Consider the following 121896-nt stretch of genomic DNA (forward strand, 5'->3'; position numbering starts at 1 on the left):
ATTTAAAGAGCTTAGCTTTACATTGAAATTAATTTCAGTAATTGATTAGTGTCTGTCTGTACAGATTCAAGACAAACCAACTCACCAGTGGACACCAGGCTGAGCAGGGTGATCAGGCTGAGGGCTGGCATCTTGTGCCTTTGAGCGAGTCAAAGATGTCCTACAGTAGCACTCTGTAGTATTTATGTGTTTTCCAAAGTGAGTCTGTTGTGTTGGCCAATCAGTCCTGAGCCAAGTGTTACAACTCCGAGCAGACAACGTTGCCATATTAGGCACTGGAGATATCTGTACAATATAACGGTTTTTTAGAGCTGGTTGGGAAAGACAGGTAAAGCAACGGGTGTCTTAGCTCACATTAACAGATGGAAATGAACAATCCCACTTCTCAGGAAGCTTTGGTTGAACCATTTCTTAACGCTTCTTCTTCTCCTTCCCCAAGTAAGGACGCACTTAGGCCAAGAATGATAAGGAACAAGAATATGATCCAGAGGATTCAGCTAGTGGGAGAGGATGGGCAAAATTCCACGTGTTGGCTGTTGTGAGCACCAGTTTGTCTTTCTCTGCTGGTTCCAGTACCTCCTCCCCAGCTGTATGTGCCCATTACAGCTTTCTAACAGCATAGCAGAGAACACACGTAGGTGTAACGTTTGTTTTAGTATACATATTCACTTAAGCTAAGAAGTGCAGATGCTTTTGCATAGAAATCTGTTCTTCCTGTTCATCTGGTATTTTCACCAAGCCTGGACATCAATCCATGGAGTCTTTTCTCTGGAACCCTGTTTTTTGACAGTGAAGTTCTTGTTAAAACCTCTTCAGATTCTGAAATGGATGGTTGCAAGCCACAGTTGCATTGCGTAACTGACATGGAGTTTAAAAAAAAAATCTCATTAGTTTTCTAACGGTTCATTTAGCATCTGCTTGACTTCAGCTATTGAACTGTTAGGCAAGCTGATTAATGTATTTTAATTGTCCCTTCCATTCAGCTTTTCCATATTTCTTATAGAAGGGCAGTCATGGAGCTTTCCCATAGGAGGAAAGAGCTCCAAGAGACAGTGACCTCTGGAAGGCTCGCATGTTTTGTTCAGAGGAGAAACAGATGTTACTGAGTACTTCTAGCTGACAAAGAGCATCTGCATGTTGTGTTTTCCCCAAAAAATAGCTGCAACAAGCAGCTGGAGACAAATTCCTGCCTCGTGCTTCCAAGCTTTTTTACAGCTAGTATTAGCCCCTTGGAATATTTTGGTCTTCCCTGGCATTTTTACAAGCGATTTCAGTGATTTTATCCCTGCTGCTTTCTCCTCTGTCCTGCCAGAAGGAAATGCTGTTTTTCACACTAAACAAGCATTTCTATAAATATGTTGTTTGCATCTTTCCAGGCTTACTCACCTTCATTTCTCCAGCTACTGAAGTGCTCAGATGGAGAGCTGCATCCTCCCAGCAAGAAATGACCTGAGACTCACGAGCGAGCTCGTGCTTTTCCATGACCCAGGTCCCTCACTCCCTCTTGGACTTCAGCACACCTCAGATTATCATCTACATTTGTTGGATCTTAGGTTGCATATCTTGGTTAAACTACTTGGAACTTCCAGAACTCGTTAGAGCTCTGCACCTGTCTGCATAACAATATTTGTGCATGCCAACAAACTTCCATGGCTACTGTCTGTCACCTATTTTCAATCCCCAGACAGCTGTTAGAGGACAGCAGAGCCCAGAACTTCCCTTCAGAAGGTGGTGCAATGCCAGGTGCTGCCCCAAGGCCCCATCTCTGAGTTTTTCCCATCTCATTTGTTACAGAATTTACTTCACATTGCTTGTATCTGCCTTAAAAAAAAGAAAAAGAAAAAAAAAAAAAAAACAAAACAATTTTCAAGCTTGTGTTACAGTGGTTCAGGCTTCTCAGTGCATTCTCTGTCTTTTCCAGGGAGCTGCAGGCCTGGCCTGTTGGGCAACAGGGCTGTGAACCGATGGTGGTGGGATTCCTGCATTGGGCAACAGAGGCATTAATCCAACAGTTGGGAGGTGTGGTTGTGAAAGAGCCCAGCCAGGCTCTTAGCACACACCAACAGAAGGATATGGAACAACCGCGGCGTTGCACGGAGCTGCACTTGCACCATTTCCTCCTGTGTGACAGGATCGGGCTCGAAGGTGGGTGCTCAGGGATGATGATGCTCACAGCTACAGATTTTGGAGAGGGACAGAGCTGAGTTATTGGAATTGTTCATTAGTGCCTTCCTACGTGCCTCCAACTTCAGTCTGAACCATTTCATGCTTTACTTGTGAGCACAATATTATGGCTGCTTTGGTTTGAAAGGAGAGAAATGTCATTCTTACCTACTTTTCCCCTTCAGATAAGCTTAATGAAGGTGCTAGGTGTGGCATTTGTGCTGGTGGTGGTGATGTTTTGGTTCCTCACCATGTCTTCTCTCAAGGAGCCGATGGCCCCACCTAGCAGATAGGAGATTTTTGGTTCCTTTGCTTTGGGGGCAGTTCTGCATGGCTTTCAGGACAATGTTCCAGCACTTAGGACTAATTAAACTAAGGTTTAACTGGGTTACTAGTCAACCTTTTCTGCTCATACAAACCCATGTTTTAGAAATACATCTGCTTATAACTGCTCAGTGTTATAACCCATACGACTTTTAAATTGATTTTAAGATGGTTAGAGCACATTATAGGTGAGATAAGAGAACTATTCTTACTATGCGCTCTGCAGTATGATCAGTTTTTAAACGATGCCAACTGTCTGCTCAAGCTCATTCTTCTGTGGGTGTCTAAAGAGACATCTGAGACTCAGAGATTGAAAACAAACCTGGGCCTTCCGCTGGGTGTTTGGCGCTGCCAGGTTGGGGTCTGGTACATATGTACAGAAGCAGCTCAGAAATATTCCTCATCTTGCAAGCAGAAGGAACAGATGGTAAGTGAGGCATGTCAAGCTTCATGTTGTAGGTAGAAGTCAGGTACAGTTAGTGGTACATCCATCTTACAAATGATATAAAGGTTTAGAATTTTATTACTTTTTTTTGGAAGAAAGAGCTAGAAAACTGAGATACTAGTGGGAAATCACAGCAAATCCTGTGAGTAGGAGCATCAATGAAAGGGCTGGTTTGCCACATCATCTCTTCTACACATGCTCCAGCTTCTAGTGTCCAAAACCTGATCATTTGGTCCACGAAGCCCTTCCACTTTGGGGTGTGTTCCCAGAGAATTGGATAAGCAAGAACCACATGTCTTATTTCTTGGTTATGCTGTGGGGTGGTAATTGTAGGTTTGCAGTTCTTCTCTGAGATTTATTTTGAAGAACATTTTGGGAACAAATCACTGCTGGGCCTTTGCTATCCAGCTGAGCTTTGTATACCATGCCATTAAAGAAAATACATTTTGTTCTCATCGTCAACATTGAAATAATAACTTAAAAATTAACTGTAGAATTATTTTCCTGTGCAATTGGTGTGGGCTTTCATGGAAAATCAGTCTGGCACAAAAGAAAACAAATTGCTCTTAATCTATAATCAGGCTTCTGACCACTTGAATAGGCTGAGATAAGAGAGGTTTTTGAAATGAGATTTGTCTGGACAGTTTTGTTGTAGTATCACTGGGAAACCATTGGGCTGTGCTAGCTAACCAGCCACCAGGCTCACTGCCTCACGGAACATCTGTATGGTGCTGAGAGCGCGTGGCCTTTCTTTGCCCAGAGTGAGTTGAGGATGCCCAGTGCTGGTATGCAGCTCCCATTGAAACCAACACCTCGAATTTATTGTGCCTCTATTAATATGCTAGTAAAGCCTGAATTGAGTTTTAGCAGGAACATAGAGGAAAACCTTTCTGCTGCTCACATCTGATTTCGTGAGGATGACTAAGTTCTTGCTGAACCATCCAAAAGTCCTTTGATGCTCTGACAAGGAAAAGGGCGCAGCCCAGATATATGGGAGTTTCAGAGTTAGGGGTCCCACCTCTGTCTGCAGCCTCATGGGACAAAGTTATAATACAAACGAGGTAGAAAGGACAAGGATCCCTTCAGACCTGGTGAAGAACTGCTGTGCTGGGGCTGGCAGAGCTCTGCCACTGCGGAAATGAGGGCCATGTGGGAGGGGCCCCTTGGCTGGGCTCGGGGCAGAAATCATACCATTACCAACCTCTGTCTAGCCTAAAGTACAGCAGAGTGTTTCAGCTATCACATTTCCACTGCTCATTCAAGGGTATTTTTAGTATTGGTGGATAAAGTTGCTGACTCTACGTCAACTAATCCTTCCTTGCTGCCATGATCATGATGAGGGAAAAGCAGCCATTCTCTCAAATGTGCTCAGGTGGAAGCCTCCCTCCTTTGTGCTACTGTTTAGAGGTCTGTCTAAATAGCATTTCTCTTATAGACATATTTTCATTGCACATGCTTTTGCATGAGCAGAGATGAGCAGTGAAGGAGCTGCTTCCACAGGCAGTGTTGGGGCAGAGGCTCTGATCGCTGGTTTTAGCACAAACCTCTTAGCATTCACAGTGAGGCATTAACCTGTTGTAACACCAGTGATGTGGTTACATGGATGAGCCACAACATGAGCCCACGGTCCTCTGAGCAAAGAGACACAAATGCTGTGGCCAGAGCTGGCTGCTGAGGTCACCCAAATTAATTCTTGCTTTAACTAGGAGGAACATTCCATTTAAATGCTAGCAATGTGTATCCAGCAGCAGTTCTTCCATTTTGGCTGCCTCAGAGCTGAGGATTTGTGCTGCACCCCGAGCACATCCTGGTGTACCTGGGGGTGACACTGCTGCTTTGCAATACCGTAAATGCTACCAGCATTATCAGCCACTCACAGCTGAAGGTGTACTTTGGGTATGATAATGATGTTGTGCCATTAAGAGAGGATCTGCAATAAATCCCTCCTGCGCCATTAAATTTGTGCTCATTCCCTGCCCTGTATCTTATCACTGGGGCTGCTGATAGCTTTCCTGTATGGCTTGGAAAGCAGCCTGTTGTGCTGTGCTATTTCCTTCTGTTGGCAGGTGAGGGTTAATTAAATCCTCCCCAGGCTCTGTTGCTTTGATGCCGTGATGGCTAGGGAAGTCTTTTTTTTTTTCTTTTAGGGGACATTCAAGTGTCCACAGGCTGCCTGCGTTCTCCTGCAGCTCTGATAAGAAAATCCTGATTGTTTGCAAGGCCCTGCTTGGACACATGGCTTTGGTTTAGCAGTGATAACATGAAAAAGGAGTGAGCTGTGGCTCTGGAAAACCTCTGGTCCCAAAACCTTTGTGTTTTGGGTGGCTGGTGTGGGTGCTTTAGAAAAAAAAACCTCTTAGATTGGACAGCATCATGCAGGGAGATCATGCGCTGTGCCTGCACGGCTGTGCTCAGAGCTCCCAGCAGAGGGTGCAGATGCTTCTCGAGTCCGCACAGCTGATCCCAGGGGTGTACTCTGCCCTCACTTCCCTTTATTTTGAAAGAACAAAAGGAGGGCAGGGGCTTTCTGCTGTCTGAAAACTAGAATTATGTAATGCCCACATCTCTAGTTACTTTCAGAGGAAATTGTAACGGTGTTATAGTTCATCCTGGGAACTCTTCGATATGCAACTGCATGGAATGTCTATCGGTGGACAGCAGGGCAAGCAGAGGACAGGAGATTTGTTCTCAGCATCTGCACAGTGTTTGTAACAAGGGCAGGACATTGCTTTCCCTGCGTTGTGAGCTCTCAGTATCACAGGTAGCAAAGGAGCACATTACTGTGTGGATATCCTGCTGGGGAGTTGACAGGGATCAAGCAGTTGCTTTAACCAGCAAACTGACTTTTTACCTTAATTTATTATTATTAATTTTTCAAACCCAGTTGCTGCTTGAGCAAAAAAAAAAAACAAAAAAACAAAACCCAGCAGGTGTTATTGCTTGTGCAACAACAGCATTATGTATGCTGGCAGTCCTGCTCACCAAGCACTGTGCTCTCCTCAATTAACAGATTTTCATGGGACCACAGACCCAGGGCTGATGCTGGAGGCTGAGCAGTTCAGGGCCGTGTTACTCTCATAGCACTGGGCTTTGTGCTGAGCTCACTCACTGGTGAGCAGTGCGATGCAAATGCCAGAGCTCCAGCAGGTTCCTGACCCCTTTACAGTGGTGCAGAATTTATTTATTTTACAGTGCTGGTTATGATTGACAGCAATTGGCATGGGAATAATGAGGACTGCAAAAGTCATCTCATGGCTTGCAAAACCTCCTCTGCAAATATTCAACATGCAAACAGTACATCTCAGATGGGAATGGGGATTTCGTGGTCTTTTTAAGCCCTGGAACACGAACTGAGTGCAGCCTAATTGGATGCAGCCTCTATCTTCTCTTCATAATGAGCTACAGATCTAAATTAAATTGTGCTCCCTGTGAAAAATATTTGCAAACTCTCCTTGCTGCTTACAAAGATTATTGAAGGCTGTTGCTGAGTGGGGTGAAAGCACTGTGCCAAATTTATTCCTCTTGCAAAGGAAGAGAGCCAAGCCCTCAGCTGTGCCATCTGTATGGGACAGAGCACCCCTTACTGCCTCGGCTGCTGCTGGGTATTAACCTAATTAGTGCCAAAAAGTGATCTGTTTGCTATAGGAATTTCACTGAGAGCCCATATTCAGACCTAGTGCTTCCACCAACATCCAAGGCTATGCCAGTGGCCTCAGCTCTGGTCTAAGTACAGCATGGGACAATTCTGCTCTTCTTGTGGCTGTGTGTTTTTACCCATGTATTTTGAGCCATCTCTAGATGTCACTAAAGGGTATACAAATATGTTTGAAAACTCTGTTTATCTAGAAAGAGGAAAGCTCCTCATTTGTTCCTATGTGGCAATGCAATCCTTGGTCTTGCACTGAGACTTGGGCAGCTCCCACCCACCCTGCTCAGATCTGGCTGCAAGAGGCACAAATTTGCAGCTTTATGACACTCCTTTCATGGCAGAATGTAAAAATGACTCATTCCAACTTCCTCTTTTCCTTCTGCGTGAAAAGGCTGGGAAATGAGGTGAGCAACGCTCATCTCTGGAACAGGAAACCAAAGTCTTGCTTCACCACTGCTTGTAGCATAAGTCCCAGCTGGCCCCATGGGAAGGGCCTGTTGTGTCCCTTCTGCTGGCTGGTCCTCCTTGGGAATTCTCAGCCATCCAGGATACTCCAGAAAGCTGTGGCAGAGCAACACAGGAATGTGGTCTCTGTAGGAGGATGGTTTCAGAGCAGGCTGGGATGAATGGTGCTGATTCCACCCATTTCTCAAAGCAAACACTGCTTGTCCTCCTTCCTTGCCTCCCATGGTTCAGAGCAGCCCATGGTCAGTAAATGCCTCTGCACGTTCTGAGCTCCTGTGAGTTTTCCAGCAGAGGAAGGAACCAAGAAGAGTATGACAGCCCCTGAGAAATCCCTCCTGAGACATTTCTTGTATTCTTGAGCCAACTCAACATCTTGCTGAGGAGGAGGGCTGCTGTAGCAGATGAGAAGATGGGCTCTTCTGCACTGAACCAGCGGTGGAAGCTTGCCCTTACCAAGGCATGAATATCTTTCAGCATGCTCCTTGTTGGTAATTAGTAGGTGGATAATTAGTATTTGGTGGTCAGAGTCCGCAGTGGGTGTTCCCCTAATGACCAAAGGAACTGAAGCTGCGCTGTGCAGCCTGAGCTGCATCCCTTTGGGAAGGAAGCCTTGCTCTGCTGTCTCGCCACATTTCCTAACAGAAAGTTCAATTCCTAGCATAGCTGTATATATTTTCTTCAAAAGTGGTGAAGCAATGTTTTCCTACTGAAATACAATTCCACCCTCCTTGCAAGCAAGCTTTTATTTTTCTTTTAATTTTCTTTGAAAAACATACTTCTAGCTTCAGCTTTGCCTCTGCTCTGGTCTCAATCTTTTGCATTTGCAGTTAATTGCCTACTTCAAAGAAAAACAGAGAAGTCTTTGATTTACTAGATTGGCTAAATTCAATATCTTTCCCAGAAACAGTGGCTCAGTGTTTCCTAACAATAAGCTCAAATGTTTGAGCGATATAATTTCCTCGCTTCTGACACTCATCAAAATCAGCGTATTGCATCCAATTCGGTCTCCTTCATATCCCAGTGGCAAGCTTACCTTCAACTTTATCCACTTTAAACAATACTCGGGTTTGCCACACAGTGTCCTAAAGCTGCAAGGTCTCGTTCGTGATACGAATAACATGCACAGTTGGATACCTACATTAAGTATGTATGATGAGATCACTTCCAGTAAAACCTTGAAATGCAGTAATGTGAAAAACATCTGGGTGTTGTGCATTTGATTTAAAGTTGGAAGTCGTGGACAAAGGGACCATACACTTATTAACGTGTTCTGTGCTTTGCAGAGGTTTCTGTGCAATTTACTCATTAGACTTCAATAGCAGAGAATTATACCACCTCTAGATTGAAATTAAATTATTAGGCATCAAAAGGAGGAAAATACATAATCTCTTGGTGGAAATTAGTAATTGCTTGCTTAATAATAATAATAATCTGAATTTAACGCGGCAACTTCAGCCTGCAAAACCACCCATCCATGTGTGTGCTTGGCTCTGTACATGTGCCAAAACCAGGGGAAGGGCTGGAGGTTGGGAGTTGGCCACTCTGATTCCCTAGCAGGAGATGCTGCTGGATGTAACAGGGCAGGCAGCCAGGAGCTCCCACGGTGCAGTCCTATGGCCAGTGCCAAGTATTTCAGTCCGTGTGAGATGGCTGTGTGGTATCTGTGCCCAAAGCAAGGAGGAGGTTCCAGCTCTGCCACCACCCTGCCATGGCCACAAGCACTGGGGCAGTTGGGTGAGCGTGACCGGCTCGGCATCGTGTCAGCATTCATGGCTCCCCTGCAAGTATGTGCGGTATGTTTGAGGAGTATCAGTAGTGAGCTGTGGTAACCATGGAAATGTGGCTGTTTAGCAAATTGTGGAGAGGAAAATTCAACAGAAACGGCCAAAGGAATGAATTAGAGCTACCCCTTGGCAAGGGTGACGTAGAAAGTGGTGCTATTTTTTACTTTAAAAACAAGCAAACAGAAAAGCCCCAAACACGTACGTATGTGAAACTTGTACTTTTTCATTCATCGCTAGCCGTCTGCTCTGACATGTGGAAAATATTTGCAGGGATGTTGCCATGTCTCCCACGTTTTGTTTGTGGTCCCACCTCGCCTTGCTGAGACGGACATTTTTCACAAAGCCAAGCACACTGCCAAGTGGGCTTCCCTCTGTCACCTCTACAACCCTCTTCCCTCTCTTTGTGCAAAAATGTGCTCCTGGCAGCCCCAGGTTCACCTCCTTTGGAGGCAGACCTGTGCCAGCTCTCCCTTTCCTCCTGGAGTTTTTCTAACGTTTGTGCTGGAGAGGAACTTGTCAGCAAGAGGCTTCAGGCTGCGTTGCACTGGGAGTCCCCCAGCTATGCTGTTTGCTGTGTGGAGGTGCATCTGTTTCTGTGCTTTATCCAATACGGCTGAATAGCTGAAGAATTTACTGCATTATTTAGCCTTAGTTTCTTCTCAATTGCAATATGTTTATGTATGTACTGTATGTTGGTCTTCATCACTGTAACTTCCATTTGCAGAGAAAGGCCAATTGCAACGCAGTGCTGATCTGCAGCAGCCACGGCTCCATCCTTAGCAATATGGGCAGCCAACCAAGTGCAAGGGAAGCAGTTTATTCTGAAGAAGGGTTGCCTTGCTCTCCCCTTGGGCTCCCTTTTTGGGAGGCAGATATACAAATCCCACGGTGTGGACATGCAGGGTCAGCTGCCACCCATGTCCCTGTGCTGGAACCTATGCACCCACCAGTGGCTGGGGAACCTGTGCTCTGGGAGTGCAGACAGTGACAAATGAGCAGTTACTGGAAAGTATTCTTCCAACAAAACTGCATGCAGCATGACTCATCTGAGAGCAGACTAGCAAAGCAAGTCACCTCTCATCTTAAAACACAGAGCACTGCTTGGTTCACCCCGTGTATAGCCATCCTTCTCGAGGAGCCCCATTACTCTATCAGCAAGGCATGCTGTGTGTCGCACAACCACGGCACGCTAATCCCAACTGCCATAGAGCAGCTGCTCAGTGTTTGCATGTGATTTATGGCAACACACTGCAAACATATACATATGTGTGTATATGAAAGAATAATACACGAGCACTGTTCTGAATGGAATAGAAATCCTAATTATTACTACAGTGGCAGCGTATTTATTTCCTGCACGTCACAAGCTATATATTGTCCAAATTCCTTCACAGAGTACATCAGTAATAATAATAAAACAACAACAAACTCGATTGATCTTGGAAACCAACTGCATCATTTTTCCAATATGAAAAGATCATGGAGAGATTTCTGTACAGTGTTTCTTTGTTCCTACAGTTACCCCGGGACTAAGTGCAGATTATGTTGGGACTATATGGAATCATCTATCTTAATGTAATACCAGTGAATATCTCTAATTATTTAAGAGCTTACAGGGTTCAAACAGTAGCTCAGATTCCCCACGTCAGGCACTTCATTTGCTTTTTATTCTGAAAAATGTGATAGCCCTTGAAAGGAAGGAAAATGTTTTTCTGGATAAAGGGAGGCCTGAACTAAGACTTAGCAGGGAATTTTCTTGATGAGTGTCTTATGGACTGGATTTCACCTGCCTTAGCTCATCCACTCACTGCTTCGTACACTTTTGACTCTGCTCCCCCACCACATGCTTTTTATTTTATGTCTAGGACATTTTCTTCCTCATTTTCTGCTTTTTACAGACCACGCGGAACGTGAGGCGATACCACCAGGGACTAAGATTGGTGCCAGACTTTCCCCGGTGGGCAGACCAAATGGGAAAGTTCAATTCTGCTCTAAAAACGTGAGAAATTCTCTGTGAAGACGCACGGGGGCCTAAGGCAGTGTTTGGGCCAGGCATCCAACCACCACTGATGCACAGGGATTGGTGAGTACCAGTTGGGCATTTCCATTTCCCGGTGGTGCTGGTTCACTGCTGGTGGCGTCGCCATTGGGCTGACTGTGATGGGAACCATCTGCAAAACTGATGGGTTTGACCGAAAATGAGGCAGCAGTGACTTTGATGAGATGGCTCTATGTTTTTACAGCACGTTTGTGTTTTTGCAACCAAAACTCCCAGCCTGGGATTTTGCTGAGTTGCTCTGTTTTCCACTTCCCCCGTTTGCGGTGCGTTGCTGTGGGAGCTGGGCTGAAGCTGGCCTGGCACCAGGCAGAACATCAGCCCACAGCTCCTGCAGTGCAAGGGGCGAGCAACATCTGTCTTTGTGCTTATTTAGCAGATCCTTGGTGCTTGTTCCCAGCCTGCACTCAAAAGCAATGCTTCCAGAGGTGTTTGCAAACCTTCCCTGGTGTTTTGGGTGCCTGGAATGTGCACCTCACCCCCGCTGCAGAAGTGGCAGCCTAGGCTTGGATCCTGCCCAGGTGAGCCCCAAACCCAGGGACAAGGGATAAAGCTCCATGAATTGAGCCTGAACCTTTCATCCTGCCAGATGACTTACACTAACATTAATGGAAACTGTGTGCAGAAACCACAAGCTTAAATCAAGAGGATTATGTCAAAAAAGCAGACTTTACATTTGTAATTCCAAATGACAGACTGTGAGTAGTGGTTTTTTTGCTCACTGTAAAGAACCCATCACTATTTTCAGCTTCTTAAAGCTGACACGATGCCCAAACTTCATGGGAATCAAGTTCTGAAATGGTTTTTGTAATTCAAAGGATAAAGGTAGAAATCTCCCCAAATGGGGTTATGCTAATAAGCACCTATGTGAAAAGAGTAGTTCTCAGAATCTTCAGCCCAAGTTTTGGCTTGGCATCTCACTGCAGCTCCTGTGCCAAGGTAGGCAAGCTGCTGGATATCATTTCCTTGTGGCGTGGTTGGGAGCGAGGTGAGCCATGCTGCCTCAGTCTGTCTTTCCTACCCATCCCTGATGCTTTCCATGGAAGAAAGCCTTTCCTGGCCCTTGGCACTTTTCAAATTCTGTCCACTAATTAAAATGAAAGGAAGGGAAAAGACAAACATCAGGAATCTCCACTATGAGTGGTGTTGATTTGTGTGAGGCTGACTGAGCCTGGAGAAATAGCTCCTCAGCTTTTGAGCAGATAGGGATATAGGGCAGATCCAGCACACCAGTCAGGCACTGATCAAAATGCATTTGAAGAATGGTGTGAAATTTAATGCTGTGAGCATTGCATCAGGTTTAGAGGACAAGAACCAAACTTTTTGCCAGGAAACAGTAGCCATCACTGACAAACAGGGAGCAACTCATCTTGTCAATGACGGACGTGTTTGCAGCTCTGGACATCTGGAAGTGATTTAGCAGAAAGGTCTGATTCCTGTGGCACCGCTCATCTCCCTGCCTGATGGATTCAAAGGGGATGAGGTAAAAGGAGAAAAGAAAACTGAAGATTCTCAGGAGGTGCTTGGCTGCAGGCCAGCAGGCTGCTGGCTGCGTGGTTCTAAGATTGCTCAGTCTTACAGAAAGCTGCAAAGGAACAGGCTGGTTCTATAGGAATGTGACCTGACTTTCCAACCTGCACGGTGACTTGGCTGTCAGGTTATTCTGGCAGAGGTTTCTCCCTTCCTGGGGTCTGGGAAGCCTTCCAACTGACCGTGCAGCATTTGTGGCTCGAGACACGCTGTGCTCGTGCCCTTGGTTTGGTCCCTGTTGGAGGTGACCTTCTTAGGCATCATGCTGCTGTACAGCGTGCTGGTGAGCCACATGTTTTATAATCCCATAAGGTTTGGTGTGTTATCCAGTGCATGACGTGCCTCCTTTACATAAGGATGAGACTGAAGGAGAATAGCTGGTCTGTGTGTTTAACTTGCTGTTGGAATATGTCACTGTGTGGCTCATGTTTTTGAGATGTTTTCTTTTAGTGCCCTCTGGGCTAAAATAATAAGGGTCTGTCCAGGAGTCAGAAGTCAGCCTGTTGGCTCAGACCTCGGTGGGATTCAGATACAATTCCTAATTTGGGAAATTCCTGCTCCAAGAAGTCCCTGGAGGAGAATGGCTGAGGAATTCCCTGATTCTTATTTTAAAGTGTAAATCACTGAGATCCAGAGTAAGGCTAATGGGCTGACCGAAGACACAACCACCTATGAAAGCAGTCCCAGCAATAATATGCTGGGAGGAGGATCTTCAGATGACCCTTAAACAATTTTTATTTTATTTCATTTTCCACTTTGGAGAATGTTTGTTTGTTTAAAAGAGTTTTCAGGGAGTTTGACAATTGGAATTTTAGACAAGTCTTGAAAATCTAGAGCAACAGTGTGGGTGCTGGAAATGTCTATCTTGCATCCTGGCAGCTTGCTGCTCCCGGAGCAAGACTTTGTGCTTCATGTTCTTGGGTGTGTGTTTGCACAATAATCACATCCCCTGAACCCTTTGCTTTGCTCTCAGCTCTCCTACCTACCTGGCCTCTCAGAGAAAAAAAAGAAAAGTACAGTTTGGGATTTGCAATTAAACAACCATGACCTCATCCTGGGAGTTTCACATTGCTGCGAGGATTAGGACCATATGACTGCAAAGGCTGTCTGATAAATATTTGTTCCTGCTCATGGACGAAACGTCTCTCCCACAGCAGCTGGAGGAGGGAGCTCTGCTTCCCGCTGCGATGGGGCTCCACAGCAGCTCCCTGTGCTCCCCCTCGTGTCAATTAACCCATCATCCCTCCCTTGTACTGAAAGGAGAAAGCGAACGTGTCCGCTTGCCAGCTTGAGAGTCAGAGTGATGAGTACAGATGGTGCCAAAGCGTTGTGAAAAGCAGACGTAGAAGAATTAAAAACTAATAATGAAGACATGTGTCTGTCTTGGTTGTGCTGCAACTGCCAGACTAATCCTGCTGGCATCCTCCCAGGTTAGAGCATCACTTATTCATGTTCTTAGTAGCTGGCAATGCCGCTTTGTAGGAGCAGTGGTGGAAAACAGCTTTGGTTTTAAGCAGCTCTTTAGTTGTGCTGAGGTTTTGCTTCATTTGAATTCCAGATTTCCAGGCACTTGGGGCTAATCTAATACAAAGTCCTATTGTATCACATGAAGAAATAACTTCTGTGACTCCTCCCATCGGTGCCAGAAGCTCAGGTTCTGTTTACCTTGCACCACTGAAATCAAGAGGTCACTTTGCCTGAGCAAGAGGGGCTGGATTTGGCCCAAGCCATCTTGCTTCACAACGTGCTGTCTGTCCCATAAAAATCTGTCTCCACTTTCACCCAGCTATGGCTATGCCCAGCTCCTGGTGCATGCTCAGACATCCCCTGCCAGACCTATTCCCACTCCTGTGTCTCGTGTAAAAAGCCTCAAACCCAAGTGCACGTGGAACATCAGAGATGTGTGCACTCCTTGCTGGATACGGCAGTGTGTGCCTGCCTTGGTGCCTGACTGAAACCAATGGAAAACACTACTCTTTGCATTCTACAGAGAAGGAACTACATAGACCTGGCTGGTTGTAGAAGTGGTTTATCCAGGAACACGTCTGTACGTTGAACTTGCATAATGAAGGCGATTATTTTCCATTCAGCCCTCTGAACGCATTGCAACATTCGTTCTCAGCAGCGGTAAGGAAATGGATCCAAACTGTTCCAGCTCTCCTGGCCATTTATCAAGGAGCCTTTACAGGCTGTGTAGACTGCATTACTAAATCATTCCCTCTCAGAAATGATTATGAGCCTTGTCATGTTATCTACTCAACTGTAACTACAAAACCACTGTGACTAAATGAAGCCATATGTCCCCTGTGATTCCTTGCAGTGATGAGGAGCCCTCCATACCTACCTATGAGTGCATGTGTTTCTGTCTATCTGTGTGTGCATGTAGATGGGTGGCAATAACCCCAGAACCATGTTAGTGGTGAAGTTCTGCTCGGCATGCAGCCACCCAAAGCAGTCAGTGGAGAATGAGATGTCTGCGTCTTCACAGAATCACAGAATGGCCAGGTTGGAAGGGACCTCAAGGATCATGAATCTCCAACCCCCCAGCCACATGCAGGGCCACACAATGTCTTCCCATTGTCCATCTCCCCATCCCAGGACTGGCTTGGTGCAAGTTCTCCTATGCTGTTTTTGTTTCACACTCTATTTCTCCTAGATGCAGCATCTTTTCCTGCTGTTGAAGATGTGACTCAAGTGAGACATTGCGACCTCTGCCTTCTGCCCTGAGAAACACTCTGCTGTTCTCCCAGCACTGCTCTTGGCTTCCCAACACTGTAATTGTAAGTATTTTTAGTGTGCTCCTAACTGTGAGAGCCCACAGGGCTTGTATAAGCCCTTGGGTTTACTTCAGAAATGTGGGTAGTATATTGCAAAATATACAGAGGGGAACGTTCTTGTACTTTCTTGCTCTACTGTTTGTTTTTGTTCCTGTGTTTCCTTAATACCACATGAAACATACCAAGACACAATGGCAGCGACTGCTTTGTCACATCGAGTGCATCGTGTTCTGATGGAGAGGTGGAGGAGGAAATGGCTTCTCCAACCTTGCTGGAGAAATTATGGTGCTGAGCTGCACAGGGCTGTTCTGAGGTTGGTCTTCAAGTCAGAGCTGTCATGGTTTCAGTGAGCTCAGTTCCATCCAAAGTCTATAGGATAACAGGAGCAGCCTCCTGGCTATGTGTGTCCCGTTACAAGATGGTTTATTGACATAAAGTAATTGCAGTATCTTATTGGCAGAGACTGATTTCATCTGCTGTATTTAACAGAAATTAACTGCTATCTCCCCCCCTCCACCCCCCCTTTTATTAAGGAAGTTTCAGTATAACATAATAAAATAAATGAATTCAGATTTCAAACCTTAGCATCCCAAAATAACAGTCTGCTGTAATTTGGCTCAGGATGCTCCAACATTTGCTCTCTTCCTGCATTACCAAGTGGCCAACAGCCAAGCCCAGCAGATTACAGCGCTGACATCGGGCGTCTATCAGACCTTAAATCAGTCAAAGTGGGCCAGAAACAACTTGCTTTTATCCATTTTAAGGTCTGTAGACTGCTCTTCAAGTGGTTTGCTCTCCAGTGATGGCACAGACTTTTCCATGGCTTATGCAGCAATGCATGGAAACAAATACTCCCCAGAACAATACGTCAGACCAGGATTTCTTGGGGTTTTTCTACTTCATTGCTGGCTTGCTGAAAACAGGATGATAAATTGCGGGATAAGGAACAAAATGAGAACATGTGAGAGCTATAGAAGTGCCTTGTGGGAGCTGTTCTCTATCTCCTTTTTCTTTTTCTTATATGGACAACCTGACTAAGTGACGCTGAATTATTCCTTGAGAGTTGGATTGCTGCTCCTTGTGACTTCCTGCCCTATAATTTTACTGTATCATATATCTGCAGCATGGGCAGGGGGAAATAGAAAACAGATGAGGGGATATCAGCTCGGCCCCACAGTGCTGTTCAGTAGTTTTGGTGGGTTTGTTTTGTGTCTGTGCCCATCGGCGTACGCGGGAGAAACGGAGCAATGCAGAGACCTTCTGAAACAGATTTATCTCAAAGCATTTAATGTGGGAAGACAGTTACAAGCTTACACAATGAGGTAAGAGAGTTGTTTTGTTTATCCCAGAGAAGATGAAACACATATTTCTTCCATCTCAGTGACACATTAAAAGGAAGCAGAGTATGGTGTGTAATTGCCTTTTTGGCCAATGCTCCCCAGAGCCAGGACAGCGGGGTGCCTTGCAGTGCACAGGGCTGCTGCACTGCTAAATGCCTGTGGGGTAGTCATTCATTAATTTGGGCAGACCTAACAAGGCATCCAGCAATAACTCTGGCCTTAATGAGAAAGGAGAGCCTAAACCAACAGCCATTCCACCTGGTTTCCTTCATGCAGAATTGGGTTTGGGATGGAGCATGGCAGCTCTGGGAGCCACTGGGTACCCAGTGGGGCTGGGAATGCTCTGTATGGATGCTGCAGACTGAGGAACTGGCAGAGCTTTGTGATGGGGATAAATTCAGAGGGATTTCTTTCTCTCAGGCTCTAAAAAGGTAGTGGACTCACTGTCCTGGGAAGGGTTGAAGAAGGATGCAGTGCGGTACTTAGGGACATGGTTTAGTGGGCAGTATTGGTGATAGAGAGACCAGGAGATCTGAGAGGTCTTTTCCAACCTTAATGATTCCATGATTCTATTTCTAGTATTCTAAGGCAATGGTCCTTGGCCCTAAATTTGACAGCCAAAGCATGTTTCATTTTCTCTTCTTTCTATCATTCTCTATTTTCTATTTATTTTTCTCCATTCTTCCTCCGTCACCAAACACAACTCTGAGTTTTATTTAATTCTCAATTCCCACCGTATGTCACATCCCCCAAAGGCCAGGCAGGCTGCAGGGTGCACTGGGGTTTCCAAGACAGCCTGTGCTGCTTGCAGCTCTCTGCATGTGTTACTGCAGCAATAGCACTGCACACACACGCAGTGCCTTTTGGACAGAGCTTTGAGACGAGCCAAAAGATAAACCCCACCAATTCCTTCCTGCAGCACAAGGGGTGGTGAGGAAAGCAAGATTAGTCTCCTTCCTTTTTCAGCAGACTCCAGACACATCAGATGAAGCTGCCTACAAAGGGAAACAATGAGGATTATGTGGTTTTAACCAGGATTTTTTTTTGCAAGACCGATGTGTGAAAGAGAGCTTGGCGTAAAGGAGCATTTGCTGAGCCCTCAGTGTGTGAAACTCAGTGGAGATTCAGTCTGTCTCAGGGATTTGGGTTGTACCATATGTAGCTAGAACTTTTCATCATGGAAATTACTGCCTATACTACTATGAGGAAAGCAGAACTTTAACATGGCAGCCTTTAAATTCCACGCTGTTGATCATAGAATCATTACGGTTGGAAAAGACCACTCAGATCACCAAGTGCAACCACCACCCCATCGCCGCTGTGCTCATCAGTGCCCCTAAAGCTGTTACTGGGGAGGTGGAAAGGTGGTGGTTTGTTGGCCTTCCTGTGCAGCGATGGAGCAAAGCAAAAAATATTTATGCTCTGAGCAATTCAGTAATTTCAGATTTGTTTATGCAGCCCAATCTTTCACTAAAGATGCTTGTGATTGCTGTAGGTTTCTTTGCTGAGGCTTTGGGGTATGTCTTGCCACCCCTTCTGTCAGCGGAGCAGCTGTAACCCTGAAATGCATACCAGTGTCTGTTTGTGTAAGTGCAGTTTTCCACGTGATTGATTTCAGAGTATTTGTATGAGTGTGCACAGAGCCCGCTGCACATGGATTTCATTTCAAACTCAGCATCTGTCCGAAAGCAGAGGTTAAAGCAAGTGCAAGGCAAAGCACTGGCCATTCACAAATAGGCTCGTCACAGTCTGGTGGCCCTCTGTATTGGAATGGTCCTTTGAAACAGGCAAACCACTCTCAGAACGATTCACGGGAACTAATTGAAGGCTCAGTCAGTACACAGAGTCCTGCTGGCACGGGGTAATGAATGGAGATGCACTGAAGAGGAACCAGGAGGCAGTGCAACCAGGAGTGAGGGGCAGGGAGGAGGAAAACTGCAGCAGGAGATAAAAACATAAGGTTCAGATGAGGAAGGTTGGCGTTAGGCAATACCTAACAGGGTTTAAAATCTCTCCTTTTTTTCTCTGTAAGACATGAACTCTATTTCTCATTTTTGGGATGGAGACACGAGCCCTTCCAGGTAGGACTTTGAGATCCATCTGTTTGATGGAGACAGCATTGAGGAGAGGAAACCTGACACTGGGGAAAGGCTTTGTGTATTTTATCCCAGAAGATTAATGCTGTTTACGCTAATCAGATTTATTTACTGCAGTGAGAAAAGTATTTTTGTAAATAAAAAGTGTTTATTATTGCTAAAGAGTTCTTCTGTTTGGCTCAGTGGCTGCTTCCTGGCTACATTTCAATTCCTGTCCATTGCTGAGCTGCTGCCCTTCCTGTAGCCTGCAGATCCCCTCGAGGTTTTTGCAGAAGTTTGTCCCCAAGGACAAGTGGCCACAAAGGGCCCCTTCTGCCTTCCAGAAAGACTTGGGGAGAAAAGAGCCCTTAAAGTTTGGTGTTGGTCCAACCAGATTGAGTTCATCAGGAACACGGCTGGGATGTTGCAGTGCGTCAGGCTGGAATTTGGGCGCCAGGTGACATGAGGCTTCCCTTGTGGACCCATCATTAAGGTTGGAAAAGACCTCCAAGATCATCTAGCCCAACTGTCGGCCCATCCTTGCCATTCCTGCTGAACTGTGACCCTCGGTGCCACATCTCTGTTTCTTGAACACCTCCAGGGATGGTGACCCCACCACCTCCCTGTGCTGACATTGCACGAGGAGCTCTGGTTTGTGCTCCAGCCACGTTTCAGGCCCTTTAGGACTTCTGCACTGCCTCTCCTATGGGGCACCCATGGGATGGGAGCAGTGATGGCTTTGGTGCAGCTCTGATTTCTCTGCTGTCGTCGCTGTTATGAGCACTGATCGCTGTTGTCTGCTCTTAGCTGGGATGGAAATTTCCCATGCAAGTTGCTGTGCTGCCTGGAATGCCAGGGCTGTCTGCAGGGCTGCGCTGGCTCCCAGGGCACCATCGTATCAGCACAACAGGCTGGCACCTCGCAGAGTCTGTAGCCCTGCAGTGCAACGGGTTGGCTTGAGGCTCACTGCTGAATTCAGCCCCGGACTTAACCGACAGGAAACAACCAACTTGGTGTAGCAGAGCATACTGAGGGCAGCCTCGCTGCTCCTGCTGGCCTAAAGAAGCCTCTCACCAAGCATGGCACTGAGAGCTGGGAGCATGAAGCAGCCACGTGAGAAGGTGCAGCACGGGTGGACAAAGGCGCTCCGCTTGTGGGACAGACCCGGCAGCTCCCCGGGGGCTGGGATCAGACGGGACACCCGGAGCGCATCAGGGACCGGACTGGGGGGAAGTGGTCTGGGGGTGGAATAAAGGGTTCGGGAGGAGAAGAAAAAGAGTGAGGACGAAGCGAGGCGCCGGCGGGAGGCTGGAGGAGCGCTTTGCTCGGGGTCCGGCGGAGGGCCGGGCAGGCGGCCCGAGGGTTGGATGCCGTCCCCGGGGCGGCCCCCTCTCCCCTCCCTCTCCCCCCCCCCCGTCCCCTCCCGCAAGGCCGGCCCGGGCGGCGGCTCCTCTCCCCCCGCGGGGCCGCACAGCCGCTCCCCGCCCCCGCGCCGCCGCCGCATTTAACGGGGACGCGCGGCTGCTCCGTCCCGTCCGGCCCGTTTCCCGAAGCGGCCCCGGCCATGGCGCGCCCGTCGCTGCCGCTGCTGCTGCTGGCGCTGGGGCTCGCCGCCGCCGCCAAGTCCCCGTACCAGCAGGTCCTGCAGCACAGCCGCCTCCGCGGCCGGCAGCACGGGTAAGCGGCGGCTCCGCTCTGCCCGCGGGGAGAGGGGGGAGAAAAAGCAATAGAAATACCCGCAGAACTTTTCTTTCCCTTTATTGGTGCAGCTGGCTGCGTGCGCGGGGCGAGCCCGGCTGCGATCAGTGCCGTGCTTCTTCCTCTGCACTCTTCCTTCCTTTCTCTGGCGACTTTTTCTTCCTTCCCCCATGATTTTTCTTCCTTCCTCTGACAGCTTTCCCCCTTTCTCTCAGGATGCTTCGTAGTCCCGATGCCCTGTTGGATGGCTCAGTGATGCTATCAGTCTCTCCTCATTAAGGAAAAAGGGGACAAAAAAAAAAAAAAAAAAAAAAAAAAAAAAAAAAAAGCAATATCCCAGATTTGGAACTGCTGAGCATCCCATGGAAGGAATTGTTGTTTTCATGAATGTGTAGGAAAAGAGAATGGTTTCAATGGCAGAAGGGTATCTCTGTGGGTGAGCACCAATTTAATCGGACTGTACATCCTGAATGTTTTCCTGACTGAAGTCATCACTTCTTTAATCACAGACTTTCTGAGATAGGAGTTCCCCAGCAGTGCAGGTAGAGCTCCTGCTGGATGAGCAGTGTGTGATGGGCTGCATAGCCCAGTGTATTTACTGGCAGGTAGAAAACCAACCTTCATGGTTGCATGTTGGGAAGGAGTTGGAGTGAAACGATGAGAGCAGCTTCAGGTGGCTTTTGTTGCTCATTGTGGTGGCGTTGATTGAGCTGTAACCTCCATTGAAATGCATCACCGAAGGGTCATGAATGGTGACCTGAATGGCTTTCAAAAAAACCCCGGGCTGAAATATTGCAGTTTGAAACGTGTCTGGCAGGGATCCAGCCCAGTATTTACAAGAAGGGGAACGCTTTGCCTATCTGACCAGATAGAGAATCTAACAGGCGACCTCTGAGCAGACGTCTGTTTGTAAAATCTCAATGCTGAATGGATGGCAGTGATTGATGTACAAACACAGCCTTGTTCTTCATCTCTGAGAGATCTGAAGCAAAGTAAATACCTGGCGCTGGTGCTGTTCCTAAGGCAGAAGTTTGCTCAGAGCTGTGAGTTGGTGCAGCTTCGGTGTAAAGTGCTGTGAGGGCAGCACAGGGGCAAATGTGGCTGCGCTGCATGGCGGTGTCTGTAGAGGTGGTGAGGTTGTGCTGAGATGAATCCCGTGTAGCTGACAGCAGCACTTGGCTCATGGGTCCCTCCCTGATGGGGAGCACAACTTACACCACGTTCATTTTCAATCTGACTTCTGAATGACGATTGATGATGTGTCAGAGGGATGCAGTGATGTCAGACCTCAAAGCTGGTGGCTGCAGAAGGGATGTGCAGGAGGAATATGCCCTTCTGCTGCAAGCACCCTCGGTGTCATCAGTGTTCCCACTGAGCCAGCAGCGAGCTGGGTGGGAGTGCTGGGCTCTGTGGCAGCACTTGGACATCTTAATTAATCCTTAAGTGGATCAGTTCAGGTCTAGGAGGGGATAAGTATAGAGGGAGCATTAGGACTTGGAGATGAAGACTCCTGAGCACTGCCTGGGTGCAGGTCATGGGGCGCTGTGCAGGGGTCCTGCTCTGTTCTGGCCCTTTCCAGGGCTGCCCCCAGCCCAGCAGCTCTGCTTGCTGAGCACTGGGCTCCAGCACAGCCCAACAACGGGCGGTTTGATCAGCGTGGAGCACTGGGAACGCCATGGCAGAGGTGATGAACTCCAGTGAGGAGAGGGGAGAGTGTTGACAAATTCGTTTTAAGCCAGACTGGGCAAAGACCCAGAATGTGCACAGCAGGGAGCCGCTACTACAGCCAGCCTGTGGGAATCACTGACAGCACAGCCCTGGGGGGACCTTCCTGCATGGAGGAAAACCAGGGAAAAGCCTTTCCAACAGGTCACCCCCCTGCATTGCTGGGTCTCAGCGAGGGAGAAGGGGGAAAAGTAGCACCGGTGTGGGATTTTCTTGGCAGGCTGCTCCCTGTTCGTGGGGGAAGTGATCAAACAAGTCCTTCAGTAGCCAGCCTTGTCAAGAGGAATATTAGAGGGATTGTCCACCGCCGTCAGCCAGACGCTGAAATCGAGGCAAGATTTGGAATTTCGATCTAATTGGAACCACATTTCAGTGTGGAGGGGCCAGGGGAGCTGAGGTGGGCTGAGTCACAGAGCACAGACGTGTCTCTCAGCCTCTCAGCTGTGATTTGGTGTGCGGAGCACTGAGCTGCTGCCAGCCTGCGCCAGCTGAACGTTCGGATTTGTGATTTCTGCTCTTTCATAATAGATTCTCTCTACTTGTCCCTCTCCTTATATACAAAAGGGAATGACATTTGTGCCCGCTCACACTAGCTGTGGGCACAACCATGCTCATAGTCACAGCTGCTGGCACACGAAGCACAGAGCGCTGGCAATGGGAGGAGCAGGGAAGCACTGTGCTGGCCAAAGGAGGAGTCAGCTCCTGTTTGACCACAGCTTTGCTCTCAGCTTCTTAGAAAGCTGAAAGGCTGCTGTCAGCTCTCACTGAGATGATTCACACACGCAGTGCCCCATTCTTCTGACGGAGATTGGAATCTTACAGCCACTGCTGGCCTGTGCCACCCCACACCGTGCTGCCCTTCCCCGTCAGCATCCACCTCCAGCACAGGTGGAGCCCATCAGACAGCAGAAGGACCCATTTTGGGTGCTGATCCGTATCTGTCTTCCATTAGCTCCTAAACCATAAAAATTTGGGAAATGTTTTGAATGATTGCCAAAATATATTAGGTTTCAATAGGGATTTCAGACTGTAAATTGCTGTTTGCCATAGAAATCTCAACCAAACCATTGTCCCTATGTACTTTGGGGGGAGGTAGAAGATGGCAAGATGTGGAGCTTTTGCACGTGGTAAAGAAAAACATAACATTGCAGAGCGGATGGAGAGCTCTTCCCTTTCTGCCTTTGCTTTGTGAGCTCCCCAGCACACCCCAGTCCCTGAGCTCCCTCCCCACCGACCCCTCTGGTTGCTGTTGGGCCCCTGACAGACCCCTCTCTGCTTTGTCCTTCCTGCAGCCCCAACGTCTGTGCCGTGCAGAAGCTGATTGGCACCAACAGGAAATATTTCACCAACTGCAAGCAGTGGTACCAGAGGAAGATCTGTGGGAAGGCAACGTGAGTACTTGGGAACCCCCCCCCCCAGTGCTGCCCCAAGGCCTCTGCTGAGTGCTGGGATGGAGAGGCACGTAGTGCAGTGTGTGTTGGGTGTGTGCATTGGATGTTAAGAGTTGTTTCAGCCTTTGGCTGCTGAAAACATGGCTTGTGTCTTGTGTTTTTCTCCTGTGACAAACGTGGAATATTTATGTTTAGATGTTGAGAATGGAAAATACTGTGTTTATAAGTTCGTTGGCAGGTTCTGTTGTGATTAGACAAGGTTTCAAACAAAGAGAGGAGAGATTTAGACTGGATATAAGAAAATGTTGTGTACAATAAAGGTGGTGAAATGCTGGAGCAGGTTGTCCAAAGATGTATTGGGTGCCCCATCCCTGGAGACAGCCCAGGTTGGGCTGAGGGGCTGCGAGCACTGATGGAGCTGCAGAAGTCCCTGCTCACTGCAGGGAGTGGGACAGGATGGCCTTGAGGGATCCCTTCCAACCCAAACCATTCTGTGATTCTGTGCTATTCAAACCCTGATGATTTATTCTAGTTGCATTTCCATATGTACCTGTATGGCTCTCGGTGCTCTAAGTGTGGATGCTATAATGGAGCATGGACCAGATGTCTTCTAGTAGTCAGTGTGTCTCCTTCTTTCACTGCTAAGCCAAATGCTGAAAAAAAACAAATAACAACAACAACAACAAAAAAACAGGCATAAAAGACAGCCTGATGGATATTGGAGAGACCACAAAATTCATCTGCGCGTGTTTTCTTTGGAAGTAAAAACAGAAATAGAGAGAGGTGTTGCTTTTAGCCAGCATTCTATTGACCCCACCAGGAAAGTTAATTACACTCGCGGGCCAGTTCCACATCTAAATGATAACAGTCAAGTAAGTGCTGCATAAAGGATGGGCACGAGCAGCCTGGGGACATTCCTGCCAGCGATGCAGTCAGCAGATAATGATGGCCATGCATGCCTGACTCAGCACCAGGCTGCAAATGGGAGCAGGGAAGCTTTTTGGAGTCCAAACAGGGCTTCAGACAGATGAAACCAAAGTCCGGGCAGCTTCTTCTCGCTTGAAATGATGTGTTGTGAGAAGTCACTGATCTAGAGCAAACAACAGGAATCATCCGCTGTGCGCAGCCCCTTGTGATGTGTAATTGGATCTATAGGAACGTGCTGCTCTTTACTGCTGATTAAATAAACTCTGGTTCTGTAGTAAACAGCAGGCGTTGAGGTCTGTAGTGGGGGTGAGCTGTGCTGCTGTTGCCTTTGTTGGCTGAGCTGTTTTTGCTGGCTGTTGGGTTTGGTTTTATGGATCTGCGTTGGTATTATGAGGAGGGAGGTTGAATTGCCCCTTATGCAGAGCAAACCAACTCCCCCCTAATTCTGTGAAAGCACCAAATCTGGGGAGATTTAATTGGAATGATCAGAATTCAAACTCCCATCTTGGCTGAACGGTGGCTTTTTTGATGTCAGTGGACCAGATCCTGGCATGGCAGGGTGGTATCATCACTTCTTCTGATAAGGGAGTAGCACAGCCGCCAAACAAAGCAAGATAGTGCTGTGAGTGTGGGATAGCTTTGCTCTTAAAATCACTGAAGGGCAAGGAGATGCCAGCCGTGGGTTGCTTCAGCTCTGGAGCACATCAGAAACTAAACCTTGAGTAACCCAACGTGTATTTGGCAGAAAGCAACTCACCCACTTATCTCCAGGAGGAGCTGGAGGGACTGGCATCTGGCAGAGCCTGGTGATGTCATTTGAGGAGATGGGGTGATCTCTTCCAACCTTTTTTCCCCTGCTTTTACCCAAATGTCTTATCCAATGATGCGTTGCTGAGAAGAAAGCACACACAGCATTAACCTGTGTGTTAACCTATGAGATAATGTTCCCATTACACATGGAATTTGCTCGCTGTTCTTCACTTTGCGTCATACCAACAATGGGTTTTACTGTCCTTCTCTCCTTTCCTAGCCATTTCTGAGCCCTGGCTTTGCTCTGTTCCTTATATGCTGATGCAGAACAAAGAATGTGTGCCTCGCTCAGATTTTCTGGAGCACCCTGGGACAGCTCTGATTACAGACATTTGCTGGTGATGGCTCCCTCTGGACGCAGTGCTCCCGGCGTATGGAAGCAATCAGGAGCTGTTCATAAAGGATGTTATTTGCTGTGCTGCAGCAAGTGGACTCTCACTGCAGTGTCAGGGCCTGGCATGCTCCATGCTGGGTGCTCTACCTCCTAGGAGCATGCATGGGCACAGGTGATGGTGCCCAGCATGAGCCCCAAAACCGGCCCTGTGTGTGGGGCTGAGCTGGTCTGGCAGAGCTCCTGAGGATAACCTCAAGTCCCAGAAATAGTCAGGGTTTGGCACGTGTGTCAGCAGAACTGGAGGCTGCAGCCTGCACTGGGGATCCACGCTTGGGTCTTCCCCATGGTGGCTGCATGCACTTCTTCAGCCCAAGTGGGGTCCCAGTGCCTGTCTCGCACCAGAGCTTCTCTGGATGAACATCATCACTTATTTCTTTTTCCTAAAAGGCTTTTTTCCACCTTTGTGAAGTCCTAGGTTGGCAGATGCTTGACTCAGTGCATCCGCTTCTCTTTTGGCCTATTATCTTTATTTGCTTGAAGGGTTGGTGGTGTGACAAATTGGAAGTGTGTAGCAGATGCAGGTATCTGGCTCCAGGAAGGTAGATTTGACTGCTTTGATTTTTGATTTCCTTTATTTTCCATCATCCTAGCATGTCCAGAGACACTGAGAAACTGGAGAGATGCAATAATTAAGGCTGGAAAAATATCATCTAGCTTAGGATATGCTTGGTCTTCAGTCTTGCCCCAGGCACATCACCTTCCAGGTGCTGCTCCAGAACCACTCCCAGAGGTGCAGAGGGTGCTGTGTGGCACTGCTCTGTAGCTCTCACCTGACAGAACCAAGTTCTGGCTGTGAGCACCAGCCTTGGTGGTGTGGCTTTGCAAGCTTGCTTCTTGAACAGCATCTTCCAGTGCATTGGGGTGGAGCGCTGAGCCGGAGCTGGATGCGCACGATGGAAAATCCAGCTCATGCATCAGAAGGGGACTCTCACCTCTTTATCTACATATTTTTTTTTTTCTGCTTTTCTTCTCTTTGTTAAAGTGTTGGCTCACGCAGTTGGGAAGAAATTAGATAGAGGATTTATGTACGTTTTATCATTGCATTACTTGCTGATGAAGTGAGATAAGGCGGTTGGCAAGAAGTCTGACACCGCTTTGATTTTAATGAGCACTGAAACTAGATTGTTTTGGTAATTAGGTAATTTTCCACTGTTGGTTATTCCAAGGCCGAGGAAATCGTTTATTTAGAGTATATTCTCATCGTTGTGACTGGGCTTTTTATATGTTCCTATCTCCCTTAAGCACTGGAAGTGGGGGTTGCAATGAATGCCTCCCACACACACTATTTGCCTTGAGAGCAGGACGACTTATACACATTTTTTTAATTATTATTACTATTATTTGAGGAATAACTGGTAGCAGTGAGCTGCCTCTCAGTACTTTTCCTTTTTTTTTTTCCTTTTGAATTAACTTATATATATATATATATATATATATATATATTTTCCTCAGCTCAGGAAAAGAAACGAGTCTCTGGCACAATTTTTACAAAACCAAAACATATGGATTTTATTACAGGAAATTATTACAAATGGATCTTTATTCACTAATATATGCCTCAGCTTACTTTTATTACCTTGAAAAATGCACTTAAAATTTAATTTCACGTCCTAAGAATGCCCCAGCAGTGAAACAATGACTAATAAAAAGCAAGGGGCTTGCTTCTGCGCTCAGACACTTTGCCATTTAGGAGTGCAGCATTTCCAAACCAAAGGCTGAAAAGCTGTGAAGACTCAAGTCAAAACTTTTCAGTGAGGGGGTCAGGAAATTGTGGCTGGAGGTGTTGCAGAGTGGGTGACAAGTGCTCTTTGTAGGAGAGCATTGCTTGTTGAACCCCTGCTGCTGTGTGGAGCCAGTTGGGGTGACACCAGCACCTTGGCTTGGTTTTTGTGCCAAGTTCTCTAGATTTTAAAGATTTGGTACAACCAAAGCCTTTGGACAGCAGGGTCAGATTGCTCATCTTGTTACATCTGGGGCTCATGGAGAAGAACATATCAAAGAAGCATCCTTGTTCCCATGTAGGTAAGTTACTGTATCCTGAATGTGGGGCAGAGCAGCCACAGCCATGCTGCTCTCTGGGGTTGGATGAGGCTGCAGGACCAGCTGGGCCCCAGTGCTGAGCATCCCCTTGAGCTGTATCCATGTTTCCTTGGGCACACTGAGTGATCCAATTGGATGGTTTCACCCATCAGCCCATCAACCACAGCAGGGAGCATGGCTGAAGGTGGGGATCATAGAATCATAGAATGGCCTGGGTTGAAAAGGACCTCAAAGATCACCTAATTTCAACCCCCCCTGCCATGGGCAGGGGCACCAAAGGGACCCAAAAGGATGGTTTCATGAGCCCTGGGAGTGGCTCCTCGTAAGGGCCAGCACTTGGCTGAGCACCTTTCTGTCCACACGGCCTTTCCTGGTACTCAAAAAGCCTTTAAAAAAATCCCTGTTGAGATCATACGGGACAAGATGGGAGGGGAGGTTGTGAATGGTGAACTTGGAACGCAGGGCCAGGTGATGCTGGTGGATCCCTTCAGTGGGTGAGTGAGACTGGAGGCTTGGAGGAGCCTGCCCACAAGCAGAGCTGACCCTACTGCTGGCCTTGCCATGAGCTGCCTCGGTGTGGTGATGCTGGAGGTGACCCTCACCCCAAAAAGCAGGCAGTGTGGTCCTGTCCCATCTCACTGCCCTCGGCTCCTGTCCCAGCCCCCAGCATTGAGCCCTGTGTGCACCACATCCCTCCCACTCCTCGCAGCTCGTTCAGCTCCCATCGATCCATAAATAAGCCTTTTAAAGCCTATGTCAGCACTCAGGAATTATTTATGCTGAACTTTGCAATGATTTCTTTTTAATCAGCTCTTCGTCTTTGATTGCAGCTCTGAATCAGGGGAACTGTCTAGACTGGATTTAGTTTCTAGGGTGGAAAAAAAAAATGAAAAATCAGAGGTAGGGGAGGGAGGTGGCAGAGGGAGAAAGTGTGTGTTTGTAATGAACACGAGACGGGGGGCTGAGGAAAGCAGAGCAGCAGGGTGTTAAGATCTCCAGTAGTCAAAGGAAGGGATTGCTTTAGGCAAACTCTTTCCCACATGGAATATATAATGTCTAGACAATCAGTCTGGGTTTGCTTTGTAATTCTCTTAGGAAACCATGAGACAGAATTTATTTGCTTCTGTCACAGAAAAGCAGGTATTTGTTTCACTGGCTAGCTCTTAATTACCCTGAAGAATTCCCTCTTAAACCCCAGGCATTTCCACTGTTTGTTAACACTGTTAAAATGATGACAAATATCTGAAGCTTGAGGATTTTGCCTTGTCTGAGTGGGTGTCCACCGGACTTGTCTCTAATCCAGCTGGGAGCACAGAGGAAACAAGTCTCTTTAGGAGGAATATCGATCCGTCACTGCCCCAGCCCATCCATCAGATGGCCTTGCTCCTTTCACACCAAGCCTAAGAGCAACAAGTGAAAGACACCCTGTGAAAAATAAACAGGTCACTCCCAGACTGACTTTTATTAATTTTTTTTTTCCTGTTTGTATGGTGACATTCCCTTTGATGGCCAGAATCAGATGACTTATTTCATTTCCCTCTGAGCTGCAGACAATGGGTGCAGCACTCAGGCCATGGATGCTCATCCATCACTGGTTCCAAGCAGCCAAGACCAGAGATGCTCCTTCCCCTGTCATGCCAGTGTTGCTATAAACAAGCAAATGGTTTCTGGGGTGGACAGGAGTGGGATGAAGCACAGGGAAAACGCTTGGCTAGTTTGGTAGAGCAGTCATACTGGAGTTGTAGTCCCAGCAGATACACTGGGACATCCCCAGATCCTTCTGAGGAAGGGGATGAACTCAGTGAGCAGAATTCCCATTGCCAAAAATACAAATACAGATCAGAGGTATTGGGTGTTTTGGTATGTCTGGTATTGCTCTGTCATGAATCAAAGAAGCACTTGAGTTTTCTCAGTCCTTAATCTTGTGTGCATTGAATGAGTGTGCAGCCATTGGCTTGAAGCCCTCAGTGCTATAGATGGGTGTTCATTATTCACTGCTGGCTTGTGCTGGAGCAAAACAGCTGGGAAATAGGCAGCTAGCACCAAATCCCACTAGGAGATATGTGGAGATCATAGAATGGTTTGGGATGGAAGGGACCTTTAAGATCACCTAGTTCCACCTCCATTGCTATAGGAGGGATATATCATCTTTACTTCTGGGTCCTCTCCTAAGAGATACTTGGAGATATAGATGTCTACCATCACTTGTAGGTCTGTGCCTCACTTCTCTGTCCCGTGCAGGTACTGAGATGGTGCTGAGCTCACCACCTCACTGAGGTGCTCTGCTGGGCCCACTGTTATCAATTTCCATCACTGTTTGTACAGAGACCAGCAAAATAGCTGGGCAAGGGTGGTTTTGCAAAGAAATAGTTTCTGTTTTTGTTCTGTAGAGAAGCTGGCAATGTACAGCCCTGGAGATGATAGGTATGGTTTGTCTTTTGCTCATGTATATGTTTCTGAGGAAGTTTGCTTTAGAAACATCACCGAGTAGGGATGAGTGCAGGCAGGGCTATAGCTAATACAGGAAAAGCAGTGAAACACTCTCGGTTAATCTCCTGTATCCATCTCTTATTCCAGAGTAATCAGCTACGAGTGCTGTCCTGGATATGAAAAAGTTCCTGGAGAAAAAGGCTGCCCAGCTGGTAAAAACATGTTTGACATTTTTTAGACTTCTTACATACGTCAGCCCAGTTAAGGAGAATGCTAGAAAATTGCCCAGAGTGAATATGAGGTTTGCAATTTGTGCACAAGATTGCCTTGAATGAGTCAAAAATGGACTCAGCAGAGCACCAGCTGAGTGCCAGATTAGCTCCAAAGCATGCAAAGCATTCCAGACAACTTAAAACCTTGGATATAATTAAACTCAATCAAGCATGGGAGGGCCATAGGGAATTACTCTTTCCAACAAGTAATACAGCTCTGCTGGAAATGCAATACAAGGTAACGATAGAGTAACAGTTCTGCCAGTCTCTTCTCAGTTCTGTTTTGGCAAGCATGAGTTGGACAAAATTCCCTTTAATAGGAAATACAGCTCAGTGGCTGGTGGGGGCTGGGAGAGGACTAACGGGGTCTGGGGAACATAACCTGTCTTCTTCCAGCACTGCCACTCTCAAACATCTACGAGACGCTGGGAGTGGTGGGCTCTGCTACCACGCAGCTCTACTCCGACCGCTCCAACCTGAGGCCAGAGATCGAAGGACCTGGAACTTTTACTATTTTTGCCCCGAGTAACGAGGCCTGGGCTTCCTTGTCTGCTGTAAGAGTTTATTCCCCTTCTTCCTCTTCTTCCCCTGGCTTTCAGTATTGGAGATTCAGCCTCAATCTGCACAACAGGCACATCCTGGTGTAGGAAGGGCTGGGAATTTCCAAGATGGGAACTGCTGTCAGCTCCAGAGCTTTGTTTCTGACAGACCCCAGCACTGCCCAGTGATGTGGGTGCTCAGCAGGGGGTGGATATAGCAGTCATTTCATTCAGTTTTCCCTGCTTCTTTGTGTTAGACGTTGCGGTAAGACAACAGGGAAAGTTGTCTTCTCTTTCAGTTTTTCTTTACTGCTTTGTTTATTCTTGATCATTTTGAAGCCTGTATCCCCAAGCAGCAGCAGCAGAGCTGGTGTGGAAAGTCACCTTTCTTTGTCAACGCCTTTGGTCACCCTATTGCATGTGTCCATGCCATGACCCCACTCTGGAGCTTGCTGCCATCTGTCTGCCAAGGACAGGGCTGCCAGAGCTGCTCGCTGCTGCTTTAAGGCAAAAGATGAGCTTTGATGGAAGTTAAAGCTCTGAGTCTGCCACAGGTGGCATAAGGTTGAGCACGTCACCTCATACACACACACACACACGTGGCCCTTTGGTGCAGCCAAACCTCCTGACTCTCCCCAGTGACAAGGTGAAAAAATGAACAAGCGCTGGAAAATTCATGTTGCTGATTTTCAGGAAACACTGGATTCCTTGGTCAGCAATGTCAACATTGAGCTGCTCAATGCCCTCCGCTACCACATGGTGAACAAACGGGTCCTCACGGATGACCTGAAACATGGAACAACGCTGAACTCCATGTACCAGAACCTGCCCATCCAGATCCACCACTATCCCAATGGGGTAAGATGTTGGCACTCAACCTGCCCGCAGCAGGCTTGCTGTTCTGTTGTCTTGCAGCTCCTGCACAGTTCTTTGTCCCCCAGATCTGTGTAATGCTTAGGCTGAAGACTGTTGACTTAGGATAGATGTTTAGAAGGAACTAAAAAAGAATGTTTATAAGTGGTTAGTTCTGTAGATGCTGCTGCAAGGAGGTTGCCCATACTGCTGTATAACACGATGCTTGTGTAAGTATTTGACGTTGCATATTTTCTTAGGGTAGACAAAACCACTGATTGCTTTCAAAGCTTTTTAAACACAATACCATTCAGTTTTTGAAAGAGTACTCTCATTCTTTATGTGTTTTTTGGGTTTTTTTTTTAGGAAACCACATTTCTGCTCCTGCTGGTTCAATATTCTAGTGCTCACTGCGTTCAAGATAGAATAACAGCAGCGGCTGCTTCACCTTCTTGTTTTAGTGCCCATAACACCCTGTGCGTCTTTCCCTCTGCAGATTGTGACTGTGAACTGTGCCAGGCTGCTGAAAGCTGACCACCACGCCACCAACGGAGTGGTTCACGTCATTGACAAAGTCATCTCCACCACCACGAACAGCATTCAGCACATCGTTGAGACCGAGGAAAGCCTGGAGACCCTTCGGGTGAGTCTGACCCATGTGTGCTGAAGGGCTCCTTAGAGGTATTCACTCATCCCACTCCTTTTGAAGTTTGACAGTGTGTGAATGCTGTGACTCTGCTGCTGAGAGCATCCAGTAGAGCTTGTTTTGCTGTAGGAAGAGTGCTCGATATCAGTGTATTTTTATGAGAATAATTGTCACCCTGCTACTGCTGTCAGGAGGAAGACACAAACTGAGTCTGGCCCCTCTCTCTTGTATCGTAAAACCAGCCTTAGGAGCTGTTAACTCTTCAGATTTGATGTGTACCAACATATATCTGCTTTGCTGTCTGCCAGGTTAAGGAATAAAGAGGAAAGCAGAGGAATTCTGCAGTTCACCAGCTGTAAAGTCTGGTCTGAATTATTTACTGGAAGTGCAGTGACCCTTTCCAGGCACATTGGGGTATTCGAACCGGCTCTGAGACTGGCCCAAAAAAGCTCTTGTACTCAGATTTTTGGAGCATAAGAGAACCAAGAGGCCAGGCCAAATTTATAGAGGGACCAAAGTGCTGAAAGAAGCTATTCAGGACTTTTGTACGTGCACTGAAATTCTAAAAGCTGTGATAAATCTGGCTCTCAGTGACTGCCTGGACAAAGCTGCTGACCTTTGCATTCTGGCTGGATGTATTTTACCCTTTCTTCTCATTTCTCTGAAGGCTGCTGTGGCTGCTTCTGACCTCAACAGCTTGCTGGAGAGCGAAGGCCAGTACACCCTTCTGGCTCCAACCAATGAAGCCTTCGAGAAGATCCCACGGGAGATGCTGAACAGGATCCTGGGGGACCCAGAAGCCCTGAGGGGTAAGTGATTTGTTTATCAAGCCCACCGAGAGAATAAAGATTATTCTGCAGTTCTTTGGAATTCCTTTTTAAATAGATGTGAGCAACCCCTTGGTACAGTCTAAGCTGCAGTCAACACATTTGACATCCTCCATTTTTTTTAGCATGGACAGTCCAGGCTTCTTCGGATGTAGTTGTGTAGATGTGGCAGAGAGGGTGGTAACAGATATAGAGGAGGGAGTGAAGCAGTGTTTGAAGTATTTTCTTAGCACTCCTCTTTGTGGTAATGATTTCTATCAGCCTATAGCTAGAAGAGTGCTAGCATCTAATCAGTGTAACTTCCTTTGGCAAATGAATTGAGTAATCACACAAAACCTTTCTGAAATTAACAAGGGCATATAAAAATCATCCGTTTAGAACACTTCATTTCACAGACTGCTGAATTAAAACCGCACAGCACAGTCTGTAATAGCTGAGCATCCTGTGTCATGGGTCCCTGTGCTCCCTCTGTACTTCAGAGGCCCTCACCTTCAGAACATTATCCCAAAAACCTGCATTAATTGCAGGGTTGATATTTCCAGCTCGCTAAGACACTTGCTTCTCTCACAGACCTGCTGAACCATCACATCCTGAAGTCAGCCATGTGTGCTGAGGCCATCATTGCTGGGCTGACGATGGAGACACTGGAAGGAACCACCCTGGATGTGGGCTGCAGTGGGGAAGAGCTGACGCTCAATGGGAAGCCCATCATTGCCAACAAGGACATCCTGGCTACCAACGGCGTTGTCCACTTTGTCAATGAGCTGCTGATCCCAGACTCAGGTATTGGAGGCACTGTTACATCTCTTGTTCTGTTCCCCTTCTTTTGTCTTCTTTTTTTTTGTCAAAGAAGATTTAGAGGATGTAAGTTGGTGGGTTTTTTTGTGGCAATGAGTGGATTGTGTTGGATGAGATGTTACAATGCATTGCTTTTCTTTTCAGCTAAGACACTGTTTGAGTTGGCCCAGGAATCTGAAGTTTCTGAGTCTATGAACCTTTTCAGACAAGCTGGCCTAAGTTCACATCTAACTGGCAGTGAGCGAGTGACCCTCCTTGCCCCAGTGAATGAGGTGTTCAAAGGTAATATGTGGGGTAAATCCCTCTCTTCTATTGGTCTGGGCCACAGGTCTGCTTCAAGCTGTCTCTCTTTGGCTGAGTTTCAGTGTGCAAACACACCCTCTCTCAAATGCCTCAGCTATAGATGGTGACATGTAGCTTCAAAATTAAAAGCTGTTGTGGGTAGCAATCTGCATGTGGACGTCTTCAGTGTCTCTGTGGTCTTTCTAAGTGAGTCACTAGTTCTGTCCTTATTTTCTTGGCTGCAGATAAACGCCCCACTGTTGACAGCAATATGAGAAATTTGCTTCTGAACCACATTGTTAAAGACCAGCTCTCTTCTAAATATCTTTACCACGGTCAGAAACTACAGACGCTGGGTGACAAGGAACTGAGAGTATTTGTGTACCGCAACGTGAGTTTGTGCAGCTTGCAGTGCTAAATATGGGCGGTTGCTCTGCACAGATGACTTCTGTCCTATCCCAGATCTCTGTTTCCAAGCATATGCTGATAAAGTTGTTTTTCTGGAATTGCATTTGCAGAACCTATGCATTGAAAATGCCTGCATTGCTGCCCATGACAAGAGAGGGAGGTTTGGGACATTGTTTAGTGTGGACAAGATGTTGACCCCACCAACTGGCTCAGTGATGGATGTTCTCAAGGCAGACCATCGCTTCAGGTGACCTTTCTGCTCTTCCTAGGTGCCAGTTAGAAGCAGAAGAGCTGCTTCTGTTTGCTATTCTATTTACTATGGATCACAGTCTTGACTATACGTAATATTTTTAACATAGGAAGAGCACCGAAAACCACAGTCTCATTCTGAAATTATAGGGAGTGAGACTTCAAATAACCCTTCCTTGAATTGTGAGCCAAGAGCGTGTAGTCCCCTTGTGAGTCCGCTATTACAGTAAGAAGCTCTGTAGCCACCTCAGCCTATCAGAACTGCTGTGGCCAAGCCTTCATGTCTGCTCACAAGCCACTTTGCCCCAAGGATACAGCAGCCCCAGCTTGCTTTGTCATTTCTCAGATATTCTTGTTGGGCCTTGCAGGATCATCTGCTATCTGGTCAACTTCTTGCTTAATTGACTTTCTGGACCCCAGCAGGATTTTGCAGTTATAACTTCACAGCTCAGAGACCAGTGAATGTAGTATGTGGTGAAGCCATCAGTGTTTTACATGTCTTGCAGTACGTTGGTGGCTGCAATCCAGTCTGCAGGTCTCATGGAGAACTTGAACAGGCCGGGTACCTTCACTGTCTTTGCTCCAACCAATGAAGCTTTCCAAGCCATGCCACAGGGGGAACTCAACAAACTGATGGGTGAGCATTTCTAGAGCATTCAACTGCCATGTGTTGTTGGTGTGCTATGGAAGAATGGCTCAGGTTCTCTGTCATATCTCATTCTTTGACCCTGTCTGCTGGGAGCATGGAGCTCCTACACAACTGATTTGGAAAAGCCCAATGCAGCATAGAGCTGAGGGTGCACAGAAAGGAGTGGAACATACAAAGCATGGCCATGGGCTTACACTTCTGCTGGGCAGGCATGTTTGATGTGTGTGCTACAAACTTCCTATGACTTCAGTTTGGCTGGGCTAGTTGGTGTGAGCAGGACAGCTCTAAGGTGTTTCTAGAGAAGCCGAGGGGGTCTCTGCCTTGCACATCAGGGATGGTTGCAGTGAGAATGTTTAATAGCATTTAATAGCACAGGCTTGGGGTGTATAAAGAACTGCAAATGGCAAACATGGTCCACGGTCAGCCTCAGGTTGCACTGTATAAAATGTTATTGTGATATGTTATTGTGGAGCTGTTGTTCCATCTATGCATACATGGGTAAAGCGGGAAGTCTGCCCAGTGCTCAGGTCAGCATCGATGGAGACCAATATCCTGAAAAGCTCAGGCATGCAGACTGGCGGTAGAGAAAAGCGTGGGAGTGTTTAATAACCCTCATCTGAATAAGCAGCAGGGTCTCTTATTTTCTTCACGCTGGAAAATGGCTGTGGTTGGAAACAATGCCAGGTATTTCAGTGTAACATCTTCTCGTCATTAAAGCCCAACCAAACACTGATGTCATAATTCAGGAAGCATCTGCCCATGGTGGCTGGTTATCCTTTTAAGTGCATGGATGAGGAATTGGTAATATCAGACTCTACATCCAGCGCAGTGCTTAATGTATAAATATTTCAGAACTGTTCTGCAGCTGTTATAAACGGCTGCAGGAATGAGGTATCCCAGATGTGGACACTTCAGATGTTCTTGTTTTTTCACGCAAATATTTAGCTTACACTTCTGACGAAGAAGTGAATCATGCTGGTGAGGTTGTGCAGTGTGAGCCGTGACCACCCTAGAAAAATGGAAAAAAAGCTTAGAGCCTGTATCAGATATAAACAGCAAAACAAGAAGTCCACATCGCTGGAGGAGCTTCTCTGGTTTCTTACATGAAGGCCATTTCTTGCACTAGCTCTTCCCCATTGTCTTTCTCTGGGATTTGCTGTGGGTTTTAGTCACAGCCTGTAAAGGAAAACGAGGAGGGCTGCTGGCCCATGCTGTGCACATTGCTGCCTCTTGGAGAACAGGTGGTGGTGGGGACACCTCTTGCCTTCCTGAGATCTGTTTCAGAGAACAGCTAAAAGAATAGAGAGAGACCCAGTGAGGTGAGGATTGGGCTCTCAGTCTATGAACCATCAGTGACATAGAATCATGGAATGGTTTGAACTGGAAGGGACCCTTAAAACTTACCTAGTGTGACTCCCTTGCAATGAACAGGGACACCCACAGTTCGATCGGGTTGCTCAAAGCCTGGTCTGTCTCTCCTGCACTTTGCCCTTTCCTACCCAGGAATCCTGCAGTTTCACCTGTGGAGATTACTGCAAAGTGTCATTAGTGTTAATGAAAGTATCAGTGCTTGCAAGTACCAGGGTGCTCTCTGTGATTCTGTGATTTAAACAGAAGATTTTCTCCTCTAAAGTTCACTGAGAAGTGAAAATAGCACCAGAAGAAGGTTCATCGAGTGCTTGTTAAAAAAAACAAGGAGACTGCATCACCAAGACAAAAGGATTTCATGCGTAGGGCAGAGCTGATATGTGTCAAGGTGGGACACTTTCAAGGAAGATGGTCTTTCAAGACTTATTGGGATCCTGACCTGCCCAGGCAGGAGCAGCCTCAGTGCCCTAGCCAGCTCTAACCAAGGGGTATCCAACACTATTTTACCTTGTTTCCTTTCCCTTTTAAGAAATGATGATATTTTCCACGTAGGGTCATTCCAGCAGATGAAACACAGGAAGAAAGCTCTGATGTAAATGTAAATGTTTTCTTCCCCCAGGTAACGCTAAGGAGCTTGCCAGCATCCTCAAGTTCCACATGGCTGATGAGATCCTGGTGAGCGGCGCGGTCAGCGCGCTTGTGAGGCTCAAGTCCATGCAGGGAGACAAGCTGGAAGTCAGCATGGTGAGTCAGAGCTGACGGGACGTGGTCTGTGACCAAAGTCCATGTCAGGGCACAGAGGATGTCTGCTCAGTTGGGTTGTTTGTTGGGAGCCTGTCCTAAACGTGCATCGAGTCGCACCAAGCTGCGTTTCTGGGGCTGCAGTGGAGGGACTACTGCCATGTCAGCAAGTTGGCAACTTTGAAATGTGGTTTGCTTCAGCTTTCTCTCCAGAAGGCCAATTGTAAATGACTTCCAGGAGCTGTTATAAATTTAACCCTGAGTCATGGGGAAAAAACATAAATAAATCAAATGAATAGCTTGTTCAACTAACACGTCTTTTTCAGTGTAATGAAAATGATCTCTGCGTGGGCTCCTCTAACACAGCAGGAGTTATTTAGATGCGTAATTTCATTTCAGAAGTTCTGCACTCCATTAAGAGAATGTAGAATTCCTTATTGAGGACAAATATATATATCTCAGAAAATATGTAACTCACAGCCTTCTCTATGCATAAGGAAGAAAACGCAGGACAAAAATGGAAAGGTTGCTGCTCCAGAGTGTGTTGAGTTGGCCAACCCACGTGGCAGAGCTCTGCCATGTCCAGCCATGGTCTGCTCACTCCTGCTCCAATCCCCATAGTAATCCCTCCTTATGCCAAGATGCTGGTGCATGTGAAGTGTTTCCACCCAGCCCACAGAGAGCCTGTGCTTCAAAACCTGCTGGCTGCTCTGCTCAAGCTATCATTTGGTTTTATACTCTTCTCAATTGGCAAGGGAAGTGAAAACGCTTACAACCATCTAGTAAATGAATGAGTTCAGATGAAGGTTTTACAAAATTGGAAAGCACTGATGACAGAAGTTTCTCGTTTTCTGCTTTTTCACTTTATTTTCTCCTCCTGAACAGAAAAACCACGTCATACACGTCAACAAGGAGCCCGTTGCTGAAAGCGACATCATGGCCACAAATGGTGTGATTCATGCTGTGAGCTCCGTCTTGCAGCCTCAGGGTAGGTTGGAAGTGCTTTGAGCCACACCATTACAGCAGAACTGTCACCAAAACCACCTCTTGTGTAAAGTGAGTGACATAAAACACGGAGCAGACCGTGCATGGGGATGGGTGTGCAGCACAGCCTGCTCTTGCTGCAGCAGGTGCTCTGCTGCCGTGCCCTCTGGGAGTTGTGGTCTCTCCATCTCTGCTTTAGGAGGGAGCAATTACTTCATTTTATTGTGGATGTTATGGGATTTTCAACACACGCTTTGAAATACTATAAGGGAGCAGCCTGAGTGCTTTGAATGCCCTCTATATATGTTAATATCTATCTATCTGGATATGTATCTCTGTGTCTGGTATTTCAGTGCTGTCTCTGTCCCACTCTTAGCTTCAAGGCCACAAGAAAGAGGTGACGAGCCTGCAGATCCTGCATTAGAGATCTTCAAACAGGCATCTGCTTTATCTAAGGTAAAAAGCAAAAAATCCACCGTTGTGGAACTACTGAAATTACATTTTGGTAACAGTGATTTGAAGATAACGTCACACTGAGATTTTGGCTTCCAAAGAGAGTAAATATATATGTTTTCTGGTTTGATCCATCGTCTTTTCTTTATTTAATTGTCTAAGAAGTGGTACTTTTTCAACATGAAGGCTACCATTGATAGCATACCTTGTACGCCTTGCTGTGTATGTCAACCTCCAATAATGCAAATGGCACCAAAGAGTCATTTATCTGCCTCTTCTTCTGCACTTTTGGCAGCGTGAGGAGAACTAGCAAGTAGCTAAGGATCAGAAATGGAAATATTCTAGTTAGTAAAGCTGTTGTGTGTAACAGTTTGGAGACTACAGGTGGATGTATTGGCGTGCAAAGCCTTACAGCTGTCAGGGGTTTGTTGTAGTTATTCAAACACGATGTTTTCTTCCCAATGCAGGTTTCTCAAAGGAATCCTCGGCTAGGTAAGGCAACCTCTCCGCTTCTCCACTCCACCATATGTCCCATCCCTTAAAGAGCAATATATTCTGTGCTCTTGCTGCAAGCGAGATGCAGCATACCCAGGAGGGCAGCGTGTCCGTGTGTCTTTCCCACCCAGTTTGCTTTTCCCCTTTGCAGCGCCCGTCTACTCCCGGCTACTGGCAAAGATGAAGGAGAACTCGGGTGGCTTCTGACCGTGCCCAGTGCCTCCATCCCCTCGCCCTGCCCACGCCACGGGGGAAGGACAGAATTGTTGAAAACCAAATATCGCCCTTAAGTTTATTTTTGTTTCCAATGGAATGGATCAGAAAAATGAAAAGCCATATATATATATGTATATATTTTTAAGGCCGTTTTTATTTGGTTTTGATCACCAAGTTTCCACCTTGAGGATAGTTGGGTTGGTTTTTTATGACAGGCCCAGTTTTGGGCTTGCTTTCTATGACAGAGATGTGCAGGTGCCTAATTCAGCCCTGGTTCAGCAGCACAGAGAGATGCTTAGGGCTCATTCTGGGGCTGCCTTGCTTGGGGGTGAGTTAAGGCCCCTGCTCCAGGCTCCCAGCTGTGGGCTCTGCAAAAACCAGGCTCCCAAAGCAGAAAGCTGGGCACGAGCTCTGCAAAACCCCCATCCAAACCAGGGCCAGAAGTGGGAAATGTTGGTTGGAATGCTCTGTGGGTGTTCAGCTTTCTGAGCAAAGGTGTCACCAGAGTTGCCAGCTGTACCACCAATGGTGACTGATTTGGAGAAGGTAAATTTGAATTCATTAACCAGTACCCAAACAATATGTATATTTTTTTAATTATTATTTTATTGGTTTTTCTTTTGTTTGGCTGGGTTTTTTTTTTTGAACAAACATTGGTTTCCTTCTTTGTTTTAAACGTCAACCATACAATTCTCATTTGATGGCTTTCAACAGAAGCCTCTATTGACTTTGAAGAAACTGCATAATTATAAGCTATGGATTGAACAGTTCTCTCTCTTTTTTATTTTTAATTGGGTTTTGTTTGTGCCTATGGATTTTAATTTTTGTTCACAAAAAGTATTGAATTGAGAGTTCTCCCTGGCAGAAGTCTTCCATTAAATGGTGCCTTTGTAATAATGGTTGTGGGTTTTGTTTTGTTTTTTTTCTTTTGTAATAAAAAAAATTAAAAATAAAATCAAAAATATAAATACAGGAAACATTGGTAATCCTTGGGGGATTTTTATTGTTTGTGTGTAACTGCTTGGTGGTGTTTGGTGAGGAGGGAGGTTTGTATCAGGGCAGATTGGTGTTTGCATACCTAGTAGCGAATTGTTCTTTTCTTGTCCTCTGTGTCTGTCATTTTTTGGGTCTGGAAAGCAGATGAGCAGAGGGACAGCTGAACAACCACCAGCCATAGCAGCAGAAAGCAGATGAATCCAAAAGTCATTTATTTTGCTTCTCCAAAAATATTGCCCTCCCCTCAAACCGAGAGGCTCCCTGCAGGCTGGGCTTTGCCATCCATGTCTGGGAATGGCTGGGCTGGCTTCAGTGCTCCCCTCCACAGGGGTAGGGATGCAGGGCAGCCCCAGACACTGCAGGGCTTGATATCCAGCACAGCTCTTGGGGCTCAAGGTGTCCCAGAAATGTACTTAGGGATTAAAGTGCTCCCACACCCATCCTAACCAGCAGCAGCGTTGTGTCCCAAGGGCACCATTGGCCACAGCACTATGCTTGCAGCACTTCACCCTCTTTGGGGCTCTGTATTTATTCCCTGACTGGGTATTACCTGTAGTGAAATCCATGATTACCAAGGAAAAAAGAAAAAGGGTATCAAGTGCAGCATGCAAAAAAAAAAAGCAACCAAAACCCCAGATGGCTTTGGTCACTCTGGCTGAGAGATGCACTTTTTCTTCCAATAAAAGCCCAAACTGAAATCCCATCTGCTGTACAGGAGCCATCTGCATAATTCAGATGCGCGAAAAACAATCAGCCTCTTATTTCCCTTCCCCAGCCTCCCATCTCATCATCTTGTTTCCCTGGGGTGCTGCAGCCCTCTGTTATTTAAGCCTGGAGTGATGGGGAATGCTGTGAGCCGCCCATTCCAGCCCCAGGAGACAGGATCCTGGGGGAGGCTCAGCTTTTTGCAATCAGGATGATTAATTGTAGACTCATACAAAAACCTGAGAGAGGAAAAAAAAAAAAAAAGCCTTTTTGTGGGTTCCTTAGTAGAACATGTAGGGATAGGGGCAGTCTTCCTGTTTAGTTTTGTTTTTGTTTGGTATCATCTGTTTATTCCTTTGATACTTCAAGAATAAGTGATACAAAGCCCTCTACCATTTGGGAAGTAGATCTGCACCTTCTCAAGGTGAGTGCCTTTTGCTGGTACCTTGTGTCTGACTTGGTGATGCTGGGTGTTTCTTGGCAAAAATGAAGCTGCTGCAGCAGACAGAACTTTGCCTGGGTGTGCTTAGCACCTAGGAGCATCCCATCTGCTGGCAGAGAGCTTTATCTCCTAGGAACAGAGCTCTGGCTTCCCACCTCCTGGTTTATGGGCAGGCATTGGGTCTAATGGCGATGTAGGGGTGGTCTCTTTGTGTTCTGTGCATGCCTGATTTGCCAGGCTTGCTTGGTAAGGGACACAAATTCTATGAATGCCAGTGGTGCCTGCAGCAGCTCCCCCAGCGCTCTGGCTGCGGGTTTCTTGTCTCACTCTGTTGAATTCCCTGGAATCCCACATCCTGGGTCCTGGGGAGCCTTCCTGTGGGCTCTGTGCTTGGAAACCCTCAGTGCTTTGGTGCCTCCAGGCTATGGTTTGCATTGGTGGAAACTCTGGAGATGACATAGTCCCCTTCTCCAGTGACTATAGAATGATTTAGGTTGGAGGAGACCTTGAAGATCATATGGTTCCAACTCATGCTGTGGACAGGGTTGCTCCTCACTGGATCAGACTGCCCAGGGCCCTACTAACCTTATCTCGAGCACCTGAAGGGATGGGGCACCCACAGCTCTGGGCAGCTTGTGCCAATGCCCTGATCGGCAGCCCTGATTCAGGAGCATTTTCCCCCTTTCTGTGAGCAGAATCAGGGCAGTGCCAGCAGCTGTCCCACAGTGAGATGGTATTGCTTCCCCTGACAGAGGCATGGAGGGAGGAAGCAAGAGGCAAGCAGCTGGGAGATGAGGAAATGAGGAGTGCTGAGGCCATGGGAACGTCCAACTCAGCTGCCATTTTCTGAAGAGAAATTCTGTTTGTTTGTTTGTTTTTTTTAATTATTTTTTATTTTTTTTGCACTGTAATTGAGGGTGGAAGTGAAAGGCGGAAGGAAATGGCTGGTGGTGTGGAGAAACACAACTGCCTTAGGGAAGTGCTGGCTGAAGGGCACAGAGCTGCACCAGGCAGGGAAATGGAGGAATGTCCCAAGCCTTGGGCTGCAGTGGGATGGGAGCTGGAGGTCCCCTCTGCACCCATTTCCAGGCAGCACTGGAGTGGGAAGAGAAGGGTTAAGGCAATTTCTGTATGTGCCAGTGCAGGAATGCTGCTGGCAGCATCCTGGGCATTGCAACCAGTGCCATGGGCAAGCAAACAGTAAGATTGGTCTTCTGGGGTATGCAGCCCATGGGTGTGCTACACTGCATTGCTGAGCTCTTACAGCTGGAGCATTTCCACCCCAAAACCCAGTGTTTGTAGGTGCATGCAGCTATAGCAGGCAGGTCTGTTCTGCATCATAGCTCCTTCCAGGGCTGGGGCATCCCAGCAAGGAGACAAAATGAGAGCAAGTATGTGCCTTCTCAAGGAGATTTCAGTCTAAAAGGGAAGAAAGTAAATAAGAGTGTGTTTTCCTATTGAATATTTTCAGGACTGCACAGACTCCCTTGTTTACTTTTCTATAATACTAACTCCTTCACTTGCCATGGCTCCAGTTCAACAAAGTAACTGATTGCACACTGAACGGACAAACATAGCTTTTAAGTGCATGCTCTGCAGGGTACTGGCTTCTTGTGGGTGCTCAGCCCTCACGCTGATGTGCAGTGGGCAAATTCCATCTGCTGGGTACAGTGATGTGGGCGTCCCAGCAGGGATGGGCAGCGGTGTCACTGAGGGGATGGAAGCTTCACACTGAATGCGAAATGGTTCATTTTGGGGAGCTCAGTGCAGTGGGTTTGTGCATTTATATCCTAAGACAAGAACCAGAGCTGCTTTCCTTCTAGAAAATTCAGACTTTTCCAGTGGCTTTCTGCAAATATATTTATTTTATGAAAAGCAATGCTGTGCTCTGTCTCAGGAGTGCTGCAGTGGAAAACATGTGCTCCTCCGGCAGCACGGAAATTTGGGAGCACCGAGTTTGGCTGATGAAAGGAGCTGAGAGCCAACCCGCCCCGTGCTGGAATTTGGGTGGTTGGGGTCAGGGGGGAGGTGGGTGTGCACCCACCTGGGTGTGAAAGGACAAGGCCTTCACCGTGTCAGAGGGCAGGCAGTGAGCAGGGGATGAATGCAGCCATGCACTGCATCCAGATGTGCTGCGGGGTGACCCCTCCAAGGCAGAGCCAAGGGCAGGGCTGAGCCACCCACATGCCATCACTGTTAGAAACCTGTTCCTGCTCTGCTGCTGTCTGCTTGCTTGACGTGGTTTATGGGAAGTCATCACACCTGCGAGCTGTGGTCTCAGGAGAAGTGCAAAGAAAAACTCGTGTGATGTCAGTGCAGGGGAAGGATGGGCTTGAGGGAGACGTGGGAATCAAGGCAGCCAGCTGCAGCTCCAGCAGCTCGTGGGTTGTCTCTGAGCCCTTTTTGGTGACACATCAGGGAGTCTTTGCAGAAACCTGTAACTTCCTGGCAGACAAATGTTCTTTCCAATGATTAGCGATGCCTTTCTGTTTTGTAATGTTCTTTTGAGTAAGCAGTTTGCAGGAGTCCAGAACTGCTCCTACGAAAGGTCACTTGGCAAAATGCAGAGTGGCATCAAGTGCCACTGAGAGCATGGAGGTCCTCCTGCTGGGGCTTCCCCAGGGAGAAGCTCAGCACCTCCTGGAAAGGGAAACAGTAGGAAAGGTCGGTTTGCTGGATGCTGCCATTGAAGGAAGTTTTTGAGAGCTGTCATGAGCAAACCCTCTTTCCTGGGATGCGTACCCCTGACTCGTTGGCAGTTTTTCAGAGGTTGGTTTTCTGCTGGGCTCTGAGCTTGCAGGCCATCTCCTCTTTCATTCACACCCTTTCCAAAGGGATTTTCTCTACTTCTGTTTTTTTTTCCATGCACTACTTGTGCATCAAGCTCTAGTGTCTGTGACAAACGTAAACCTGGTTGTATTATAACTGCTCCTTTGGGAAGAGAATCAAGATCTCCTGTTTGGAAATCAGTTGTGCAGAACCTGTTGGCCCTCAGAGGGCACTCACTAAATTTTTGGTTTTATGAAGCCAGACAGATGAATTCAGAAATTGCACCAGTGCTTCTGTGCAGCAGTTTGAGCATTCTGCCTTTGGCTCAAAGGTTATACAAAGAGGATGGGTGCCCCATTTCAGTGTCTAAGGGGAAAGCCATACATCCTCCAATACTACTCTGCTATTCTTGTTCACAGTGCTCTTAGAGCTGCCAACCAGAGGATGGATCCGTGGAGAGGTGAGGTGGCACCATGCCTGCAGCCATGTACCTTATCGTTAAAGCTGACTTTATAACACCATTCTGAGGGCCTCTGGTTGGTGCAAGCTGTAAGCTTTTTGATCTCTGTAGCCAGAATGGCATGCGTGCTTCTAGCAGTGCCCATTGCTTTGGGTGTGGGACACAGGGTGGTGGCCTCCAACTTGGGGCTGTCTCACATGGGTGTCCTGCAACATCTAGCTCAGTCTGATCCTACAGCTGGGCGGGTAACAGATCATCATCTCTCCAATCATGCAGACAGCAAACTACTCGGATAGAAATACTTACAAACTTGTCCCTGACTGCGGGGCATCCATTCCTGCACTCCAGCTGGAGGTACCTGATTGTGCAACACTTGTTCCCATGGGTGACGGGAACACACCCCACTGATTGCCCACGGATGTGGACTGGCACCAGCAAGTGATTAAACCAGCAAATATGGCTGGTTCCCTTCCTTAGATTGTAACTAAAGAGCAGGAAAAAGTGAAATAAACAACACGAAGCTGCAGAGCAGTCACGCAAGGCAAAGGGAACCAAGGAGCATCAGCAGAAAGTGCTCTGGGAGCACCATCTGTGAGCACTCCAGGGTCAGGAAATGCTGCTCCTGATGGGGTTCATGGTACGAGCGTGCATGGCCGGAAACAGACTAGGGGTGAGGCGATGCAGTTGTGCCTTTCATTTGCTCAGCATCTTTTTTTTTTTCCCTTTTTACATAAATCCAGCAAACGGGGAACTTAAAGTCGCATTTCTCATAGAAGATTTTTGACTGCAGAATTGCTTGTGGATTTTCTTCTGTAGGGTTGCTTTTAGCTCATATCCTTGCTGCTGTTATCCTGAAGCATAAGGAAATGGTGGCAAGTGGCCGTGGCAGAGCCCCAGCCCAGGGACAGGGCAACGAGCCAGCAGGGCACCCCTCCAGGACTGGGGTGCATTGCACCATGAGCTCACATATAGGGTCCTGCAGGCTGCTGTACTGACATACACACAGGAACATACCCTTTTTCCAGAAATAACCAGAAAACCAGACAGTCTCGGGGCTGTCTGATTGCCTTTACAGTTACTGTCTGGTTACCTTTACCCTGTGCACCTTTACAGTAAGAGGTGCAGCTTCTGTTTCATCTTAGCAGCTCCTGAAGCAATTCCATTGCCTCATTGTTTACTAGGTTTCCTGCTCCCCTGAGCTGCTGGTCAGGAAGCTGTTTGCCTGCTCTTCCTTTGTCTGTCCCCAAGAGATGGCACTGAGGGTCAGAATGGGTCAGGATGCCATGTGCCCACTGTGTAAAAGCCTTGATGAGAGAAAGGAGGTGCTGAGATCCTTCAGAAAGCTGTGGGTGGATGTGTTCAGAGAATCAAGTGCTGCCTTTATCTGGGCTCTGCTTTCTGCTCTTATTTTAATATGGCATTTAGGGGACAATTGCAGGACACAGTTTGGTCATGCGCATGGGGAGCATGGATTGCTTGGGGCTGGTGGCAGGGAGGAATGCTCTGCTGAAGTGCTGATGTATTTCTGCACTCCCAACCTGGGGATGCTCGGGGGCACAGGGGAGCACAGTGAGTAATGCACCGAGTAGGTGGTCCCAGGCCTGCTGCCCAAACGTTCCTCTGAGCTACTATATTTGGATACCACGAGCAAAGTGACTTCACCTTCCTGTTTAGAAACAGCCCCCGAAGCTGCAGCCCCATTGCTGACGCTCACCCCACAGCAAACCTTCTCCTCCTGCAGCACGAGGGCTGCGAAGCTGTGCTGCTCCTGCTTAATTGTAACCAGATTCCCCAAGCAATGTCTGCTGCAGTATTTATAAATACCGCAGCCAGCAGCTGCTAATGCCAAACAGGAAATTTTAAGCTGAACAAACTTTTCCACGTTTCTAAGTGGGAAAAGTAAACTGTAGCTAAGATCTTTTTTTTTTTTTTTTTAATGGAAAAAAAAGTCTAAATAGCAACAGGCTTCCATATCCTCAGAAAGGTTCATGATTCTTGAAGTCTCAGTGCTTTGCAGGTAGCCCTTCCTGTAAGCAGTGTCTGCAGAGTGATACGGAAGGTGGCTAATTTATTGACTTATCTTAAAAGCAGGCCTCAACACAAAACACAAGCCATTGTGTTGTATGGTGTGGCAGTCCAGTTAGTGATGCAGCCTATAAATTAGGGCTGTTTGGGGCCAGAAATGGGCTGTTGGGAAGCTTTCTGTAGCAGTATGTGTTGTACGTGCTCTCATGGTAGCATCCCATCTCAGTGGATTAGTGTTCTGAGCTATTAATATAATTGTTAGTGAAAATAATGAAGAATTTGAGTGGAAAATGATGAGTTAGGGGTGAAGCCTATGTGAGCAACGGCCACCAGAAGGAAATCAGCCCTTGGTATCTGGCATTTTGTGTTTTGAGCTCTTTTCCCCTGAAGCTGTTTTTATTTTCTAGGATTCTCTTGTTTCTGCTCATTTTGTGAGCTGGGATCGAGATGCTATGTTGGAGTGCTAAGGCATAGAAAAATGTAACACCAAATCTTAGTGGATTTGTTTGCTTTAAACAACTTCTGCCATTTATGAAGTCACCAAATTCCTTCTTCAGGCGAAAGGCGTTATTAAGCTTTTAAACTGATTTGTGTCACTTCATAGACAAAGGTGTTGAAATTGAGATGAAATGAAGCAGATGTCCTCACTGTGCCTATTCTGAAATCACATTCTCCAAATCAAACATCTTCCAAAATGAAGAGGAGAAGGATAAACTATACCAGGAGTGCTTGGAAGTAACTCGCTATCTTCCATCTTGCCATCGCCTTCGTGCACAAGTATTCCTCAATCTTGTTTTTCAGTAAACTCTTATGATAATGCCTTAATGGGAAGAGTCTTTTGAAGTCTTGTTTTGATACTAAGGCTTTTACTGTTTTTGAATTCCTTTGATAGCCATTCCTTATCCAGTTCCTTGGTGAGAGTGGATTTGCTTTCGAATGGTGGCTGGTCGATGCCTTGTGTGATCCCTTGATGTAGATCTTGCAACCACGTGCAGATGAGGAGATGACTGAATTTGTTTCCCTGCTTTCATGCATCAGAGCTCTTGGAACAGCCTCAGTTCTTCAGTCGGCTGTTCTGTGCCTCTTGTTCGTATTCACATGTCCTCAGGGTCAGCTTCATCCCCTGACTACAGGGATTCGGCAACCTGCAGATGCAAAACAGAACAGCTGAGCCAAGGTCAGGCACCAGGGCTGTGGCAAGGAAGAGGTCTATTTACTAGTTTTGAAAAGCCATCAGTGAAATGCCCCTCCTGCATAACTGATGAGAAAATTCTGGTTGCCTATTATTAAGCTCTAGGAGCTTTGCTTCTCCCCCAGATGTAACGCTGTTTGATTTGGGGTTATTTTTAAAGCTCTGCTCATCAGCCTGAATGGGCATTGCCTGACCTCTCTCTCTATTTATTTTAATGTAAATAAGTGTGACAGAGTTATTCAGATGTTCTTCTCTCAATTCCTGTGTAATTATTAGGGAATGGCAAGGACACGGTGGAACTGAGAGCCCATTCTTCAGGTTTTTGGGGAAAAACACGTGGAAGTGGGTAACTGTGTCTCAAAAAGCAGAATTGGCTCACTCCAAACCAAGGCAAACATTGAATCATGAGTGCATTGGCTTGCACCATTCATTGCCAAACGTCAGGTTACAGATGGTTCGGTGTGAAACATCACCATGACAGCTTGAATAGCGAGATGTGAAAAGAGGGACAAGCTACAGATCTAATACAACAGCTGTCTTCTGTAGCGTGGGTTGTTTAAGGTAAAGGCAAATTGGAATGTCCATAAAGAGTGAAAGTAACTGGCCAAAGCCCTGTGTGCCAAGTCCCTGCTGAGGTTGCATCGCTCCACCATGCCTCAGGCTCTGGACTTAACGCACTGAGCTGGCCTGGAATCTTTATTACACTTCCTAGCAAATTAGATCTGGTTAAGGAATTTTCCAGTCAAACCTTCCTTTGCTGGGAAATGTGGATTCAGTGAAACCGTAACTTTGTGAAACATATGAGACAAGCTCTTATTATACCAAATTTTCCACCCATGGTAAAAGGGATGGAGGCTATCACAGCATAACTTACACTTGCTTTGACAAGCTGAGGTTGGTATTTCAGGCTGAATTTCAGCTAAAATGGAGCTCACCTCCACCTTCCCTGACTTCTGGGAAGTATCAGGTGCTCACCAGTGATGGTAGCTGCTTAGAAAAAGATGGAAAAGGGGAAGAAATGCCAGTTCCTGGTTTTAAGCTGCTCTGTGAAGGATAGCTTCCTTCACTCTGTGCTAGGCCAAGGGAGTCTGTCCTGCTGAAAGTGAGACTGCATCTTGAAACAGATTTTCTTACAGATGAATCAAGGCTCTCAGAACTGCAACCATCAGAAAGAGTGAGGCTCTGCTCAGCTGACACTGCAGTTGCACCTACTAACATCCCTACAACAATAACATGATGCTTGGGCTGTAGGGCAGGAGAGCAGGACCTGGGAGCAAAGGCAGAATTATATTGTTGTGGGCATCTGCCTAAGCCACAGCCTGAACGCCCCCCATTCTGGTAATTCTGGGCTTGTCTCTAATTACATGGATTGTGATGTACACACCTTGCTGGGCTCAGCCTGGACATTAATGCCCTTTGGGGACCGATACATGCCACACCGGCCAAAAGCAAATGTATAATATATTTATGAATGCTGCTGTTGCAAAAGACATCCACCCACCAGTATCTGTTAATAGATGCAACACTCCGTGTACTTGAGTTATCTACTCCCAGCCCACTCCATCATGTAAAGCTCGTACCTGCTGTTTCCCTCATTCATTTTAACCAGGACAGGAATTCAGACGAGGATAGAGAAATGTGAGGTAGCACAGCACCTGCTCACAGCCCCTCCAGTGACTTCCAATGGCCATGCCTGGTGGTAGGCAGCTCCTGGCTAGCTCCTTCTTTGCCCCATCTCAACTTCACAGTGCTGTGCTGCAGACCTTGGCGTTATGCTCGGAATGATGCTGAAGCTCAGCTGATGTTGTCAGCCACACAGATCTGCCTCTCTATTTCAGTAGACTGCCTAAATGAATTTGTACGCATTTTACCATACCCATTTTAGCTACCTGTGGAAGATTACCTGTCCTTTTGCAACTGTGTGCTTATGGGAAGCAGGCTACTGTAGGGTTTTAGTCTTTGATGGCTGTAAGTACTGCTTGCTTCGTATTGGCAAAGACTCTGGAATTTGTTCTGTGCTTCATCTGCTGGCTTTTAAAGAGAATTTTTGTTGCTTTTTATGAGCCTTGTGTAGAAAATGAACCACCACTGTAAGGTAGAAGAATGATTGTCTGTCTGAACACTTTTCTCGTTCTAGCAATAGGTGTCTGGAGATTAGATAGCCACATCTCTGGCAGTCAAATATATCCAAAGAGTCACACAGTTACTGTGGGCACAGAATCGCCGTCACTCAAAGCAAGCTCATGATTTCCCTCTGAAGAGGGTTATTATAATTGGAACCACCTGTACACACTGAAGCCAGGAGCACTTTGGCTTCAACACAGCTTTGCTGAGAACGTTAATGCAATTTCTTATGTGAGCTAAAACCTGTAAAGGATGTTTTTCTGTTGTCTCTGCATTAATTGTTTCCAGCTTACAGCGTGGAAATGTTATTTTCCCTGGGAGGCCACAGGGAGAAGAGTAAGGAGGAATGTCAGGACAAATGGAAGGTTTGGATGAATGTAGGAGGTTCTGGGGGTTTTTCCTCCTACTCTTGCTTTCATTAAGTCATGGGAACGTAGGTACAACTAATTTAGTCAGACTAAGTAGAGGAGACCTTTGTCAGCCATAAGGCAGCTGTTAAGAGTTCTGTAGCTGCAAAGCTTTCTTAAAATGGGTCATTTGGGTCTCCAGGGGTCTTGCTGTTTGGGAACAGGTCCTCAGTCTGCCTCCTGTGGCTGCTGAAGAACTGGCTGTGCAGCTTTCTTCCCCTTGTTGTTGTTGTGTCTGTGCTGTTCTGCTTTACAAATGCCAGCCCTTCTGCCTTCCCTTCGGTTGTTTAGTCTTCTCGTCCTCTTTCTTGCCTCAGTATGCAATGAGAGTGCTGAACGTGGCATTGAGCTAGCTCAGCAACCTCCTGCTGGGTAGGCAGAGCGCCTTTGCTTTGAGAAGCATCCACCAATCTCTACTCTCATTCTAGCTTTTCACACTTTTCTTCCCACGTTGACCTCAGAAAATGCTCACTTTAAATTTATTTATTCTCTTGGCCAAACTTATTACCCCTCCTTTCATATATTCTCTTCTGTTTTCCAGTCCCCCTCCTCTCTCCTTCCAATTGTGATCTTACCAATGTCCTTCTTGTGTGGAGAGTTTGGAATGCAGCTGAGCTACTGCTGCTTGAAACTGACTACAGAGAGATGGCCAAGTCCTCATCTTCCCTAAGTATCTGAGATGTTGACTGTTCACGCTCTTTTTAACTTCTATGTGGGAAATATCTGTGGATGCACTCATGGCACTTGAGGAAAAAGGCTCCGTGCGTGGAACCTGATGTCTGGAGTACTTGAACTCCCTGTTCTTCAGGGGGGTGTTGGAATCAGTGCCCGAATCTCCTACGCCTTTGAAGGCTTCAACCATGCATGTCAACACTTGGATCTGGAAGCAGATGTACTGAAGAAATGTTCCCAGCTCAGAATGACTCATTAGCAGAGCTTGGGTTGAGGCCATACAAGCTCCAATTGTCCCGTCTCCAGCCGCTGGCCTGTTCCAGAGAGGCTGCATGGAATAGATGACCCTTGCTCATTAACTAACGCATGAACATCCTTTCTCATCAGTAGCTTCCACATGCTGAAATTACTCACTTGACATCCAAATTTTAATGGAAAATGGCTTTTTAATACTGAAAGCTATTCCCTTCTTGTGCTGTCCAAACCATAGCCTTTTGGATGGGCTTCTGATGTGCTGCTGCTTTCTCCAAAGCAATCATCTCCTGTAAATAGTAAAAATTTAATTGAAAAGGAATGCGTATCTGAAACCTTTAGAAAGAGAGATCATGAAAGCGTTTTCACTCTAGGGGAATTATGAGTGGTTGTAAAGCTAAGGCACAGGAAGGCAAGCAGTGCATAGCCTGACTGACTGTGATAATTTCTGACTTATTGCAGATAATCTGGGAGTACCAGGCACGTTAACAGGTCGTTCTTTCCAGACATCACAGTTTCTCCTCCAGAAGCAGAGCAGGGGTGTTGCAGAATCCTTCTGGTTGGGGTATTTTGCATGGCTTGGTGTGGTTTTCCTGGGAGGGTCTCTCCCACTACTTGTTCCGCTTTTCTGTTCCATTTTGAAAGTGCAAGCTAATTGTTGTGCCAACACTAAGAGCACAGTGCCACAACAAACACCAATTTGCTAAATCGAGCGTAAGCAAGATTATTAGCCTGCTTACATAAGGTTCCTTCAGGCACGTCAAGTATTTTAGTTGTGGAATGAACGTAGTCATTTTAATATGGCCAGACTGTATCCAGACAGTCTAAGGATTTCAAAAATCATTTCCTTTAATTTATTGCTGTTTCAGGCTTTCGTTTTGCCTATAACATGGTGTGCCTAAGTTTCTTTTGCAGCCTACTCACCATCTGCAAAGTTGTTTTCAATGTGCTACTGTGCCTTGATCCGTTTCCTCAATAGCTGATGCCTCATACTAAGTAGCAGAATTGCCTTTGCTGGGCTGTGCAGTGTTAGAGTGGAGCTCTCACTGGTCTTTGACCCAAGATCTTCCCACCTTGTTGTCTTTGCAGAGATGTTGGTATCATCTGAGTGGGATCACCTTTTGGGCAAGAGATTGGCCTGGGCCTGTGCTAGGCTATGATGTGATGCACAGCCGGTCCCACTTGACCTTGCAGAGTTGGTTGCCTCAGGGCTAACTTTAAGAGCAGGCAATGACTGGGGTTTTCTTTCCTGTAAGGCTTTCCAGAGGGTCCTGACTGGAGCACAACATCTTGCATAGGTCTTGCATCATCTGACTGTCTTCTCATTCCTATCGCCTTTGCTCCCCACGGAGCAAATCACTCCCATCTTTGGAGTGATGTCAGACAAAAGCTCTTCAATGTGGTGGCAGCAAAAAGATGTGGCTGATGATTTGCATATTATTTTTTTTTTTCCTGGCTAATTCTAAATTAAAAACAAACAAAAAAGGAAGTAACAGAACTACTTTGACATTGAGATGAAGAGCATTTATTCATGGTCAGAAACAAGAGTGTACAATCATCACTAGGATTTCTGATTATTGCTCTACCATGTGCCATTTAAGACCACGCTTCCTCCCTCTTCACCTTATCTGTATTCAAAAGGCTGAATTCTAAGCTTGTCCCTAGTGCCTTGAAGAACGCATTTGTTTCTGATTTTACTCAGACAATACTGTTTCTCTTGCAACCAGAAAAAGCAGTAAGCCTTTGTCTGGATCCTGTGGTTTTCTATGGCTTGGCTCTCCAGATGGTTTTGTTATTTCACCTTTGGTTGTGTAATCTGGAATGCTAATGCAGACCATGAGCCATGCACACACCAGTTGGCTCTTAATCTGACACTTCTAGCAATCACTGGTAGTAATGTTAAGGCACACAGGAGCCTTAGTCTCTCTGGGACTGAAAGGCCCTGGAGTCAGCACACGGTCTTTGTCATATATTCCTTAATATATAACAATCAATGCTTCAGCTCAAGTTTCAATTCTTCATCATCTGCTTAATGTCACCATAAATACATGTCTACTACTGTGTAATTAATGTGATTTTCACGTTATATAACGGTGTCAGAACTTTCTGGATTTCCTGTGCTCATTTGAGAAGTGGAAGAACATGGGTGTGGGCTGGTAAATGGAAAAAATGAAGTTCTTCCTTAGCCTCTAATTTGACAGAGCCATATAGAGGAATGGTGGTGAATCAACCCAGCTCCTTTGTGGATGGATGGAGGCTTTCATGCTTAACTGGTGATGATCCTATTTACACCAACGCTGAACTTAACCTCTGAATTATTTCTGCATTATGTATGCTAATGAAAACTAACAAATGGCCAGAAGACAGGAGTGATGCTGTTCTGTAGGTCATCTGTCCCCATTGGGGTTGGAAGGACACCCTTGGGCCTGGCTTCCTGCACTAAGACAGGAAAATTTTTTGCCTTTTTACCAATAGACTTTTAATCTTAAGGCTTTAATCTTTAAAGCCCTCGTGACTTTGCCTGCCCACATTAGAGTCTGCAGATTAAAAGAGCCCATATTCTTCTATGAGGAGAAAATATGTATTTCCACATTCCCTACTGTGTGCTGGGTTTCTCCTATAGCCTTTTGGCTTTTTTGAGTTCTTTTCCTTCCTGCAGTTCCTAAAGATTGCAGCGTGTTCAAGAAGGGCTCTTGATGTCTGTTATTCCTGTGCTGCAGCATTCCACACTGACTAAGAACTGCTGGTCAGCAGGACCCGGTCTTGCCAACCCCAAACATTCCAATAGGTTCATAGGAGACAATGGAGAAAGAAAGGAGATATGCTTAGAAATTAAATGGAAAAAAAAGAATGAAGTGTTGATAGGTTTTGAAAATAAATATCTGATATCTCAGAGCTCTTAGATGAATGTCTGGGGGGTGTGCGAGAAGAATTAACAGGGAATTCAGATGCTGGCCTTCAGGATGCGTTTCTTTAGGAGGTGTTTTACGTTCTCCATCGGTTTGGCAAACCTCTTTCCAGACCTGTCTTACGCAGCAATAGTCTAAAATAGGAGCCAAAGCCTCCCCTAGGAGCCGAGTGAGACTCAAAGCAAGCTTATTGCTGCATGCCTGTGCCGATCCAAACCCTGGTGAAACTGAGAGGTTTTGTTTCAGTATTTTTTCTCCAGATTTCTGAAGTTTCCCCCTCTGCCTTGCAGGAGGAATTACAACCGCCGGAATAGCGAAGGGACAGAGATCCTCCAGCTCTCTGAGTGAAATGAACCCACCTTTTCTGTGGCATTTGAATTGTCCTTTTTTCTCTGATGTGAAAAACACACTGGCAGTGATGCAATCTGCTTGGTTTCTGCAGGGGTTATTGCAGCAGCTTGGTGCCACTGTAAATTCCAGCATGCTTTTACTGGGAAGGCATCTGGAGTTCAGCTTATAGAAGAAAACTAGTAAGTGTGGAGGGTTGATAAGGAAAGTGCTGTTTGCTTTGGGGCCAAGCAATTAAACAAGTGGAAAAATTGGAAATGAAAGGAAATTTCCTCGGTAATCCACATTCTGATTTTGCTGTTAGAAATGAATTTTGTTAAATGAGATTTTGAAAAGCTGAAAATTACATCAGGAGGAAAAGCAGTTTTAGCTCAATTACATTTGGAGAGGTAACGTTACATCAGTGTTTGTGTTTCAGTCTGCTTTCCCTCTGGACTGTAACATCTGTTCTCCCATCTTTTAAAGTGAGGATAACTAGATTTCTAAGACCAACAAACGAGATGTAGAGCACAGACATTGGGATGCATAGGAAGGATGATCCTGGGAGGTGGCAGCAAGCCATCATGCACCCAGTTTCCGTAGTGTGCAATGACTTTATGGCCATGTCTGACCTTGATATTGAGGGAGATCTGGGGACATGGAGTGACTGCTTGCCCTCCTGTACATATCTGTCTTTATTTTAGCTGCTGGCTCTGGAGATGCTTCCTTTTAGTAACTACAGCTTTGGTTTGTTCCTCTGTCTCAAACATGTTGTGAGCGTGGCATCAGTGCTTTTTAAGGCTTCTCTATCATTATGCAATTCATCTCTATGCCAGTGCCTTCAGCCATCAATTCTTAAAACAAATCAGATGCTTTTAATCTCCCTTAGTTGACCTGAGCAGTCCTTTGGTCAGGCACACCAGGGTGGATTTGGATCTGGAGGCCTTCCTACATTCCCTTGCTTTTCCTGAAGAGCTCTTCTGGCCTCAGTTTTCTTAAATCCCGTGCTGCTGGAGGCCTGGTGATGGCACGTTCCTATTGGGAATGGTCTGAGTCTGGGCAGGGGTTGGTGCCATCTGGCACAAACTGACACCAAAGAGGACACAGCATGCTGAAGTCCTCCTGCTCTGTAGTGCTGGTAATGTGTTATTTCAAAATGGAGGGGGAAGAGTTTGGTGTGAAATTGATGCTCATAAGTAAATGCTGACATGGAGGAAAAACCGACTCTAGAGTCAGGAGGGGATGCTTTGTACTCGGCAGCACTGGGGTGATGGGAGGGCAAGTGTCCTTACATCAGTGCTGTTTATGAGACAAGAGATCCAGCAGAGAAAGGAGCTAGATTTGACTGTGTTTATAGATGACTCAAACAGACATCTCATCTATTCATAGTCTCCCAAACTGGTTCAGTTCCCCCTGGCGCCAGTAGAGAGAGTTATGGGAATTTCAGTGGGAGTTAAACTTGGCCATAGGGAATGTCTTTCCCTTCTGTAACGCCTTGATTTTTATTTTTGTTTTTAATTGTTTCTTCCAAGACTGTGGTGCATTAATCAGCAGCAGTGTGGTGAGGCAGACAAGGAATTCCTAGAGCACTGTAGCTCTTGCTGACGATGAAACTGTTTTGTGCTGAAATCACGCCTGGGACACTGGGAAAGCAGGGTCAGAAGATGTCAGTGAGGTGCTGTCTGGAGCCTGCTGTGGGGAGATGATGCTTATGGCCCATCAGAACAGCACAGGCATGCTTGTGCCAGTGAGCAAAAAGTGGTGGCACAGAGGACGTACCATGGAATGGTTGGGTTGTAAGGGGCCTTAAAGCCCATCCAGTTCCACCCCTTGTGAGCTACATCCCCCCCCCTCCCCAGCTCAAGTTGCCCAGTGTCCCATCCAACCTGGCCTTGGGCACCTCCAAGGATGGGGTTCCTTTAGAGGTCTTTTCCAGCCTTAATGATTCTATGATTCCGAATAAAGAATTTTCTCTGAGCAGCATAGCATGGCACTGGGGCTGTAGCTGCCACTGCACTGGGAGCACCGTGCCCATGGGGGGCCATATTTGGGGCAGGGAGCAGTGGTGACCCTGGCAGCACTCACACACATGAGAACACACGCCCAGGGACCGCTCAGCCCTGCACAATGGCAGAGGGGACGGCTCCTTTCCAAGTTCAGCAGTTAAAGGAAATGATCATATCAAGAAAGGAAACCCCCTTAACATCAATACGAGTATTAATCTGCACATAATTCAGAGTGCTTTTGATTTGGCTTGCAGTCATCGTTTCCCACTTGCTTTTGGCCTTGCTGCTGTGTGCAAAGACGTGAGAGCTGTTTGTGAAAGCTGCAGGAATCTACTCAAAAACTGATAGGAATAGGGTTTTTTGGGTATACGAGAATGCCATGTGAATCTGAGACTTAACACATGCAGGCATCATAATGCATGCAGGTACTATGAGAGGGGTGTGTGAGCCAAGAACACTGTGTTATCAGGGCTGTAATGGTGGGGTGAAGCATTTGTGTGGGCCTTAGGGTTTGGTTTTGCTATGGGAATATTTTTCCCACCATTAATGGAGGTGAAAATGTAATGAAGATGCAAGGAGATGTGTTTGAAAACAGAACGATCTGGCTGAATAGAAGGGAAATGAAGAAGAAGTTAAAATGTGAATGGAAAGAAGAGAGTGGAAGTGAAGAGATCATGCTCAGAAAGAGCCCACCACACAGGGACTGTAGGGGCAGTGATGAGGCTTTGCCTTGGGAGCAGGAGGTGGCTGCAGCTCAGTGGGTACGAGGGATGGACCTGCTTGCGCAATGGAGCAAACCACCAACGCAGCCAAACTCATACCAGGCCTCAACAATGCAATGGGAATCCTTGAAATTGCTTAAGTCAGAGGGATCTGTGTCCAAACTGTGGGAGGTTTTCTTACATCTATCACCATGGCATCGTGGTTCCAAAAAAAAAAAGAAATAATAATAACCGCCCCCAAACCAATCCAAAATGAGTCCATCTGCTTCCAGCTCCCGCTCAAAGGGAAAGTTCTTGCTTTTCACTCTGGTTTCATTCCTGGGGTTTTATATTCTATGATGTGGAAAAATTAAACCAGACAACAATCATTTTTATAGTAAGTGCTGCTGTCCTGGGGCTCTTGGTGCAATCATAGAATTACTGAGTTTGGAAGAGACCTCTCAGATCCCCATGTCCAACCCCAACCCACCCCCACCATTCCCACTAACCATGTCCCCAAGTGCCACATCTCTACAGTTCTGGATCACCTCCAGGGACAGCGACCCCACCATCTCCCTGGGCAGCCTGTGCCAGTACCTGACCTCTCTTTCAGAGGAAGAAATTGTTGCTAATACGTCCAACCTGACCCTCCCTTGGTGCTACTTCAGGCCATTGCCTCTCATTCTACTGATGCAGTGCTGGTCCTTGTCACACCATGTATTTCCATACAGTAGCAATGCTGAGGCACTTCCAAGGAAACCCTCAGGAAACCGGGGTTAATCGCAGGCTTCTGCTTGTAAATGACACTGTGTGTTTACTTGCCCCTGAACTTTTTCTCCAAATAGTGTCAGCAGAAAAATTCCTCCAAGGGATTTCTGCCTTGAGGGTGCTTGTGCTAATGCAAGCAAACATGAAAAAGTGAAGGAATGTCCAACTGAGCACCAAAATGCAGTTTGTTTTTGCAAAAGCTGGAGCAAGCTTTGCAAAAAAAAAAAAAAAAGTGGGATTTGTGGGATGGCCTGCTGCTTCCCAGGGTTGAGCAGGACAGGCAGGAGATGCTCTGCTCTTCCCATGGCCCCAAAGGAGCCACGGCTGCTCTGGGTGCTGCTGGCCTGCAGCCTCCTGGCGTTTTGAGAGCTGATCAGTTTTGTTTGTGAGTTGAGGTTTGCTGCGGGTGTATGCTGGCATGAGATGTCTGTTGGGCAGCTCTGCATCCTGTCCTTGTTTTCTTGCTGTTCTCTTGGGGATTTTGGATTCAAGCTAACCTCTAATCCAATTGTTGATGCAGCTTATTTATACACAGAGTCGTGCTAGAGAGAAATTACCATCTCCTAGCAGAGCTGCTGCAGCTCAGAACTACTTCCTTGGCAGGTTCCTCCTGCCCCCGGGCCTCGTGCCAGCTGAAGATGCTATTAGAAGAGGGAGGAGGAAATTATTCAGCCTCAAATAGCTGCTCTGATAAAGCCCCACTGGTCTGTGCAGCTTTCAGATCTGCCTACGGAGGGGCTGAGCGTGCACAGAGGGGCACCTGCCTGTCCTCCCCAATGTGTGATGGAGTGTTCTCAGGGGGGAATGGTTTATACTGGGAGATGGGAAACCCAGTTTCTCAAATGGTTTAATAGGAACGTGTTGATTTTACTCTTTCTGGGAAATCTCAAATTCAGGAAGAACTAAATTGAATTCCTAATTGAAAATGTTAGTGTGGGGGGAACGAAAGATCTTTTCCTGGATTCAGGGTGCGAGCTCAGCTCTCTGGGCTAAACCGGGTAGAAAAGGAATGCGATTCCCAATGAAGGATGCACTCGTGCTTTCTTTTGGCCAGGTTCGGTTTTTGATGGAGAAGCAGTAGGCAGCTTTGCTCAGGAGCATCCCGTCATTGCTGCGCCTCCTTTCTCGCTCGCACTGCTGGAGCAGGGCCGGGCTCGGAGCCGCAGCGCAGCGCTGGCCGAGAGGTCCCTCTGCTGGGCGACCCCGGGGCCGCTCCCCGCATCAGCAACCCAGTGGGCAAAGCGGGAGAACAACAACAAAAAAAAGAAGAGATTTGGCTGGCTGAGCCCAGAGCAAGCAGGGGAGGATCGTGCAAAAATAACCGAGGAGGAAAACCGAGCCACCTGTGTTGTTTTCCAGAAAGAAAGGAAGCAAAACCGCTAAGGAGAACCGTTTGCTCTGTGTTTCAAAGTTTGCTTTGCTATCAGGAATTGCTTCTGCCTAATTACAGAGCTCAGCGGGGGGCTGGTGACCTTTTCTCTGTGCTTACAGGATGGGCACAGTGGCTGTGTCCGTTTGGGCACACTGGGGACGAACCCCGAGTGCAGCAGCGATGCTGGGGCTGCCCCTTCCTTGCAGCCATGGGCTCACTGGCCATGGCAGGGCTGTGCTCATGGCAGCAGGGTGGGAGCTGCAGGACAAAGCGAGCCAGGGCAGCCGAGAGCTCACACTGGCCAAGGTCAGCTATTGTTTGGGGTTATTAATAGCCCTGCTGGCAGCAGCGCAAAGCCGAGCCCTGTGGTGAGAGCACAGCCCTTGTTTGGCTACGAGGCAAGGAAAGTGGGACAAGTTGCTATGGGGGAAAGCAGGGGGCCTGGCCTGCAGGGTGGGTTTGTGGCACTTTGAATCACTGAGTTGTTACGGCTGGAAAAGTCCACTAAGTTCATGGTGTCCAACCATCAGCACAGAACTTAGCTGCAAGTTGGGCATAAGCTCGGTGTTTGCACCAATAAAATGGATTTTTCTTCTGTTTAGTCTGCAAGCTGCAATAGGTAGAGATGCTCTGGGGAGAAATGTGAAGAAGTAAGTGTCACTTCCCCTTTACAAACAAACCTGATGTTTGTAGCAGGGGGAATGTGGCAAAGGCAAAGTAGGCACTAAATTGTAGTAGAGGGAGATGAAATCCCGCTGCCTATGTAAAACTCCTGCAAAATCAGGTTTATAGAAATAAATCCGAAATGTGTCTGACAAACTTTGAGGTGCAAGAATTGGGTTGTAATTACAGGTTTTCTTTGTGGAAATTTTCTCTTTTTGTTTCTCCTCTCCTCTTTCTCTTCACTCCAGGTTCATTCCTGGGGTTTTATATCGTCTCCATTTTCAATACCATAGTCAAAACGTAACAAAACCGAACCCCTCCTTGTACTCTTCCTCTGGATAAAAGTACGCTTTGGGAAACCACTGAGAGCACTACAGAGGGTGAGGCCTCATGCAGTGGGAGTTCAAGGGCAGCCTGGGTGGTTGAAAGTGAGAACAGTCATTGTTCCTCAGCACTGCATGGTCTGCGGCTGTGACCTCATCGTGGCTGACCTCGGCACAAGGTTCAGCCCCTTGTTAAATAAACAGCCAGGCAGTTTGACTCCTGCCTGCACAACGTGATGGTGTGGGGACGTTGGAAGTGTCTTGGTGGGGCTCTTTCAACGGAGGGACTGAGAGCAGGAGAACACCAAGAGAATTTCAAACTGTGTTGCCTACGTCAGCATCTCAGAGGTGCTGCAGGTTAAGTGGAGGCTAATGGGATCATGAGGAACCTGGGTTCCATTGCAGGCTTAAAGGGGAACCTACAGCAAGATACTTAGGGTCTGCAGCACACGTCCTGAAATGTTTCGTTGAAATAAACAACCCTTATTTTTCTGTATTGCCAGATTTTCTCTGATATCCAGAAATTAATCACCTAAATAATCAGCCTGAAACCCATCCATGCTTGGTGAATCATGTGAGCTCTGAAGCAAAAAATGCTGTGGGTTAGTTTTCAGTTTACTAAGGAGAGAAAGCGTGTGTGCAGATCCTAAATGAGCTGAGAAAAGGTAATTTCAGAGAAGCTGCATAAAAGGAATGTCGATAGTTGTGGCAGTCTGAACCCATTTCAGACCTCGGAGCCATTATCCATGTTTATTGTGCTGTTGTTTTCCTTCTGCTAAAGCATTTATTATTTCTAGACATTGACTGAAAGCCTCAGCTTGCATCCTAGGCCCTTTCTGTGAACCAGAAACCATCATGAGTATTTAATTGCTTGGGCTTGTTTAACTGATCGCGGAGCCACGATGGGCTGTGCCCACTGATGGCAATGCTGCTGCAATTGTGTGTGTAACCAAATGGAAAAGTGTGCACTTAGGCTTTGAAAATCTGATTGCAAGAAAAGCACTCTAAAAGCTTTGATTGTATTAATTACAGCATTATTTCACATTATAGCTTCAGTGCGCGTGCTAGCTTGTCTTGTCTTCCTCTGTCTTGCAAGCCCAGAAGAGATATAATTACAGCACATCTTTCCTTTTGGAGTTTCCTGCTGGGATATTTTCTGCTTGAAATCAATGCCTTCCAGCGTGCCTGTGAAATTTCCTGAGGAAGTCGTTTAAATGGCGCTGTAAAAATGACTCCTGTTTTAGTAAGCAGGAGCAATCCAGCATTGTTCCCAGAACCCCAGAGCACGAGGGCAGGCGGCTGGGAGCTCATGCCTATTGGTGCTGCTGCTGCTACTAGTGGCCTCCGTCACCTTAAGTTACAATGCAAGAGAGAAGCTCTGCTTGGAATCCCAATCTTTGCTGCCAGCAGGGTGCTGAGCTCCAGCCCAGCACTAGCTGGAGGGAGCTTCCCATTGCTGTTTTCCATAGGGATTATGAAGCAGATCATTAAAGATTTCTTACTGTCTTAACATCATCTCATACACCCAGCATCGTGTACCTTTTGGTGCTGCTGTTTGTAGGCTGTTTGCAGACTTGGCTGTTCTGGAGGGATGGAGATGTTCTCTGTCTGAAGGCCTTGTTTAGCTCCTGGGTTGCTGCCCTGGGGATGTCAGACTGGATCCAGTGGCCTTGGAAGGTCCTTCCAGATGTGGCTATATTCCAGTGAAGATATATTAATAGGCAACTTGTATGTTTTTAAGCCTTTTTTTTTTTTAACCCAGATACGGACAATTTCTTTGCTCCATTTCTGTGCAAGATATCAGCTCTTTAGTGAACATGCTGTTCACAGCAGTAGAAATGTTCTGCTATAGAGATGATGTAGAGATGCTGGGAGCTGAGTGCAGAGGGGTTTATGTAGGAATCACCTCTGGTGCTGAAGATGTGAGTCTCGGTGTGAGCATTTGCATCCTGCTGTGATGCTGCTGAAGGAGCTGCTGTTGAGGTGGATGCAGGGAGCTTCTCAGCTGGACCTGAGCTCTCATTTCTAAAATTAAGGATATGTCTTACACCAACTCGCCATCAGATGGAGCAGTTTTGGAAGCGAGGACCAGAATGGTTGTTCTTCCACCTTGCCCAGAACCCAGGCAGTGAGCTACGGCACCATCCTCTCTGCATCAGTGAACTTCATTTTTGTGTGTGCATCTCTAGCTGCAGCATGGGGGAAATTGTATATATATATAAATATATATTTATATATGTGCCATTGTGGCTGCCTGTGCCACAGCTGCTGTGGGCAGGTATTTGAGCTGTGCTCTAGAAACTTGTCAGTTATTCCTTACCCTGACACTGCAAGCACGGTACATTAATAGCTCTGTATTTAAGGCAGTGCTGAATGGAAGGAAGTTTGCTGGAATTCGGCATCTGAGCTGTGGTGAAACACAAAGTAGGAGGGAGATAAATGTTGGTTTCTGATACGAGAAAAAATGAAAGTGATGGATCTTTAAAGAGAGACTGAATGCCCACATTGCCTCTGGAGGGCTTTGGGGGGAGAAGAAAGAGTTCTTTCTGACTTTCCTTCAGTTCCAGAAAGGCACAGGCATGGAATGACTGCACGCTGTCTCCATTTTAGCATCTTGGTGCTTTGGAGAGATGCACCTGCTGCTTCCTCTGAATAAGATCACTTACATGAGGCACATTAAACACGAGTTTCCTTGTCATGAATTTCCAGGAGCTCAGTAATGCTGTTTTGGCAGGTTAATTTGGCAATCCTTGCAGTCTTCAAAGATTCATTAAACCCTTCAGTAAACTCTTGTATTTTTTTTTTCTTCATAAAAGACTGAAACAAAGATTTTGTGACTAACAACAGGTTTCACAAATGCTATGAAGCCAACAGTGGCTGTGCAAAACTGTGATTTTAACCCTGCTTCATTGCAATGCTCCTTTTTCTTGGGGAGATGTTTGCGTCCTCTCAATTAGAAATCACCCCAAAGTGCTGACCCCATTCAGAGCCACTGCCACCGTTTGCTGTGGGATGAGGCATCAGCACCAATGCTTGAAGGAGCCTTAGGATGCAGGGAAAAGCTGTGAAAGTCCCTGCTCACGACAACTGGTTAATTTTCAAGCAGCCTGTAGCTATTTTAGTTACCATCTCTTTTAAGGAGATCAACGCCGAGGGCAAATTCCTTCCCAGATAAATCATGCTCATTCCACATGCACAAGAAAGTGGGGAATTTTGTTTTTCAAGTGGCTGCTTCGCGTGTTTGTCCGGCAGGCAGCTCTCATGCTGTGCCAGCACTCAGTGTGTAGACGGGGTCTGTCACTGCATGGTCACGCTCTGGGCAAGGAGAGGACTTTCAGCTTTGTGAGATGCTCATAGGATAAATCTCAAGAACTCTTTTAGAGCAGGCGGCAGCCCCGTTGTGTTAATAGTCTTTTAACCATTTCAGTTGTTCTGGCTTTTGTTTATTTAAAAGGAAGGGTGAGAATAGACTGAGGGCACAAGCTGCTTTCCTTTACCTTGGCAGGACGCATCCAGGAGCGGGGCAGCTGCAGCCTGTTGCTCCCTGCATGATGCTGTGCTTGCCCTGTGCAGGGCGTGCAGCCAACAGCAGCATCACTCTCGACTCGAGCTGAGCCACTGCCCACCTGAAACCGTTCACATGGTGCTGTGGAATCTGTATGGGAGCTCAAAGGAGATGCCCAGAGCTGGGAGTGAGATGGGGTGAGGGCCACAGAAACGCTTTAAGGAGAGGATGTTTCTATGGAAGATACACGGCTTATGTGAACCTCACCTATGTATGTCCATTTTAGCTAATGAGATTTAACTGTTGGCTTGAGTCCACTTCTACATCAGCCACAAACACACCATAAATTTTCCACGTGTTTGTGAGCATCAGGAATGGCTCTTCTACTGAAACAAAAAGGATTAAAATGAACTCATCCTTAGAAATGACATTTCTAGCTTCCAGTTGTCTGCACAGGTCTGCAGAGTGCAGGGAGTTTTATAAAATTATGGAAGCTACTGCAAAAATGACTTGAGCAGATCATGTATTCCGTCATCTGGCCCAAAGCTGATTTGAAGTCCTGTCCAAAACAACAGTTTTGGTGCCTACTAGTAAGTAGCTAGAGAGAGTTTTATTACATTTGTAGAAACAAATGCAAAAGGTAAACTGAACACATTTCTGAAGCAGTCAAAAATGTTGAGGGGAAGTTTTTTCCCTACTGCGTCTCAGGGAGCCTCCCTGCTCTGTGCCTTTCATCTCCTATGACTGAGCACCAACTGAAGCTTTCTAGTCCTTGCTGTGGATAAAAGCCTCTCTTAAGAGGAAATGCTGCAGAAATGTTCCTACCTTTTTCAGTAGCCCCTGACCTGAAGGCAGCCCCATCCTCGCAGGTGGCTTCTGCCTGCAGGAGCACCTGAACACGAGGGCAGCTCACCCATGCTGCTCTGTGCTCTGCCTCTGCAGTCTCTCCCATGTGAGGTTCATCAGTGTGATCTGGAAATGAGCTCTCAGTGAGCTCTTTTCTGCTCACACAAAAGCACTACGATTTCCTGCAATGTGCCGTGCATGTTAAACCTCTCCAGTGTGTTCTCGTTTGGGCAGCATCTGCTTTTCCCAGCCGCAGTCCCGACGCAGCCCTGGTATTGTTTCACAAGAATCTGAAGGCCATGTGTGTTTGTCTCTTCTATGGATAATGTAGTTTCTGTTAAGAACCATCACATGACTTTTGTTTTGATCCTTTTCCCATGTGCCTGGGGTCATCTTGGCTGCAGGCTGCAGATCACGTACAGGGCAGTGAATGTTTAGTTGCTGGACTGACAAGAGAGGTGTTCAGGGCAGTTGCAGTAAGTTATTACTGCACATGGGTGGATTTGACAGCAAACTTCTCTTTGTAAATGCTCATTGCTGTGGTGCTTCAGAAATAAATATGGGGCTTCTGTTTCACTTAGGCCATTTTGAACATTGTATTTCCATAAATGAATAGACAAACCTTTCATATTTTTTTAATGTCTGGATGTTTCTCATTAACTCATGCTTCATCTACCAGTGTGAAATTGAGATCTTGTACTGGCAATAATGCTCCTTTCTCATCTGAACGTTGTCAAAGATAAGGTTTCCATGTGCTCTTCACCACTGTGCCTGGATGGGGAGGCACAGACTAAAATGCTGTGAAGGAACATGCAGGTGGGCTGCTTGCAGAGAACTTTGGGAATTGACGCCTCATCCTACCCACCACAACCTCAGGCTGTCACTCAGCCTGTGCAAAAGCACACTGTGTGAGAATCCCCATTGGCAGGTCATGCAAAACCAGATGTTCAGCTGGCGTCAGCATTTCGAGGCGGAAATGCTATCAGGCTAGCAAGAACACTGAGGAGCTTGGTTAAGTATCTTCTTCATCAGAGTTTCTGATAGAGATTGCTACGATGATAGTCACTGAACAAATTGCTGTGTGAGGTGTGTAGGAGACAACCCTGGAGGCGATGCTTTCAATAAGCCGTTCCGAAAATCTCCTGTGCCCCATCTATTGCTATCGATGCTCTTAAAACCCCTTAAGAAAATAAAAACCCAGCTCTCCTTGTTGTCTGAACTCCGCTCTCGAAAATCTTCCTGTGCGTCTTGGAGCCAAATGCTCCAGCAGAGTGTTTGTCTGCTAGATTCAGTTCAAAGGGGGTGGAAAGAATCTCTGGAATTGCAAAACACAGTGCTGGAGCCCAATGGCTGTCCTGCCTGCCCCTGAAGCCCAGAGCGTGCTGCACGGGACTGGCCTGACTCCAAGGATGGCAGATTGGTGACTCAAGGCACTGGTTAGTCACTACTTGACGGGTAATCCATTAAGACGCCTTGAGGATTTCACTAGATATGATGTTCTCCAAACATGGCAAGGAGAGAGTAGCTAAAACAACTGAGAATTCAATGCATGCCTTAATTTAAGCATGCCTTAATCTTCCTAGCAATGTATTACCATGACAACTCCATCCATATTTCGAGAACAATCGCTTTCAACCATTAAACTATCAACTATGTACTCAGGGTAAGAAAATAATTCATAAACCAACGAACTAAGTGCAAGGAAAAGATGTGATCAGTCTTACGATACTCAAGAGAAAAAACATCCTTCTCCAATATGCATTGGAGTTTATTTTTTGTTAAAAATGGATGGAGATCAACATAAACTGAACACTGTAGTGAATGTTTGAGATAACTTACAATAAATGCTGGAGGTGTTGAAATTGCAGCAGCAAAGGTAAACGCTGTAAGATCTCATGGGGTTTTGGTAATGATATACTTACTCCTCCTGTGGATTGCTGAGCCCATGGAGGTTAAACTCGAGCATTTTTCTAGGTTTTAGGCAAGTGTTGGTCCCTCTGGTCTACCTCTACATATTTCAGAGACTTGTGGAGAGCTGGCCAGATGAGCTCTCCATCGCCTTGTTTCTGCAGAAGGAAGACGCTGGGGCACCAGGTAATCCACAGCAGCAGATTCTGCTGTGAAACAATCAGCTTCACCCCGGCCTGTGTGTGCCACTCATACAGAGGTCCAGTTATCAACATCTGGGTGAGATCTGTGCATCCAGAATGAGCTGCGTTTTGAGTTTTCATGCTCGCTGTTTCCACATGCTTGCCATTTTTGGCCTTGCCAGAGCAGAATAAAGCAGTAATGCAGGACATACGAGTGGCGAGGTGGTTTGCAGTTGGCTTCTCAGAAACACGCTTTTCATTTGAACAGTGGCAGTCTGTGCCCAGCAAGCTTGCGACCACTGAGTTAGCGCAGGCAGGTCAATGCGATCCCTGTTTGTTAGTTTTTCCATGATTAACGAGGATGAACACGACACGATTTCTGAGGGATTTCACAAATGCTTCCTTTGTAGTCCTCACCCTGGCTTAAACTCTGTGATTTTTTTTTCTCCTCTGTGCCAGATTTTGCTCATTCTTGGCAGCTTGGCAGGGCAGAATGGGCTGGCTGTAGGACCCCGAAGGAAGAAGCACGACCAGCCACCAGATGTGTGACCTCCTCACCCTGCTGGCAGCACTGAACGTCCTTTCCTGTAAACTTCTCTGAGGTTGTATTTTCCTTTCTCTTCCCAGCCCTCAGCTGCTGGTTATTATCATTGTCAGGCATAAATGGCTTCTTTCACACTCCATATGGTGAGTGCTCCTATGAATAAGATCTTAGTACCCCAAAAAGGTTTGCATGAGGTTCAGACAGTGTTTTGCAACAAAATTAATATGAGAAAGGAATGTTTTGAACCCATCTCCCTGTGTAGGCAAGGGGATATTTCCACATTATTGGGTCAAGTATGTATGTCATAGGTCTGCAAAGGAAAAAGAGGGCGAGAGTAAGAAAGATCTTTTCTTAAGGGAAGGAAGCTGTTAAGAGCACAGCAAGTTCAAAAATTGAGCAGTGGGAAAGTATTGAGATCTTGATTCAAGCTGCAGTTCGTGTGAACAGTTGTTTTTCTGCAGCAGTGACAGCAGCTCTCTAAAAAGAAATCTGATAGAGGTTACCTATTTCTGGAACCAGGTGAGAATATATACATAGATAACTGACACGAAAAAGACACTGTGAGATTCCCCTTACCCTGTGGTTTGAAATTATCACCCATCACATCTATGCACTAAGGGCAATCTGGATGCAAATGCTACTTCTAATTTGCATTCGGGGCTGAAAATAGCTGAATGCAGGTTATGGTTACGGGCATGTGGATATCAAAAAGCCTCCAACCGCATCCTGTTACAACTAATGGTCTGCGTTTGCAGCACTTTATGTTGGAATGCCCTCAAATATCACAAAGTAAGCAGAGCAGGATGGCTGGGAGGGAAGGAGAGGGAAGGATCCTGCGGCCTTGGCAGAGCTCATTGCATTGCACTGATCCCTTCTACAGTCATGGGGTCAGTGCACTGGATACGGGCAAACTGGAAAATACACAAAGTGAGACTGAATTCAAAGGATCATAAAACAGTCTGAGTTGGAAGGGACCTACAAAGATCACTGTGTCCAACTCCTGGCTCCACACAGGGCCACCCAAAATCTAAACCCTATGTCTGTGAGCACTGTCCTTGAACTCCAGCTGCTCAGGGCTGTGCCCACTGCCCTGGGGAGCCTGTTTCATGCCCACCCTCTGGTAAAGAATCTTTTCCTAACCCCCACCTGACCCAACACTCAGTGCTATGTAAGGAAGGAAGCACTGATGCATAACTGTTGTTTTTTTTTCCTGAGAGGAATTGTGGATGTAACTCCTGTTTTGGAAAATGCATCCCATCGAATCTTCAAATATAGCTTTCAATGGTCAAGAGGAGGCTCAATGTAGTCTTCAGATGTCTTTAACACTGACAAAGCTCAGATTCAGAAAAGCAACCATTTCAGAAAAGCCCAAGTGCAGTGATTTCCCAGTCCCAGTTTTCAGAATATGTTTTTCCTCGTTTCAAAACCGTTTTGCAGAGGTATCAGAACATGTTTAATACTTGAAAAAAAATGTGAGCATCATGGTCACTGAACAAGACTCACCCCCCTTCCTTTTGTTAAAGCAGAATGAGGTTGCATGGACTCTTGTTTACAGTTTCTTACAGTGGGCTCTTTTACTGCCAATGCCACAAATGATGTCATTTGTTTAGCGGGAGACTGTCCATTAGAAATGCCAAATGTAATTAGGATCTTTACTTTCAATTGCATTTCACAAACACTCGTGGTGAGAAATGGCTGCTACCTTTTGAACTCTCAGCTTAGCAGTGGGAGTTTCCCTGCAAGGGCTGCTGGCAAAGGCTCCAACCTAGGGTGAGAAGAGATTTCACACGGTATTTGCAACTCTCCTCCACGTTTGGAAAGTTCTTAAGCTTTCAGCCAGGAGGGCAGTGATGTCACTGAGAATAACTCCTGTCCTGGTGGGGAAAAAAAAAAAAAAAGAAAAAGAAAAAAAACCCCAAAACCCAAACATTAACCCCTGGAGATTGCAGAGCTGAGGCTCTGCCGACTTCAGGTCCTCCAAGCCTGGGAGGAATGGGGCCCAGCCTGGCCAGATGCTGCCAGCTGGTTTTGAGCCAGCATACTGGGATCCTACTCCACCCATGACACTTAGAGAGAAACAAAGGGTGTAAAGGGTGTGTTAGGGACAGGAAGAGGCGTGATGCTTGTGACTGTACTCCAGCTATTCTCCACTGTCAGGAGCTCCTGAGGGAGGAGGTGGGAGGAGGCGAGAGGAGGAAGGCCAGGAGCAGATGGCATTAATTTAGCACAGCCCAAGGCTGCTGTTCAATATGCTGTTGCTTGGTCCATGTTTGGAACCAGCCTTAAAACTTGTGTCCCTCTGCTTGTAGGCTACCCTTGTAGCCATTCAACAAGGAGGGGGGATGAGGGCATCCATCTGGACCAGGCCTGGGCCTGGAGCCCTGGCTGACAGCAGCCAAGATGTCCTTAGCAGGCGGCGAAGCTCTGGGGGCCCATCCCGGCGCTTGCTGACGTCAATGGAAACCTTTCTGATGACTTCAATAGGCTCTGGATCAGGCTCCTGACTTCTAATTGCAAGCATGCATGGTTTCTCTCCTTTCTTCTCATCAGAGATGTTAAAAAGTGAATGTGGCATCTACACCTCCATAGCTCTGGCTATTCAAGCACATTTCTTATAGTGATGAAGGGAGCACATCATCAGGGCAACGTGCATGTGGATGGTGCTGGACTTCTGCTATCTGATTTACTGTGGTTTAGCATCAGCACGTGCAGCATTGGAAATACTTCTCCTCGTGGCACTCAGCCCTGCCTTCTGCTTTTCCTTTCTCCAGTAAGGGCTCACCGCTCCTCCTGCCGTTCAGCCATCACCTGTAGAATTGTAAACCACACAACCTCAAAGGGTTTATTGTCTTTCTTCGCTATTCAAAAACCACCATGACTGTTAGGCAAGTAACTCATGGGTCCTACCAGCTCTTCTGCAGTAATACAAACAGGTAAACCACAAGAAAGCCCAGCCGATACCCAAGCAGCTTTGTGTCACTGAAAAGAACCTTCACCCAGACCCTCCTCCTGCCTCTGGCCCTTCAATGCCAGCAGAGCTGGCTCCGTGTCCTCCATCCTCCACAGCCCACCATCACCACCTCCTCCAGGGATTTCTCTGCAGGTTATTTGAGGATACGGACACTCGAGTGGAAATATGATGATGAAGCACCTGTGTTTTCACTATATACTGTCTTTTCCTGCTGTTTTTAATGTTCTCTACATTCCTGTGTGATTACTTTTTCTCTTTTGCCTCTCTTTCATTGAGCTTGTGAATGCAAATCATTTCTGGGATGTTATTAATTTACTTCCAGCTGATAAAATGTCTGTGAGGCAGGAGGGAGCATGAGTCCTAGCTTGTGTCCTTTGAGCACAAACTACTTGCAGCCAGCAGTCTTGCCCTGCAGTTCACACTTATTCCTGAAACAAACAGGTCGATAAAAGAGTTGCTGATTTACATTTAAATAATGGAAAAAAATAATCTCAAGCATAGAGAAAATTGAGACAAAAGAAAGGGGGGTTTGCGGTGTTTTGTTGTGTTTTTTTTTTCCCCAAAGCCACATAACTGCTGAAAAGAACAAGGGACTGTTGACTTTGTGCTGTAAAATTTACTGAATCGCTCTTGCAAAACCCAGCCACTGTGTGGTATCCTTAAAAGGCCAGTCTAGATTATTGATGCAGAGCTTTCCAAAATTTCCTCTTTTATTTATTCTTTTTTTTAGTAAGAAATTTGACATCATGTTATAGAAACTTTGTTATTGCTCACTAAGGGTTTAGAGGCAAAAGGTTCCTTTCAATGCTTCCAATTACAGTAAATCAATGAAAATGGAGCACAAGGACAGGTCCAAAGTATTTTAATGCTTACTTAAGAATTCTTGTAATTTTGATGCAATTGCTTCAATTTACACAGCTACACTACTGAATCCACACAGCCATCTATTATAATCAGCCTTGAGTTTTGTTTCTTTTTTTTTTTTTTTTCTGCTGGGTCAATAGGAAAATACTGTGTTAGCATTCTTAGGATACATTCTGAGCTGATGGTGAAAAGTATTTCCAACTCAGGTCAAGCCATGAGGGAAATAATGTTATTGAACTTTGTCTTTAGGACTTGTAAATCAACAGAGGACTGTAAAGCCTTGGAGGGAGGATTCTCATCTTCCCCTTTACTGAGTGCTATGCTAAGCCCCTGGACAAGCTCTTCCAGCAGGAGCAGCATCAAGGTGAGAGGCCACAACTGAGCAGCTCTGCCCTTCGCAGGCTGTGAGCAGGAACTGATGGGGCTGTGCACACAGTGAACTCCTTTCCTCTGCGAGAGGTGAGGCTGAGATGCCGCGGTGGGGCCACTCTTTGTTCCAGGCAGAAAGCTGGTGCAGGACCCACTTCCTGGAGACAGGGAGGAAGGAAACCCTAAGGAAGGAAGATTAACAACACTCTGAGTCATGACCAAATTCTCAGCTGGTCTCTGGCAGCACGTGTCCTGCTCACCATCAGTGGGTTTTAGGGCAAACTGCAGCAGACGCCCCTGACTGGGCCATCTTGTGTAGTGTGAAGAAATTGCTCCTGTTTTCACCCAGCGTTCTATAATTTAGTATGTAAGCTGTTTTTAAAGATGGTTGTCTAGGTTACATATATTGTCACGGCCTACTGAAGACATTTTATCCATGAGCAAAAGTCAGCACACAAGGCAACGTGACAAAGGCCACGCTATGGCTGATACATCATCGTGTTCTGATGTACCATTGCAGTTGGTGGCTTCAGCCAACCCCTGAGAGATTCTGAAAGTTAAACCCAAAGATCGCTGTGGTGTTTCAGAAGCACGCTGCCAGACTAAGAAGAGACTGATGAGTTTCTGTGTCCTGAATTCATTCAGGGCTTATACCAGTCCTTCCATCACTGATGCTCTTGTTTTGAAAGCAGAAGGACGATCAGGAACACTCAGTGACTGTGAGCTATGCAGGGGAATGCCCTTTCCTCCTCTCCCATGCTGAGCCTGTGTCCTTGGCCTTGGTCACAGACAGTACTCCTTGCTGCAGCTGCGAGACCTTCATGCAACTGATACTGGCAGAGAGGCTTGGGTGCTCCATGAAAGCGAGTTCAGCAGAGATGTTTATTAACCCCAGGCTTGGTGCAGTTATTCAGCTGAATGTGGTGATGGGTTCTAGCAACACAGCAAAAAAGGCAAATCTGATGTCTGGTGGTATTGGAAAAGCAGGAGTTTTTGACAAGGCTCAGAAGACAAAGATTATCTGAAAAAAAGGGGCACGTGAGCACAGAATTCCTGGGTTTTGACACTGGTTCATAAATTCTGACATTCGGTCTTCAAAGAAATCATGGAAGAGGTAAAATTGTCAAAGTTTGAGATGAAATCAGCACTCGTGAAAACAACGCAATCTTTTGAAAACAAGGCTAGCAAAACAGCAAAGGAAGGTAAAAACTTTTGCTGAGATTCAGCTCTCTAGCCTTGGATTCATGGAAAAAAAAAGTGATAACTTAATACAGGAATGTTCTTGTTTGTGGCTTTTCTCCAATCTTTCATGGTCATTTGGAAATTAAAACAGATCCTCCTGCTCCAGACAGTCTAGTACAGTGAAAGCAGCTTGTTACAAAACATAGTTAAGAATGTTTAAATAAAAATATGTAGAATAAAGAAGGAACTATTCACGATACATCACTACTCTGACAGGCTGTGAAGTTATTTCACCCTTCAACACAAGTGCTAAAACATAATGGAATCCCTACTGAGTGTTTTCATGCCTACCAGAACATAAAAAAAAGCATAACAAAATGCCCAGTGTGCCCCTAACTATTAGCTTGACTGAGTAAGGAGGCCAATAGAAAACAGTGGCACTGTGGGAAATACTTGTGGCGAGGAAGGAAACAATAACTGAAAGTGATAAAAATGGATGGTTCGTGCACAACCACACATTGGCTGGGGAAGTGCATTGTGCCCATTGCAATGGCAGACAACCTGCAAGCACAGCGTCAATGTAGGCTATGCCTTTTTTCTCTCTGCTGCCATAAAGAAATGTAAAAGCCAGATTTTAAAAAGGCTTCCAGATGGGAAAGGAGGCTGCTTCTCGTCCTTTGGGTTACAAAAAGGACCATTCAGTTTGCAAGCAAAGCTATGTGAGAGACACTTGGAATGCACCATTTCAATCCATTCTTTTTGCTTCCAGTTTAACCGAGAACTTGAAATGGGCACAGATGTAGCACTGCGGCGTGCACTAAATGGTGCATTAACATAATGCTGAATTCTGCTGTCACTAATCAGGCCCTGTTCCGAAAGAAAGCAGCAAGACTTCTACCCGCACAGAAATTCCGTATGACTTGTCCTCTAATATACAAAAATCTCAATTAAATCATACTGAACTCACTGAGCTTTATGAACTCAGGGTTGTTGCTCAGGTACCAAATAGTGCTGAGCTGGCTCTAAATGCTAATTTGTTCCAAGGAAGCTCTTAACTCTCACTGCCTTTTTTTTTTATTTTTCTGCTTTACAGTGCAGATAGAAAACTCTTCTGAAGTCTGTGCATCCTATCTGATGTTTAAATGCAAAGAACCTAGGAAGAATTGTCCTGGATTACTGCTGCTTACAAGGAAGTGTGTTTCTGCAGAGGTCCAAAAGCCCTTCTGTACTCGGAAGCTGGGATGGTTTGGCTTTGTTCTCCTTTAGCACTGATGCAGCTTCGTTCCCACCCAGCAGGAAGTGATGGTTGTGCTGTTGTCAAACTGGTGGAAATAACAGGATTGTCTTTGACTAACCATGGTGTTTCCCACCTCAGGAACTGGAACATCCTGAAATCATTCTGCCCCTAGACACGTCTTCTCTTTTTCCGTTTAGATTAAATAATATATTTAGGGCTTGTGAACGGCCTTATGGTCTTCTCAGTGTGGAGCATGCAAAAACAAGTGGGAAGGAAAAAGGCAGGTGGAGGAATGGCTCAGCCAGAAGGCAGAGCTCCACCAGCCAAACCCAAACTTCTCTTCAACTTACACCAAGGAATTTGTCCTTCAGGTGAAAGGTGGGACCCTGGAAAGCCATTCTAACCAAAATTTTGGTAGTCTATAAATTCTGGAGTGACCAAGAACAGTGCAAACGTTTTGTAATTCGGGGCAAAACCCTGAGTGCTCCTACAAGTCACTCATAGCCTCACTTCTCTATCATGAAGTGAATGCCTTCTCTCCCAGGCACCCCAGCCCATGAGCAGGATGCAGAGTGGCTCTCCCATCTTCTCAATATATTTTTCTGTACTGAGCCTTTCTTAATATCACTTTTTTTTTTTTTTTTTTTAATCTGCATAGGAAACAGAAAAATCCATTTTGCTGGATTTGCTTTTGGTCTGACTCCCTAAATGCTACAAGGTGTTACAAAATCCTGAACATCTTTCATTTCAGGCTAATTGAAGCTACTGATACAATAGAACACAATTTACTCTCTTTCAAATGGAAGAGGTGGAAAATGGGCATTACTTTATGTCCGCCCTCTGTTTGCCTCAGGAATATTCTTGCCAGAGGTATGAGTTGGTGTACGTTCAAATTTCTCAATTATTCTTTTACTTCTTTTTAAAATGCTCGCTTCTCTGGTGTGCAGATCAAACATTAATGAAGTTTGAAAGGTCTTATTTTGAGCAACATAAAACTTAATAAAACCATAATTTTGCATTTTACAGCTTTGGTGAGGAAAAGGTGTTAATTGAGAGTACCATGGCAAGAAAACTGCTTTCTGGCTCTGCTTACAAACTGGCTTGTTCTTGTAAATAATCAGTCCCACTTAATTACCAGACCATATTGTATTTACTAGCAACAGTCAAGCATTCCCAGACCTCATAGTTTTAAGTCTGTGAAACACTTGCACATTATGATCTCACCTCATGCTACAGAATCTCCATTCAAGTTTATACATGACGTGGAAAGTCTCCGAGATGCACTCGGAGGTGTAAAATTAGTGTAATTCCACTGGAATGAAAGAGACGTGCCAATTTGTATCAAGTGAAGCTATGGGCCACAGTGTCTCAAAGACATTTGCTTTTGTCTGGCAAACAAGCAAACAAAGTTCTTCATTTTAATGGAAAATAATGGTTAAGTTTGTCCTTGGTAATGTACCCAAAGCAGATCAAAGATGGTACTGCCTTGCAAGGCTCTATTTCACTAACAGACAATTAATATGATAGTATCAGGGAAATGAATAGCTATTCCGTGCCTAGGTGCTTCCCCTTACAGACTGTAAAACTACTGGGTTTATCATTTTCTGTCTTTAGGCAAAAAAGGTAACTCTTATTTGCATGTTTGTCAGTTTGTACTTGAGAGTACAAAATTTACTTAAAAACAAGCTCAGCAAGCTAAATGGAATGCCGATGGTCTTATTATCCCAAGAGAGCAAAGCACTTAAGCCCGTGATTAAAATGAAGTTAATTGAATTTAAGCATGCACTTACGGTAAAGCATAAAACTAAATACTTCTCTGAATAGGAAAGAGATTATTCTCACACTTAAATGTAAGCACTAATAATAGTTTTGCTAACATTGAGGTTTATAGCCTTCTCTCTGCAGTTCCAACTATCCCACCAATAAAACCTGGCTCCAAGATCAGAGCTTTTCTAAGAAATTTGTATCGAAGAATGAAGATCAAGGTGTTGCTTATACAATAAATTGGCAGAGCACATTTGCAAAAAGAACACATTAAATTCTGGGTGTGATGAGTTATGTATAATAAAGGCAGGAAAGAGCTTATTTCACATTGAATTGTGCGGCCTTCTCAGAAACACAGCCCTGGTTATAGAGAGTGAAAGCACCTAGCTGCTCTGTGAAATCCCCAAACAGCAGTGTTCAGGGTGTAGTCAGAACTTCACTGCAAATGCAGCTGAGTGCTTTTGCACTCGAGAACATCAGTCCCAGGTTTTTGTTTGGGATTTGAAACCTCAGGTCAAATCAACAGTTCCAGCTTCTGCAATCGCCTCTGCTACATCTGACTGATTCAAGACAGATGGCATTTTCTTGATGAATTTAATTTTCTTTGTATTTATGATAGGAATAAAAACACCTTCTTCACACAAAGCATAATCATGAAGTATTTCATTAATTATGTTGCTGTCCTTTTGAGCTGGACCCAAGAAACTGACACAATTCTGTCCCACAGGAGAATACGAATTTGTTGAAGTACCTTAGCAAGTACATTTGTTTTTATTACAGGTTTAGAGAAGGATGCGAATAGACAAATGGGAAAGTTCAGTTGCAATTCCTAGACTCATCCCTGTCAAAACAGAAAGCTTGAAAATGTTTTTTTTTCCTTAAGTTGTGCTCATTTGTTCTATGGCTTTAAGGGATATTTTTTTCCCATCATAATCAAACTTTCTGAATGTGAAGGGATCCCCTTCCTTGCCACCATTTTTCCCTTCACAGAAAATGTGAACAAAGAAGCCAGGTTAGCCAGATCTCCCAGCTTTGAATGGCAGTTTCTTGTTATTGCACAGCTTTCATATCGCTAGAAGAGAGAAGGACCAGAGGCACGTTTCAAAACACAGTGTTCTTTGTTGTACACAATGATATAAAATTGTGGATTAAAAGATACTACCTGGTTAGCTCAGTTAATGTCTCTATCTGCACAGTTGAGCTCTACCATGCTGAAGCTTCACTAAGTGGAAGCTTCTGTTTAAATTACCCTTAATGTGGAGTTCTTAATAATAGTTTCTTAATGTAGATTAGAGCAATTAATGCATTTTTTGCTTTACACAGTATAAACTCATTACTGGCTTTTTGGAAGTTTTTCTCCTGAACACACTGAGAAAGCCAGAATGCTAACACAAAATATTTCACACTTGTTGTTTGGAAGAGTATTATTCCTATCAATAGAAGCATTTTAATGCACAATTTATACGCACGTAACGCTGTATTTTCAACAGTGGAGAGAGAACTGGGGTATCACACAAGCAGAAAAAACACAGAGCAGAATGGGTGATATTTTAGACAAGGAGATATGACTCCAGTAAGACCTGAGCTACAGCAGCTCAGATGTGAGCTAACTGCAGCTCTCATTAGTGCGGGTGAGGAACGTGAGCACAGCCCAGCTGCGTCGGACCGAAGCTCAGCCCGGCTCAGCATCCTGTCCAGCAGCCAGCAGCAGAGAATGCCCAGAGGAAGGCTGTGAGTGCCAGGCAAAAAGGAATTTCACAGAACTTACAACCTAGGGACTTCCTGTTTCAGAGGTTGTAGTCCTTACATCTAGTGGCCTTTAACGGGTTTTTCTTTTGGGAATTTGAACCCCTTATTATGCTTTATGTGAAGAACGACCTTTTGCCTCTTAAAAGCCCACAGCTAAGCTTGCTTTCACCTCCTCCAGAACTGGAAGGCAGACAAAGCATTCCTTCACCTTCCCTGCTCCTCTCAAGCTTTTTAAACATGTCTGGAACATCCTTTCTCAGTAGTTTCTTTTCCAGATGGAAAGACTATTTAGACACTCCCTGTATAGGACCCATCTGTTGCTTCAGATGGCTCTTTTTGCCTACATCATTATCTCTGCCAGCTTCAGTGTTTCTTTTTGAGATGGAGAACCAGCAATCTGTCTGCAATCTGAGGTGCAGGTGCACCAGGAACTCACAATGTCGTAATGATCATCTTTGCTTTGTTTGCCTTTCCTTTTCTAGTAATTCCTGCCATTCACTGCGCTTCTTGGTGATCAAAAGAGCTCTCAACACCTGCATCAAACTATTACAAAACCTTGTTCCTGACTAATAGTAGGTTACAGCACTTTGTCTCAGATGCAACTTCAGTCCAATACGTATATTATATTTATGTTTACACCAAATGTCACCTGTCTTTTGTTCTCAGGCAGAATGCTGAAGTCCTGCAGTTCTTCAGTCTATATTTTTGTGTTCCATGACAACTTCATTGTCCACAGATAACTTATTTTCTTCCAGCCTTACTAGCTTTCCAAGAAATAGGCTGAGCAGCACCAACGTGTGCCTGCTTGCCTGCGAAATTCCACGTATAACCAGATGTTCGCTTCCCTTCCTTTGAGTTATTGGGTATACCTGGAAGACCATTGCCTCATTTCCCCTCATCAACAAAGATATACCTGCCTCACATGCTGACTGAATCCTTCAGAGAAATCCAAAGTCTAGCTTTCCCATTCCAAGCCATGCTCACCCTTCCCCACACCTTCCTCACGGAGGTCTGAGCCATCCTGCCTGCTCTTGTCTCACATGCTGCCAAATAACCCGAGCTCTGGCATGAGAAGCCAACCCACAGCAGAGTTAAGAACCCATTGGACAGGACTGAACTGATAATTTAGACACAACTCTGGTCATAGTCACGAAGACCAATGGGTAATGATTAGACATAATGACTAATAATTAGGCTTAATCATAAGTCTTAATAGTTTAACAATAAATGCTTTGATTCTGCAAGCACCTAATCACACAAATTTTATTTTCCGCTCTAAGGGTGTGCAGCTGTCAGACTTCCTATTAGCTGGACTTTGAAACCTCTACGAGCTCTGCTGCCAACACAACTGATCAGCTTTTATTGCGTTTAGCTCTGTAAATTCACAGCGAGAGCCATCTATTGCACCCCCATTTTTCAATACTGCTCCAATTTTTGCCACTTTTATATATACACGCACAGTGGTAAAATACAAGTTTAGAAGGCCTGCTATGAAGATCATTCAAACTTTACAATTGTATTTTTTACATGGAAGGTGACCTTACCCTCACCAACCTGGCTCACTTTGAGACATTTGTGTGCATGCTTGCATACAAGCAGGACTCGAAGATCCTTATGGGTCCCTTCCAACTTCAGATATTCTATGAGTCTATAATTCTACTGCATACATTTAATGTGTCCAGATCGTGCATCTGTTACGCTTTCATGCAGAGTGACCTAATGCAATAGTCAACGCCCTGAGATGCATGGTGCTCTCATTCTGCACACCAATAGAGCTGCACTGGATGAGCTACTCAGTGCTCCAGGCACAATTTACACCGTGGCAAAGCGGTTTTGGTACGGATTGCACAAAAGGCACAGTACAGAACATGGCTGCACGGCTGCACACCAACAGCATTATTCCAGGCTGAAGGCCGGGAGCAAAAAATAGACTAGAAGCGTGGAATGTTGCTAAAGGGAGAATTTGAACTGCCTGCCCTACTCGCACACATCCCAAGGCCGTTCCGCGGGGGGTCCGCGCCCTCCCGCGCCCGTTTATCGCCATTCCGGCCCCGTTCCGCGGCGCTGCCGAGCCCCGGGCCCAGCGGGCAGCTCCGCCCCTCGCCCCGCAGTCGCCGGGATGAGAGAAAACAGGGAGAGAAACAGCGACCGCCTGGGAAGCAGCTAGTGCGAAAGTAAGGGGGCAGAGCATGGAGCGGCAGTAACGTTCTGAAGGTAAAGCCACGTTCGTTTGCTCGTTTGTTTTGTTTTTCCCCGAGCTGTGGGGTAGTTTTGCAGCAGGAATGGCGTCACTTTATAAAAGTTCGCAGATTTTACTGATTTAGGGGGGTTTTTTGGGGGGTTGTTTTCTTTTCTTTTCTTTCTTTCTTTTTTTTTTTTTTAAGTGGGGCTGTCCTATTTGCGATGCAGCCGGGCGAGGTGGCCGAGATCTAAATATAAGCCTGCGAAGACGTGTCCCGAGATAGCGACGCCGATAGCAGAGCTATTGTTAACTTTTGGGATTCCAATTAAATCCTGACACGTTAAATATTTATTTAATGTGCGCGGAGACGGGGAATTCTCGTTAACTACGCTAATGGAGTCAGAACAGGGAGAAAGGTTTTTCTCCTACCCCCCTCCCAAACCTACATGGGGACTTCCCAGTCTAACGCGGGGTCTGCGTGCTGAAGCACGGGCTGCTGTATGAACATTAAAGGACAAAACGTTTCAGCTTTGTTTTAGGAGTTATGTTTCAGTTGGTTAAGCAAACTGGAGCATTTATTTTTCCGTTTCTGCAGCTGAATCCAAACATAACATTCCAAAGGATAAAATCTGTTACAAAATAAAACCTACTTAGTGACAGCTGAAGTTATATTCACGGTCTAAAAATGATCTGAAAGCGCCTCGAGAATCCTAAATGTCATTCCCAAGATGCGGTGAATTGTAATTTGGGTTGTGAACTATTTTAGGGACTGTGCCTTAAATGGGCCCTATCTGTGCAGCTGGAGCAAAAAGTCAATGAACTTTTCCTCAACAGTGTGAAACATGGAGGTGTTTCCATTGCAACTCTAAGGCCAACTTGTTCCAGATTTGCAGAAACATAATGTTGAAAATGTATTCGTCAAATGTTGATCTCCTTCCCTGTGTTTACTTTCCAAATGTATGTCAGAGGGCAGTGAAGAGTGGAAGAAGTCCCATCAGAGATAAAGTAGTGATTGAAAAATAACGTTTGCCTGTTGTTGTGAGAAGCTGCTTGGTGATCACCTCATCTTATTGGCTTCTCCCTCGAGTTTTAATTTCTGTTCTTAAAAAAAAGAAAAAAGTGGAAATATCTTTATAGTGAACAGAAGGAAATAACTTAGGACGTGCTGTTCAACACTGCACCATGCTATGACCAGTAGCGCTTTTATTTTATGACAGATATTATTCCAGTTGTATATGTGGGTGTTGATACTGGAGAGGAAAGTATGGAACCCAACTTTTTGGTCACGAGGGTGGGGAAAAAAGTGTCCCACAGTGTGCCACGAAATTTAGATATGAGTTCTAAAGGCCTGGCATGGCATAATTTGAGGTTTTTTTGTTTTGGTTTTTGTAGCAACGTACCCAGAAGGAGAAAGTCAGGTCCTCTCAGCTGCTCCATGGGAGAGCTTTAGTGCTCTGCATTGCCATCACTAATTGGTGCTGTGCAATCCTCGGGTGATAAGGTGCTGTTAGGAAGTTGTCTTATGAGTAATTAAGTTTAGGTCTAGGTATTATAAAACGCAGTGTCCTCTTGACTGGTCTAAGCCAAAAGTATCTGCATAATGACTGGAGGGATTTAGCCATAGGTATTGTTCTGGCATATACAGTAGGAGGTATTATCTTTACTATCATAGATATAATTATTGTAACAGATCCCTTCTATTTCAGGTTGCTCCTTTTTCCCTTCCTTTCGTTTTATTAAAAGGACATGCTGTACCTTTCTTCAGTTTAAAATGCTGATCTTACTCATAAGGAAGAGTTGGGGGTATTTTTGCTTTTTTTTTAATCTCTGAGAGTGTTTCTGTTTATAGTATTCAAGCTTCTCCATAGAGTGGGTGTAACCAGGAGAAGAATTTGGTCCATAATGCGAACTAAATTTTCAGTGCTTCCACTATTTAGAGCTCCGCTGTGTTAAAAATAGCTTCCCTGTGGTTTTGGCCATGGAGCCACAAATACAAGTTTTCAGCGCTGAGTTATTGTGGATGTTGGTCCCAACTCTCACTACAAGAAATGGAATTCCAGCTCATGACTGTCTCAACAGATGGCTGTGTTGAATGTGAGCTTGCATGTTTGATCTCCTCGCTGTCCCAAAGACAGGATTTGTCCCACTCAAATTCCAATCACTTTCAGAAGGGAGTGAGCTCAGAAGGCAGAGCTTGGCCTTTGGAGTAAAAAAACCCTGGGAATAACCGAGGCCATGCTCAGTTTTTCATGAGGTGGTAACTTGGAGGACTGTGCACAAGTGTGGCTGACAGTGGAGGATGTTAAGCAAGTGGTGGGGAGGTGAGTAAATCTTCAAGAAAAAAGAATAAAAACAGTTTTATTTGTAGCTAATATTGAGCACGGTTGACATAAAAGAAAGCTCAGTGATCATATGATGTTACATCTTCCCCGTTGTCTCCAGGTTGTTGCAGGCAGCTTGCAAGAGGTGAAGGCTGTCTTTTCTCTGAGTTCAGCAGTGAGGGTCAGACTCCAAAAGGTGTTCTTTCATTGTGAGGTTATGTTCTGGAAATGGTTGAACCTCACAGGTTTAGAAGAATGGGAGTCAGAGTACTGTGTGTCTATTTACTGTCGAAGTAATGATGAGTGGAAGCTAGGAGATAGTCTAGAAAAGCAGCAATGCTGGAAGAATATTCAAAGGAATTGTACCATTTTACATTCTTTTATTTATCATTTCTTCTGTGGGAGCAGTGTATAACTTTGCGTTAATCAGCTGGGACATTTTTTCCATTCCTCTGGGAAGGCTTCTGCCTCCCATTCTGAGAAGCAGACTGAACTTAGCAGTATTTTGCCCTGACCAAATGCTGTGCACAGGTTTCAGTGGTAAAGGGTTCCTGCTTTGATAGGGACTTTGCAACAGGTCTCAGGGTTCTCAGGCAAAGCCTTCTATTCTTGATTACTTCTTAGGCATCTTAGTCTTCCTACAGTGTTCTTTTGCCCTTCTTAGGACTTTGACTTTTTTTGTCAGGTCTTTTGACATTTATAAGTTGAATGGTGTGTTCAGTTTTGAACCTTTAGCTGACTCTCAGATCTGTCATCTCAAATACCATCTCTAAGATATTCACATTTTTATTCTGTAGAGCGTGACAAGACAATGTTGATTTGAATTGACAAAACCTCTACACAGTGTCTTTGTTTCAAACATCTTGAATCTGCTACATCTTGAGATGTAGCAGTACTCAGTTACCTGTTTGATCTCATTTATCCTTTCAGTCTCGCTAAGAAAAGCTGGCAGCTTTAAACTTGCTTGGGAGTGTATCTTTGGCTTACCTGCCCTCCCTGATCTACAATTCCATGTTAATGTCTTATATCTATAGCTTCAGGAAACAAGAGTAATCCTTCCCTCTCCTTCTTTGTGTTGCTTTGTGAGTTGAGTAACGTAAGATTTCCAGAAGTGTGGCTGTAACAATAACAGGGAACTGAATGGCCACGAGCCAGCTAGCGTAACTTTGCAGCAGCCCACATCACCAAAGGCTTAAACACTTCTCATAAATAAACACTTCTAATATATTTCATCCAGACACCGAGCTTTTTTTTTTTTTTTTCAATTAGATTTAACTTTCTTAAATGTGTGATGTGATGTACACAACATTTGTATTGCTTTCTTGTTGTGAGGCAGCCGCTTACCATCATTGTGCTGGCACTCAGCGTGCTGTACGTTGTGAGGTTATTTAAGAGGACCAAACGGCCAGTGTGAACATTACCTTCCTTTCCACCGGCTCTGCTTAAACATAACGCTCTTTTTCTGCCTCAGAAACGTATGTGAAGGTATGTATAGTATGTTAGCCCCTCCTTAGCCTTTCCCACCCTGAAAATTTTCAAACAGGGATGGCACGTTCCTCTCTTCACTGCCAATAAAAGAAATAAATAAATAAAAAATTCCTTTCACAGCATTTTCCCCTCCCCCCATTTCTTCCCAGCTGACAGCTGTGAGCGTAACTTTCAGGAGCTATCCTATCCAATTCCCCCGATTCTGTTCTTGAGTTGGATTTGGTTTAAATACGCAAGTCATCTTTCACACTGCAGGGTTTTTTTAAGCATAGCAATGAAGTGGCTTTGCCAGTGCTCAGTGCAGGTGGAGACACAGCAACTTTGTTTGTTTGTTTTGAATGTATGTGTTATAAAAAAAAATAATTCCCCCCTCACGTCAATTTAGAAAGTTGTCTGAGAATCATTTTGAACAATGCAGTCATCTCAGAAGTGACAGGAAGGCCAAAGTTTCACAATAATAAAGCTTTTTTTTTCAAGATGATTTCCTTATAATTCAAACAATCTATTTGATTTTCAAACTCTTTCAAACCAAACAAAAAATCCTATTAACAAATGGAAGGATCATATTCAAAATGTAGCGAGAAAATCAAAATAATGGAATTTAAGAAACTTATTGAACTTCGTGGTTGCTTTTCAGCCGTGGAAGTCCTGATACAAAGCGGGGCAATTTTTCAGTTGATTAGTTTGTACTTTGATCAGACCGTACGGTTACAGCTGGCTCCAACATAAACATGTACAGCAGCTCAGGTTTTACGAGAAGACAGTTTTCTGTCCTCGCTGCCATTATGCTGTGTGCAAAGGAATGTGAGACAGGTAGTTGTACTTCAGTTGATTTTACAAAGCCAGAGGAAATGCATAAAGATGTGCGCAGTTGTCTCTGCGGAATCTGAACACACAATTATAATTAAATTGTTGAGGTAATGAGAAGGTTAGCTGGTTATTTTTTCCTGAGATGATCGGAGTTGCATGTCTGTATTTTGAAGATACCAGGTTTGCCAGGGCTAATGGACTGATGGATTCGTCAGTTATGAAATTCACGAATTTCCTGAATTCATAAAATCACTTGATTTCTGGAAACTACGTTCAGGATGCCTTGAGTCCACTTGATGCAAGCCTTTTATTGAGCTTTTTGTTACCAGAGTACACCTGCTGAAGTACAGCAGTAGAGATTCAAGTGACAGAAACCATGTATATTGTAGACAGGCATAAGTGGTGTTAATTTTCTTGTCACCTTAAGGGTGTACAGTCTTGGATCATTAGATGGTAAATGTAAATTAGCCTTTACGCTGCCCCACTGACTAGAAGAGTCAGTAATCTGTGACAAAATGACAAAGAAGAGGAAAGCTGTTTTTGGAGCTGGTAGATTATACAGACAATTTTGGACTAGGATAATAATAAATATATTGTGCTTAAGAGCCAAGTGCTTTCAGAGGAGCGGTGTGTTGCAAACAGACATGCCTGACTTGCCAGTAGTTTTAAACTGAGAACTTTGCACAACTCAGTTTTAGAAAACTTGCAGTTTTCTCTGTCCTCTCCCATATGCTTGCATGCACACCTGCAGTGTTCTTGGTCATTAGAATTCTAGTACCTCTGCAGGAAGAAGCACATCAGGCCTCTGCCTTGCAGCCTTGCTTGACAACATACAACTGTTTTGTAACTTCTTTTAATAAGAGAACATTTTGTTTTGTGGAGACATGATGGCTGGCACATGAACAACACCTAAAATGCCTGCTGCCAATTTGTTGTTTGTTACTTGGTTTATTAATTAAGTTACACAAAAGATTTGGAAAAAGACCAACAGTTGTTTTTTGTTTCTTTTTTGTCCCATATTTTGGACTGCCTAGCCAAAGGAGAACAATTGCTGGTGCAGAGATGCATGAGAGTCCCCAAAGGAGGTTAGCTCTGTTCTTTCACTAAACTAGACTGAAGCCATACACCTTCACTGTTGTCATAAATTTTAGTTGAGATATCCTGTTGGTATATTCATTGAACTCTGTATAGATCTGATCAGAGTACGCCAGTGCTAAAAACTTCTGTTGGCTTTAAAAACAATCAAAAGCCACATGGTTTTGAACCAGAAAATAATTTCCTAAAAGTGAAAACATGTTTGAAATTGAAACTTGAGTTCACTGAAGTTGGCTCACTGGATTCTTTTTCTCATTTCTACAACCTTTACCTTCCTTTTCTTTAGTATTTTGCTTAAGTTACATAAATAAAGCACAGTGTTTCATGTGGTTTCTTGCTGGCTTAATTATGTAACATACAAAATGTAATGTCTAGATACAATCATTTGTCTTTTCATTTGCCTGTTTCTAATATTTTTTTCAAAAAAGTAATTTTTTAGTACCAAGATTCATTTGGCACGCTGGATACAATTGATAGAACAGATTTTTAATGGCTGGAAGTTGGTGTAGTTACATGTCCTGCAAGAGATAAAAATTTGTATAGAAATGATGGTTTGGCCTAGTATATCCTTCCTATGGGATATTTTTGCCACAGGAAGTAACTTTTCCCTAGAAATTTACGTAGTGGATCAGGCTGGGATTCAGCTGAGCTCAGCAAAGTGTCTGGAAAGACCTCTGGTCAGCCTCCTTTCAGGCACCTTTGGATTATGAACTAGTTAGTAGTCTTCCTGTAGAAAGTTTCCTCTTAAAATCACTCTGTGGGCTAAAGTGTGAAATACTTTGCTTTGTTTGTGCATCTTCTTTTTACCCACACAAAGATAAGCTTCTCAGCTTATCAGTGCCGTCAGTTTGGGCCTTGGCAGTACATTCTGGTGAGCAGTTCAACTTGCAGTGCAGAGCACATCTTTCCGTGCAAGTCTCTAGAGCCTCCCTGCCAGTCTGTCCTTCTAAGAGGCTTTTGCATGGAAAACTCTTTTTTTTTTGTTATTGATTTCAGTGGAAATATGCACATTCTTTAGTTCTAGCTGAAACCAAGTGTTTTGGTATTCTTATCTTCTGTGGTCTGTTGACGGGAATGTCAAAAATTGAAAGGATGAAGTCACGGTCTGGAACCTGAGACCCTTGTATCCATCGATTTACATAGTTTAAAATGGCACGAGATAAACAGCTGGCAGTGTGCTTGATCAAGGTCAGGCATTGCTGTGGCTCGCAGGAGGTGCTGGCCAAGCAGCTCTGTGCCGTGAGCTGCTCTGCACTTCAGCACGGAGCTGGGAGGAAGCAGCAGCCATTTCCACAGCATGCAGCAGGGGCTGTGAGATAAGTTTTTTGTACAAAAGTCCTGGTGCATGCACACCTCTGTGGAGCCGTTCCTAACGCTGCTAACAGGTTATCCCAGATCTTTACGCTTTTACGGTCACGATGAGATCCAGCTACTTGTAAGCTGTACCTCAGAGCTGCACATAAAGCTCAGGGACGCACAACATCCCACAGTACTCAGAACAAGGCCGGTGCCTGGCCCTGGGGAGCAGATGGAGCTGGCTCCCGTCCCGCAGCGTGCCTGGCTCGACCTTCGCTAGGCCTCAGCTCTGCATTCCTCTCCAAGAGGTTCGTGTGGGGCAGCACGGAGCTCGAGGAAAACTTTTTATTCCTCCATCTTGAGGTAAATTACGTTCGGGACAACAAAACGTTGAACGCTTGGATGTGAGTTTTTTTTGTTATTATTTTATTTAGTGGCTACTGGGAACGACTACCACCGAGCCCTTCCGCCTCTCTCCCCCGCCTCCCCCCCTCAGCGCTCCTGCCCCGGCCCTTCCCGCCGCGTCCGCTTCCTCCCGTCCGTCGCGCGGGGCGCCAGCGCGCATGCGCCGCGCTCCTCATCCCGCCCGCGCCGTCCCCCCGCCCCGGTTCCCCCCGCCCTTCGCGCACATCCGGGTCCCGGCGCTGGCCCCGCCGGCGCCGCCGCGCCGCTGTCCCCTCCGCGGGTGCCGCATAAAGTTTTGTTGAGAGCGGGCGGCCGAGGCCCAACCGCCGCCTCCAGCTTTAACGGACGGAGGCCGGGAGGCCGCCTCGCTCCGCGCCGGGTGGGTCGGGGCGCCCCGAGGGCAGCCCGTGGGGGGGCGGCGGCGCGGCCGGGTTGGTGGTGGGGCGGGGGGGGGGAAGCCGCGGCCCGCTGGGAAACTTTCTTCCTCTTTCCGTTCCCTCCGGCGGGCGGCGGGGTCCTCGGGGTGCGCGGGGCCGCTGAGGGGATCGCGCTGACAGCGGGGGGCGGCCGGGCCAGGTTGGAGGCGGCAGGGGGGAGATGGGGCAGCCCTGCTGTGTGCCTGAATGGAGAGACGCGCTGCTGCAGTGCTAACGAGAGGATGGGCTGTTTCGTGTTTGTTTGTTTGTTTTAAATATACGAGAAACTTTGTTTTTAAATGGTCGTAAACTCCGGACAAACGAATGCGTGGAGTGATAAATGCCCGTGCTCCTAGCGCTTTGGTTAAGAGGCACTTTCTTGCAGGCACTTTCTTGCAGGCACACTTTTCCAACCCAGAGTTTGGCCTGTACTGCCAGCTGCTTGGCAAAAGATGGATGGAGAAGGGCAAGTTTTGTTTTCTGGGGGCTGTAAAGTTAATAGGAGGAAATACGGTCTTGTGGTTAAAGCACAAGACTGGGAATCAAGTGATCGGTGTCCTCCTAATGGAGTTTCTGATAGCAGTTTGAGCAAATCCAGTGAGCCTCAGGAAAATGAGAACGGATTTCCCACAGGCTCAGTGATAGTTGCTGAATCTCTAGGTGGAATCTGTGGGTTTATAGCTGGCATTCGGTGAGTGATGGGAGTGTTCTGCTATAACTAAATGTGTGAGGAATAACTGTCAGCATGAGCACTAGGCTGTAAGTTTTGGGCTGGGAAATGAGATTGTCAGCGTGTGGTGGCTTTAGATGAAATCTGTGTTAATTTTCAGGTAATTTATCTGCCGTATGTGGCTTTAAAGTTGTGAGGAATGAAGCTGGTACTGTGTGCTGTGCTTCTCGATGATGGGAGTTGTGCACAAAGCGTCCTTCCAATGCTCTGAGGAATCAGAGTCTGATTGAAGAGGAAGGATAGAATGGTGCAGACGTTTCACTGTCACGTGCCCGTGCTGTTCAAAAGCTGTAATACTTTATGAAGTTGGCAGCTGTTGGTACTGGAAGTTAATAGAAGAAGCAAATAACTTAATTGAAGATGTTTCATAATTAGTGTGTGTTGTAACTTCTGAGCGCTCTGTGTAGGGTGTTGCTGAATTTAATGTCTTAATCCCTACTGTTTGATAGTGGTTTACTCTTACATCTGATATTTAAATTTTGTTCCCTTGGTCTTGAAATTGCTGGTAAGTGCTTAATGGCACTTATTTTTGAAAACAAAATCGCAGCAAACCTTGTTTTTGCTGGAGTTCATATCCCCAAACCTTTATTTTTCTTTAAAATATGGAGACGATACACTTGAGGAAGGAATGTTCTTGTTTTGTTCTTTTTTTCCAAAAGAATTTCCTAGTGGAAGCCCAGGAACTGCACAAGATGGGCAGTCGTGGTAGGGGTGAGAAATAGAAAAAGAGGATGAGTGGCTTCCTTTGCATTTTTTTCTCTCTTGATCACAAAAGGTCACAGCAAAAGGCTGTACAGCGATTATGCTGCATGCAGCTGCACTGGGTCCTTTTTGTTGGAGGTTCAGAGTTTTAACCTGTGATGAACCTGAAGGAATTGTAGCTTTGGGCCCTGTGCTTCTTGGTTCTTGTTATGAAGTCCAATTCTTCATCCTGCAGCTTGAATAGATAATCTCTTTAGCAAAGTTTTCAGGATGGTACAACATTATCTGAGCTGGAAGAAATTCCATCTCTCAAGATAGCGTGCTAATGCACTATTAAGTGTAGTTTATATTTCTGTAGTTTGTCTAATGGCCTTTGAAAATTATGCAGTGATCTGTAATGCTCCAGAGGACACTTTTAATTTCAGTAGGATGTTCTCTGTGTTCTGTTTATGGCTCTCTAGAGAAAACTCTTAAAAATCCTTTGTTGCCTTTGCCAAACTGTGTACCTGCAGCCATACTGCTGTGGCAATTCAATACAAGCCTGTATTCCTTCCTTCGCTGCCAGTTAAATGCTTCATGTTGATTCAGACACATTTCTTTTACTGTCTCTGCTGGCTTTGTTAAAATCAGTTTGAATGTGTTTTTTTTCTTGGAAGGTCTTGAGATAATTTTTTTTGTAGTGGCTGGTTTGTTTTGTTGAAGGAGAGCAGAATTAAAAGATATTTGTTAGCTGAGAACACTTGAGGTGTTTCACGACTAACACTGATAAACAACTCATTACAGACAAATTGAACAGTAGTTGAGGACTTCAGCCATTATCATTAGTCACAGTGCAAGTTCCTGTGCTGTTTTCTGGAAGCCTTTTCAGCGGTGCTCCTGTGACCACCTAGAAAAGTTTGGCTGGCACTTCAGTGTGCTTGACCAGCGTGGGTTGGCAAGGTGCAGGACGCCGTCTGCCAAGTCTGTATCCCTGCTGACCTACCACCAAGGCTGCGCCTGCCAGGACTGTCATCCTTGACAGAGGATCTTTGTCAGAATTGCTGCTACTGATCCACCAACTATGAGGTAGTGTCTCTGAATTCTGGGTCAGTGGATGTCACAAACTGACAAATTTAGAATACTTCGCCATTCATTCATTCTGTGCAAGGGGGGAAAAAAAGCTTGCTGAATTACTATTGTCAGTGTCCCCTCCAAATCCTGTAGCTTTTGTAAACTTGTCACAATCTTAATGCAGTTCAGTTGGAATGGAAGTGTATACACACACACACAACTTTATTTTTTTCCCATCTTCTAAAGCTTTATGAATGTCCTTAGCCCCTGCTTTCAGGTTACACTTTTTGTTGGCACTTCACCTATTTAGTGGCAATGTTTAGGATTTTATTCTTTGATGAAGATCTTTACATGAGCAGCCGAATTTTTGTAAAGCTTTGTTAATTTCTTCATGTATTTTAGGGCGTTTGGAAAGTGTGTCCATAGGTATGGCCAATTTTTCCCACTTCTTTTTTTTCCCAGATGGAGTATTGAGTCCATTTTAAACATTGTTTGCTTGGCCTTGTCTACCAACAGTGGCATAAATTTTTGTTGTCGCATGTAGTGAAATGTAATCACGTCCTTGTATGTGAATTTAATTGAGAAAGGGATGCCAGCTTGTAGTTACTGCTGTGGTTACAGTAGATCCTGAATATCCTTAAAAATATGAGGCAGTGTGAGGGCTTGACTGTCAGAAGTACTTCCTATGATAGATGATGACATTTTTCAGCATAACGCTTCTGTTGGAAAATGCCAGTTAGCTGAGGGAGCAAATGTTTCTGGTGAAATACTTAGAAGAGGGATTCTGGTTCTCGGGTTGAATTTGCAACTTTTGAGAACTGCGAAGTTGTGCAAGTAGAGCAGTTTCAGACACCAGGCCCATGCAGGCATGTGATTTTTCTTTTCTAAATGAATGTGTTAAGCAATAGGTACTACCTTTTTTCAGGCTTGGAAAGGCTGGTTTTTTGCTCCTTCTGACTCCTCCACTCTGTCACTCTTTAACTGTTTTTGTTGTGGTGCGAAATGAGTTTTCAACTTTCTATTCTTTGGTCACATTTTCTCCTGTGGTTTCCTTGGCATCATTTGGAAATTGAGGTGCCTTTGAAATGCTGTGGGGTTCTAGTGAGCTCTTTGTGTTTGGACCACTTTTGTGATAAAGATCACTTATTATCACTTGTTCTATTTTATTTTTTTTCAGTGAGTTATAAGAAGACTCCTAAGAAAAACCGAAATCATCACCTTTGTTATCTGAGCTGCATGGTTTTTATGATATCAGTTCTGCCATGTACTTGCATTCATTACTTGCATCTTGGGCTTGGCCTCACCATTTTTGTTTCTTTGAAGAGTGCTGGTTAAATACTTCTCAGCTGACAAGAGTTACATGCTTCATTTTTTTTAAGCTGTGCTAGATGCTGTACAGATGTGGAAATGAACAAGTACTGTGTGAGAAAGCCATGTCTGAAGTTACAAATGCATTTTTTTTTGTTTGGAGAGCCAGTCAGAGTTAATAAAATTTTTGAAGGTATCGGACAATTCTTTTCTGGTCTTGTTTACATGTATTATTAGTTAGAATACGTTGCCTTACGAGGCATGTTTAAAGCAAAGAAGTCCTGTGCTAGTACAAAAGCAGCAGTGTTTCAGTCAACTGGATGTCCCCTTAGATACACAAGTCCAGTTCTGATGGGAATACCACAAGTTCCTTATTGGTATCCTCCATAAAATCTCTTTTCATCTTTTACTTACCCCAGGGGACGTGAATTAAACAAATAGTTGATAATATTCTTAATGAGTAAGGTGTCTCACAGGATAATTAAAGGAAAATATTTTGTGTTCCAAAGCTGTGGTGATGGTTGGGAATTATTGCCCAAGTTCTTAAGTGTGACCTGAGGATTAATTTTAACCTTAATATGCAGGGGAAAAATATGGAGCTAGTGCTTATACCATGTTTGTCCTCCAGAAAGGACTAATTTAATGCCATTGCATTTAAAAGGAAAAAAAAGATCTGACTGAAACCAGGTGGATGTACCAGGTTGTGCTTTTGGACAGTTGTAAGAATGTACTGATGGCTGGATATATTGTAACAAGCTGTAATTGAGGGTTTTGAGCTTTCTCTTTGTGCATGTGGGGTGTTAGTATGTGTATGGACTTCAAATACTGAAGCATATCGAGGTTGAAGGGTTCAATTTGGTTAGGCACAAAAACTGACTGCAAAACAGTTTGGACTGGCAAGTCTGAAGCAATTCTAATAAACTACCAATTGTGGGACTGGTTAGAAGGGCTGGTTTGTTTATGTTATGAAATTGAGTCTCCAAGCAGTTTCTAATCATGTGCAGTGAAGTTCAGCTTTCAGACTGAGTATGATGCTACAGGAAGCTTTCTTAATTTGCAAACAAGTAAATTAGGCTGGAAAAGAATAACACTTGTGCATTTGAAATGCACGCTTAGTGTTGACAGCAGGAAAGGAAGATAATGTAGTTGTTAACCAATTTATGCTTCTTATGGGGTGATGGACTACTTGATTAATGGTACTTAAAATTCAGATCTTGCAGCTGGGAAATTCTGTGTTTGGAATAGGAGGCAGTAGTCTAAGAGATGCTCAGAAGAGCTACCAGTATTGGTGAGCTGTGCTGTTAACTTGCTTTGTTTGTAGTTAGTTGGCTTGATGAGGCATTAAGAAGGGATTCACACAACTAGTTCCCTTCCATTTGCTCTACTCTTTAGTAGGAAGTATCAGTAATGTCTGCCCCAAAGTCTTACAGGATGCAGCCCCTGCTACCTTTAGTTTCTATCCATTCAGATCCCCCTCGAGCCATCTCATGCAGTACTGTACTCTGCAACATGGTTTCCAACTGAGATTCTCATTCTACTTCCACCTAAGGAAGTTATTGCCTGCTGATTCTAGAGGTACAACAGTGTGAGCAATTTATGAGACACTATGAAGGGAAATGTCACTCTTTAAAGTATATTTTTCTGCTCATGTATCTTACAGTGTTGTGCTGCTGGTAATGCATATGTCTAAAACCTTGGGAGAAATTGGTTGTAAATGTAGATGATCTGGTGAAGCTTGTAAACGTCATGATTATATAGAAAGCTGTCAGTCATGAGGTGCTGGGATTACATCAAGTGCAAGTAAATGTTCCAAATGTGCTTTATGCACTTCATGTGGAAATGTTAAAACTCCTGAAGAGTTGTAGCTTCTATGTGAAAATGTTTTGATTCCTGTGCATAGATGCCCAAACCCATGCTTTGTGACCTTAAATAGCTCCAAAGAAGGGAAGACTTTGTCGACAAATAATTTATGAATCTTTTTAATACCATTCTGGTATTTTTTAATGAGAAAGCCGTAAGTCTTCAGTGTGTTTTGTTCCAAAACGAACTTCTCAAAGGCCTATGATGATGGTTTCAGTGTCACTTATGCTTCTGGAAGCCTGTCAGCAGTTTGTTGCTGGATTTCTTTTTCCCCACGCTGTTCTAGAGCAGGTAAAAATGCACTTCAGAAGAGCCTAGAAGGCAGCATGGGTGGCTGGTGTGAATTTGCTGCAAGCATTCGTATCATTTACAGCTTCTGCACTATCATTTTTCAGTGGTTGTATGTAGAATTTGTATTTTTTTTGTGATGTTGCTCCAGGAATCCTTGTGCTGCTAGGCTTTGTGTTTGATCGCGATTCTGACTAACAGAAAGTTTTGAGAGCAGATTTTTTTCTTTAATTATTGTTTACAGAGACAAAGTCATTTCTCAAAATTCTCTCGACTTGCCCTACAAATACCAGTTACTATAGGGAATTGCTTTAGTAGAGCTATTGCAGCTTTCTTTGCTTCCAGTTAGCTTGTTTATTCTGAGTATAGTCGTGTGTAAATGATGTTGAAACGATATACAGCCTGTAAAATTTCATTCCTTGCTATTGCATGTACTACTGCATTTGAAATACCGATGGAAAGAAAAATACACGTGATCATAGGAGATGGGGCAGTTGTAATGGAATAGATTAGCTGCAAGAGCTAAGAGGCGTTTATTGAAATCTCTTTGGAGCTTAACTCAACAGCAGGATTTCTGCCTCCATGCTTACAATTCTTTGAAAGCATACTTAGAAAACAGCAGTTTTTAATTGTCATCTCGTTGGCCTAAGATTCTAGGTGGGTTCATTTCCTTTGTAGGGGTGTGAGCAGCTTCTGAAATCTTGCAGCTATTGAATGTACCCAAGGCTTGGAAGTAAGTTAATTGTGACCATAAACAGCTTTTACTTTTTAGAACGCTAAACTTTTATCACAGTAAAAGAATAAATTTAGTCTGGTTTGGGCCAAGTTTATCTCCCTTTATGCATTTCCTGTTACTTTGAAGGGTGAAAAGGTTCTCATGTGGAACTATCCTAGGGAACTAAACCTACCTTGGAGGTTGGCCATGTCTTGATTTCTTCAGAAAGTCAGTGAAACATAATTTAAAAAAAAATAAGAAAGCTTTTTTTCTTTTCATTTTTGCAGTGCCCTCTTCTAAGGACCAGGTGGGGCAGTGGGAAACATCAGACTTTTTAATTTCTCTTTGTTTTCATTGTGTTCGTTGCTATCTTCCATTTCTTTCTGTATTACTGAAAAGCTGAAGAATCAAAGAAGTGCTGGTGGGGCTGAGCTAGGAGTGAAATAGGTGCATTGTTTTGTTTTTTTTCCCTGTGAAAGGTTGGTTATAAAACTTCAAACCTGTACTCTTCATCACAGCTGAGTGTCTTTTAGTTCTCTTCCCCACTTCCCTCACCTTCTGTGGCATAAAATCTGGAATGGTTCTATGTGGGACAGCATAAATGAGGCCCAGAGGGGTGTGCTGCATCTTTTATTGGAGCTGCTTACTATGTAGTTTGGTGTGGGCTTGAGCTCTCAGTGCAATACCAAAGTACAGTAAATGAGTAGGGTTAGTGAAAGCCTTTTTGTTCTTGTTATTCTTGTTAAGGTACCCATCCATGCCTTTAAGTGTGTTTTTAAATGTCTAAATGCTTGGAAAAGCCTTATCAGAAACTCAGTCAAAGGTGGGAAAAGATAGCCTTAATTAAATGCAGGAATCGAAGGGAAGCAGAGTAAAGGTTCACAGACCTTCATGTTAGCCCTTTTTCACTTATGTGCACATTTGGTGTTTCAGGGTCCATTAGGTTTTTTAATTCACCGCAGTTTATCAAAAGTTGAGAGACAATGTTGTTTGGCAGTTCTGTAGCAAGAAAGGAAGCATCTTTTGTTATTGACATCCTTTCTCTTAGCTCTGCTCTTGCTTTTTGCCAGCTGCTCATTGTCTATACTTGCTTATTTAGTATTCACAAGAGATTTTACAAGTTCTTATCAGCTCTTTGCCACAGGACATCATTTCCTCTTGTCATCGTTACTCCTTAATTTGGGAGGGGGGATGGTGTGTGAAGGGTGTACAGGAGAGCCGGTGAGTGGCAAAAACACCATTCATGAATCTGCTTGGGGTGCACAGCCTTGTTTTGTTTCTTCTCTCCTTTCTAAGGCGGTTCATAGCAAAGGTCACATATCCAGTGCTTGCTCTGCCGTGCTCCCCCCTGCTCTTTTCTGGGGAAAGGAAAACAATTTTTTTTATTTTTTTATTTTTTTTGCCAAAAGCTAAAAATATCCAGTGCTTCAAATATTCTTCTTAGAAGATATAAGGAAGTGCAGCATAAAAATAGCCGTAGCTGAAAAGATTGGCCGCAGTTCTGAATGGCTCAGAAGGGATTGATTTGGGGGGCTTCGTGCTCTTTAAAAATGATGGAGTATCTAATTTGAGCTCAGGTATTTGAGCTGTAGTGTTTTCTCCTTTTCAGAAATAAAGATCTATTTGTAAGGCTGATTACTTCTCTGAAGCAGTGTCTGTGGATCCTGCTGCTTCCACCATGACTTCTGCTTGTTTCTGGTAGCAGCTTTGTATCTTCAGGTGAAGCTCTGTGATATAAGACAAATATCTTAAAGCAGATTTCCTAAGTTTGTTTTCAGCTCCTTCCGGAGTTTCCTTCTGAAGAAGTGTTTGGACATTAATGTTGACAGAAACCATGCAGTCTCTTTGATCGTCTAAATGTCTCTTTTCTCACCTATTAGAGATAAATAGATGGGAACTCTGGTAATGTTTTCCTATATTCAGCTTTAGGCAGAGATTCTGGTAGGGTAGGAGGTTTGTTAACGACAACTAGAGTTAAAATGAGCATTCTTTTAATATTATCTTTTTTTTGTTCTACGTTATTATTTACTTGTTTACTAATTGCTTGTTTACTCGTCTTCTTGATAGAGCTAAATTGGAAGAGTTGATTGTTATTTTTGAAGTGAAGACTTCATCACTGACGTCTATATGTTTATTTGTCAGCGTCCAAGAAGTAATACAGCTCATCAGTGGCAATAACTGCCTTTGGTATACACTGACATTTATTTGAAAGCAAGAATTAACAAAAAAAAGGCAGGCAAAACCCAACGAGTCTTTTGAAGACGTGTGTCAAATGACGTCAATGGCCAGTTTGTTCTCCTTTACTAGCCCAGCTGTAAAGCGTCTGTTGGGCTGGAAACAAGGAGATGAAGAGGAAAAATGGGCAGAAAAAGCTGTTGATGCTTTGGTAAAAAAGCTGAAAAAGAAAAAAGGTGCTATGGAAGAACTGGAGAAAGCTTTGAGCAGTCCAGGACAGCCCAGCAAGTGTGTTACCATCCCTCGTTCTTTAGATGGACGACTTCAGGTTTCTCACAGAAAAGGCCTTCCCCACGTAATTTACTGTCGTGTCTGGCGTTGGCCTGATCTACAAAGCCATCATGAGCTGAAGCCATTGGATATTTGTGAGTTTCCTTTTGGATCTAAACAGAAGGAAGTCTGCATCAATCCTTACCACTATAAGAGGGTGGAGAGCCCAGGTATGTTTGAGCGTGGCTATCAAAAAACAAATAAAATCCCCAGGAATCACATGTTCTTTGCATCAGTACCATACAATTAACCTAACTTGGTGTATGAGGAGGTTTGGAAGAATAAGGTCTTCAAAAGTGAATTTTTTCTTCTGAGGTTATGGTATGAGCAGGTATGGTCCATTCCATACCAGCTGTTTTTCCTTATGGTAAAACATGGCTTTCCCACAGATCTTTAAAGACTGCTACCTGTAAAGTTAGTGGCAAAGTCCTCATTTGCAATAAAGAAGGAAGGCAGTGATCAAAAGTCTCTGCATCTCTGTTGCAACTGACTGTTGTCTGCAAGTGCTTTAGCGCAGCACTTGAATTCCAGACTTCAGTACTCCTGAATTTGAAGGTGGAAATCCCAACTTGGCAATACTTATGCATTGTATTATATATATATTTTTTTGTCTTCAGTGAAAAGGTTTAGATGTAGCTATGTAGTTTGACTAGTAATATGGACTGAATTTCCATCTGTACTGCTTTTGTAATACGCAGAGTGGGTTTTACACTTCTAAACCAGTAGTTTGTTGTGCACTACATGTGAACTGTTTTGGTTTTTTGTAATTTAAAAAGTTGCTCTCGATTGCGTGAAATATAAGTGTATTTCTGCTCCGTTCTTCTGCAAGACTGGAGTGTTAGTCCTTCATACAGAGAGAGGGGTTGGTGGTACAACAGATTAATGCTTTCCTCCATGCACATTGGTATTGAAATTTTCATGGTGAGCAAAATTGCACGTTGTTTATATCCTTTTCCTTCTATCTAAGTGGTTTGTTTGGTTGGGTTTTTTTGTTTGTTTTCCAGTTCTACCTCCAGTGTTAGTGCCTAGACACAGTGAATTCAATCCACAGCACAGTCTACTCGTTCAGTTCAGGAACCTAAGCCACAATGAACCACACATGCCACATAATGCGACGTTTCCAGATTCCTTCCAGCAGCCCAACAGCACTCCATTTTCCATTTCACCAAACAGTCCCTATCCACCTTCTCCAGCCAGCAGCACTTACCCAAGCTCCCCAGCTAGCTCTGGACCATCTAGTCCATTTCAGCTACCTGGTAAGTACAGCCCAAATGTGAACTTAATGGAGAGATTTTATTGCAGTACTTAGCTGCTGTGATACTTACAATAAATTGCTTTGTTTGCGTTTTGAGGAATTTTAATCCTAGTTTTGTTGCTGGTCAGAGTTGACTGTCATTGTTTTGTCTTTCCAAACGTTCTCTGTCATGTGTACTGTAGTAGTGAAATACTTTGCACAGTTTCAATATAAGATAATTGATGTGTGCTTTAGAAGAACATCTAGCAATGAAACAAAGCAGATGGAACAGTCCAAGCAGAAAGTTTATTAATATTCTTCTCTGGAGAATACCTAAATATAGCATTTAACTGAAATAAAAAATAATTCTCAATAGGAGAAACTTAAATACTTTGAAAATAATGGTGGGTGGGAGCTAAATGGAAAGAGCAAAGGGAAGAAGGTCTTGAATCTGCCTGGTTATTGCTGTGATTTATAAAGCTGAGAAGGTAAAGGATTAAAGAATACATTTTTGCAGGAGCTCAGAGGCCTTGTTAATGCCCATTCTACATGGTATCCCTCCTCTTGTTGTGTGCAGGTTCCTGCAGACCAGGTGTTTTAACCTCTCTTGTTGAAGGCTGTTTTACTGTGTTTACAACTCAGCTGTAAAGCGCAGAAATAAATAGTCTACGTTGTTGAGGTTTATTCACTCTTTTTTTTTCTCTTGTGTGTAGCTGATACTCCACCTCCTGCATATATGCCCCCTGATGATCAAATGGGGCAGGATAACTCTCAGTCTATGGACACAAGCAATACAATGATCCCTCAAATCATGCCAAATATATCTACCAGAGGTAAGTTGTATAGTATGATGCAGAAGTAACCTTGCTTGGCTTCTTAATACTCGTAATCAAATTGAATGTATAACTTCAAATGGTGCAGTAAATCTGTGCTGGTAAATTGAAGCAGTACAAAAAAAAAAAGGATTTGCAACAGCAAGAACTAAGAAACAAAATTTACTGTGCTCATCTGCCTCTTGCTTTTAATGTGTATTGTGGCTTAGTGTAAGCTGAACTTTTTCATCTGCTGCTGTTTTTACCTGCTGTCAGAATTGTATATGCACAAGGGCTCTGAAAATTATGACCCAAAATACCAATAATTAAAAAAAAATTGAAAATGAAAATGTAGACAGAAGCATCATGTGTCACCTGATATCACAGTCATCTGAATCTTTTGTGTAGGATTGGTTTTTTTTTTTTGCTTAATGTCTGCCTTAAAACAGGAAAACAAAATCAATGGTCTAGCAGAAATGTGTGAAAGTAAGTTAAAATCATTAAGATTTTAATCAAGACTTGCTCTTGCCCATCACAAATACTGACCAAGTTGTTATTACCTATTGGTATTTTGAAATGCTTACAGTTTCAGATGTGATGTGTTAAATTTGATGTAAACTGACATTTCCATTTTGCTTATTTTCAGATGTTCAGCCTGTTGCCTATGAAGAGCCCAAACACTGGTGTTCGATTGTGTATTACGAATTGAACAATCGTGTTGGGGAGGCCTTTCATGCATCTTCTACAAGTGTCTTAGTAGATGGGTTTACAGATCCCTCCAATAATAAAAACAGGTTCTGCTTAGGTTTGCTCTCAAATGTTAATCGCAACTCAACCATTGAGAACACTAGACGACATATTGGGAAAGGTGAAGTTTCATTCTGTTTTGTACACTTACAAAGTTAATCCTTGCTTTCACTGTTACTGGTTTTATTTATGAGTAGTCATTGTAGTGTAGTGCAGAGATATTGAAACAGTTTGTGATTTATCTTCCTCTCTAATATCTGAAGATATTTTTTCCGTGTGGATTGGTTCTCATCGATCTAGGAGTTGCATATGTTTTTTTCTTTAGCAGTAACGTAAGAAAGTACTTGTATTTACAAACTGTTGTTGTAGGGGCTTTTTTGTTACAGTCAGTGATACTCTGTATGTAGAAAGCTTTATTTCAGCACCGACAAACGCACAGGACTTCTGAAATCCTGTATCTTCTGCTTAAATACTTCATGCTGCTTTAGAGTGCATCAGAGTGCTGGTTCTTCTGTTCATGGAGCATATTACACTGCTGTCTGCAGTATGTTAATATCTTGCATAAGTTGGCAGCGAGACTTTGAAGTGCTAATGTAAAACTGCAAGGGCTCATTTGTCTGAGTGAATCCATGGGTGTGTTTGTGTGTGGGAGGGATTCCTGGAGACAGCAGGTTGTGCAGGATCTTCTAGTTTTCCCATACTGTTTGGCTGATAGCACGTAGAGATGCACAGTGTTCATCTTTGATGGAATGTGCTTGAATTATCTTAAAATGCAGTGCTCCTTTTCTGAGTACCTCCTTTTTCATAATTAACTAAGTCCTTGAGAAGAAAACCTGCCTTCTCTTGCACGTATGAGACGTTTTTTAGCACATAAAATCATTGGTTATGTTTGAACTCCTGTTTTCTTGATACAACTCACTGTTACTGATACTGCTGAACTTCAAGGCTTGTAATGTCTCTTAGAAGGCTTTTAGGTAGAAATTAAGCATGGCGAAAAATTGCAGTTGTTCTGGAGACCAAATACACCTTAATATTTGTTAGAATATTAAAGTAGATGCAGTTCCGTTGTCTGAGAAAAGGAAATGGTATCAAGTGAGAACAGCAGACTTTTGGGAGCTGAATGGAGGTAGGGGAAAGGCTCTGTGAGGTTCTTTTGGTTTGAGTTACTGCTGTGGCTGATACTAGTGGAGAAATGTTACGTATCCACTGGAGAAGGTAATAAATCTAAATTAGATCCAAAATCGTGTGGAGTATTGATCTCAAGGAAATCTGGAGCTTTAAAATGTCTGTGTGTTTAGTACTAATTATTAATCTAAAACTTTGCTTTGCAGTAGCAATTCTGAGTACAGTTAAGATTGTTTTGGTATACAATATTATTTGTTTATGGCTTTTGTTTGGAGAATCTTGTGATTTTTTTGCTTCTTTAAAGCTACCTGCTTCTAATTTCTCAGCTTTTTCTGCAGAAGTATTGCACTGCAGGAGTAAATGACCTCTAATTATACATTGGATTATTTTTGAATTACCAGTATTCTTCCCAGACTGCTGGATGTATCTTGCTTCTTTTTAGCTCCCTCAGTAGGCTTATACCCAAAAGAATTTAGCAGCAGGTGGTAGTTGCCCTTGTCTCTTTAAATAAACACGATTGTGTAGTGAAAATGTGTTTTTGCACACCCCAGATTTTCTGCCAGCTGCTTATAGTAGGTCAAGCCAATGGTTCCTCTGTGTGAACTTTGTCCCACCTTAGTCCCAAGTGGATCTAGCAGTGTTCACAACAGTTGTTGCTGTCTGAAAGATCAGCTGGCATCTGTTGACTTGCTGGAGCCTCATATGGCAAAGCATGGAGCAGTCAGCAGGGCATTTCAGAAAGCTTACCAAAGTGAGCAACATCTCAGGTGTGTGACTGTGACGGGTGGAGGAAAGGGAGAAAGTCTGGCAGAAAGAAGGCAGGAATCTCAACTGAAGTACCAGTGAGAGTCCGTGTTTGAGCACTGAAGGGATCAGTGGGTGGCTTTTATACGTGTTGAATAAGATGTAGTGCTCTAGTAAGCCATTCATAACAGAGGAGGGAATAATTTATATGCATAGCTGAATGCAGACAGTGGTGACAAATCTAGGGCCTCCCTTGATTTTTAAGGTCCGTAAATCCTGATATTGGTTAAGTTGTCCAGATAGTTGGACATGCATCTCTTTTTGCTTGATAAAACGTGCCAAAAAAGTGAGCAGGCTGCAGACACACTTTCACATTTGTGTCTATCCCTGCTCCTGAGAATTTCGTTGGAATTCCCATAGGCGGAAGTTACCAGATTATAAAGCTGCAGTTTTAAAATCTGCCTGAATCCTCTCGGAAACTGGCTTGGAGTAACTGTTGGTGTGTGGAAGCAGGATTTTTTTGTCTCTTCTGTAATTGACGAGAGAAGGACATCTAGTGGTTGATGTGTAACGAAGCTTGCATTTTGAAATGAGAAACTGTTACCCTGTGGCATAAGACAAAACAGCTTTTCTGAAAAGCTCTTCAGACAGAAAACTGAGTTGCCTCTGATTTCAAGGGGTTTGTATTAAGTACTTTATTTTTGGAGGAAAAAAAAATTAATGCTTTTCTCAAACTTTGTTTTCAAGGAGTTCATCTCTACTATGTTGGTGGGGAAGTCTATGCTGAGTGTTTAAGTGACAGCAGCATATTTGTACAGAGCAGGAACTGCAACTACCACCACGGCTTTCATCCAACAACTGTATGCAAGATTCCTAGTGGATGCAGCCTGAAAATCTTTAACAATCAGGAATTTGCTCAGCTTTTAGCTCAGTCTGTCAACCATGGATTTGAAGCAGTGTATGAGCTCACCAAAATGTGCACCATTCGAATGAGTTTTGTAAAGGTAAATTATTTTGAGAGGCATTTAAGCTTACTGTGGATTTCAGTAGTCAGCAGACTGTGCCAATGTAACAAAGCTATTTTGACCTCATACGAGTCTTTTCAATTTAAAGTACATTGGGAAGGTTAATTAGGGAAAGGGAAATCGATGCAAGAAAAGCACAGCTTGTCTTGTTAACTATTGCCTGTATTTACTTCAGTATTCAGGACATGATTTTAATCATTGTAGCTACTGTTAAATTATGAAGGGAGGTCTGGACTTGTGCACTGAAGTTGAATGAGCAAAGCTAGCTAACTACACGACCCCTAAAAAAACCAGTGTGGGTAAAGAGGAGCATAAGGGATTACAGAACAGATGTTCAAACTTCAGACACTTAATATAAATAAAGATACATAACTGCATTTTCAACATGGAGAAAATACACTGTTTAACAGGACAGTTTGACATTACAGATTTATTCTCATAGTAGTGTTTCCTCAAATTGGCTGCCAGTTTCAGATTTAGCTTGAAGTTCAGGCTTGTGCCATCCAGACTTTTTGTCTGTTGGTTTTTTTCATCTTGTCCAAAAGGAAAGCTTGAAATGATGTGTTCAGAGTTAAAATGAAGTGTACTAGGAAGTCTTTATACCACAGATATAAATAGACTTGTTGAAGTCAGTACAAATCGCTAGATCTTGCCTCAGGGTACCCCAGCTGTTAAATACTGAGTATACAATGAGCTGCTTTTCTGAAATTGTTGGAATTTTATCTTGCCAATTGTGATAAATGCTGTTCAGATGGAGTGTGTGGAGGAAGAAGTGGAAAAGAACTGTAGCTAAATCGAGGAACCTCTTTGGAGTCAGCAGTCTGCTCTCCAAAGGAACTTGGATGGTGATGCTGGGCCTCTAGCAGGGAGGACTTGATTGAGGCTTCTGAGTGCAGCTTCTCTGCCACTCCTTCCTGACCTGCTGATTTTTGTTTTCTTGAGATGATAAGAATTGTTTAGATTTTGAGTTAACTTCAGATGAATTCCTTAGATGATGACTCTCTGCTAGTTGTCAGTACAGTTATTTCTAGATGCAGGCATGTTTTCTTGATTGATAACATGGTGTTCATTTTTTGTAGGGGTGGGGAGCTGAGTATCACCGACAAGATGTCACGAGCACCCCGTGCTGGATAGAAATTCATCTTCATGGGCCCCTCCAGTGGCTGGATAAAGTACTTACACAAATGGGTTCTCCTCTTAATCCCATTTCATCTGTTTCATAGTGTTGAAATTCCTTATTGAAAGCCTTATTTTTAGTGAACTTATTCTAATTCTAGAGAAACTTCCAGCGTGGATACTGTGAGCTATATGGAGAATGGATCTTATGGTTTTACTTTCTTTTTTTTTTTTAAAATCCCTTTGTGACCAATTCCATTGTGTATAGCTGAGCAGTTTTACATTTCAATTTGTTCTTGTGATGCTTAAGTGACAGTTGAGCCCTAAGGGAAAAAAAAAAAAAAAAATCTATTGGAAAAATTCAGAACGCTTTTCCCCTCCTTGGAGTAGAATTTAAACAGGCATATGTCTTAACTGGAAATTATTTTTTGTCCTGTAGGGACAGAATGATGAAGACTGACTTCAGAAAATAAATACATATCATAGTTCGTTGTTTTTTTTTTTTAATGTTTATAAAAACGTTTGAACATGTGCAGCTCCAGCTTGCAAGCTGTATTTTTAGTGTAGTTGCTTAACAAATTAAGTTTGACATCTGTCATAAAGAAAATTAGGCTTTATTATGGCTAATTTGCCTAATTGAACAATGTGACTTTCTTTAAATGTACACATGAAATATACTTTTTACAAATGTCGGAGTGGTGTAAAAACACTTTGTCTATTGGAAAATGCTGTCATAAACACGTTGTATATGAATGCAGAATAGCAGTTCTTAGTCTTTTCCCACTTCAGTTTTGTACTATTGCTTTTAACCACCATTTTAAATAGTAACTGATACAAGGTAAACATCTTGCACGTTTCTGGAGTAGTGATTTTTGTTTTTTCTTTGACTTACACTCATGCCATTTGGATGTGGTTGCCAAGGCCTATTTCTTTTTAGGTACCCTTCTCTATTTTAACATAAACACTAGTATTTGTAAATGGCAGTGCCTTGCTATTTTTTCGAAGGAGTAAGTTGTTTTTTTAATTTTCTTTTTGGTGTTTTAGCTGTTTATTTTGCCTGTCTGGAATTGATCTGTGTTAAGCCTTTTAATCTCTCAGTAGTCATTATGCAGTATTAGTGATTACACTGTATTTAATTCACTTTCAGTATGAGTTTGAGTCTCTTTGAAGGCTGCGAGTGGCTTAGCAAATTAGTAAATGAATGCAGAAGCTCTTCCTTCCAGATCATGTAATTTAATACAGGCCTGTTGTTAATGACCAAAAGCAATCACTTCTTTTGTAGACTATGTGAAACAGTGATTCTTGAGCCTGTTCTTAGCGACAGGTGTTCGGTCAGAATACTTGTAATTGGCAGCTTTATGGAAATCAAGGACTGCATTAGTATGAAATGTATCTTTTTGTAAGGAATTACGTTGCCTCTGCTGTTGTATTACTCAAACACTGTACTAAACACTAAAAGAAATCAGCTCAGTAACATACGCGTAGTTTTCCCCTGTAAAAGTAAAAACGATTGAAGGAACATTCTAAGAGAATTAGAAGTGAATTATACAAAATCCATTTGCATGCAGAAAAAGACCTACTGTTAGTTTTAACTCCTCCATTTTCCTGGATATCTTTTCAGGACAGGGTGCAGTGTCTGGGGGAGAGACTGAAACCTCTGAAATGCAAACACTTATTAAAAGACGTGCTGCAGTTAACTACTGCAATCCTGAGACGTTGATTGCTTACACAACTTCTTTTGTCTTCTATTGAATGACAGTTTCTGCTCAAATGTGGAAATCATGCATTATATGGTACCTGAGTAAGAGATCATCTTAAAGGAAAAAAATTGTTTACGTGTCATTAAAATGTTTCTTATGAAATGCCTTAAAGGAATAAACTGTAACACTTCTGCAGAACCCTCATGTTCTCTTGTACAGGTATTTCTGTAGTACTTGGTGATTTTATTGTTGGTTTGTTGTCTTTTTTTTGTTGTTGTTCTTGTTGGTTTGTTTTTTTTTTTTAAAGCAATTTCTTCAGTGTGTGTTAAAGCGAATGTGCATCTTCAGGAGAAGGGAGGAAGACAACATTTGCCACTCACTTCTGGGGTCTTCTCTTTCATTCTTCGAAACAGCAACCCTGTTGACTGAATAAGATGCAAAGTCACTTGGCCACAGGATCAGGCTTCCCATTTTCCTCTCCCCGGGCCCGACTTCTATCAAGTTGCTGAATATGTATATTTGACACTACGGATATTTTTCTTGACGAGCTTTTAAAATGAATGTCTTGGCACATTGGATCAAAGAAAGATCTCAGTTGTAGGTACAAGCTTCTGCTTTATCCAAAATGTTTTTCACCCGGCTTCACCTCCGCTCACTTGTTTGGATGCGGCTGACTAAAGGACTGAAGAATGGGCGCTGGAAGTAGGTGTTTGCAAGTCAGAGCTGCTGTATTGTGGTTAGATTGGCTACCCATGCAATGAAGCATAATTTCTGCAGTGCTCTCTAGCTAACCCACTTCTGATGCTGTCATTAAGTATTAAAGTACTCTGGCATTTCTGTGCTTGTGTACATACTCTTGATCTGTAATATATGCAGTGCTGAGGTTATCCTTGCGGCTGCTGATTTTGCCAGGGCAGGCTTGCAGGAGCAGACCAAGTAAACGATTTGCCTATGCTCTGCTTTTCTGTTCTTTTCAAGTAGGACTTATTTTTGAGAGCTTCTTGGTTGATGTGCCTACTGGTTCATGGTGTTCCTGATCGCATTTGGTTTGTCTGTGCTGCCGATGGAAGGGTGAGATAGTGCTGCATGGATAAGTTGGATGAGAACTGTTTGACACTAATTACGTTTTAAGTGTAGTGATAACAGAGATTGCTGCTTCTGTCGCAGACATGCTTGTGTGTAAGTCACTTTATCTCGATGGAGGGATGGAGAAATGAAATCAGCCAGTAGCGTGGTAGTGGAAGATGAAGCATTATATATAGCCCAGCTTAGACTAAGTGTTACTCTGCAGCAAAAACTGTTTTGGCTTTTAGAAGTGTAAGTATTTTCTTCTTTTAAGGCCTATTTCTACTTACAATCAAACACAGCACTAATTAACAGCTTTGACAATACCAGCAAGGAGCCTGGAACAGGCATACACTGAAGTTCTTTCTGGGTTTCCTTTCATAGTCACTAAGATAAGATCTGATCTTGGATATTCCTCCTCTGTGGGCATCAGTCTTGCTGGCAGTCAGACCAGCGCCTTGTGGAAGTATTGCATTCGTTTCATTACATCAGACATCAGATAGTTACTCATGGAGGGCTGGTGTTGGTTTATCGTATCTATAGGACCAAAATAAAGCTTCTAGTATGGCTGACTGATGAGAGACAATTAACAAAACATCCCATTAACTGAAACAGTGATGGAGTAGCCTACACACTGATTCTGTGTAGAGCTGTTTAAAATACTGGAATGCTTTCATTTTTTGCATGAAGCTATGGCTTTTTTTTTCCCCACAGTATTACAGTGTGTAAGTTGTCAGTTGGGCAGATACTCTTACAGTGTACATCCAGACAGACATTGAAATATTTCAAGCTTTCCCTTTAGTTTGAAATGTTTTGGGGTTTTTTTGTATATTGTTTTAGTTATCCAAAGTACAGCTAGTGATGGTCTTAAAACAACAAAGCAGTTTCTAAGCATTTTGCTTCAAAAGACAAATGTGACTTTTTGTGGTTGTGAAGTTGCTGTTTAGGAAGGAAACCCATCCTGAATTCGAATCAGTAGACCAAACCATCAGATCACAACGTAAACTTGCTTTATTGTGCTGCTCCATAAGCCTGCTTCTGTGTTTGTTGCAAGCATAACCTTTATGCTTTTGTTTACATTGTAGGAAACACAGTTCTAGTGATGAGGTTTTTCATTTAACTCTGAACATCTTTTTATTTTGTTAATTTTAAAATTACTAGGTTTTGCTATGTTATGTTTTTAAAGATTTTTTTTTTTTTTTTGCATTCTGCTGCTCGTATTTCAATAAACATACAAAAAAAAAAAAAAACCAACAGATTTTTTTTCTGATTTTCTTCTTCTCTACCTCATTATGTGCTGAAGTACTTATTTACAAGTGTTGGTTCTTGTAACTCTCCAGCAGTTTTTTTCCTCCAGATGTGCAGTGAATGCTTACATCTCTGTGAGTAGCTAGCTGAAACAACCATGGAATTTGCTCTGTTTTGGTGTGGAGGATTGGGGGGGGGGGGGGTGTTAATATTTTTTTTATTTTTTTTTATTTTAAAAGCAGAAAATTTTTGGGCAAATCCCAGCTCGTGTAGCCACCAGTTTGCATTGTGTGTTATAAATGAGTCAGAGGCTCCTTCTGTTCACTGTATGCAGAGACAAATGCAAATATCTACCTGGCTTTTAAAGCAATAACAAAGCAATAAGGTGCTGGGTGTCGTATGCTGGGCCAAGAGAAATGTGCCTGCCTTGCCTGGAGTGCTCTGCCCTGGTGATCCAAGGACCATCCATTCCCTGACATCTTCCCAAGATATTCTGCTTGCCTAGAAGAGCTGTTGCAAAGCAACTACTTTTGCTGCAGGTGTTCCAGGTGCTTTAGTGCTGCTGCTGATCCATCTGGCGGGATGTGGGTCATAAAGAACATCTGTGAAGTTTTATACGGAAGCCAAGTAACGTGGAATCAATGAAGTTTGTTTAGGGAGCTCACCACTTCAATGACATACTTGTATCACTGAATTCTGCCCTTCACTGGTGATGTGAGCTGTGGAGGGGAAAGGTGTGTGAGTGTGTTTGTGACAATGATTGCGTGATGGAGTGGGGCAAGTTAGAGCAGAATCAGTGCTAGTTTATTCCACCTGCCGTTGTTAGAAAGCTCTGCTGTGTGTATCTACTGTGTTCTCCAGATACTGTAGTATGGAAAAAAAACTTGGACCGCACAATGATGACGCTGGCTCCAATCCTGAATTCTTAAACACTGTTAATCTTCTGACTTGCGATGCAGAGCCAGCTGTCTTCTGTGCGCACTAAGGCATTTGTAACAAGTCCCAAAGTACCTGTAAATTGCCAGCCACTCAGCTATGTGTACATGCTTTTAGGTACTGCATCATCTTACTGCTCGATTAGTATTGGCAGGAGGAGTTTGTGCTGATGGGTGCTCTGCAATTCAGCCAGCATTAGCACTTTGTGTTGATAACATTCAACACAATCATTCCCCTCAAGTTTTGGATAGCTGCGTATAAACTTCTAAGCAAAGAAATGTCATCCTGTGCGTTTTTATCATACAGGAGGGGCAGAGATGGTTGTCTGTAGCTCAGTGCTGTGGATTTTCACTCCAGCTGCTGGCACATGCAGTAGGAAGCAGAGGAGTAGCTTATCCGGACTGATAAACTCAGCCTGCTTGAGCTGTGCAGAGGAGGGGCAAGATTTGTGCCATCTGCCTTGCATCTGCCCCTAGACCTCCCAGTGTGCTGTGGGAACAACAGAAATCTGAAACTTGGAAAACAATTGCTCCCTAAAGGGCGTGAGGCCATTGCATAAACTACTGAAATCCACGTGGAGCGCTGATGTCTTGTTTCTGCTTCCAGGTACTTCAATCAGGCATCCTTTCTCGTGGCTTTCCAGTTCCTGCACGTCACAACTAGTGCCCTTTAGGCTTTCAAAAACAGCATTTCCCCTTTTCCTCCTTTTATGTGTTGTGCTCTTGCCACGTGAAGACAACAGCATACCTGTCCACGCAGTGTAGGACACTTCCCCGCAGAAAACCCACGTGGTGGAATTGCTGATACACTGGGGGCAATGGTGTATCGTGCCTTGAGTATGGCATACCTAGTTTTTGCAGGTGGACTGAAACATGCAGCCTGTTTTTTTTTCTGTTCTATATTTCTGTATTTAGTCGTATTTTCCTTTTAAACTAACTATCCAGAGAGACCTCCAGAGTGCAGTGCAGAGGAGCTACTCTCATGGTGCCTGGTAAGAAGGCAGCCTTCAGCTGATTGAGTTCCAGTAGTGCTTTTGTATTAAAAGAGGGAGCAGGCCTTAAAAGAAAACTTGGCCTGTGCACCAACATAAAATACCCATGTGAGACACGCTTCAGCATTTTACAACTTCCAGGCAGTTTGCATCAAATTCTTCTTTGAATACATTCTCGTTAACTGCCTTATAGGGCCCTATGTTCAAACGTGCTGTAAAAATACTTCTGTAAACAACATACTTTATTTTTTATTTTTTTTTTTAGCTCTGAGGGCAAGCACAAGGGAAGGTCTGGATTGCTATCCTATTAGTTCTGCTGTTCTCTGCTTCTCAAGGTATGTTGGAGGCTGCAGATTCGTTGGCTGGTAAATGCTGTTGGAGGACAATGGGGATCCAGGTGAAAGCAGAATATTCCTTCCAAAAATCAGGAGGCAGGAAATCCAGAGTCCACAGAGTATGTCAGGCAGCATGCTTATTTTTGCTGTTTTTAATCCCTTCGCTGCTGTCTTAAACTTGTGCTCTATTGACAGATGGCCAGAAGCCAGCAGCACAACTGCCCCGTGTCCTGATTTGTGGTGAGGTGCTTATACCTAATGCAGTGCATGGCTGGGCAAACTGCAGTGAGCAGCTGTGCATGGATGTCTCTGGAAGGAGCTGTAAGCCACTAGAAATATTCCATGGAACTCAAGAAATGAAGGTGGTTCCATTAAAAAAAAAAAATATATATATATGTATATGTGAGAGGCACAGTATTCTTATTTATTCAGAATATTCTGATGTGCTAGCTGCTGTGTTACTATGGATGTGTATGATGGAAAGGCTGCTAATGGGACAGAGCGGGTGTCTGTAGGGCTGGTTTATCGCTGGTCTGTCAGTCTGTATTTAATTCTTGGACTCCTTGTGTTGCCTGGCTGCTGTCAGAAGGATTTTCAGAGGTGCTGTGCTGGAGGCAGCGAAGCAGAAGGCAGCAGTCAGGGTGCTCACGGACTACCAGGTGTCCATCTGCCTCCTGCTTGAGGTCGGAGGTGGGTTTGGTAGGACAAAGCCACTGCTCAAGGAGTGCTCTGAGCAGCTCTAGGGCAGGGGGCTGCTTGTGCAGTGATGGTGTCATAAAAATTCTGTGGGTCCCTTACTGTGTGCTGGCAACATAAGAAGTCTCATACAGCAGCTGGTTTAGATTGCAGTGGTCCTTGCAGGCAGCCATTCTTTGTTCTGCCCCTCTGTAGCCCCTTGCCTTTACTAAGAGGAGGCAGGTTACGCTCCAGTGTTGGCAGTGATATTTAGTAGCAGATTGGTATCTTTACAGATGGAGAGGATAAATGGCGTCTCCTCCTCTTTTTCCCCCCATAAAACATTTGGGTTGGGGGGGTGGGGGGGCGGGGAGACAACAAAATAACAAACCTGACAGCTCTGTTATTCTAAGAACAGGAGTTTTCTTCTTTATAGACTTTTTCCATTCTCTTTTTGAAGTTGTACCTCTCCTGTTGTAAACAACGTGGTTATTTCTAGGTCTAAATAAGAAACGCTGTGTAATACAGTCATTCCTGTGAAATCTCATTTTCTGAAGCCTCTTAGACCCAGAGTTGGCTCTCAGCAAACGTACCAGCCTCTCAGAAGCCTCGAGCTGTGGGAGTGAGTTAGACTTCAGCTGGAATGGAGAAGTTGTAGGGATAATGCAAGACAAAATAGACCCTTTTCTGTAAAAACCACATAGAGAATCTGAAGTGTTCTGTAAGAGATTGGTGTTGCAGTCTTGGAAGGTCAGAAGGGAACAGATTGTGTCCATGGTTGTGCCATAATGCTGGGCCTCAGCCCTGTGTGTTGGGATGGGGCATTGCTGGGAGGGTAAAGAGGGAGAGGGAAGGAAAAAACTTGGAAAAACACAAGTGTAACCTCCTGCTTAAGAGACTTTCTGTTAGGATTAGCAGATGTAAAGCAAACTTATCTGCTTATATCTGAAGTACGTGGTATAAGCTCAGGATCTTGAGTTAAGGAGAGGAAGAGAGCAAATGCCTACAACCAAATGCCCAATGTGAGATATCTTTCTCTTTTCAGTCTGATCTCTCTGCTGATGTTTTAAATGTTTCAAGTACCTTGTGGAAAAGGCTGGGAAATCAAGATTGTGCTCTACCCAACTCTTCGTTGGAATCCCTCTTTATAAGCTTGGAAAGCAAGGAAAAGAAATGCCTTAGTAGATAGGGGTGTAACTGCAAAGCAACTATTAAATTCTCACTGTTCTTGGCATTCGCTCATGGCTTTGTGCCAGTCCCCAGCCTCCCGCGTTTTCTCCTCCCAATGAAAAGCTTCATCTTTCCTAATGAAAGCTGAGTTGAGGAGCCCTGTGGTGGTGATTCCTGTCTTCAAGTGATGTCCTGGGATGAGAGCTCTTCATTTCTCTCGAAGACACTACTAGACTCAAACTCATTAACGCAAGTACTGTAACAAATTGGTGGGACTCTCGTGGCTTGACACCAATTAGGAGAGTGTGGTCATGCAACACAGCCCTGCAGTTTGCTTTACCATGCAGCACCAACCTGAGGCATCCTTAATAGAAGTGAGGTACTTAGATTTTGTGTTTATTTTTTGCTTGTTGCATTGTTTACTTTAATGACAGCCTTGTGAGTCCTATCAGTGAGTCCTTCCCAGCTGTCAGCAGTGATGGAAGTGTAGAACATGCTCAACTCCTGGTTTTTGCATAGGGGAAAGGGAAAAGCAGGAGGATGAATGTCCATAGAAGTGCCCACCCCAATCCATTCGCACCTAGGAAAAGCAAGAAAAAGGATGGGTCCTTTTGGGCTAAGAACATTGGTGTCTAGGGAGAACAACAGGGTAATTAATAACAATCAGAACCACAGAATGGTTGTGTTGGAAGGGACCTCACAGCCCCAGCCCACACAGTGCTGGCTGTCCCCAGCTCAGGCTGCCCAGGGCCCATCCATGACTGTGGGCACCTCCTGGGACGGTGCAGCACAGCTCTGGCAGCAGTGCCAGTGCCTCAGTGTCCTCTGAGTGAAGTATTTCCTTGCAATATCAAACCCTCTGTTACTTTAAAGCCATTCCCCATGCCCTGTCGCTATCAGACCCTGTAAAAAATCAGTCTGCTCCTGTTTATAAGCTCCTTTTAAGCAGAGATGTTTTCTTTGCATCTATTTCATGTATAGCTTAGAATAGCACTGATGGAGCTTTCTTCTGCACTTGATGTCATTCCTTTGGGAGCACTGCTCCAAGTATTGCGCTGTGGGGGAAAATATGGTTATTCCAGGGTTATTCTAGAGCATTTTAATAAAGGAAAATGTACAGTATGGTGCAATGCAACATGTGTTCTATCAGGTTCTGAGGGTTTTGCCAGCAGGAATTTTTAGACCAAGCTCGTTATGGCTGATAGATGAAAACAAGCTGTCATTACTTAAAAATAAATGAGAAATGGCTGATTTGATAAAAACTCAATTTATTCAAAATGGGCTGAGATATACACACTTGAATTTATTCTTTATTTCTGCATTAGAATAATTGTTTGGAATTACACCAGTGAAATTTGGTTCGGATGAGATAAAAATTGGCCACCTGGAAGGAATAAAGCATTTCGGGCTGCTCTGTGGTAGGCTTCACTTTTTTGAGTGTAACAAAAGATGGTAACCAAGGCAGTGACTTGGAAGTATATCAACTGTGCAACTTCTTTGTATAAAAGCTCGCTGTCAGGGCCCAGGTATGTTCATGTCTCTGTCCCACGTGCTTGTGTGTCACTGCACCGTAGCATCTCCTCATTTGGATGGAGTCCTTTACGTGCATGTGTACACACAGCACTTCTGCTGCACTCCGTGTGATAAGGACGCATTGAGGGCCGCAGTTCTGGCACTGCACGACCTCCTCTCCTTTGCTTGGAGCTCCACGTGCAAAAGTGGGAGTAGAAGTTGGTTTTAAGGGTGTGTTTCTGGCCGTCTGCGATTCAGCTGTGCGTGGAGACACTGCGGCTGAGGAAACAACCAGAAAAGAGCCCTTTGCCCGCTGTGGGAACATGAATGCTGTTCTGGGGTTTGTGCTGTATGGTCTATAATTATGGCACTCTAACTGCAAATTTCCTAAGAACTGTCATCTATTTAAATAGCATGTCAGCGAAGGTGAAGCAGGAGTACAGCTTCTAGAACAAAACTGGATTGCTAATTAATCTAAACCAGTGTATGTTACCGTTAACGAGTGGTGAATCAATCATGCTGCTGCCCTTTTGATGAAGCATGCTCCTGACTGCCGGCCTTATGGTGACAGCAAGGAGTGGCAGTGCTGCCATGGAGCAGCTCCTGCTGTAACACAGTGGCTCTCCAAAGTTATCTGCTGCTTGTACGGAGCTCGGAGCGCTCTGCTCTCCCCTTTCATTAGTTTACATACGATTAATGATGTTTATTTTCTCTCCTTCCTTCTCTCCATCCTGATTATTTTGGTTTCATGCCTTGGCGAGCAATTTCCTTTGCAACTTAAGGAAGTTGAAAACGAGTTACTCAGGTATTCAGTGGTTCCCATAGCTGGCAGTGACTTGAAACCCGACTGAAGATGCAATAAAACACCACCACCACCCCCAGCAGCATCCCACTCAAAACCTAAACCACCGTTGCTGGTTTTCTCCTGCCAGGCATGGCTCCCATTGCATTACCGAGCGATTCAGAAGCAGTGGAGAGAAACGGGTCTGGAAAGTAAACTCTGGTCCTCAGAGTGGAGCCGTTAGGTAAATACGCAGTGTTTTACATTCAGTGCTGTGATTTCATAAACATGGGTAGCAAGCTGCACCAGATGCACAAATCAGAGATTGCTGTTAATGCAAATGTCCTTCTATGGGCACTGAATGGGTCGGTGATGACATTTGCATACATATAGCGCTTAATCTGGAATCGGGGGGCAATTTCCTTTTTGCTCCGATCAATTTGCCAAAGCGTGATCCCTCCAGTTCGTCGCACAGCCTTTTATTTACAGCTATTCCCATTGCATACGGCGTCTCTTTCAGCAGCCTTTCCCCGCGGCGCAGCCTATTATTTTAAGGAGGGTCGAAGCCACCCGCTGCCATGCGGACGAGAAAGCTGTGCTGCACAACGCTGCTGCTCCCTGCTGCTGCTGGAAGACGCTGTTTTCCTCCTCGTGTCACACAGCCTGTGTCCTCCACGGGCTCCTCGCTTCCCGGAGGGATCTGTCGTAAGGAAGAGTAGCAAAAAAAGAATTTTTCAGCTGGCAGTTAATGAAGAGCACGATGAGTGTCACAGTCAAGAGCAGAAAGAAAAAGAGGATGATGTAAGTCACCAGGTCGGGCTTGTTGATCTCGCCTTCTTTTAGCACCCTGGCTGTCGACATGTAGAAGGCGGAGGAGCTGACGGGTCGCTGCGTGCTGCCCAGGTAGGGAGTGTTGGTCTGAAGGATGAGGTGAGCTTCGGTGGCACTGGTTGAGTTTAGCAATTCACTATACATGTTCTTGCTTAAATTTCCTCCACGGTCAAAGTAAAGAACGAGAGCACACACAGTCACTGTTTGGCATAGGGAAGGAAGAATATTCCCGCTTGTAAAATCCTGACAGCGAGCCACATTTTGCCTAAAAGTAAAACCAAATTACTCCCCAAGCCGTGCGAGGGGATTTGCTCTTATATCTCCGTGGCTCATATTTACAGCATTCATCCACAAGACATAAATCACAACCGGCGCGGGTACCTCGGTGCCGCTCCCGCCTGCGGGCGCATGGAGTGCGCAGCCCTCGGACTGGGTCTGGGCTGTTGGAGCCCTCGATGCCGTCCAGGGGAGGGCACGGCGGCTCTCCGGGTGCTTTTCCCCACTGGAATGGAGCCTGGGTTAAACGGGATCCGCGGATAGAGGCGGTTGAAGCGTTGGCATCCCGCTGGGTTCGCTGTGTTCTCCCCCGGGATCCTGCCCGCTGCCGGAATCCCGGTGCATGAGTTGAGTTTCTTAATCCCGGTTATCAATGCGCTGTGTAGCTCCCGTTCCAAGGCTGGGCTTGCTGCTTTCCAAGCATTTCTTTTCGCTTTGAGGGAAAAAAAAAAAAAAGAGAGAGAGAGAAGAAAAGAAACAAAACACAACAAACCAAATGAAAAGGAAAAAAAAAATCTCTCCAACGTCCCTTTGTTTTTTTTTTTTTTTTAAATAGAAACAGCAAAATTCCTCCCTGTAAATCAGAGGGGAGAGAGGATCTTTGGAAACCTCCCCTCTGCCCTCACCTCAGCCGCGCTGCGGAGCGGGACTGGGCAGGATGGTGCCAAACGGGACTTTTCCTTCTGCCGGAGCTCCTCCGCAGCGTCACTCTGCCGGGAAGGGAGGGAGCGCGATGTGTCTGCCGGGGGCACCGTGCTGAGCGGCGAGAGATCCTCCGAGCAACCCCAGTGTGAGCCCCAGGCTGAGGGGAGAGGTTTGGAGCTGGGGGAGGGCAGCAGAGAATGGGACGAAAAGAAGGCGACGGCATCAAAACCTTTGGTTTTTTTTTTTTCCTTCTTCTTTTTTTCTCCCCCTCTCTCAAATCTCTATTGTTAAAATTGATCTCTCTAGCGCAGAGAATGCCTTTTCGTGTCTTTTTTTCTTTCTTTCACACGGGCCCCGGCACCCTCTCCAGCCTGACAATTAGCATGTTAATTTTTTTCCATCAAACTGCCTTTATGCCGCTATTAGCTGCTGGCTGCTCGCCAGCCTGCGCTCACCCCGTCGCATCAGATAAGCGCGGTTAATGCTTCCTTTTAACTCGCCCTAACTTGGGGCAGCGGCGAGGAAGGGATACAGAAGGGCAGGGGCGAGGGGAGTGCAGGGGAAATCGACGGCAGGAAGCACCCGACGCGTTCTCTCCATCCCCGGGGTACCCATCCAAGCAAACGTGAAAGCTGCTTATGATGAACTATTGCAGCCGGCTGTCCAGGGAGGTTAAACATTTCAATTAGCATAATAAATGTTTCTGCTAGGAAAGAGGGAGAAATCCCCACGTCAGGCAGATTTAAATCAAAGGGAATGAAGGCTCTGCTAGGAGGCAATGCCCTTGTGCAGCCTGTTCCTATCTGCTGAGCTCCAGGTACCTGCTGAGCTCTTGTGCCCTCCTGGTGGCGCGGCTGAAGGCTGCCGTCAGCTCACAGCTCCGTTCCCCATCCTGCTCCCATCACCAGAACAGCCCGTACCTTCTCTTTGCCTCCTTGCTTTGGGTCAAGATGTGAATTTGCAGGGCGATGTTCCTCCAAGGCTTTTGCTGGGTTTTCTTTTCTTTTTTTTTTTTTTTTTTTCTTTCCCCCTTTTACAGCCAAAGGAGCCGACTTTTCCCCGTGCCCTGGTTTATTTCCCCATCTTTAACCCCAGAACGGGGCACTGTGGTGGCTCCTCCTGGGACCGTTCCCTCTGTCCACAGCGCGGCCGTGGTTACCCATATTTACTCTGTATGGGTTCAAAGAGCAGCGCGGAGAGGCAGGCAGCCAGCACAGGGGCTGGAAAAATCAACAGAGCCATAAAAAAGCTGGTGCAGCTCCTACCTGTCCTACCTACGGTGTCTCCTTGCAGCCAGAGCAGCACTGAGCAGTGCAGAACATGGGTGGTTGGAGGTCTGCGTGTCTTCCCAGCACCCTGCCCTCTTCCTCCCTGAACTCTGGTTGGCCTTAGCCAAACTTTGCATCCTTTGTTTGTTTACTTTATTGGTTTTATTAATCCAGTAGGAAAAGCAGAGAGGCAGCCGGGGGCTGAGTGCTGAAAATAGCAAGGATTGTCTTCGTGTTTCACGTCTTTCAGCCCAAAGCTCATTAAAATGGCTTCTCTGCCAACTCCTCAAAAATGCCACGATGGATGCACAGAAATGTTGCATTAGAGGAGCGCTCCTTTTAACCACTAGAGTTGTCCCCAAGGCTGAAGGGACAGCCTGAACCCCATCTTTCCACTCCTGCTGGCGTACAGGTTCCACATGGAACTGGAATATTTTCCCTTTTCCTCCTACAAAACGTTATCTCATGCTCTTTCAGGATTTGTTTTCTGCCCTGAGGATACAATGGTTCAGTGCCATGGCTTCATGTTCATGGTTTTGGATTGAGAACCGTTGCTAATGGTCACGGAGCGAGCGCTGGAATAAATCCCTGGGTGTTTTACAGCTGCCTTGAGTGCACGCGGGCTGTGGGGTGGGAAAAGCTCCTCCTGCTTTTGCCTGCCTGTCTGATATACAAAGGGATGAGAAGCTCTGGGAGTAGTAAATCAGATGTGGTTTCGGCAGCTCCGTATCCAGGCTTCATCTCAAAAAAAAACCCCGAATTGCTATAAATAATACTTTAATTGCAAAAAGTAAGAGCTGATCCTTTCCCCTTGTTTTCCTTAGTTTGGAAGCTCATTTAAAGTCCTCTGTTCCTTGTAATTTTTACGTGCTAAGTTACTTGGTAGCTTTGTTGTTATTTTTTCTTGTTTCCTTTTACTTTCCTTGAAGGTTTTCAGCATTTAATGACTTGTTTGGGTGAGATTCTAACGCGTGCTGGAAACGGTGCTGCAAGGACGCACGTGGAGCCTCCAGCAGTGACTGAGTTAGCAATGTAATGAACCTCTCAGTGCTGTGGCTTCCTGGCTCCCCTGGGATCTGGGTCAGTGTCACTATGGGGGTGAGTCCTGAAAGGTCTTCGTTCTTCTGAGCACCATTTAGGTGTTGCTAAAGCCAAGCCATCTTACGATTCTGTGGTGACTCGGTGGTTGTTCTGGCCACACCATGGTCCACTTTTGCCATAGCACAGCCAATGCCGCCACAAATCACTTGCAATTCAGTGCTTGGCCCTATCAGCTAACACTCTCCTGGTGACTTGGACCGTGCTGTTAGCTTTAACAACCATCAGCCAAGCTGCAAACAAGCAGGATGCAAAACGCAAAGAGTGACCAGTGCTTGGGGTTTGGTTGTGCAGTGGACTGCTGGAGCCTTTCCCTATTTCCAGCCTGGTAAATAATGCATGATCTGTCTCTTACATGCTTACTCAACCCCTACCATGATAAAAATCAACTGAGGGAAATGAGAGTGGAAAGGAGCATTATCTTTCCCAGTAATGCAACCATTTACAATCTGTTACGATCCTTCTGCTGAGGAGTAAGTGGTGGTGGAGGAGTTTGTTTCTATTAGCAGACCAGAAACCATAAATCACGGGCTGTAGTTTTCCAATGTCACGTACAAGCAGCCTTAAAACCCTTAAAAAAAAAAAAAGAGAGAGAGGGAAAATGGAAATAACTTCTGTATCTGTCTATCTATATATATTTTTAATTGCTCTGGGGTAATTTAGGCACGCTTATTTTGTGTGCCTAAGTATCAAATACCAATGACTGTATTTTCCAATGTAGGATCTTACAGCTAAGCAACAGACACCTAAAGAGAGGGTGCTGCCTTTGGTGCTTAAAAGCAGATCTGAATGCCTGAGAAAATTGGCCCAAGTGCAAACAAGTGTGGAAAATCTTTTATTTCTTAAGAACATGTTTGTCATATTTAAAACTGAGCTGTAACGTGGCATTTCTTGGGGTCTGTTCTCACCAGCTGAAGCAGAAGCATCTAAAAAGCATCCAGAAAGGTCTGCGGATCCAATGGAAATGGGAGCTTCTGTGCATTTCTTCAATGCTCTGCCTAAATCCTCTACTCTCCAGTGGTGAGGAGCCTCTTGGTTGGCCACAGCACCATTCCAAGGAGGGAAGAATCACCCTGCCCTTCTGCCAGCCTGCTCAGCTGTGGCTGCTGTGTTGGGAGTTTTGGTCAGGTAGGACTGTTTTGGGAAAGGGGTGAACCCCTCAGCTAGAAATCTTTCCCTGGCATCCCCCTGCTCTCCCTTATATTTGTGTGGAATGAGAGGAGAATCACGAAGGGAAGCTTTGCAGATCATCGTGGGGTGTCTGACTGGTGGAGCTGTCTGTACTTTTATTGTTTCTTGTTTCTTGTACAACATTCTGGTGTTGGAAACTGCTCCTCCTGTTCTGCGTGGTCTGTCAGTGTCTGCTTCTCTCAGCGAATTACAGCTGGGGCAGGTGAGGTTTCTCTTTCTTCTCTGATTATTGATTTTTGCTTTGCATTTTAAGTTCTTTCTTGTGACCCCAAGTGGTCTGGAAGAACCGATAAACCTGGGTGACCCCCAGACCTGCATGTCTGTTCTGTACAGAAGGGAGGCACACAGACCAAGCCTGCTATTGCTCTGACCACATTCAGTGCAAGTGGCCTATTCTGCAACCCACTTGTTTGTTTGAGAAGTGGCCTTGATGCTACTTCCTGACACTGCAAAGGTCCCGAGCATTAGTCACAGAGGGTGGCAAGGTGCTCCAATGCAGTAAAATAAGAGCAAAGAACCAGGCTAAAATAGGGTGAAAATTTTCCCTGAACCTTGTAGCAATTGATCCGAAATCTCTATCTCCAATGGTGTTGGTGATCTTCTGCAAGTTTGAGCTGTGAGCCCATTGCTCTAACACAGCATCTTTGCCCCAGATAGGAAGTCCTCTCCTCCAGGCACCATCAGGGCTTGCTGTGTGCATGCCTCCCTGCTTGTGTAATTGAGCAAATACAAAGCAAATGTATTGCACAGGGTCAGCTGTTGATTATTGCTCCTGGTGTGAGCTAAGGCTGCTTACAGCGTCAGCTCAGCAATATTGTTCACACAGACGGTGCTGACTCCTGGGCCCTTGGGTACCTTTTGGTGGTAGGAAAGTGGAAGAGCAGCACATCACCTTTGTCAGGGCAGGCATAAATTTCAGAGGCTAAGCTAAACTGTATTTTGAGAAGTGCCAGGCTGTGTTGCTGGTGACTGCTGGAAGGTGCACTTCCACCTACAACCCCAAAAAATTAAGGGAAAACCAATCGTGGTGTTCCTCAGCAAGCTGGGGAGGAGCTCTGATGTTTAATTGTGCACTGCTTGGTAAAGAGGAACAGCTTTATAGTTTCTGATTTATCATTAATAGCAGTCTGACTCAACAGATCACACTGCCGGTTCTGTTCAGTTTAGAGGTCTTCTCAGTGCTAAAATAGAACCTATGGCAGCACACAGAGAGCATCCCTGGGGATGCAATGGGAGCAAATGGGCAGGGATGGGGCTGCCCCATCTGCTCTCACCTCATTTGCTTTCTTTTTTTTTTTTTTTATTTTTTTAATGTATGTTTGCCCAAAAAGGAAGAAAAAGATTGATGGTCCTCTATGCCAGGTTTCTGTGTCTGGTTATTCCTTCATCTGTGGTAGAATCCTGGAGAAGGACGGGACGTCAGCTCTCTGTGTTTAGGTTCCATTTAATTTTACTGGGAAAAGCAAAGCTCAGCCAGCAGCATCTGCTGGAAGGGAAACCAACTGTGCCTGTTTTGGTTTACCTGTGAGCATGGCTGAGCTCTGTAGATACCGGCTTTTCACCTCTTCATTCTCTCTGGTGACCCTTTGGCTCTCTGTCTCTCATTGCCTGATGCAATTATCATTAATCGAGGCAAGGTTCCTGCCCAAAGCTGAGCAGCTCTGGCAGAGCAGCAGCAATGGAGCAGTGCTCCACAGAGGGCGGAGGCTCCTCTGCAAAGCACCGGCTGTGGTTGGAAAAGCTCATTGAATTCACTGGGAAAGAAAATCTATCAGCCCGTGACAAGGATTATTTTAATAACCTAAAATCTTATTGCTTCTGGAACATCTGCTCTTTGGTGGAGCAAACAAATAGGTTTTAATTTCATTGCCTTAACTTCATGGAAATAAATTTGAGAAGCGCAATAACCGATTATTAGTTGGGATAACAGCATTATCTTTTTCACATTGGTCACAAAAGGAAAACTGCAGGAAATACAAAGCTCATAGAAATACCTTCAACCTCAGACCCTTGAAATGTCCGCATCTTAATACACCACAACTGGGAAAAGAGAACTTCACCTGACCTTGAAGTTTGCAGAGGAAAGCAGTCACCGAGTTGTTCCTTTGGAGGTGATGGGTAAGGTGGTGTTACTCAGTGACATTCCCTGTCTGTAGAGAGGCTA

At 44.9% G+C, this 121896-nt stretch overlaps 4 protein-coding genes and 1 long non-coding RNA gene across 7 annotated transcripts in view; 3 read left to right on the forward strand and 2 right to left on the reverse strand.

The window, feature by feature from the left end:
• The window catches only part of LECT2 (leukocyte cell derived chemotaxin 2), a 4801-nt gene extending 4662 nt beyond the window's left edge, over positions 1–139 (reverse strand). Inside the window, exon 1 of the mRNA XM_042881470.1 lies at positions 86–139. Coding sequence (XP_042737404.1) covers positions 86–131 — 46 coding nt within the window. The 5' untranslated portion in view covers positions 132–139. The remainder of the gene's footprint in view (positions 1–85) is intronic.
• A 20033-nt stretch (positions 140–20172) lies between these two features.
• Positions 20173–40770, forward strand: TGFBI (transforming growth factor beta induced). The gene is made up of 17 exons (XM_042881469.1): positions 20173–20285; positions 23324–23422; positions 30171–30235; positions 30692–30849; positions 31528–31692; positions 32183–32329; positions 33000–33141; positions 33730–33942; positions 34102–34239; positions 34485–34630; positions 34758–34894; positions 35403–35533; positions 37533–37657; positions 38540–38642; positions 39015–39094; positions 39559–39583; positions 39738–40770. Exons 1-17 carry the CDS (start codon positions 20173–20175, stop codon positions 39791–39793), a joined length of 2043 nt encoding a protein of 680 aa, XP_042737403.1. The 3' UTR covers positions 39794–40770.
• A 1119-nt stretch (positions 40771–41889) lies between these two features.
• LOC122185525 lies at positions 41890–45471 on the forward strand. The gene is made up of 3 exons (XR_006180907.1): positions 41890–41927; positions 45134–45174; positions 45451–45471. It is a non-coding gene; the product is annotated as an uncharacterized LOC122185525 (long non-coding RNA).
• Positions 45472–80136: 34665 nt separating this feature from the next.
• SMAD5 (SMAD family member 5) lies at positions 80137–105932 on the forward strand. Of its 2 annotated transcripts, none has more exons than XM_042881505.1 (7): positions 80137–80250; positions 96770–97377; positions 98212–98463; positions 99155–99274; positions 99900–100121; positions 102617–102873; positions 103974–105932. In XM_042881505.1, the coding sequence occupies exons 2-7, from the start codon at positions 96975–96977 to the stop codon at positions 104115–104117; spliced, it is 1398 nt and encodes a 465-aa protein (XP_042737439.1). In that variant the 5' UTR covers positions 80137–80250; positions 96770–96974; the 3' UTR covers positions 104118–105932. The 2 variants fall into 2 exon arrangements, with proteins under 2 accessions (XP_042737439.1, XP_042737437.1); XM_042881503.1 differs by lacking the exon at positions 80137–80250 and adding an exon at positions 87884–88012.
• Positions 105933–113418: 7486 nt separating this feature from the next.
• Positions 113419–116236, reverse strand: SMIM32 (small integral membrane protein 32). 2 transcript variants are annotated; one of them, XM_042881664.1, is made up of 3 exons: positions 116157–116236; positions 115636–115963; positions 113419–115519 (listed from the first exon to the last, which is right to left on the reverse strand). In XM_042881664.1, exons 2-3 carry the CDS (start codon positions 115662–115664, stop codon positions 115078–115080), a joined length of 471 nt encoding a protein of 156 aa, XP_042737598.1. In that variant the 5' UTR covers positions 115665–115963; positions 116157–116236; the 3' UTR covers positions 113419–115077. The 2 variants fall into 2 exon arrangements, with proteins under 2 accessions (XP_042737598.1, XP_042737597.1); XM_042881663.1 differs by lacking the exon at positions 116157–116236 and having other exon boundaries at positions 115636–116014.
• Positions 116237–121896: the final 5660 nt, after the last annotated feature.

Source organism: Lagopus leucura, unplaced genomic scaffold (assembly GCF_019238085.1).
Source record: "Lagopus leucura isolate 7727_CA_CO unplaced genomic scaffold, USGS_WTPT01 Super-Scaffold_100030, whole genome shotgun sequence".
Lineage (NCBI taxonomy): Eukaryota > Metazoa > Chordata > Aves > Galliformes > Phasianidae > Lagopus > Lagopus leucura.

Coding starts and splice junctions, on each gene's coding strand:
- TGFBI (XM_042881469.1), top strand. CDS start 20,173: ATGGCGCGCCCGTCGCTGCCGCTGCTGCTGCTGGCGCTGGGGCTCGCC. Junction 35,534..37,532: donor GGAACTCAACAAACTGATGG/GTGAGCATTTCT, acceptor TTCTTCCCCCAG/GTAACGCTAAGGAGCTTGCC. Junction 39,584..39,737: donor TCAAAGGAATCCTCGGCTAG/GTAAGGCAACCT, acceptor TCCCCTTTGCAG/CGCCCGTCTACTCCCGGCTA.
- SMAD5 (XM_042881505.1), top strand. CDS start 96,975: ATGACGTCAATGGCCAGTTTGTTCTCCTTTACTAGCCCAGCTGTAAAG. Junction 97,378..98,211: donor TAAGAGGGTGGAGAGCCCAG/GTATGTTTGAGC, acceptor TTTGTTTTCCAG/TTCTACCTCCAGTGTTAGTG. Junction 100,122..102,616: donor TAGACGACATATTGGGAAAG/GTGAAGTTTCAT, acceptor TTTGTTTTCAAG/GAGTTCATCTCTACTATGTT.
- SMIM32 (XM_042881664.1), bottom strand. CDS start 115,664: ATGCGCCCGCAGGCGGGAGCGGCACCGAG. Junction 115,520..115,635: donor CAGGCGGGAGCGGCACCGAG/GTACCCGCGCCG, acceptor TTTTACTTTTAG/GCAAAATGTGGCTCGCTGTC.